Here is a 130,098-nt window from a genome sequence, read left to right as displayed (position 1 = left end):
TTGGTCGCCTTTTTTTTTTTTTGCTTTGTTTGTTCTTGCTGTTTGATTACAACAGTATAATAACTTCCTCGAGACTTCGCTTTACAGTTTAATACCATGATGAACACTTTTGTTCGTGGTGCGCAGCTTTCGACAGGGCTGCGGAGGTACACACGAATGCAGGTGCGGTTCCCGCTACAGATGTCGCGGCGATTGCAATTAATGTGAGGTTGTAGCGTGCGTCATCAACGAAAACGGGCATGTATTTTGTACCTCCGTACCTCAAGCGTGGAGAGAGCCGGCGGGCAATGCTGGCGCGCGCCTCAACGACAAAGCTTCCATAAGTCACGTCGTTAAGAGTTGTGATTTTTGACTGTTGCTGCTAATGATGGAACCGTCTATCGTCTGGGTCGAGAAACTCTTGAGCAGCTTGAGCAGTCGGTGCAAGAAATGTTTGGCACGGAACTACAGAGAGGAGTTCCAGCTCCGCGTACACGGTATCACGGGCCTTCGACTTTTTCAACCAATTAAGAACTAAGAACAGATAATTATGCTTACCCAAATCTGTAATTGGAAATTTTGAACGTATTTTGGCTTTAAGTTGAGCCTTTTCAAGATAGTATCGGCCTTTTTCTGTATCATGCAGATCTCACGCATATCCCCTGAGCCGAGCAAAACAGTCGCACCGTGTCAGTCGCGCTAGCGCGCGCTTCGTCTGGAACGAAGATCATTGCAATGGTGGGCTAAAGTTACTATATTCAAAGCATATATAGGAACTCTATGGCGGCCCAGCAGCGCCATTTGCGGATAACTTAAGTCAAGTGAAACATCCTGTCCATCCACTTCAACCCTGGACCCACCCCCTCCCCTTTCACCTTCAACCTCGAGAAGAGGCATCACCACCCGCCATCCCTCCTCTCGAATGTGATATCTGTTGAAACTTCATAAGCGAGGAAGAGGACGAGAACTCGGAAGAACTGCGAGCGTCCAGCACGCCTATCTGCCCCCTGTTTCGACTCCGAGCGGAGGAAGTCTGTAGAGCACGTGCTCTACAGACTTTCCGGGATGGACCTCAGGATTTTAGAGAGGATGCATATCAGGCGCCAGAGCAGAACGAGATGCAGTTCAGCGTGCTGGCGGCGCCAAAAAATTTCAGGGGCGCACTTAAGTCCCCTTAAAGGGCCACTGTCCAGGGAAGGACCTTTCAGCCGAAGGAGCCCAGTGTTTAGATCAGGTACCGCGGAGATAGTCTGTGCAAAATGCTACAGTGACACGCGCGCCGCAAAGCAACGAAAATACAATTCAAAGCTCTCTCATGCTCTCTCTCGGGAAGCCAGCTTCCCCGTTTCCTGCCCTGGCCCGTCGAGCCACAGTAATGACGTACTTCCTGCGAACGACGTCCAATGGTCCGTCTCGCTGTCTGAGGGTGAAGGATGGGTGTCTACCGCTCGCTGCGCGCTTTTCCCTCGACTGAATCCGACTGAATCCAGAGGCGCGCGCTCCCTCGCCCGTTTTCCTTTCTTTTTTTTTTTTTTTTCGCGCAGGCGGAGTGCCACGCCCCACCTCCCGCCAAACGAGGAGGAGGAAGGGGAATTTGTCTTGCGGAGGCTAGACGACCGGGTAGGAGAGTGAAAAACCTTTGCGAGGGAACGGAAGGAGAGAAACACAACAGAATCGGATGATTGGGGTGGCTGTAGCAGCTACTCGTTTCAAAAACATTTTGCGGCCTTGCGTTCTGGGAGCAAAGTCTCACAGTCACCGTGGAAGAAAATATTTTCGACCGGAGGGTGGACAGTGGGCCTTTAAGTGCGGAAATGCGAAAGCATTGCGAGTTCCGTGACAGAGAAAAGTTGACAACCTCACACACCAAATTCCAAACACTAATGCACCCGCCTCCACTAAGGTATACCTTTTGATGCCCGCTCCGTTTTCCCCATCCTGTGCCCTCATCCCGCCGTGTACTTACCCCCTCCTTAATAACTTAAGTAGATTGGAGGAGGTATCCCTTAGAAGTATAAAGGCTGGAGCGGCCCTTACCCCGTCGGTCAAGTGTCGATGGGACTCCTGAGACATAGGACCGACCACTAGCCCGAAATGTTCAACACATGGCTGCTGAGGTGGATGTTCTCTATCTGCTGTGCACTTGTGCAGGGACGAGGGCGTCAAGAACACGGATTCTCTAGGAAGTGGGACTGTCGGTGACGAGGGAGGAGGAGTTCTTTAAGTGGAAAACAGACAACACTAAAAGCAAAAGCTTTCTCCACTTTCTGGCAGAAAATGACTTACATGACTTTCTATAGTATGCCTTATGACAAGTTATCGAAAAAAAAAAGTGCGGTTACGAAAAAGAAAACCTTGATCGCTTAGTGGGGACTCTCCTTGTCTCTTACCTTTTCAGTGACGAAATGTCGACGTCACATTCACTCGAGCCCCTATACCTGCCTTATATATATATAGCGGTCCCTCAAAGAGCTTAATTTTATGTTAGCCCCGTTCTAAAATTCAAAGCCTAGTAACTATTTATGCGCGAGCCATTTCAGCAAGGCTAACATGGAACATTATAATTATTTTGGTTCATGTTAAACTGAACTGAAGCTTAATTTACTATGACCTGTAGTTCACGCTGCAAATAGTGTCTTTTCGGCGGTTCCCTATAGTCCCTCCGGCTGCAAAATGTTCTGAGAGTGCGCTTGGTTCGTTATAAACGCAAATATGTCTAAGTGTTTAAGCGTCAGAAGACCACTCCAGAAGATGCAGCTAGGTGAGCAGCAGACGTTACTGCAAAGCAACTGCGAACCAAACAAAAAATTCAGGGGGCACTTTGGCTCACTAAAGGGCTTCAAGGTGGAAGCCTTACGCCAATACGCCAATGATGCGCATACTGCACTGCGTCTTTTTCTATATGCTCTGTGGTGCGGCGTTCAAGGAAGCTCAAATGAAAGGCGCCGCACGGACGTCTGGATCGAACGCCTGGCGGGGTCAGCTTCGTATATCCTGGTTACGTTATTACCAGTCATGACGTCATGACCGGACATAACGTCAGTGTCACTTCTGGTTATTACCCCGCCGGGGTGGCGCAGTGGTTACGGCGCTCGGCTACTGTTCCCAAGGACGCGGGATCGAATCCCGGCCTCGGCGGCAGCTTTTCGATGAGGCGAAAAGCAAGGCGCCCGTGTGCTGTGCGATGTCAGTGCACGTTAAAGAACCCCAGGTGGTCGAAATTTCCGGAGTCCTCCACTACGGCGTCTCTCATAGCCTGAGTTGCTTTGGGACGTTAAACCCCACAAACCAACCAACCAACTTCTGATTATTATACACGACTGGGTGTGACGTCATGATGACATTCGGTAATGACGTCACGACCGATGATGTCACCATGTGATAACGTCAGTCATTCATCTATCACTAGTCATGCCTATTAAGTCATGACTAATGGTTAATTAGAAGTAGTTAATGACTAGTTAATCATTGGTTAGTACTGGTTAGTGACTAGATAGCCATTAGTAGTGGTTAGTGAATCAGCCTTATTGGGAAGACAACCCAGACTTGCTTTGTGTACTACCGCACCAAGCCTCTAATTAGTTAAGCGATTACTCGCCTAAGTACAATTGATCTCGTTTGAAATTCGCGGCCTGTGACGTCACACCTTAATCGACCATACTTTGATGCGGCGAGTGGGAAGTAGGGTGAGGCGGTAGCCTCAATAGCTTCGGTAGACGGCGGCCGAGGCGCCCCAGAATCGGCAGCCACTGTCAGAAGCCGCTTTTTCGTAATCAGTGAATGCTATGGATAAGGGCTGGTTATATTCCGAGCATGTTTCTATCACCTGGTTGACGGTATGAATATGATCGACAGTAGAGTACCATTTCCAAAACCCTGCTTGATCCTTTCCTTGATTGCAGTCGAAGGTTGTCCTGATTCTATTAGCGATTACCTTAGTATATACCTTATACGTAACAGACAGTAAGCTGATTGGTCTGTAATATTTAAGGTGTAAATTTTAAGGTAGAAACCTCGGCGGTGATGCAGGCATTGCGAAATCAGGGTGTAGACGAGCAGTACATGAAAGTGCTGGAAGATATATATACTGGCTGCACAGCAACCATAGTTCTGCATAAAGAAAGTAACAAAATTCCCATAAAGAAAGGTGTTAGGCAAGGAGACACGATCTCCCCAGTACTATTCGGCTTGCTTAGAGGAAATATTCAGAGACTTGGAATGGGAGCAGTTAGGGATAAGGGTAGATGGAGAATATACCTCAGTAATCTGCGATTTGCTGATGACATTGCCTTGCTAAGCAACTCAAGGAGATGCCCTCGACCTGCGTGGCAAGCTCAGCCGGAATTCAACTACCTTGTAGTGACAGAAGAGGGTGGCCGTTTGGTGCCCAGCTGTCGCCGGTTCAAACCAGAGTAAGGATCGGAGTCAGAAGTAACACACAAAACACAATTTATGCACAGCAAGAGACGATACAAAGGAATACACAAGATCACTTGAAATGCACAGACGAGAGGTTCACAGAATACAAACGCTAAGCATGCAACTACAGAATAATTCAATAACACAGAGGCTTTACAACAGATCAAACATGAGAGAGTTACATAAACAAACACCAAATTGTTCACCGGGCACTGTTGCAGTCCGACGCCTCAAGAGTCACGATGTGGCCGCCATACGAGACGAGCGCCGCTCCCTTGCAGGTTGTGGGCTTGCCAGCAGCGGGTGATCCCCGGGAGTCCAGCCGAAGCACTGGCGAACACGCCGCAACCACTGACTGACTGACTGACTGACTGCACAAGCGGCGCGGTCTCTTTAAATAGGGCGCGCCGCGTCTGTCTGTTAACCCGCGCCAAAGCTAGCGCGCACACACACTTAGTTTCGCTGGTTAGAGCGCTCCCTTCTCCTCCTGTCGAGCCGCGCGTCGTTTAGGCCGTGACACCTTTTCCCAAGCCTTTCACCCCAGAAGAGCCGAGCACCAGGCCGGGGGAAAGCTTTTACCCATTGAAAAACCGGTGGGTAACCGGCGGCACCAGGGATCGAACCCGGTACCTCCCGAATGCGAGGCGGATGCTCTACCACAACGCCACCGCTTCGGTGCATTGGCTAGATCCCATAGAAGGTTCTGGATTTTTCTGGAATATTTCAGCTTGATGAGCCCGCGTGATCGCCGGGTGATGGGAAAGAGGGCGGCGGCGACGTGTACAAAGCTACGCGCTCTCTCGCGCGGGGAAGGAGGCTTTTCTCGAGCTTTCCAAGCCACGCCGCGCGGGCCTCGCGCCGTGCTGGCTTAATAAAAATGCGCGCCGATTTCGCGACACTGCCCCTCCCTTAAAGAATATTGTCCTGCAATATTCACAACAACCACGAACATCGCGCGCACATGCATGCGCTCACAAATATATGGGGCAAATGTCCATATCACACACATTGCGCAAATTTCACAAACTGCAATAACACATTACAAAATTCATACATCAATGCCATGATGTTCACAAACATAGCAACACACTGTCGTCGGATACACATAGGAATCAACAACACACAGAAACACACAGTTAGTCAAATGCGGAGCGCACAACCCTAAGGCATGCTTTCACCTATATTTCCAAACTCGTGTTGCACTTCCTCCTTGGAACGTATCAGTTCCTCTCCATCTTTCAGACATGCCAGTTTTCTTTCTCACAAAGCACTGGCTTTTCTTTCGTTCGCGCGTTCTGCTCCCTTTTCTACTCTCTGAGTTTCTCTTACGGGCGCGGTTCCCAATTCTCCTGCTGCTCACACGTGTGATTTCCGACTGGAGGTTTGACATTGATCTCTCATAACGCCTTGGGGTTGTCGATCTCGGTCAGCGCAGGTCGTTTTGCGCTTACGTTTCCAATCCCTCAGGAACTTTTTCCTTGTTTTTCTTTTGGACCCTTCCAGCTCGACTTTGCCTACGTCCGCAGTGTTGAGTTTTCTTTTCTTTCTTACTTTCGCCCGCACAGCTGACAGAGGCGCGTTTCTTCCTGTTTTACTGGAATAATCAGAACATCGTTGTCTGGAAGGAGCGTCTTTTTGAGAGCTTTGTTCTCCCTCAATCCTTTTAATTTTCTTTCTTTTCTTTACGACCTTCAGTCGTACCTTCTTGAAGCAGAGCTCATTTGTAACTGGAGTATCCTCACTTTTGATACATCCTGTTCTTGAATTCCTGGAAGAATGCTGTCTTCAGTTCCAGCTCTATTTGAGCTTTCGGGCTCGCTGCTATTTGACAGCTCTTCCTCTAGGTCACTCAGGCACTCAGGCATGGTGCAATCTGACGTGGAGCTAGAATTCTGACCTTCCTCTTGAGACGAAGAGCACATGCATGAGCCTTCTGGCTCGACAACTGCCTTTGCAGCTTCTGTGCAACCTTTCGTCTCCGAGGGCACAATCTCATTTTCCTGATAAATTTTAGTTCCAGTAAAGTCTTCTGAAATTTCTGTTGCAGGAACACACTGTTCCACAACCTCATTATGGTGCTGGAGCTAGTTTCTGCAGCACATGTGGCTGTCAATGAATCGGTTGTTTCACTGTACCTCCTAATATAAGGAAAGGTAACCTCCGGAGGCTCGGTAATATCTTTCAAACGCCGAACCTGAGCCAGCTTCTTCAGAAGAATATCTCTCTTTTAAGAATTCTTTTTCTTTTTCTGCCTGCTTCCTGAGCCATTCTTTCTTTCTTTCTGCTCGTTTCCTGAGCCATTCTTTCTCTCTTTCGGTTCGCTTCCTGAGTCCTTCTTTTTCCCTTTCTTCTTCTTGTCTATTTCTTTCTCAGCCTCTTCTCTTTCCTTCTTAGCCTGTTCTAGAACCTCCCTTTCTTTTCGGTCCACCCATTCTCGCATTTCAGCTCCTTTAAGGCCTTTCTCTAGGCCCAATGCAATAACCTCCTTGAGATTCATCTTCAATCTGAACTGTCTAATGCTAACACATAGCACTGCTCAATGGCCCTTCACAACCGCTTCAGCGCGGTACCTCTCGCTATCGCTCTGCTGTTACACCGTTTACAACCTCTTCGTAAACTCTTCCAACTCGTTCTCCGTCCTCTGCGCTTGAGTGCACCAAACGTCCTGTCGCGGACGCCAGAATAATTGTCACCCGTTAATAATTATGAGAGATTATTAACGGTGCGCCCTTAACGGTGCGCACACTCCCAGACACCCTTAGAGTGAGTGGGGGTTGCTGTACCGGTCGCAAAGGAGATGCCCTCGACCTGCGTGGCAAGCTCAGCCGGAATTCAACTACCTAGTAGTAACAGAAGGGGGTGGCCGTTTGGTGCCCTGCTGTCGCCGGTTCAAGCCAGAGTAAGGGTCGGAGTAAGAAGTAACAAACAAAACAAACTTTATGCACAGCAAGAGGCGATACAGAGGAATACACAAACACTAAAACTGCACGGACGAGAGGTTCACAGAATAACAAAAGCTAAGCATGCAACTACAGAGGTATTCAATAACACAGAGGCTTTACAACAAAGATGAAACACGGGAGAGTTACATAAACAAACACCAAATTGATCACCGGGCACTGTTGCAGTCCGACGCCTCAAGAGTCACGATGTGGCCGGCCATACGAGACGAGCGCCGCTCCCTTGCAGGTCCGCTTGCCAGCAGCGGGTGATCCCTGGGAGTCCAGCCGAAGCACTGGCGAACACGCCGCAGCTATACCGCAACCACTGACTGACTAACTGACTAACTGATTGACTGACTGACTAAGCGGCGCGGTCTCTTTAAATAGGGCGCGTCGCGTCTGTCTGTTAACCCGCGCCAAAACTAGCGCGCACACACTCTTAGTTTCGCTGGTTAGAGCGCTCCCTTCTCCTCCCGTCGAGCCGCGCGTCGTCATTGGCTAGGTCCCATAGAAGGTTCTGGATTTTTCTGGCATATTCCAGCTTGATGAGCCAGCGTGATCGCCGGGTTATGGGAAAGAGGGCGGCGGCGGCGCGTACAAAGCTACGCGCTCTCTCGCGCGGGGAAGGAGGCTTTTCTCGAGCTTTCCAAGCGACGCCGCGCGGGCCTCGCGCCGTGCCGGCTTAATAAAAATGTGCGCCGATTTCGTGACACCTAGACAGGAAAAGTAGAAAGGTATTCTTGAAAAATAAATATGCAGAAGACTAAGGTAATGTTCAACAGCCTCGGAAAGGAACAGCAGTTTACGATTGGTAGCGAAGCTCTGGAAGTAGTAGGCGAATATGTCTACTTAGGACAGGTAGTAACCGCCGATCCGGACCATGAAAAGGAAATAACAAGAAGAATAACATTGTGATGGAGCGCATTTCGTAAGCCCTCGCAGATTATGACTAGCAGCTTAACGGCATGGCTCAAGAGAAAAGTATATAACAGTTGCATCTTACCTGTACTCACCTATGGGGCTGAAACGTGGAGGCTAACCAAGAGGGTTCTACTTAAGTTGAGGACTGTTACGTTTGGGGATCGCGAGCGCCGGGGTAGCGTACCGCTGCGGCGCGCGGCCCCTCGGTAGCGTTGGCCTGGCGGCTCCGTGGACGGCGGACGGCATCAAAGGTGCCAGCAAAGACGAGGCGTCTTCCAACGAAACAACCTTTACTGCAACATCATGAAGTAGCGGGCAGAGAAGCTGACCCGGAGAGATTACAGACACTCTCACACAGCTGGTGTCTAGCGTCGTGCCAACGGCGCGTCAAAGTAGTCTCTATCTCAGCGGAGTCGGCCGCTGCTTTTTATAGTTTTTCCAGTTCACAGGGAAAGGGTAAACCCTCACAGGAAAGGGAGAGCCAAACATGTTGGTTCACGACGAATGACTCAATCGCAGATGGTCCGAACTCATCTCCTCCACCTCCTGCAGACGGGCGAGGGCGGCGCCCTCTCTCACGAGCTCCAGGCTTGGCCGGCGTTTGCCCACACACACGCACGCACACACATTTGGCGCGTGGCAGGAACACGCTGAGACTTGTCGGCGGGAGGAAGCGTTGCGCGGCCGATGAACGGCGTCGAAATGGCCGATCCGCTCGCGGTTCTGCCTGTTGCTATGCGGTGGCCGCGTCCGCTGTCCCACTTGTAGGTGGAGAAACGTAACAGACTGCCCCGCCGGGGAAGGGAGATCCCGAAGGGCAGGGGACTGCATCCGCTGTCCGGAGGGATCGAGATGTTGCTGCTAGCCGGGTTCATCCGACTCTGTTTCTCTTGAGCCAGTCAGCCTGAAGAATTCCTTGGCAAGTCCGGGTTTCCAAGGCACTCTGCAACTTGTCTTCAGGAGAGATTTCTGACAACCTACAGCATCACAACCACGCTAAAAACTCAACCGGTCAGCCAGCAAGCACGGCACAAACTTCACTAAGTTCTGCCAGACTATTTCCCTCCTATGCCCCCATCTACATTAAAGGGCAGCTCAGCAGCACTTGGAACGCGTCCACAAATTTGAAAATCGCATTTTCAAAACAGCACTTCAAACAAAGATAATACAATACAAATGTTCAAAATCCTATGCCAGGAAGAAAAACACCAAGAAGTGAAAACTGAGGCTTCTCACGTTAGGGCTCCGACTTAAGCCATCGGCATTACCATTGAGATCACCCCTTTCACTAAAGCTTCGGCTGTCCGTTTCACGGAACAACCTTACCTTCCTGTTTCTGCGCAAAGAAACATACGAGCATGAGTCACTCACTTTTCTGAACAATCTATCCCTCTCCTTACGGGTTGCGCACCAGTCACGCATTTTCTGGGCAAGGGCGCATTTGGGATAGTCGCTTTCTTTTTCGCGATAACTTCAACTTGCTCCATTCTTTCTCTCGCCTGCCTTTCCGCTTTTTTCTGCGGCAGCACTGAAACACAGGCTTTCTGCTTTCTTTTTGCAACCGTTTCAGTTTTCTCTCCTTACGATGGCAGCATTCTTTCTCGCGCCTGGCCTTTCGCGTTTTTCGTCGGCAGCGCTGGAATACTAGCCTTCTGCTTTCTTTTTGCAATCGTTTGAGTTTGCTCTCCTTACGATGGCAGCATTCTTTCTCGCGTCTGCCTTTCCGCGTTTTTCGGTGGCAGCACTTGAACACTCCAGTCCCACTTTCTTTCGGCGCGAGCTCTGGCAAGCTAGCGGTAACCGGAGCTAGTAGGACACCGGTGTCGTCTGAGTGGTCAAAGTGCGGCGCCGCGTCTGCATCGCGGCCAGCACAATCTCTTTCTCTATGGCCAGCAGCGCATGACTCACTTTCCGTCAAGTCCGAACGACAACTGCTCACGCCAGCCCTCAAGCTAGGCATTTCCTCTGGCGGCGCCGCGGCTGCATCGCATGACTCACTTTCAGTCAAATCCGAACAACCGCTTATGCCAGCCCTCAAGCTAGGCATTTCCTCTGGCTCGCCACTCACGTTACACGGGTCCTCCGATGAGCCGCATCGCTCAGCGTTAACCGGCGCACGATCAAGCTCCTTCGACAGCTGGGGCGCTTCGGATTGCGTGAGGGTCATGTGTGCCACGTCCGCGTTCGCACTGGGGTTGCTTTCGCGAATACAACCTAGCGTGGTTTCGGAGCACGAACTATTCTGACTCTGCTCTGGCCGTTCGCTGTCGCAAGTCTCGCTCTCTACAGCGGACGCGCACTCCTCGTCGGTCTGCCCTGGCTGATCACAACTCGCGGGTTGCGCAGCTTCCCTGATTGCCAATTCGCTTTTCTGCGCGCCCTGCTCTATGACACAGCTGATTTTCTCATTTCCTAGCTGATTTCCATCTCCGCCACGCTCTAAACCAGCTTGTGCATTTAACTCGAGAGGCGGTTCAGCTATTATCAGTTCCCCACACTCATTTGATGGAACTGTATCTCCTACAGCTATTTGGGTCGGCGTGCAGTTCGCCTCGCTTAACGGCGTCACTTCGGACTTCTCGCCGATTAAGCCTGTGCTAACCGTCTCAGCTAGTGGCTCGACCAAGGTAACACAATACTCTTCTGTTCGAGAATCGGTCGGCTCACTACTGCGGTCACGTTTCTCGGCCGCTTCCCCAAGCTGTGTCTCACACTCCGGTGCAAGTTCGATTTGCTTCGGAATTTCCGCACTGTCTAGCCATTCACTTACAGCGGCTTTCAACTGATAGGCCAAATCAAAGTATGACTTGTCACAATGTTTCTCGCTCTCATATCTCTTCCGAAGATCATGAGGCGTTATCTGATATCGTATCAGCAATGACTCTTTTAGTTCATCGTAATTTTGCAACCGGTCGCCAACTAATCGCTTCATTTCTTCCGACGCTTCAGCGGAGAGAAGAGCTACCAACTTCAGCGCCCAACTACCTCGCTCGAAGCGTTTACTTCTACAGACATTCTCGAAGTCTGCCAAATAATCTACCATATCCTCGGCGATGAGGAATGGTGGCGTACCGTCTCGCGGTATCGAACCGTTACGCTGAATGGCACTGAAAGCGTCAAACTTTTCCACGCTCATTCGATGTGCTGAAATCTCCAGCTGGATCAGTTTCCTTACGAGGGCGTCCTCTTTCTCGTGACGTTCCCTACGCTCACGATCCTCTTGACGTTCGTCAATGATCTCAAGGCATTCCAAAAGCTCGTCATCTTCAGCTTCCAACTCAAGAATAGCCTTTAACACTTCTAGTTTTCTGAGTTTGTCTGACAAATTCAGACCCAACTCCTCCGCAAGCTCCAGCAATTTCGGTTTGCGCAACGACTTCAGATCCAAACCCATGGCTGTTCCGAATGCTGCCTTCTCTACTGCCCACTATTGCCTTGCTGCACTTAACCCAGCAACAACGACAACACAATTACCAGCTCTGTTCTCTACTTAACAAAAGCCTGGCAAAACTCAGTAGAAGAAAGTCCCGCACTCACCAAACCTCGCAGCCAAGAATCCAACGCAGTCGTTCCGCTGCAGGCAACCAGTCATCACACAGGGCTCGTTGCACTGCTCCCGCCTTTCCGCTGAGCTGCTTTGATTCACGAGTCACGCCTCGGACATCTCCGCTCTTCCCACCAGATGTTGCACCTCGGTCAGGCCTGGCTCGTTTCACCGACCACGGTCACTGCTTGGTCGTCCTCGTCTCTCCGCTTTCCGCTGTTCACCAGTTGTTGGACGACGGTATCGCCTGGCTCGTCCCTCCAACCACGGTTACGGCTTGGTCGTCGTCATCCCACCGCTGTTCACCAATTGTTACGTTCTGAGGGTCGCGCGCCCCTCGGTAGCGTTGGCCTGGCGGCTCCGTGGACGGCGGACGGCATCAAAGGTGCCAGCAAAGACGAGGCGTCTTCCAACGAAACAACCTTTACTGCAACATCATGAAGTAGCGGGCAGAGAAGCTGACCCGGAGAGATTACAGACACTCTCACACAGCTGGTGTCTAGCGTCGTGCCAACGGCGCGTCAAAGTAGTCTCTATCTCAGCGGAGTCGGCCGCTGCTTTTTATAGTTTTTCCAGTTCACAGGAAAAGGGTAAACCCTCACAGGAAAGGGAGAGCCAAACATGTTGGTTCACGACGAATGGGGAGAGCCAAACATGTTGGTTCACGACGAATGACTCAATCGCAGATGGTCCGAACTCATCTCCTCCACCTCCTGCAGACGGGCGAGGGCGGCGCCCTCTCTCACGAGCTCCAGGCTTGGCCGGCGTTTGCCCACACACACGCACGCACACACATTTGGCGCGTGGCAGGAACACGCTGAGACTTGTCGGCGGGAGGAAGCGTTGCGCGGCCGATGAACGGCGTCGAAATGGCCGATCCGCTCGCGGTTCTGCCTGTTGCTATGCGGTGGCCGCGTCCGCTGTCCCACTTGTAGGTGGAGAAACGTAACAGGACATTACAGAGAGCTTGGAACGAAAAATGGTAGGGGTAACATTAAGAGATAGGAAGCGTGCAGAGTGGGTCAGAAAAATAACTCAAGTTACTGACATTCTAGTGGAAATCAAGAAGAATAAATGGGCATGGGCAGGATATATAGTGGGAAGAGAGGATAACCGATGGTCGCTTAGGGTAACAAACTGTATTCCAAGGGAAGGAAAGCGTAGCAGGGGGCGGCAGAAAGTTAGGTGGGCGGATGAGGTTAAGAAGTTCGCAGGGGTCAAGTGGATGCAGCTGGCACAGAACCGGGTTAATTGTAGAAATATGGGAGAGGCCTTCGCCCGCAGTGGGTATAGTTAGGCTGATGATGATGATCATCATCATCATCATCCGTCTGACTATGCCCACTGGGGCTGATGATGATGAGGCTGATGATGATGATGATGATGAACTACAGGAGAACGAGAGGGAGGTGGTGAAGGGTGGCTGTTCCTGACCCTACGGGGCTGGGACGGTAGGTCAACGCCGCTTGCGGCGGGGGTTAGCCCGCCACCCAATGTTTATCTGTTGTAGGCCGTCATTGCAACCGCCACTGCTTCAGGGGTAGACGACGGTTGTTGCGGCGCGAGTCTTTCTCTCCCTCTTCTTTTTGTTCTCTACTTTCTCTCATGTTCGCACGAGGCAGAGGAGGTGGCTCAGCTACAGAGCCAGTAGCAGGCCCGTGCATTTTCGTTTCCTTCTTCTACAGCCACAACAACAACACGGGGAGAAAAAGAGGGTGGGGGGGGGGGGGGGATGAGAAATGCATGAGAAATGCAGTGCCCCACGAAACATGTGCTGCCAAGAAAAAACAAATGCCGGTTTTATTTCATTTTCCAACACGACGGGTGTCGCAGGTAAACACGACCTCCGGCAAAGCTTTACAATATTTCATTTGGTGCGTTAGCTTGTATCAAAAGGAACCTCAAGTTCTGGCGAACCATATTCCTTTATTGATAAGAGTTAGTTATATATATATATATATATATATATATATATATATATATATATATATAATATATATATATATGTATGTATAGGGAGGGGGTTGAAGCTCGAATGGGTCCGGTAGGGCATAGACTTAAAGTAGGTGACACACGGTAGAAAAAACAACACTTTATTCCGACGTTTCGGCCGGGGTCCGGCCTTTGTCAAGGAATTCCTTGACAAAGGCCGGACCCCGGCCGAAACTTCGGAATAAAGTGTTTTTTCTACCGTGTGTCACCTACTTTAAGTCTATATATATATGTATATATATATATTTCTTCGATTTCTCTAAATGCCAGGAATAATGTTGCTGGAGTGAGCATCTAAGCCGCGCTTTAATACTAACTTACTATATTCGTACCCATTTGTTTTGGCGCAGTACACGCGTTGTTTGCGCTGTTCCTGGAGCTGAGATGAAAACGCGTTCTAACTATAGATTGCTCCGAAAGGTCGCGAGACCTCTCAACAAATGTGGAGCACAAGATACGCGGATTATCATTTTTTTTTTATCTGGGGCACAAGTATCACCATTGTCAAGTAATAGACTTGGAATTTCATTCGCTTTCAATTAGAGCTACGCAAACGGTAGCAAATTGCAAAATTTTGAGCTGGCAGATTTTCTCGCAAACCTAAGACGATCCAAACGAAGAATAGGTCCTTGGCAAATTGAAACCATGTAGAGCATGTGGCTCACAAGTTGAGGTAAGAGCCATAAAGTGACAGCCTAAATAAAAAGTACGGCGCGCCAAAGTTCGGGACAGTAAAAATTGAGATGGACGGAAAAACTTGTTGGCCAGCCGGGTGGAGAACTTCGAAACGACTGCCGTACGGATGAAGAAAGGAAAGAACGAGGGGTAAAAAAAGATGGGGGAGGTAAGGAAATGATCAGACGAGAAAAGCAACGAAATAAATAGAAAAACAAGCAAACAGAGGCAGAAAGGAGCGGCAAGAAGGCAAGCATCAGGGGAGAAGGTCTAAGGAAGGAAGCAGAGAAAAAGGAATGGCAAAAAAAAAAAAATCAAGAAAAGGGCGCAATCATCCCGGAAAACAGAGAACCTTTGGCCTATCCTTCTTATGTAAGCTGTGACGACTCCGCGTTTCAGAGGTAGCCAGAGCAAGTTAAAATTGCATATTGTTTCCACCAGCCACGGTGAAATATTCTTTAACTTCATATTAGCTACCTTAATTCATGAATGACGGTATTAACAGCGATCTTATTGCAAGTTCTGGTGAACAATTCTTTTACTAAACGACGTTTGCTTTATTGATAATAGAATTGAATATGTTCTTAGGGCTTCAATTTCTCTGCCTCGAATAACGCTACTATACGCATTTATGCTGCGCTTTTACACTGGCTTTCTATACTCACACCCATTCGTTTTGGCGCAGTATGCGCGGTGTTTGTACTCTTACTGAAGCTGAGGTGAAAACACATTCCATCTCCAAACTTCTGCACGTGCGACAGCGTCGTTTTTTTTTTTTCTTTCTTTCAACCAACGCGCGCAGCAGACGACTTCCACCGCTGCCAGGAACGCAGCCCTATGGGGCAGGGTAGGGGCCTTCGCCCTTTGCGGTGGAGGCTCCTTTGCCATTGGTGTTTTGGTATCTGTTGTACATGTCGTAACTGCACACGCCGCCGCTTTGGTGGCGTACGACCATCTTTTGTTCATCCACATTTGGGCTGCATATGTAGGACTCCCAGGTAATTTGATCAAGGGGATCAGTTTCTTTAGCTCCCGGAGAATCGGGCATTGCCAGATTAGGAGATTCTGACTCAGAGGTACGTTGCAGAGATTGCAAGCCTCTGGGTCCCCTGTCAACTCATTTTGTAGAGTAACATGAGGAAAGAAACGATTGGCCTGAATTTTTCGCCAGGCCCTGCATTCTGAGGGTATTATAGGGACCTATCTGGTGGTGGATAGATCCTTCTGTTTAGTCTGGGAGTCTCAGAGAACTCCTTGCAGGTGATGAGGGGGTCTTTGTCTCCGGGTAGCGGGGTCTCTATGGCCGCTCGGGTGTATACATCTCGAGCGAGGCGATGGGCAGCCTCATTGCCTGATAGACCCTCGTGAGCTGGAACCCAGATGACTGAAACCTCCTGGTTTAGCGGGTGTTTTCTCAGTAGACTGGCCGCCTGCTTGGAAATTAGGCCTTTGCCGAAGTTCCTAACAGCCGCCTTATTATCTGAAAGGATAGTTCTGGCTTTAGTGCCTGTACATGCTATCGCTATCGCAGCCTCTTCAGCTATTAAAGCGTTACGCGTATTAATGGATCCAATTACACGGTGTCCGGTGCCTCTTTCTGTTTGAACATCGCGCCGCTCCGTCCGTCATGCGGCTTGCCCCACCGCCGCTGCTGCGCCAGGGAGAACGGCTATGAGGATGAGGCCGCGTCATCAAGTAACGGGACCAAAATGACTTGCCAAGTGGCGTAATTATGTCAACTGGAATATGGTGCCGCCGTCAAAGTCACGGGATCAGGCGTTTATGTCGACCGTAACTAGAAATTGATGTCACCAAGTTATGTGACTAAGTATGACTCTAAAATTTGTGTAGTATATGTCCGAATTAAAAATTGTTGACGTCATCGAGTCACGTAAATCAAGATTACTTGTAAAGTGGCGTAGTATAACTTGAATTTGATGATGTCATCAAAGTCACATGAACAAGAAGATTTTTAAAAGTGAATGTTGTAGCTAGACAAAGCAGCAGAGAGGTAAATCTGTGATTTCGCGTTGTATACGAATGTTGTGCACATTCTCTGTCATTTTGTTGCGCACATGAAGCTCTCTTCAAAAAGCCGAAACTTGTAAACAATGGCATATATGATGTCACCTCTTTATGAGAGGACGGAACTGTTGTCAAATATGGTTCGGGATTATCTTAGGTAGCGCCTTTTGATCAAGTTTTTGCTTCAACGTACACGACCTGTATCGTTTCGTTTTCTTGGCGAGTTCTAACCGGCAATCTGGATCATCGCTCTGAGTTCATCAAGATGGAAACTGGTGGTGGTGATTTATTAAAAACAAACAAAAGAGAAGGCAAATGATGTCGCCGGGCGCGGCAATTGCTATAGAATGTCCGAAGCACCCGAGCTTCTGCTGGCGGAAGAAAAGGTACAGGGAGAGGATGGCAAAAAGTACAGAGGGGAGCGGTATAGCAAGGAAGGACAAGGACACATTGTACGTGAAAGGGCTTTGCACGTTACTTACAAAACACATTGAAGCAAGGACGCCTTTGGTTTTTCTTGCGGCTCGAGGAAAAAAAATTACCTTTTCCCGCCAGTCAAGGCGAAGTCCAATGTCATTTGCGCAAAATTCGACCTGGAATTAACCAAGGTGGGAAACACCAGACGCTATAGAATTGGCTTCATTTCGCTCAGTTTTAACTTCAAGACGACTACAGCTGTGCTTCGTGCTATAGCTGTGCTGTGCTGCATGCGCGATTAGCGAAGGGGCGATTTACAAACGCAAGGTGCAACATATATAAAGCACCCCAGCCGCGCGGATGGCCTGCTCACAAGTGCTGGCAAGAGGCTGCACGTGCATGCAGCTGCGCGAGATGCGAACTTCGTCAGGTCGAGATACGTTGCGGTTTAAGATGCGACTAATTGTTCCTATCAAAAAGGACAAAATGACCGCGAGTCAAGCCACTTGAAGAAAACAATGGTGAAACATAAGAGAGGAATTCCAACTCTCAAGCAGGTTAAGAGCCCACTTATAAGAAACCAGAAATTCGCGCGTATGCGAAGTTCGTAGTATATGGACTACTCATATTAGATAAGATCACAAAGCCCGATAGAAGTGACTTTATTTCTTTAAAATTTCGTTATGTGCGTTCGCTTGTTGCAGTTATTATCGCGGTCCTCTCTGAGCTCTCCAGCGCGGCAATGTTCTCGTCGCCAAGGCCGCTGTTGGCGACAGTTATAACTTGCTTCAAAGACACTATATAGCTTATCGCGATTGTAGTGTTCACAACAGTTAGTGGTATAGCTGGCCTTGTTAATCAGATTCTTTCCGGTCTGAAACTGCTCGTAGCTAGCGTGCAATGGCTTCGTTAGAGCCTGCCTCTGCAATTTGTCATCGCCCGTAGCAACACATTTATCCCACGCGACGTCCGACCTGCTATGAATCAACAACGTCTTGTGGTAGACCAAACCGCGTTGTATAACAAGGCTTCTCGACAGCGTCATCTCTGCGCTCATGTACCCACAAAGGCACCGCAGCACGCACAGAATAGCCCACCGACTACTGTCTGCGCATGCTCACAAAAATGATCCGACTGGGTAAAGCGACGGATGCCACATGGCCAACGGTTTCAGCAAGGTGCTGGGTATTAGAACTTCGCTTCCGACGCTGCCTCGGCGTATATCGCCCTCCTGCTATATAGACTACTCACCCAGCCAGCACACGTATATGTATTGACCTTGTAGAGCATCGGCTGTCGCTTGACCGTCTGTTTAACTCCCACTCTGTTTTTGGCGCTTCTTTTTTTTTTTTTTTTTCTCTCCCAATCAGCATGCTGTTTGCGGGTGGTGTCACATAGGGGCTGAAAGATGCCGTTTGGTCTTTAAGGTTTCGGGAAGCGTGATGTTTTTCAGCGTCATGGGCGAATTTGCGTGCCTCTCATCGTTCACTGTAACTGAGTGGTACTGCCAGGTTTGTTCGGTGTATACCTGGAATGCATTGCCATTGCCTGGCAGATACTTTGGCAAAAGCGCCATCTACGTTCGTAATAAATGGGCGTTCGTTATATCTGCGTCCATTGTGTCGTCGTTTCAAGGAGCGCAGGAGGCAAGCATGATCTTCGTTTACCAGGTTCTGCACCCGCGCAAGGGCAAGTATAGCCTGCTCTCGTGAGTCACTTACTTGGCACTCCCTTAATTGTATCCAACTACAGCTCCTCCAGCTGCATGAAAAAAAAAAAAAAAAGAAGAAGCCACGAGATTTCCCGGCCGGTTTTTAATACTGCGGGAAAGGTGTACAGGAAAGGAAAGGCGCTGTGTCTCTCACACGTTTCGGTGGACACCTGAACCTACTGTTAGGGAAGGGAGGAAGGTGGAAGTGAAAGAATTAGAAGTGCCATAGCGGAGGGCTGTGAAATGCACCACCTCGGATGCACTGACGCCTTTCCTGTGCAGGTGAAACGCAAAAGGGCTGAGTGTGCTGTGTACCTTTTCCTCTCTTCTTTCACTCCCACCTTTCCTTTCGGTATGGTTCAGGTGTCCACCGAGGAGTGTGACATATACGCACCGAATTTACTTTCATAAAAACCAAATCGAAAAAAACAACAAAAAAAAAAAACGGCCGAATTAGGACGCAGTTGGAGACAGAGGTGCTGCATACTCTTTTTTTCAAGTATACGTTTAATAGCGGAAATTTCACCTGCATATGTTCAGCGCCGAATGGGAAAAGGGCACAATGCAGAAGCAAAGGAGGAAATTATTCAGTCGCATTTTTCTATAAGAGAAAAGCGGCTATAGACACTATAGTTGCCACTCAAAGGACCCTTCGTGCAGCCAATGGTGTATAGACCGATTCTCATTAATCTACTCAATGGGCTTGCTAGCGGGACAACTGGAGGTAACTTGCGCGTTAAACGGCTTAAACGTATTAACCACGACATCGTGACAGCCGGTCAACGCTATCAGCTGGAGATCCTCCTTTGACGGGCATCTGCCGCTGTTTTTCTTGAGAACTGTTCCCGGCTGAAGTAAGAAATTTTAAAGAATGGCGCACTTCACGAAAGCAATATATATATGTATATATATATATATATATATATATATATATATATATATATATATATATATATATATATATATATTAGCGTAGCTTAATTGTGCAGCCAAGGGAACACAATTAAGTTATACTTGTTTCGCAAGCCTCCTAATTTACTGAATTCATTTTATCATTTTTTTTTATTCTCTGCAGCTAGCCCGCATATGTTTACGTAACAAAAAAACAAAAAGCACGCTGTTGAACTGGGCACATACATTGCTGCGGCGCATGATTATAAAAAGAGCCTCATGTGATTGATAAATGTTTTGCTGATATGTATATTAAAACTTGGAGGCAGTGGTGCTCCACTGTTAGATTTGAAAACTCTATCAACACGTATACGCTCGTTTTTACTCGTGTACACCTGCTACGGTGGCTCAGGGGTCAGCGCGTCCGGTCAGGGCCAATGTGACTCACGCCGTTTTTTATCTGGCGCGCTTCGATAGAGGCGAACCCAAAAAGCGTCAGTATGCTGTGCGATGCCAGTGTGTTTAGATGGCAGAATAAATTAGCAAGCATTCGGGAGAGACCCTCTGGATGAATTGGTGTTTTCGACATCATATGCAGTAAAGTTCTGGCATTCGGTGCAATTCTTGCAGATATAGCCTTATTGGTATTATCCCGGCGCCTGCTTCTCCGACACGCCGCCCCTTTCCTGCGCTTTTCCACTCGACTCACACTGTCCGCTCTTCCATATCTGCCGTCGATGTCCGCAGTGATTTTTCTATGTAATGCTCTCACCCCCTACCCGCCGTAGTGGATCGGTGCTCAGGGCTTGACTACTGATCTGGAGTACTTGAATCCGGCCCCGGCGGCCGCGTCTCGATGCAGGCGTAACGCAACAGGCGTCCGCGTGTGCGATGTTCGAGTCCTTAATTCCTCAAGGTGTCCACCGAGAAGTGAGACATGCATTGCTATCCCCCCCCCCCCCCCTTTTTTTTTGTGCCGAATAATTTTTTAAGCGAAAGTTTCACTACGCCAGCTTTTCGAGCCGTCAGCGTAGCGTCGGCTTTCACCAATGCCAGTGACCTTGATAGATACCGTGCCTTTTCTTCGTTATACACCAATTTACAATGGGAGCGAAAACTTCACTGTGATAGTGATACTAAATTTGCCCTCCAAGTGACCTTGACCTAGTTAAGTGCGGGTGTCCGAGCACGATTTCGTGGTGTTCACCCATATGTATATTGCGCCCTCCTTTCCCCAAAACCTCACTTAAATGGAGAGGAAGCCCTGGGTTGTACGATATTCGCGCACGTTAAAGGTCCCTAGGTGGCCAAATTACTCCGAAGCCTTCCGAGTAAAGGGCCGAATTGGGAATTTTCCAACTGAAATGAATTGGTCAAAAATTAATTGTGTTTTCGCCATCCATTGGGCCTGACCATTTGATATGAATTGGTGCTTCCAATTGGAAATAATTGGTCATCCATAAAGACCAAATGGTTCACCAATTGAACTCAAATGGCATACCCATTGAACACAAATGGTTTGAACTCACATAGCTGAAAAAAATGAATGGAGATACAATTTTAAATGTTTTCTGTCGAGAAGTTACAGGGGAGCCGAGTTCTATGCAAATGGACTGAAATTACAAGTTTTTACGGAAATCATGAGAGACAAGCATTCTTCACACACACGGAACACATATTCAATGTACGTATATATCCACAGGGTACTATGCAGAGACTTATATACTCCTTTCGTTGAACAGTGCTGCTGGGACATGCAGTGACACATCTCCGTTATTCAGAGTTAACTTATTTATTAATTATGCCTGCACTTACAGTGGACACGATAAAATCAATTACTGATAAGATAAAGCGGCATATACTTTTTATAAGGACTTAAAGGGACACTAAAGAGAAAAATAAAGTGGGCTTGCATCGATAGAATGCCAGTTCCTGGTTACAAGAAAAGCCACTCTTACTGAAATCAGAGCTGTTATAAGGTAGTAAAGAGGAAGAACAGGAATATAGAGGTATCGCCGCCACAGCCGAAACGGCCGAGACTCGCAACTACAAATCACGTGACGCGCAAAGGGATCCCGGAGGCTGACAAATGCGAATTACGCTGTCCGTTTGAATGCGGTAGAGGTTTTGTCTCGAATATGATAACATGCTTTTATCACACGTAAATGACGGCGAAAAGACAACGTAAATGTTGCAAGGCAAATATAAAAACATACCTGGTGCTGTCACAGGTATATCCACTTCAGTTTCGGTTATGTTCCGGCTCAGGCACTTCGTGCGTGCTCGGATAGTTTCGTTTTGGACCTGCGGCTCGGAGCTCGGAGCAGCAGAGGGGCCTACCCTAAGTGCGTATCGAATGAAGATCATGACTCGGCACGCACCTGCGAAGTATTCTTCGCTCACCGCGCGCCCGCAATCATGGAGTTTCCTCATGCGTCATAGTGTGCATCATCCTACCCTACTACGTAGTAGGAGAAAGCAGTTTGAATTCGACCGGTGTGAACAAAAAAAAAAAAAAAAAAAATCACAACTCTTATCGCAATATCTCAGCAATAATTCGATTCTTTTGCTGCCGGATATGCGGCGACAGTGTTACCAAATGCCGTTTATTAGATTTTGATAACATATTTGGGTGTCTTTAGTGTCCCTTTAAAGTTTTCACTGTTGTCTCAGAGGTATGTAGATATGTGCATATCTCAGTCAATGATATCACTGACGACTTTCCCAGTTGGAAATGTTCTCTTTGGACCAATTAGAACCAATGGGAAGCCCAGTTGGAAGCCCAATGTGTTTCTTCACTCCCAATTGGGAGTCACATACGAAACTAACTGGGCGTCCCAATTGAGTGAAGAAACCAACTGGACATCCTAATTGGGATTGGAGAAATCTATTGAGCTTCCCAATTGGAAGTAAAGAAACCAGTTGGGTTGGACAGGACACTTTGCACAAACCATTTGGGATTGGCAGAATCAGATCAATCTGACTGATCGTCCCAGTTGGACTCATTGATTTTTTTTTTTCTTTGACTAGGTTTCACTACGGGACCTCTTTCTCTCTGCTTTCACTCCCATCTTCCTTCTCTCAAGTCATAATATAGAAGAAAAAAGTATGAAAACATGATCTTGACCTGGGCACGCATTCCGAGTTTGCGTCGCCATCGAAGTGTCGCTATCTCACGCGACCTCGAGCCATCTGATTGGTGGAAACGCCAGAACATGACGTTGCCGCCTCTTCCGGTACCGTAGAGACTACACCCGGTTCCGGCGTTTCGACCAATCAGATGGCTCGAGGTCACGCGTAAGATAGCGAGACGGCGAGACTTCGATAACGACGCAAACTCTGCACAGGTGTCTACAATTGCGTGGCGTCCACTCAAAAGTAAAACATTCCTTTCCCCAAATCCTAATTTAAATAAAACATCAAAAACCGCGGATTGAAAGGCGGGTATTACAGAGGCTATCGCTGCAACACTCACGTACAGCTTTCGCTCTATCACTAGGTTCAAGCCATGCTTAAACCGCCACAATTTTTTCTCCCACGGTTGACTGCGACTACTTGGCCTGGCCTAATTGAGCTTCGTGCCCCGCTCCCGCCCTCTACTCTAGACCAAGGTGGATCCCATTGCGCTAGACACCCTGTAACACATGAAACATCATAAATGAGTTATGAAATTTCAAACTTCAAACCAGCCGCCATCCACCTCAGTTGCGTAGTGCAATAAATAAACAAATGGTAAAACAATCAACTTCTGCTCAAATAAACGATTTATAAGTGTGGCATTCTAGTCCTAGTTTGAAGCGTGACTTATGACTTTAAGCAGTCATAAAGTTTCAATAGCAGGGGCACTTGCCGGAATCTTCGGATCATTGCATAGAGTTGAGCCGTTGAGCATTGCCCTTGGCAGTAGGGTGCCTCGATGCGCGCCCGCTCCTTGGCAGTGCTTCGGAGCGTCACCAAGCGTCACGTGCGTTGCGTGCCCGCGTAAATCCGAAACTGCAGCGCCTACTGCTCAGTGCTCGTAGGCGTGTTGACCATTCATTCTTTCCACTTTCCGCCTACCAGTGCAGTCGTCTGGCCTCACTTATGTATACGCTACTGTGGGAGGCATGAAAGTTTGCCGTTTTACCTCATCGGTGTCTTGGAGCTGCGCGCGCGCACCGCGGTGTCATCCCGCGGGAAGTGTATGTAGGTAGTGCGTATTGACAGAGCGCCCAACGAAAAGTTTCCGACAGCGTGGAAATTGGATGCAGGGAGGGTGAGCGAACTGTGCTTCTAATTTTCTTTTAACGAAGGAGCACGCATGTACTTTAGTAGTACTGTCACGCCTGAAAGAAAAATAAAAAAAACATATCCGGCGGCTTCAGTCGTTTGAGCCACGTGCAGCCTCGAAAGTTCACAAGCATACTTCTGGCAAGCTTTCAACTCTAGAGCTTAAGAACTCCGGCCATGTTGGAAATCGCGATAATGCCTCTGACATATGACGGTTGGCAAATGGCATGGATAGGTCGAAGGCTGCACCGGCACGCCAGCGTTCATTTTTCTTTCACGCGTGCAAGTCGTCGGACGTTTCACTACTCGGCGGTTTTTGTGGCGTTGCGAGCGAGTTTGAAGGAACAGCCAACTTGGGCGGCACCTTTCGTATTGAAGGGCATGAAATCGGAATCGGAAGTATGTACACAATGGGACCCTTTCATTCTGGTCGTCTAGCAGCCTAGAAAAATCACGAGGTTGCCTCTACTCTTTTGTAGTTGGCAGGTGACATCCGATAGGGCTTAAGTAACCTAAAAGAAAATTCCCATATCACATACAGAAGTGAGCACCAGTGTATCTGCGATTTCTTTGTGTAGGCGATAACATATATGGATGTAATTCCACATAAATTTCATTGATCGTGCACATTTTTTTTTTGTTTACTGTAAATGTGCAGGGGGCGGATTAGTGAGCATGACGGCGTCAGCTTGTTTTAGCTTAGTGTTTATTTTTGGTCGGCTGTGCGGGTTGACTTATATTCGGTCGGCTTATATGCAGCTTTCTGTGCATCAGCAGAATGAGAAAGGACCTGCTCATTAACTAACACAAGCACATATATCTGTGACAGGATATCAGCCACACTTAATGAACTATAAACGTAATGTGGAAAGGTTATGTTACAGAGAAGGGCCGTATGTTTGACTGAGTTACAAAACAATAATTTCGCGTCTCTCATAGCCTGAGTTGCTTTGGGACATTAAACCTTTTCAAATTTCAGTGGAGGAAACAGGATGTATGTACGCAACAACCTTTGATATTAATTGTTGCCAGTAGTATTACTGGGAACATTGCACTGCACTGGCAAGTAGTATTTGCTACACTGGCTGAAGCAGTTAAAAAAGCTTCTGTTTGGCCGGCTGTTATGGTTATGGCCGGGTCCCACACACTTCTAGCAGTGGAGTTTCCTTGAAGCAGTTTTATAGGTGCATAGGTATATGGGAAAATTATGCAACATAGTTACAGTTAATACTGTGCAGTGTGCAGCACTCCTGTACGTTAACTGGCACAGCAAGGGTGACCCATGCCAGCGGTTGCCCCCTGATCTGCCTTACATACGTTGCCTGTTGTCACCTCTCTTGCAGGATGGCAGCCACCTCACCGAAATTTATACGGCACATTCGTCTCCTCAATCTGTCTCTGACCGATATCAGGTGAGCTGCCACATGCTACATCACCATTTTCATCATCCAGTCTACGCTGACTGCAGGAAAGAAGCCTCTCTTCTTGACCTTCAAGGACTACCTGTTCACCTTATCCCTGTAGACTCCCTGTTTCCATTCACCCACCTCATTCAATCTTTGCTGCCCCCAATTATGCTTGGTTTTTCATGGGATCCATCTTCCTTTAGCATTATGTGCTGTTGCCATGCTCATTTCTTCTCCTCAATCTCTATTACAGCATGATTCACTCACATTTGTTCTCTGCCCCACTTTGTTCTTTGTTCTCTTCTATATAGTCCCGTAATGTTGTGCCTATTGATTTGCCTTCCATAGCTAGCTAGTGCTGCCTTCAAATCAGATTGTAGTTTCTTCAGTAGCTTCCATGTTTCGGCTGTACGGATACAGCTGTTGTATGCTTTCCTCTTGAGGGTTATTGGTGAAAAGCAGCCGCTCATCACTACTGGAGAGTGCTGATTAAGTGTACTCCACCTCATCCCTATTCTAGTAACTTCACTCGTATGGTCTACATTTGTAGTTTCTACCTGTCTTTAATAGATTTATTCCTTCATAATCTCCAATCCTTTCATGCCTGTCCTAGTGTTATGCCCTTCTGAGAATACTGAATGTTCCTTTTAATTTCTTCACTTTAAATTGGGGACTCTGGCTGGGAACTGGTGACTCTTGACCAACCCTGTGTACATGTAACCCAGCACATGGATACACATATAGTGCGCCATCCCAGAGGTAATGCCTCTACCTACAGGTTATAATCTCATTGGCCTGGACTGTGGGTATACACCATTGCATTTGAAAAACAATTTTTACGTGTACAATATTTCATGCAGAGAAAGGATTTCCAGCAGTCAGTAAGCAATCAGCGTCGATTTGCACCCTCCTAAGCAGAGCTGTGCAGCCACAAAGAAAAAGTAATCTATTCTTCCTGTGCATCTACGAAGGCAGGGATATCTGCATGAAATGAGAGGCAGTAAGGCAGATAGGAAAAAAAAATGTAGCTGGTCTTTGTTACTCATCATTATGTTAGAATGCCATGGTAACATGCGGTACTGTTTCTAAGCGACTGACGAAAGCCGTTTCTAAAACAGCCTAAAATTATTTACTTGAATCTAGGCCGACCTCTATTCTAAGCTGACGCTGGAAAAGTCCATTGAAGCCCAGGGGGAAAAAATTTCCTCAAATGTAAAAGAGAAAATTGAGAGTGACAACTGCTTCAAAGTGTGAATGACATTTATTTGCCAAAAGCCTGGCATCTACTTCTGGCGGACTTCCAAGCACCATTCATGTATAGAATGTGTGGTTTGCCGGGTAATTTGGCAGGACAAAGCTTATGACTCGTGAAATTATTGCTGCGTGATTACAGCTGCCCTCTCAAGTACTTCTGTCGGATATTGCTAGGAGTAGCAATGGGTACGTTGTCTTTTGATGGAGTTTTGTGAGGGCAGCTCCTGCTTGCCATTTTGAGTTGCTGTGTATTATATATTATATTTACAAATTCTCGCATATAAGCACAGGCCAGGTTAGGAGTTTCATATCTTGTACTTAAAGAAGTTATTCGCTTATACCAGAATAAGTGCGGTGGGCTTGTGCTAGAGCATCCGCCTCACATTCCGGAGGTACCAAGTTTGATCCCTGTAGCTGCCGTGTGCCCACCGCTTTCCCATGGTTCCAAGATTTCCCCCGTTGTGGTGCTTGGCTCTTCTGGGGTTAAGTGCATGGGAAAGGAGTCATGGACTAAAAAAGGGCCACATATGGTCTAATGCCGCACGAAGCATATTTATAGTGCCCGATGGTGGAACGAATCACTGACCCATTGGTGCAACATTTTGGTCCATGACCCCTTTCCAAGCATTTCACCCCACAAGAGCCAAGCATCACGTCGGGGAAAATTTTGCACCCATTGAAAACTGGATAGTACCCTGTGGAACCAGGGATCGAACCTGGTATCTCCCGAATGCGAGGCGGATGCTCTACCGCAAGGCCACCGTTTTGGTCGGCATAGTGCTCGATCTACTACACATTCCTTTCCTTTGAAGGTATTTATTTCATGCACTTTTGGCAAGTAGTGAAAGAAGAGAAGATATATTATTGCTCAAATGTTTCGACTAAAGATAAATTTTGTTTAATTTATTTTTACATGAAACAGGTTGTCAACTCGCAAAAGAAGGAAAAACCATTTTGCCATGCATCTAATTCTTACCTTTTGTATGATCACTATGAATGGTTGCTTTCGCTTATGCATTTTTTTTTTTATTTGGTACTGCCATGGGATTCCTAACTAGATGCACCGGTATATTATGAGCTCAATATGTGAAGTTTTTAATTGCAAATTTGAGGTAATCACCTTCAGTGTTGGTTCACAAAGCACAAGGCTTGTACTCTTCCTGAGTAATTTTAACTTTTTTTTTTATGCATAACAGAGTAGGTATACATAATGATGCTTGTCAATGGTCTGCCTGAGGTTGTTTCCCAGCTGGGATCTGTTGGCTGTTCTGCAGGGATGAGCTGAAGTGTGATCTGACTCATGAGTTGGCAGGGCGTAAGTCACAGCGCTTCTCCCATTGGCTATCATGTAGGCTCATTTCGAGTCTCTGGATCCTATATCATAGGAAGTTGGCAGCCATTAGAGGTAAGTTGTCTAATTATTGACTGCGATTTTATTTAATTTTTATTTTTGCTGCCCCAGCCTTTGCTGAGCCGGTGCCATGGAATTGGCAGCTGCTTTATGGTTTCAAGAGTCACTGTCAGTGGCCGCAATAGCATAGTCAGCGTCATTGGCTCAGTAGCTGATCAATGCCAAAGGCAATGTAGCTGTGGCTGCTCGTACTTCATGTTGCGCAGCCCTCCAATATCTGCTGGCGAAGAGCCTTTAGTTTGGACCATGCTTTGAGCAAAACTTCTCAAGATTTTTAATGCTAGCAAACTCTGCCACTGAAAGGTCCTTGAAAAAGGACCCATTAGACACTGCCTCAAAGTTGGGATGAACCCCCCACTCTTGCTTAGAACATTTAATGCATCTCTCATTTACCCCCCAATTTTTTCCTACCCCTTTGGCCCCTTGAAAAATCTTCCGATTCATGATCTCGCCAGGTTGGCAGATATGTGGAGGTGAAATAGGTGAAGTTCCCTTATGCTGTGTGATTTGATAACACATTAAAGACCTCCAGGTGGATGAAATTAACTTCCTCTCTTCTTTCTTTTACTTTCCCAAGAATGCAAAGTACTAATCAAAAAAAAATTTTTTTTTACATGCGTGTGATGTTGAGAACTGTGTAAGTGTTGTTATTTTTACGTATATTTTCAGACTACTTTAGTGCATGGTTTAATGTCTTAAGTGCATTTATTTTGCCTTAGTGCAATGCCAGCACGTCTGTCAAGTTTTAGTTTCTGGGTCTGGTCATTGCCATAAACTGTATAACTGTATTGCCATAAACTGTGGTCTGTAATGTTATCTGCCCTTAGAACCTTTTGTTGCTGCTTTCCTCTTTCGTTTGTGAAAGAAACAAAAACTCAATCTCAGTTTAGCAATTTTTCTCCAGTTTCTGCTAATCAAGCGAAGGCTGGGAAACCTGTATTGCATGTAGCAAAACATGTGAAAGCATGGCACCATTCCACTTGCCACTGGTCCCAGTAGGCTATTGGTGTGATGCATTGCCTACTGCCACTGTACGGACACTCTTAATTGTTCTCACCGCTGCCTTGTCTCAATTCTCTCCCGGTCGCAGCCGAAGCCGAGGACTGCCTGTGGATGCTGACTGAGGGGGAACTGCTGTCACAGGACGATAATGTCGAGTGAGCAATGGGGCTTTTTTTTTTCACTGTCACCGGGTGGTAGGGCTCTGGCTACGGTGCACTGCAAGCAGATTTCATGGTAGAGCAGTGTGAGGAAATGAGGTAGAAAAAAAAAGAGAAGTTCACACTCTCCCTGTGAATTCTCAGCGGAGATTTAATTCTTACAGACATGCATGTTCGTACCCATTTCCAGCCTGAACCAAATACGTACAGCCATCACTGCTGCCCCGCTTACCAGAATGCCACACTTCTTGAAACATCGTCTGCAGGTACACAAATTCATAGCTGATGGGCAGTAATGATGGTTCGCTCATCCATTCTTTTTTTAGCTTTTTATGACCCCTTCAGGCCCCTATTATTACTCAATTGGCAAAAAAATTTTCAGCTTTCTCAACGGGGTATGCCAGAATTGCTAAAAAAAAAACCAGCCACCCTCTGAGGTGGGTAATTATGCTTGTTCTGTTTGGTCTTCATGCATATATTCACACTCAAAGTCGGCACGGTTTTTAGGATGTCAGGTTCTTTTTGGGCACTTAATTCTGCCGCATAAGGAATCTGCACACTGTAGGCCTGTCAAAGTGCTCATACTTGCAGAGCAAGCGGATAAAAACGCACACTTGCTGCACCCCTACTAGAGCTACTGAAATCATCAGAGGTTACAACTTTAAAAACATTTTTTTGCAGTTATTTTGGCTTGAGGTGGTGTTTCGGGGGGTTTTCCGGATGTCTGCACATTTTAATTGCTTCCCTGTTTGCAAGAGCTCTGCCTTGTGTGTTACAAGATTTAGCAGCGTTCAGGTCATGTTCGCAAGCTTGGAAGCAGTGCCTGAAATAATGCAGTCAGACCTGTTTGTGCAGCTTTGTTTTTCTAAGCAGATTGCATTGTCTGCTTGCCTAGTGCCAGGTCAGCAGGAGCCAAGTTTTCTCTCTCAGTAAAAATGGGTTGCAGGCCCATTTCAGGCTGACCATTGCTCCCCACACTTCTCGAGAATGCTTGAAGCGCATGATCTTATGTGCGTTGTTGACATTTTCACCTACCAATCACTTTAAGTACTGCTCTTTAAGGTTTGGCAAGTCAACAATAGTCCTATCGCAAAAGCAAGGTCTTTAATACACTGCACAGCACAAGAGTAATTTCGTTGATCGAATATTTAGGGGAAACCCCCAAGGTGGAGTAGATTTGTAATAAGGTGATAATTATTGGCATCCACCCAAGCGCAGCCAAATGGCTGCAAAGGAAAGCTATACTGCTTTCTCAGAAGCTTCATTGTTAAAGAAACATTAGTCCTGGTCCGGGGATTGAACCCGGGATCAGTGCCTTTCTGGGGCGGTTGCTCTACCAACTGAGCTAACTAGGACGGTCAGCACAGCAGATGGTAGGGTGAGAGCGAATTTCTATACAACTCGAAGGGGGAATGATGTTGATCGAATATTTAGGGGAAACCATCAAGGTGGAGTAGGTTTGTATTAAGGGAGTAATTACTCACTGGCATCCACCTAAGCGCAGCTTTCCTTCGTAGCCGTTTGGCTGCGCTTGGGTGGATGCCAATGAGTAATTACTTCCTTATTAAGAATTATTTCGTGCAAACTATTTATTTTAATACTTTTATATAAAGGAACTGCTAGTATAACACTTAAAGCAGGAGTGGCTGCAATACAAAGATAGGCAAACAAACTTCACGCATTACATATATAATTAGGTAGTACTTTTAAAAGCTTTTTGAATAGACTGAAACAAGTTCATATCTCAACAGTGTACACACATTGAGCATCCCGAGTATATTCAGAGCAGGGGAAAAGCATCTTTTAGTCAACGCCAGTTAGCCTTGTCTCCTTCCTGTTTAAAAGAAGAGGGCACACGTTTCCAGTGGACAGTGCCACTAGTTGGAAGTGTGTACATTCCTCTTCTAAAACCTGATGGTTTGGAAAGATGCATCTTCTTTGTGTCGTGCTATGAGGAAAACTTCAGTCATTTTTTCTGCTTGTGCTGCACTAATGCACGCTTCGGTTCTAGCACTGGGGAAAACTATCACTATTCATGATCTTAAAGAGCAGCAGTGTTTTTCTTTTATGCATGTTCCTTGCAGTTTTTGAAATGAAAAAAATGCATGAAAGGAAGGGGCTACACAGAACGACTCAGGAAATGATCCAAGATGTAAAAATGACATTAACATAATTCTGTGCAATTTGGTGGTGGTGTTGTTGCTGTTGGCACTGCGTGTCAGAAATAATCGGCCTGCGTAAAAAATTGTATTATGCTAATTTGTGGTTCTAGTGATTGAGGATTGATGGGTGTGTGATAGACGATGACAAGTTATTGACATGATTGTAACTAATTAATTAAACAAATGAATATAAAATGGAAAAGTGGGGTTCAATGGTGTCAAAACTTTCTGCATAAAAAGCCAGTGCTTGATGATGCTAATTAAGGAAATGTAATGCGTGCTATTGATCAGTTAATTGAAAAAAAATTAAAAATGCATGCAAGGCTGTCAGACTGCTCAGAATGGAAAGCCAGTGTTTGCTAATGCCAAGTGCCTGTGTATAAGAAATAAAAAATAATAAAAGTAATTCAAAGAAGGAAAAAAACATCCCTTTGTGTGTGGAGCCCTATCGCATAATACTCTCTATACCTTTAATGGCAGAGCTTAAGTGTACCCCTAATTTTATTGTGGTTATGCTGCATTGGCTTATCAATTACTTCAGTAGACTATTCGCTGTTTTCTTTTTCATTTACTGTCCCTTTGCATTGCAAGCTCATTTTATTTCATTTCATATGTGCACATACTGATGCGCCTTGACCCAGTATATGAGACACATTGCGCCATCTGCCAGCACCGCTCTGTTATAGGTATATGGCCTCATCAGCCGAATTCACAAGACTTCAACGCAGTGTCACTAAGGCTCCTGTGCAGCGGAAAATCCGTCGTTGTCGTCGTTGGCCATGAACTAAAATTCCCGATGGAATATTACAATTCAAGAGCTAGTTGAAATGTTCAGATTGGCACTAAATTTTTTAAAGGGTTTCTTGTAACCAAAGGAGAGCAATTAAGCAGGAATGAAAAATTAATGGTGAAATAATCAACTTTGAGTTGGGGTGCAAGTAGGACCCGGGACGTTTGGGTTGCGATGCAGACGCGCTCCTCATAAGTCATGAAGGCTCGTTGGCTCAAGCTGAATAACGGAAGATATACTGAATGCGCAATGCGGAAGGGGCCCGATGACGCAGCCGTGTTATGCTCCTAAAGGTGATGCTTAGTTAATAGCCCCCATGTTTAAAGCGTTCCCCAGGATTAGCCGTGACCATGAATTGAATCGTGGGATGACACGTTTCATAGTGTGTACAGCTGTAAATATGTGAGACACGATAAAGCGACCGCTTAGAACCTTGAATAAATTATGACCTTCATAAAGCCTAAGCATAATGCCAAAAATATTTATAGATGCTGTTCTCATCAAGCACTGCTTGTTGAGAGCAGCACTGCTATAAATAAGTGAACTATTACAAATTTACACAGTAAAAATTACCCCGCCGTTGCGGTGCAGTGGTTAGGGGGCTTGAGCAGTGATTAGGGTGCTTAACTGCTGTGCCCAGGGATGCGGGGTGGAATCTAGGCTGTGGCGGCTGCTTTTCAATGGAGGTGAAAAGCAAGGCACCCGTGTGCTGTGCGATGTCAGTGCATACTACAGAACCCCAGGTGGTCAAAATCTTCAGATTCCTCCACTAGGGCGTCTCTCATGGCCTAAGTCGCTATGGAATGTAGAACCCCATAAACCAAACCTTTTACACAGTAACCAACCTAATTTGTTTCCTGTATCTAAATGCGAATGGTAGCGGTCATCAGAAAAGTCACAATGCGTCGATATTGTCTCAAGTGCTTTGACATCAAAATATAAGGCAGGAATTACAAGTGGTTTGTTAACACAAAGTGAGCTCAAACTTAAGCTCTTGGTCATATTGCTTGTCGAGCTGGGACAAGTACAATATCTAGTGTGCTTTTTTTTTTTAGCTTTTGAGCATTTACCCAAGGCAAAACTATTTTAGGATATGCCCCGTAGTTTGTGTCACATTGTATTGGCAGCGGATGCTGTTTATACGACGATACAAATTACGTGGGATAACGAATTCACGACGCGATGACTGCATAGCAACATACGGCTAGAAGACACGGCTGGCTCCACTCCTGGATGTGCTTAGAACTTACTACTTAGACGGCGGCGTGGCTGTCACTTTACACAACGCCTATATGGTCTGGTGAGCAGCATTGTAGATGCAGGATGCAGACACTGCATGAGAGTGTCTGGTAAAGCCAAGACTCTACTTGCAGCCTGCGTGTCTCAAAGCTGCAAAAGAAGGGGGTGCTGGCTCCACTGGATGTCCCTGATGATGATGATGACTTCTGCGAGGTGCCACCTGCGTGGGCTACCGCACCTGACATCAGCACCATCTTGGAGCAACTGGCTGGTATGTGCGGTAAGGCTTGAGCTGCCAGCATGGTGCCTTTGGCAGGTTGCATAGTGATTAGTTTTACAAAGGATGTGGTATGCCTGTGGCGCAATGCCATCAAGTTACGCATATGACCCGTGTCATCATCGTGAGCCTAACTGTGCCTCAGTTCAGTTCAGGCGTTCAGTCGTGTCCGACTCTTCGTGACCCTATGGACCATGTCACGCCACGCTTTCCGGTCTCTCACTATCTTCTTAACATCACATAGCTTCATCTGCAATGCCTCGAGAATGCCATCTGTGCCTACTGCACGAGAAAGGCCTCTCCCATAACTCTTCAAATAACCCAGTCTTTTGCCAGCTGTAGCCACTTGTCACCACAAGCCTCCTTATCTTGTCTGCCCACCCATACCTTCTGTTGCCCTCTGCTATGCTTGCTTTTCCTTGGAATGCCGTCAGTTACCTTAAAATGAACACTGGTTATCTTGTCTTCACATTACATGTCCTGCCCATGCCAATTTGTTCTTGGTTTTTGACTAGAATGTTAGTAACTCGTGCTTGTCCCATGACTGCCTGTCTATTAATGCTACACCCATCATTTTCCTTTTCGTAGCTCTATGTTACGTTTATGTTGAAGCATTTCTGTGAGCTTCCATGTTTTTGCCTCATGCGTGATTAATGGTAAGATGCGGCATTTGTATAATTTCCTTTTGAAGACTGCTGATAGATTTCTATTCATCACTTGAATGTGCCAGCCATGTGTAGTCTACCCTGTTGTTATTCTTGGTCACAACCTGCTCTAAGTAGTTATATTCCCTGACAAGTTCAAACCTAGTTAGGTGTGTGTGCCCATTCCTGTTGTGCACTTGTTTCCTTCGTTATCCTGGCTGTAGTGCTTGTATGCTGTGCGGTATCAGCAGACGTCACAGAACCTCGAGAGGTCGAAACGATCCGGAGCCCGCCGTCAGGGCATCTTTCACATCCAATGCCTAGCAGAGTGGTCATCATTTTTCACTGTCTGCATATCAGCTTTTGTCATCGTGATATCCGTGTCAAAACATTTTGAGTTATATTGGAGATCCCTGCCCCAATTAGAGAATCAGAGCAGTACTATAAGGTGTATGTCTAAGAGACATGTTATGGAGCCATCAAATGCACCTGAAATGCATTAACTTGATGAATATATGATTTACATATTTAAACCATTATGGTTCTGGGCATAGGACATCTTGTGCACTTGAACTGAAAGCACATATTAGTTTTCCCTAGGATGTGTTTGATTTGAATTTGCCGGGATGTTTGGGAATCGTGCGGTTTGCTAAATGGTTGTTCAGAGTGCTGTGACGTATGCACCTGGCTGTCTGCAGCACCTTTGTTTCACTCTTGTATGTTCATTCTTACATAAGAGAAGGAAGAAAAAGAAAAAACCCAACAGAGGCATTTGAAGAATCGGCAAACAAGTATGTGACCAAAATAATCAAGATGCCAATTAGTGTTAGGCGTGCTCATCACAGGTCCAGTGGTTGGGAATATCTTCCAAGCCTTTTGTAACTAGTCAACCGATTTCTCGGACTCCAATAATTCGGACTTGCACAATATTTCGGACTTCATTCATGAACCGTCATGCAGCCCATAGGAGCATGTACATTTTCACGACCAATATTTCGGACCCTATGATATCCAAAGGTTTGATTTCTCGGACCAAATTTGATGCCAGCAGTACTGTGGAAATCGTTTTTTTTTTTCCCGAAGGCTCGTTTTTCGGTATCACTTAGACTCGAGTGGGCGTCATTTTTGCAAACAACCGGTTTTGCACCTTCTCACGTTTTCTAAGTGGAGCTGCGAGAAGAAACTGAGCAGTTTGAAGTCAATGTCGTTTCTTCTTGGCCTGTTACAGACAAGCAGCTATGAAGCATCTGGGACGAAACCGAAAAGGATGCATTTATGTTGCTGTTGCTTTGTTACTTCTGCACAGAGTGGCCCGGGACAAAGCTAGAAGTATTGAATGCCCTGCAACCCTTTTGGACACACGAAATGCATCAACATCTGAAGTGATAACGGGCCCTGGTTCCGCAGCACAAAGTCCAGGTCATTCTCATCTTATTTCCCCATTAACCCTGTCACGTCCAGCCCCTACTGTCCACATGGTAACGGCATGGCAGAGCGTGCCGTTCAAGAGGCAAAAAAAAAAAGGCACTTAAAAAATGCTCATTTGGCACCTTTGAATTATGCCATGCCTTGCTAGAATGGAGAAATTCGCCGAGAGACGATTTTCTGCAGTCCCCAGCCTTGATGGGCTGCCGCACAAGGACGAGGCTACCAGTACTGGATTGCCATTTCGAGCCATAGACTGTTTCCACCGAAACCGTCCGAAGCCGTCTACAAGCCATTAGAAGCAGGCAACAGAAGTGCTACAGGTCTATCGGACATCTCCCAGACCTATGCACAGGGTCTCCAGTGTCCGTCTACGGCACTTTGCAGGGAACCTGGGTACCAGCAGTGGTTGTAGGCACAGCAAACATGCCACGATCATACATAGTGGATGCAGACAGCGTACAATTGCATCACACAAGAAAACATCTAAGAACAACAAAAGCAGAAATGCATGAGTTTCTTCCCCAAACAGGACCATCAGGCGATACTTCGACTCAGCAGGGAACTCCTGAAGCCGGTCTTCAGAAAAGCACTGGGCAGCATAGGAAGCCACAACGATTTCCTTGTTTCCTTTACCTGAGCACCGAACTTAACTTCCTTTTTTTTCCTGTAAAGGGAAGATGTGGCATGAAGTTCCATAGTGCACATCAAAGATGGAACAGAAAGGTGTGGCAGGAGTGCACCGTCAGCAACACGTGCGCACATGACGGCCAGTGTGCATGTCTCAGACCAAGAGCTGTCGGTATTAATACCGCCGCACTGCACAATAAACACACTTCTCTTTCCCACATGCTTGCACGTTACAGGATGTTGAAACAGCATGAAATGACAAGGTGAATGAGGATTTAGAACAAGACAGGTACTGTTCGGTTTTCATTGTTTCGGTCTCCAGCATGCATTTCATTTTAATTCCTTGTGCGTTCCATCTCTTTCACGCCAGTATGTTGAAAAGATCCGGGAGCATGACCCGTGCTTCCAGACCAGGATTCCACTTAGACATACTACTGGGTTCTTCGAATCTTCCCTCACAGTGTCCCTTCTTAGCTGTGTCGCTTGCCGACGTTTGCAGCTGGGAATTCTCTCGCAGAGGACGGAGCAGTACAACCAGCTGCCCTTACAGCGGACTACGTGGACATCACACTCCCTGAGGAATCTACTCTGCAATGGCCCCCTCTGGAGGACATGGATGAGGCATGTGCCATAAGGTCATTTTCAAATGGGATGCTGATTAGTTGAGTACTCATCGTAATTAAGCTAAATGAACTTAATTAAATAAAAAGCTGATCTTTAAGTAGATTTTTAGCAATTTTAAGCTGATTAACAGGGAAATTGGTAACGGGTACAAGATGAAGGTAGTCCTAGGCCTTGGCACCGATGTGTATTTTGGATGCACACAAAGGTCTTGCAAAGGCATCTAAGCGGCTCTGAATAGAGTAAAATCACCATCCACTCAGCTCAGAGGGGACTTTTGGCACAAAGCTATGCACAAAGCCGTTCGCGCCAGTAATAGTAGCGGAGAACTCTTGTTAGAATTGGCAGCAGGGAAGTTTGTTCTGGTAATGGCGATTGCGTTTTTACAAAAATGCAAGGACAGGATGGAAGAGAAATAGATGTCGCAATGCGTTCCTCTGCCGGCATCATGCACCGTGTAGAGCTGCTAAACACAGCGAGTCAGTGCAATGACCATGGGATTGGGAGTGCTTGAATTGGCTTCAATTTTAAGATGGAATGGAGCAAACTAGTGATGAAGGAGCGTGTTATTTAGTTGGCGAGAAAAGCAATAGAAGAGGAATTGAGAATCTAGCCTGAGAAGAGGCAATCGCTTCAACCAAGGACGATGTTCGTGTACTAGCACAGAATGATAATGGGCCGAATATTATTGCAAAGGTAGAAAAGGGGACATGAAAACAGGCAAATTGCCCTTGGAGACAGAGGAACTTTTTTATGAGGTACTATACCATCAGCATTGCGAACTCCAAATATAAGGTGAAGCTACCATAGCTGTGAAACGTAATCTAGAGAAACATATGATAAACAGCCTAACAAAATACATTGTATAGGGAGGAAAAAACTATGTTGTGAAGGATGCCTCAAAGACAGCAGGCTGCACGGAGGGCTCGTTAGCAAACATTGGCACATTTAAATGTGGTAATTACACTGATCAATATACATCTGCTCACATTTATTTGTTAGAGCAAATAATTGTAATGTAAATGTAACAGCGGCAGATGATGTAAGGAGATTTATAATTTTCTGAGAATGATAGGAAAAGGAAGTGGAGAAAGCGTTAAAGCAGTAAAGAAAGGAAAAAAAGCAGATTAAGATTGTTTAATTGCAGATTTATTAAACAATGTTTACATACGTTGCTTGTGGAGTTACGTTGTGACCTCGAGCATCCCTGTGGCATGGATGAATATCCTAGCATTGGATTATTATTCCGTAAGAAACGGAATATCAAATAAGGGAAAAATTTTAAATCTAGTGGGCAAATGTATTCCTCAGCTGATGTTTACTAAGGAAAAATTTGAAGGACACTAGTTGAGGGTATGACTCGGCAGTTTTAATGGCTTGTGACCTTGTGCAACCCTCCGACCAATCAGTGCCCGGCCATGACACCTGTCAGCGGCATGCTTATGACTTTTACTCACAGCTCCGGAGCTTCATTTTCTGGAGAACAGGACACTTTACACTTCTGTGTTCTTCTTGCGAATCGTCGTTTCTGTTACTAATCCCTTAATTCCTGCCTCTGTTATCTCAAGCATACTCTTTTGCATGTAGTCATTAGCTGCCATATTATGTGAAAGGCCACCCTTTACAGATATAAGGCCCTGCTTAACCAAGCTATACAAAGGTGCCTGCGTGGCATAACAGTACGACTTAGAAGGCAAGGTTCATGCATGGTTCAATTCTCATCATCCCATTTGAAATAAGTCCGAGTTGGCAGCTTGTGTGAAATAGGCCATGTCACATGGTTGCGTGACGTCACACAGCGCTAAAATCAATCAGTGCCTGGCCATGTCAGCCAACAGCTGCCAGCTACCACCTGCCAGAGCCATGCCCATGATTTTTCCCTCACGCTGATGCTGGATTTCCTAGAGAATGGGGCCTCTTACACTCTCACATTAATGAAAAAAAAAAAAATGACAAACTGGAACTGGCGAAAACATAATCGGAAGTGAAAGCTCCCCACTTTCTTGCCCTCGGGGTGGAAAGTAGTGACAGTGATTGCAGGATCATGTTCACGCAATATGGGGGAATGTTTCAGCGTTTTCACAACCCACTCATAACACACATAGATATTGTCTTCGTAATGCAAGAGCGTGTAGCACGGGTTGTGGTGCGGGCTATGTTTGACGTGACAGAAGAAGACGTGCTCTCAGGATACAGATTCACGACATACTGTTAAATTTATTCTCAAAAAAGACTTCGAAAGGAGAGCGTGAAGGCAGAGAGAGAGAGAGATCGCAAAGAGCAAAACAGCGAGGGGTTTGTTGATGGTGCAGCGCTAAGGCGGAATAGTCACCTGTGACTTACGAGGGGTGCATATGTGCGGGGCTTCTTGAGTTACCGAGCACAATGCGGTCACCGCGGCGCCGGCATGGTGCAATGGGCATCGCTTCCTTGCGTCATCTAAAAGCATGCAACTATAGGATTTATACAAAGCTTGGGAGAGAGGTACTTCTCCACACCCCTTGAAAAGGGCATTGTCCGAAACGCGCAGCATTTTTATGACAATGGATGATTCAGCGCTGTAGCTGGTTTCTGCCCCCATAACGAAAGTGAGCCTGTAAGGTGCAAGAAAAAACACTGAGCATCTGGCAATAATGTCACGTGCATCATGCTTCGAGCGGCGGTTGAAAGTCGCACGCTCCATAGGTATTACCAATAAATTTTGGTCTATTCTCCCAATCTGGTTAAAGAAAACTTTATTTTGCGCTTGTACAATCTCATCTTCATTACTGCCTTCTGGTTTGGGGTAGCACATCTGACACAAATTTGAAATCAGCTTTTTGTAACAGCTTTCTGTTACAAAAAGAGCAATTAGAGTCATCTCTGGTATTCCATACCTAGAGACCACAGTTCCACATTGGGGTAGCTTAAAGATATTAAATATTTATAAACTAATCACACTGCGGCTGGCCAGTCATGCTCACCACTTGTTTTACATGGGGACACTTGCACACATCATGCACACTGTCGAACACCAGAACTACGAACTAAGAAATTTTTCTGTCAGGCCACCCAGAATAAAAACAAATTATGGCTCTCAAGCTACATTGTACCAGATAACAGCGCTTCTTAATTCTAGCAAAGAAATAAAAGATCTCATTCATAAATGCAGAAATGAGCGCTTATTCAGGAAAAAAGTAGCAGACATGCTTTCAGCAGAACCCTCATAAACTTATACTGATGAAAGTGTGTCTAATGAATGTTGATAGTGTCTTTTAAACTTCTGTCAACATATCTTTGATGTGCCTATGGTAATTTGCCTTTGTAATTCGTGTGTGTTCATTTCACATGTTCTATTACTGTTGCTGTTCTATTACTGTTCTGCTACTGTTCTATTACTGGTGCCCCCATATTTCCTGTGAAGGTCCTAAAACGGTAGGAGCTAACCTGAAGTGTGCATGTAGCTGTATGACGCAGTTAGACATGGGTGGGAGATTGCAGTGACATGAGTGGAAGCTGTGCAATGTCCTGCATGGTGAAAAGTACCATCTGCATATAGTCCTTGTACAGTTTGGCAGGCGCAACATCTGTGTTGCATCAAATATCCAAGCTCAAAAAGACCATTTGGAGCTCTCACATGCAGAAGTGGAATCCTGTTTCTAGTTGGTACTTGATTCCTGTGGTTTCAGTTCAGTTTGAGCCAGTTTTCATGGGTCTTTTTCGATTGAGATCGAGTGACATCCTCATGACTTAATCCTAAAATGAGCACTGGTCTTTTGCGCTGTGGGCCCGTTCACATATTACGGAGGAGGTTTGGGGATGGGCTGCCCAATTGTCTAGGAGTGTGAAGCGCTGCTGCGGTTCATTCAGTACTAGCTGGCTGAGCAGTCGGCGGTGTCTTGCCTCGTCACACAGATGGAAGGAGAAGAAGGTGCGGGCATCCTGGAGGAACTGGACAGGCTGTTGGCATTGAAAGTCACGGAGGAAGTGGCCCAGTGGAAAGAGGTAGCTCCTTGTGCTGCTGTGGGAAAGCCCATCTCGCCCGTTGCCATGGTGGATGACCTGCCCTCAGCCAGGTATGTGGGCAGCAGGTTGCTTCTCCCTCGCCGTGCCAATATTTCGCACGTGACACTAGGTGCGGAGCGGTGTGGGGGAGGATGCTTTGATTGCCCTTGACTATCACTGTTGAGTCTCTCTGAACCTTCCGTCATTGTTGCACGCTTGCCCTGCTGTCACTCCCTCTGTGCCTTCCAGCAACCTGGATGCTCTGGTGCTTTTTTTTTGTCCCATTTCTTAGCTTACTGTACCCTGTGTAATGAAGTCAGCTGAAGAGGTAGAAAAACAGGGGATGACAATGGGTCACATACGTAAAGTCTTCAGTGAGTCTGCATATAATACAGTCGAACCCCTCAATAACGAAAGCTCTCAAGAACGAAATTCCCGTGGCAAAAAAAAATTCTTGCGGACCCGCTGAACTTCCATAGAGTAAAATGCGTTTTCCCCCTCTCAACAGTGAAGGGTTTTTAAAAGCAGTCCCACACAACGAAAGTTTGAGGTAGTGATCTCCAAAATTTTTTTCTGCACATCAGCCAGTTGGGAACAGAGAAGTGGCAAAACTGCATCAGCACACTCATCCGACAAGTCAGGTCTGTTCATTTCTGTCAACAAGCACCGGCGCGGCCATAGGTGATTACTTTCTGTTAGTTCGGTAATGATGATGATGATAGCAATAAGGTATATATTTTTCTTTTGTGCAGTGAAAGCGGGTTTTTGCTAGCCTGTCTGTTGGCAACTATGCACGCACGTGACATTTTTTGACACTGCCGTCAGAGCAACGAACCCTTCTGTTTCTTTTCGCTGCTATGCCGACCACATTATCTCGCCGTCCGTCTCGTGCGCGCCCATTTCACCTGTGACTTGTGTGTGTCTAGTGTTTTTTTTCTTTTGGCCTGTCAAACATGTCGCCTCCTGTCAAAAAGCGGAAGTTTTTGACGCTGCAAGAAAGGCTTGCAGTCATTGCCAAAGCTGCAAAAGGCAGAAAGAAGTTGGGCATTGCAAAGGAATTCAGTATACCGTGCAGCTCACTTCCTACGATTTTGAAAGTCAAGAACAGCATCATGGCGACACTTCAGAATGGTGCACGCGTGGAGAACAAGACGGTGGCAACGCCAGTCTACAAAGCTGTATATCAGTGGTTCCTCGACAGTAGAGCGAACAAGATGATTTTGTCTGGAATCCTTCTGCAGTCGAAGGCGATTGACTTCGCGTGCATTCCGGGGCGTGACAACTTCAAGGCGAGCACTGCTCCAAGGCGTTGTCGAGGGAGTCTGCGAGCGTCGACGCTGAAGCAGCATCATCCTGGATGCAGGAAAGCATAATGGACGAATACGAGCCTTCCGAAACATGGAGGTTTGGGATCCTGCGTGATTTGGGAGAGCTTGGCACTTGTGGCATTATGCTAAAATGTATAGGTGACTTTCTTTCTCAGCGCTTACTTAAGGTATGTCTCGGTTATACCCTTTCTAAAACCTTCATACAAGAAAATGCTGTGCCTCAAGGATGTATTTTAAGTACTACTCTATTTATAGTAAAAGTTAACACTATATCAAAAATATATAATCCCAAATCCGTTATTTCCTCCGTCTACTAGACGACCTTCAGATTGCATGTACTTCCTCTAGTGTATTAACAAGTGAGAGGCAAATACAGCTCACAGTAAATGAACTGGCAACATGAGCAGATAGGAATGGCTTCAGGTTTTCTACTCAAAAGTTTGTAGTTGTTCTGTTGCCTCTCAGAAGAGGACTGCACACTGATCACACCATGAACCTAAATGATGCTACCTGTAAAACTTGAACATAAATTTCTAGCGATAACATTTGACAGAAAGCTTTCATTTCTTCCCCACATATACAACCTTACAAAAAGAAAGCTTCAAGATCTCTCAATATTTATAAAGTCCTTTCACATAAACTCTGAGGTCCTGACAGAACATGTGTTTACAAGTTTACTGTTCTGTGGTGCGCCCGTGTTTAGATTATGGCTGCATGGTATATGGATCTGCAAGGCCGTCATATTTAAAGTGACTGGACCCCGTACACAATTCAGGCTTGTATATTTCAGCTGGTGCATACAGGACATCCCCCATAAACAGCTTATATGTAGAAACCAATGAACCATCACTTACAAGCCAAAGAAACATGCTCACATGCTCATACATTCTAAAGATCCGTTCTCTGCCAAACTATATTTGTTACCCAATAGTTGCAAAGTGCCCATCTCGAACACTGTCCGCAAGCAAACCTCAAAAAATAAAACTTCTGCTTCGCTTTGAAGAGAAATGTCAAAATTTAGGCTTAATGGACTCATTACCCAATATTACCCGAAAACCTGATCCACTTCGACCATGGTACTGCCTGCAATCTGTATGTGACTTCACATTAAATATTGCAGAAATATTTAGCACTGGGTGGAAAGTACAGAGAATGTGTGGCATTCTATACAGATGGTTCAAAACCTGCACAGTACATTGGAAGCGTGGTGGTCTAAAACAATTGGAATAGAACAGTACGACTGCCACTGTGCACATCCATTTTCACTGCTGAGCGCTATGCAGTCCTTATGGCTCTAGAAAAAATTAAAAATGAGAACATAAAGAATTGTGTCATTTACACTGATTCTTTGAGCATACTAACAGCACATAATCATAGAAATATAGGCAAATCGCTTATTGGTGACATCATACACAGCATAAGAACAGCCACAACCCAGGGACATACTGTAAAGCTTTGCTGGATTCCGAGTCACATAGGAATCCACCTTTTTCACAAGGCCTCTCTGCACATGCGCACCTCTCCCCTGGTTGAAAACAAACCGCCAGCCCAAGCTGCACATGCGCAGTTCCTGGCCTCCGTGATCGACGCAGCCATAACTGATCTTGGAGGCCATGTGTAGGTATTATTCGTGACAGGCGTATGCGATAAATGGCGGTAGCTGTCCAGAACACACACCATCATTTCGCTGGTGCCAAGGACTCTTTCAACCAGTAGCAGACAAATTTTCAATCACTTCCAGAGGGCACCACGTTTTGTGAAAAAGGTGGATTGGTGAAAATGAAAGCGCTGAAATATGCGCTACAGAAGCTCGACATATCGAAATTAAGAAAGTGCACGTTTCCTACAAAGAAGCAGTCAAATTAGTGCAGTCTAGGCTGAGAGATAGATGGCAGTCTAAATGGAATAATGAGGAAAATAATAAGCTACACCTAGTAAAACCTGTCATATCTAAATGGAAGTCATGCTCACACCAAGAACGATTCACTGAAGTCATTTTATGTCGCCTCCGTATTGGAGATACACACCTTACACATGGTTATATTTTTAAAAAAGAGGAAACACCAACATGCGAGCTTTGTGGAGAAACAATCTCATATAATCATATTTTATGTTCCTGCACCAAGCTAGAAGAACTAAGAAGCATTTTCTAGTATTTTATTCTGAATATATTGTTCACCCTAGCTTACTCTTCGGAGAAAATGTTCTTGTGAATACAGTCGAACCCGGATATATCAAACTCGAAGGGGATTGCGAAATAGTTCAATATATTAATAATTAGATATACAGAGATCGGCTAGAGACACCACTTGCGATCGTGAACAATGATACGGTCTTTGTTGCGTAGTCAACCCACTCCCCATTTTTGCCCCCGAGAATTTGAAAAAAAAAAGTTTTCGGTGGTGCATTTCTCAGTTTTGACCGTCGCATACACAGCTCATTTATTGGCAGCGCGCCAAGATGTGCTTATCTTTTAACTATACTTTTCATAGATCCTGCGGTGGCAGGGAGCGAACTTGGCAGAGTGCCCGCTTGATGGCTTGATTGCACACGCCTGGTTTGATTTACCGGGTCGTGCTTGGGGTCAGGCGGGCGTAGTTCATTTCTACAAAATCATTGGCAAGTGTGATAGCTGCAAATGCCGTTTGGAGCGAACAATGCTAAAAGCCGGTGGCATGGTAGCAGCCGACTGCTTGCTTTTGTTGATTCATAAATGCAAGAATGAATGACTCTCGCAAAAAAAAAAAAAACTGCTGCTTCTTAACGTCCACAGTCGCCATAGCTTACGCTGCGCCGCACGTTCAGACCGATAAGAACAACTCTCGCAAAAAAAAAAAAAAAAATTGCAGCTTCTTAACCTCCGCAGGCGCCATAGCATACGTTCAGCATGACGGCAATAAACGACTTTCGCAAAAAAAAAAAAAAAAAAAAAATTTGCCACTTTTTAGCGCCCGCAGCCGCCGTAGCTTATGCGTGTTCAGCACGCCGACATGAGGCGCTCATCGCACGCCAGCCGCCGCGCGCACAGCATTCACAACACACACTGGAGAAGCGACTGCCACGGGCTGAGCTGGCTTGTCCGCGCATGCATAGTGCATGCTGCTGTGAAGGAAGACTGAGAAAGAGAGGAAGGGGAGAGATAAAGCTCAGCAGAAGAGTGGGCACATTCTTGCGCTTCACTCTATCGCGTTTTTCCCCTCTTCCGAACACCACGGCTCCATTGGTGCCAGACGTCACGATCTAGTGCGGCATCTCCGGGCTGACCCACCCGGGGGAAATCTGCAGTCGCCTATTCCTGTCCTCCCCACCATCTTTCACTTTCCCATCTTCTTTCCTACAACTCTCCTGTCCTGTACTCTCTTCTGGTTTTTTTCTTTACTTCCCGGCGGCAAGGGTTAACCTTGTGTGGAGTAACTCCCCTATGTTGCCCCATATTAGGTTAGTTATGGTGTACAGCTGGCAGATGCAAGACTTGTTCGCAATTTCCTGTCCTGTGCCCTTGTTGGGCTCCGTGGTGGGTGGCTGGCACCATGGCTGAATAGCATACTTTTTTTATGGCATCGTCTGCATAACCAAATGATTGCCTTAAAAAAAGGGCAGACCGATGTAGCAGCTGAATTCTATTCCCTGAAACAAGAAATCTTCCCCAAGCACCATGTCATCCACAGAGAAAACGCAGGAAAACTTGCCCGGATAATTTCACCTTTTGTAGTTTCTAAGTCCCTAACAAACATCCTAGGCCCTAGATACAAAGTAAGCAAACTGGCCAGTAGGGATCTCCTGCTCGAACTCCAAAGGAGAAACCAGTACACAAATCTTCATAATATTGTCACATTTGGGGACATCCCAGTAACAGTCACTGCCCACAGATTGCTGAACACTGTTCAAGGTATGACCTCAGAGAAGGACCGCCTGTCTCTCACTGAAGAACTACTAGAAGGCCATTCCAAACAAAATGTAATCAGAGTGCACAGGATCAAAATCAGAAAAGACAACCAAGATGTGCCGACAAAGCACATAGTCCTAACCTTCAACTCCAGCAAGCTCCCCGACTCCATAGAAGTAGGCTATATCAAAGTAGACATCTGAACCTGCATCCCGAACTCTGGACTTTGCTTCAACTGCCAAAAATTTGGTCATGGCTGAGCTGCCATGGCCAACAAACATGTGCCAAATTTGCTTCAAATGATCACAAATCCAATGAGTGTGATGCCACACTACACTGCGCAAACTGTGCTGGTGGACACGCCACATACTCGCGGTCATGTTCGTCTTGGAAGAAGGTAAAGGACATAATCACAATAAAAGTAAAGGAAAATATAACATTTAAAGAGTCATATCAGTGCTACCTTGTTGCACAGGGCACTTTTGTGTTCACTGCTAAACCAAACTACTCCAATGTTGTGGAGCGTGCGGGCGGCGCACCAGAACAGGACCTGGTCTCTGCCCAGGCACAGTTTTGGGCAGGACCATCCCTGCTCCAGGCAGGAACAGCAGGAGCTGTCCTGCCATTGCAGAAACAGGGCCCGCCAGCCTCTCAGGCGGCATCCCACATGGTTTCCCCCCAACAGGAGAAGCCAGAAACCCACACATCCACACCTCATTTGCGGACCTCCATTGCCTCTGAGCAGGCAGTGGATACAACCCCTTCTCTGCCACTGCTGCAGAAGCAGAATAGCTCTCTCGAACACAAAAAAAAAAGAGAGAAAAACGTAATAACTTGACCAGACAAACCACGAACTTGTTTTTAATCAAATCACCATAACTCGTTAAACATGGCGTTCCTCATTCATTGGAACTGTCGTGGATTCTTTAAAAACTACAGCGACATAAAAGACTTTTAGGCTCATTTTCCCCAGTATCATTATGTATAGAGGAGACAAACTTAGGATCCCAACAGAAAGGTGTTATGAAAAAACTATAGTCTTTCGGTGCAACTGAGAGCAGCAGTCAGGTAAGCTCTCTATAGGTGTTGCTATTGTAGTCAGGAATGATGTTGCAACTAGCGAAATCAGCCTAAAAACAAAATTTAACCACATTTAACCATAGCCCTTGCTGACTGGAAGAGCTTCTGCAACAGCTTCCATAACCATATCTCATAGTCGGTGATTTTAATTACTGTCGTCCATTTTAAAACATTAACAATATGCTCTTTGTATCTGCCACCACATTTAACCATAGCCCTTGCTGACTTGGAAGAGCTTCTGCGACAGCTTCCATAACCATATCTCATAGTTGGCGATTTTAATGCCCACTCATCATTTCGGGGAAGTGAACTAACCGATACTAGAGGTCATATTTTAGATTTTATTTTATGTAACAACATCTGCCTTCTAAACACTGGAAAGAAAACATACTGCTCTCCAAGCTCCAGAAAAATGAGCTGCTTAGATTTATTCTGTTCACCCTCCATTTTTAGCGCCTCAGAGTTCGGGAGTAGTAAGAAAAAATAAAAAAATATTGGTACATGCAAGGATGCAGAGCAGCAAAGAAAAAACAAAATAAGGCATGGGGTGTCTTTCGTAAATACCCAGCATATAAGAATTTAATACTTTTTAAAAAGGTCAGAGCTAAAGCTCGGGATATCTGTCGTAGCGCTGAATAAACATCGTAAAAAAATTACATATCCTCAATAAGTAGTTCAGTCACATCAAAAAAAATCTGGGAGCAGGTACATAAGCTAAATGGTACCTACTCTCCCCTCACTCTTCTCCTTCTGACAGCCCCAGGTGTACAAACCAGTATGGAGGAGCAAGCTTATATATTAGGGGAACGTTTCTCTACAATTTCAAGTTCCTCACACTACACTCAATCTTTCTTAAAGCACAAAGCAGCTGAGAAACAAAGACTTCCAACAAGTGGAAGCCATGGTCCTGACTAAATACGATATAAAATGCTCGCCAATCTATCTGAATGTTCAAAAGAAGCACTTTTGAAATTTTGTAACAAAATATGGATTGGCGGAATACTGCCAGAGGCTTGGAAGAAGGCGGTAATTGTACCATTCCTAAAACCAGGAAAACCACTGATCCCCAAGCAGTTATGGGCCCATGCCCTCACCAGCTGTCTATCCATATCTTTTGAAAGCGTTCGTAATATCTGATTAATGTTTACTTTCGAATCTCATGAACTTTTGGACATCAACCAATGCGGTTTTAGAAAAACATGTTCAACAACAGACCATCTGGTTTGCCTCGAAAACACAGTCAGAGAGGTTTTTATACACAAGCAGCACTGCCTCACCGTTTTCTTTGACTGGGACAAAGCGTACGACACAACCTGGAGGTTCGGGATGCTACGCGACCTAGTAGACTTAGGGATCCATGGCTGAATCCTGAAAGTTCTGAACGATTTTCTATCCAAACATACATTTCAGATGTGTCTTGGTACTACACTGTCAAAAACCTTTACCCAATAAAATGGTGTTCTGCAGGGATGTATTTTAAGCGCAACGCTCTTTGTAGTAAAAATGATTTCCACTAATACTAAAATCTATTATGGACTCTGTCTACGTCGACAATCTTCAAATAGCTTGAACTTCCTCGAACGTAGCAACGTGTGAGAGGCAAGTACAGCTAACAGTTAATAAACTAGTGATGTGGGCAGACAAAAATAGATTTTCGTTTTCTTCACAAAAAACAGTGGCAGTTATGTTTTCACTCAGACGTGGAATACAAATGACGTCACTCTGCATCTGAACGAGACCGAATTACCGGTTAAAAATGAGCACAAATTCCTGGGGATAACTTTTGACAGGAAACTCACATTCTTGTCTCATATCAATACTCTTAAAAAGAAAGTTACCAAATCCCTAACTATACTCAAGGTTCTTTCAAGAAAACACTGGGGGTCTGATAGAACACGCCTTTTGCGCATTTATCACTCTGTTGTACTGTCTAGTTTGGATTACGGTTGTGTAGTATACGGGCCTGCAAGAGCATCATACCTAAAATGACTGGACCCTGTGCACAATCTGGGCTTGCATCTCGCATCTGGTGCATAGAGAACCTCTTCCCCCCATAAACAGTCTCCACGTTGAAACAAATTAACCCTCCCTCAAATACAGAAGAAACATGCTTATATTTTCATATCTCCTCAAAATACGTTCATTACCAAAGCATATATGCTACCCTCTTGTTACGAAGTGCGGCTCCAGAGTGTTGTTCAACAAAAGACCCCAGTTAATCAAACCCTTGCTACTCCGGTTCGAAGATAAATGCCAAGAACTGGGAATACTAAATTCCCTTACTGATATTGAATCAAGGCACGATCCACTACCACCATGGTACAGCTCCTCATTGTTTGTGATTTCACATTGACTCTGTTTTGTAAACAGAAAACACCACATTATTGTGATCGGACGAGCTGCGGAGACCGCCGAGTCGTATCTTAAGAACGGCGACAACGATCGAGACTGGAAGCAGGCGCCTCGGACCCTCCCAAGCCAGAGCTGGGGGATCGTCCGGCTGTGAGTGCCCAGCATCGGCGACGGTTAGACGCCCTTGCGCCTGACATCGGCCGGCCGAAGGGAGCAGTTCGTCACCCGGCGGCAATTACCGTGTGAGGTCCCACCAATAAGTCGACGACTGGACAAAGGAGAGGAAACAACTGATTTCCAGTCCTTTCAAGTTTTGAGTACCGCTACAGAGAGTAGGCGTGCATTTTTCTCTTTTGTCCCGTGATGGGCCAAGGGGACAGCTTTCAGTTGGGTTTTCTCTTTGAGTGCCGCCCGGCAACGTTGGGACCGATGAGCCAGCCCAGGTGCAAGCACACACGGCGACAACCGGCTGATGCCATCTACGCCGTCTAGACGACCTCCTCACCCTCAAGCCAGGACCAGTTGGAGGGGCGTGTTAACAAGTGCGTGCAGTGTTGGGCGAGTGTGTGAGAGTGCGGTAGAGTGAGGTGACAGACACTCTTTCGTAATAATCTGGCCTGCCTCTCATCTAGGGAACATAGGGAATCAACCCTATAAAAACTTGACAAGTGTGTTTCATGGGTTGTAGAAAGGAGACTGTTCCTCAAGTCCGTCTCCGACTAACCAAACGCTACCATGTAAATACTGTATATGAAGTTTTCTATCTCATTTCAAAGTCCGTTTCTACAACACGCAACCTGGGTCACAACAACTGGATGGCAGCTGTGGAATGGTTTGGGTGGTGTCCTTGCTTCGGTTTGGTGAGTGTGTCGCCTTTTCTCCTTGAGTTTTGCCAGGCTTAACATAAGGTGTTCTTCTTGGTAATACGGGCAGTCATGGACTGGAGAAAGCTTCAAATAACGGAGCTAACTTTGATATCTGAGGAATTGGAGATTGATTTTGGGAAATCAAAAAAGAAAGCAGCAGATTGTCAGCGCGATCGAAAGCAACAATTATGAAGACTAGGATATTGTGGAATGCTGGAAGGAGATGAACCGCAAAGCGCAGGAGGAGGAACGAAAAAGAAAAGAGGAAATTGAGGAAGGTAAAAGAAAAGAGGAAATGAAGCTAGAGACTAAGCGAGTGAAAGTGAGGCGAGCAGAAGCACAGGCAGAAGTGGCGAAAGCGGGCATGGCCGCTGTTGGGGGCCATTGGGCTTTAAGCCGCATAAAGTGAAAGACTTGTCAGCTTTCACAATGGGTGAGGATATCGGGTTCTTCCTTGTCAACTTTGAGCGCGCATGCGAGAAAAACGGGATTACTCGTTTCACCTAGCCCCAGCACCTCTAGACAGTTTTGCAGTGCGAGGCGGCCGACGTGCTTGCTCAGAAAGTCTCAGAAAGATTTCATGAGGCATCCATCGTGGAACAAGAGCCGAGTACCCCCTATGCAGGGAGAGGAGGAAACAAGACTGGGACCGCGAAAACAGCGCAGCCGGGAGAAACGAAGTTGACAAAGAAAGGAGGGAGAAGGATCGTGCTAAAATCCTTGAGACGAGGAAGCCTGCAGTTTGCTTTGGCTGTAACAAGCCTGGACACATTGCGAGCGGCTGTTGAAGGGCAAATGTAGTTTTTCGCTCACCACACTAGACAAGGAAACATGTGCTTGCTGGAGCCGTACATGCTTGAAATGACCATAAATGGGAAACATTGTCATGTTCTGCGCTACTCCACTGCCACGATGGATGTGGTGCACCCCGCGCTCGTTTCACTACAAGATTTCACCAGCGAGTGCGCGTGGGTCAGACAGGTGGCACTGGAAGATAGTTTGCTTGCCTGTTGCATGTTTCAGACTTGAGGGCCCGTTAGCGTTCGGAGTACTGCATACAGAGGCGGCAGTGTCAGTGACTCTGTCAGATAAGTGCCCTTACCTCTTTTCTAACTGCTCAGAGGACCAACTAAAGAAAAGGGGCTTGAGCTATGGGGACTGTTCCATGCATGCGCTTAGGAGTTCTAAAGCCCGCGAAATCGCAGCCCAGTTAGATCATTTGGATGAAGATGAAGAGCATGCACTCTGTGAGGGAAATCCTGATGTAGATGCTGCGGTGGTTCCTTTTGAGAATGTGATGCCTTCTGCGCTGCCTAGTGAGTCCAGTGAGGAATTTGAAACCTCTCTGTTGCTTCCCCAACTGGACGGCTTCCCTGAGCTTATGAGAGTGCACCGAGATGACATAGCGACTGAACAGGGGAGCGATGACACTCTCGAAAATTTGAAGTGTCAGGTTAGTGAAGGATTGGTGAGAAAGAACATTGTTTTGAAAGAGCGCGCAGGAATAATCTACAGGCAGTACAAAGACTCCAAAGGCATGCACTACGACCAGCTAGTGGTGCCACAAAAGTATAGGATAAGCATCTTAAAGCTGTGTCATGGAAGCGGCTGGTCCGGTCATCTCGGCATCAGGTAAACAAAGGCTCTGCTGTTGAGAGAACTGTATTGGCCAGGGTGTTTTAAGGCTGTTGAGAAATTCGTACAGACGTGTGACACTTGTCAAAGTGTGGGAAAATCGCAGGATAAACAGAAGGCACCTCTGAAACTTGTGCCACTGATCAGTGAGCCGTTCCGGCGCCTTGTGGTGGATGTTGCCGCCCTTGCACCTGACAACGGCCGGCCGAAGGGAGCAATTCGTCGCCCGGCGGCAGTTATCGTGTGGGGTCCCGTCAACAAGTTGACGACCGGACAAAGGAGAGGAAACGACCGATTTCTGGTCCCTTCAAGTGTCGAGCACCGCTACGGAGAGTGGGCGTGTATTCTTCCCTTTCGTCCAATGGTGGGCCAAGGGGTCAGCTTTCGGTTGGGTTGCCCCTTTGAGTGCCACCTGGCGACGTCTGGACCGATGAGCTAGCTCAGGTGCGAGCATGCACGGTGACAACCGGCTGTCGCCATCTACGCCGTCTAGACGACTACCTCCTCACCCTCAAGCCAGTACCAGTTGGAGGGGCGTGTCAACGAGTGCGAGCAGTGTTGGACGAGTGTGTGCAGAAATGCATCCCCAGGCTGCATTTCTGCATTATAGCACTTGCAATGAGAGACAGGTGGGTTCCTGAGCATGCTCACTGTTTTTTTTTTGGCATTTTTCAACTGCTCAGGAAGCAATTGATGGCAAGTTATTTTTTTTAAGTGATAAAAAAAAGACCAAATACAGTTGAATTCTTCAACAACGAAAGCCCCCAAGAACGAAGTTCTCGTGGCAATAAATAAATTCAGTGGCCCCACCGAATGCCCATAGAGCTCAATGCATTTGCCCCCTCTCAAAAGCGAAGAGTTTTTAAAAAGAAGTCCCACATTAACGGAAATTTGAGGAAGTAAGCTGCAAAATTTTTTCTGCCCATGAGCTAATTGGGACCTCGGAAATAGGAATTGCAGCAGTACACTTATATAACAAGCATTGGCGCGGTCATTGCTGTTTACATTTGGTCGGTCGGTAAAATGATGATGATAGTTACTTTTTCTTTTTTCACTAAAAATGTCATCTTGCCAGCCTATCTATTGGCAACAACGCAAGCACGTTACCCTTCCATCACATGATACCACCACCAGACGCAAACACTATCCACACAGCTGCTCGGCTGTCATGGAACGCGACCTCACAGTCTTCCACGTGTACTCTGTGATCGATCACGCATCTTGCTGACGTTTGTGTGTTTTTGTCAATGCCTGCCTCACGTGCAAACTCCCAGAGGAATAGCAGCACGGGTCAGTCCTGAGCGTCGTCGTCACCCGGTGTTGTCCAGTCACTGAATGTGGTGACATGGTCTGGAAGATAACTGCACAGTACGTCTAATTGTTTAAGTCTGGATGGCTGTTGATTGCGATTAAGAAATAAAGCTCCAGCGCTCAATATATCTCTGTGGAAAAGGATACAAAAAGATTTAATATACGAGACCAGTGCTAAAGCCCCACAAGAAAAAAATAAAAAAGGCAAGTGCCTTGTTAAGGACCTTTGGTTGTTCGTGTGGCCAACCAGTTCAGGAAATAAGGAAAAGTAATGGGCCGTATGAGGTGTGTGCAGGGTATGCTGTGAATGTGTCCCAAAATGCTCTAGACAGTTGGGACAGTGAGCGCTGTATTATTCCACCCCACTCATTATTGCAGCCATAGATAGGTGAGGTGGGGAAAGCATTGGTTTGACCTGTGCTTAGGGAGTGTGCTTCCACATCAAGGAACGTGGATGCAGGGTGGATGCAAGACAGTGCGTGGCCTTCCCTTGTGTTTCTCCAGGACTTTGTGAAGCTGCTGAGGGGCATGGGAGTACTGGAAGACCTGTTATGGCTGCCTGGATGCCGTAAGTATATGCAGCCTGACATTTGCGGCATGATGGTTATTTAGTTGCCGAGGACACCTCCCAAACCAACCTGTGGTGGCCCCCTTTGCCTTGGCTATGCTGTGCTCCACTTGTTTGTTGCAATGTTCTAGCTGCACGTGACATCAGCCAGGATGGAGGAGGACACCATATATATATACATATATATATATATATATATATATATATATATATATATATATATATATATATATATATATATATATATATATATATATATATATATATATATAAAAAGAAAAGGCATGCAGCATTGCAGGATGAAGCTAATAGCTCTGTATGCATGATGTGCTATTCTTTTTGAGGGAGACTCAGTTTCCTCGGTCTCATGTGCTACAACTTTCTTTCCTAATTGTCCCTTGTTGTCTTGAATGGTTTCATCTCCAGGTATGTACCTAGCAACTGCCTGGTCTCGACCCTAGCCTTGTCTGCACAAGCATCTTTCTCACAGGAGGAGATTTATGCCGCTGATAAGGGCAGATATCAATCCAGTAAAAGAGACCATTTCAAACTGGCCAGAAATTGAAAACCATTTTGAAATCAGTCTGATTTCAATTGAACTCCTCTGGCGTGAACTAATTCAAAGTAGCCATCCTGCAGCTATGCTTTCCATGCTGATGAGCTTATTCTCTGTGTGTTGCGCTAACACAAGACAAGTTGGCCATTAGGCTTCACCATGTGTCTTTTCTCGTACAACACTTCTGCATTTTTGCCAGGGGTTTGGCTTCAAAGAGCAATTGTAGGGATCGTTGAGCTTGCCATATGCATAGTTAAAAAACTAAAAAAAGAAACCTTTACTGCGGGCTTCCTTGTCCATTCACATCATTTCAATCACGTTTGGCAGTCTGGTAGCTTTCTTTTTGTGCAAGTCAATTTTAAAGCGTTCCAGTTTTGTAACTGAAGGGCAGCTAATTTCTACAAGCAGCACTGGACTTGTGGCTTCAGAAGTGTTAACTGTACATTAATACTATCTCTCTCTCTCTCTCTCCTGCATGCCAACTCCAAATTCTGTGCCGTGTTTTGCACACCATCGAAGACTCTTCATGAAGGGAGGCATCACTTGGAGGCACTGTTCCAACCATTCTTTGTATATCCAGGAGGTTTTTCCAGCGATACTAGTGACATGCATTAGTAGTACATCAGAAACACTGTTGATATACCAGCACCGCCAGCCATGCAGATTGGGCTCTATTTGCTGCTTTTTCTGTTTTAAAACTGCATTTTGAAGTGTTTCTGATAGCAGTATCACATTTAAGAGGGCACTGTGAAAGGAATAATCTCAGCTTTATCTCAGTCTCAATGAAACAGGCAGGGAATTTTTCACATAGGAATGTGATGTCAAAAGAAGCGAGGTGCTTAAACAAGGAGTACCGATAATCAAACCAGCAAACTGTGCATCACCTGAATACGCTATCCCATCAGCCACTGTGATATAACGCCTCACTTTGAATGCATGCAACAGCAAAGGAGACAAAAAATTACGGGGGACACTTAAACTCCGCCTTGAAGAGTACGGTGCAACAACGTAGGCTACCTACTAACACAGAAAGACCCGCTTTAACTAAGCCTGTGTAGCCTAGGGTTAACGTGAATCCTTTTTTATTACTGAGTGTAGTGGGGTGGGGGTGCTGGGGGAGGAAGGAGCCGGCTCGGCTCTATCCTCACGTTGACACAAGGGTTTGAATAGCGGTGTGAAGACGATAGATGGGGGAAAGGAGGGGAAGAGCAGTCGTGTGTTGAGAATGGTGCGAAAGGCACTTAAAATCCTAAGAGCGATAAGGTGAAAGCCTTTGAGGCTGGTTCTACTGTAATGTTATTTGACAGAATCCCGCCGATCACACAGGGCACGACATGGGCTTCTTCCGTGCTGGATTCGAGGTGAGGAGGTCCACTCTGCGGCGATGGCGCTCGCTTGCTGTGGGGCTTGGTCTTCATTGTTGGTGGCAGATGGGATGCGCCACGCTTCCTCCTGGAGCCCAGGGTGAAGGCGTCGTGTTCCTATGTTGCCTTGGAGGTGGCAGGAACACTAGACAAGGAGAACTAAGATACATTTCTCACGTGCTTGGCGTGGCTTAGTCAGCTAACACGCTTGATTGGTGATCGGAGTGGTAGGAGCTTGATTCCCGGTGGAGGATGATTTTTTTTTTCTTAAATGTTAGGCAGAACTGTGTTAATATCACGCAGAATCTCGCGGACACACCCTGCCGACAGATCTCGCTCATGCAAGATTTTCATCATGAGCCAAGTAATGCTTTCATGTTAATGATGGATTCAAATGTCGGTGTCGATTAGGGGAGCGAACGTCATTATTCAGGGAACCATTTTTACCATTAGACAGGATGCAAACATGAAGAAAGGGGCACCACATGCGCCTCTTTGAAGTGCTACGAATGAACTTTGGATGCAGAGTGAATGAAGCTTTCCATATTAATTCCAGGGCCAAGAAGTGATGGCTACATTATCAGAAAAACACTCATCACACATTTAGTGTATCCAGATAAAAAAGTTTATTATCCCTTTTTTTTTTTTTTTTGGTGTCAGTGACTGTTGGCTCCCTTCATATGTATCTCATAATGAGATTCTTATTTCCCCTCAGCATTTCTTTGCTCATTAGCTCAACAAATGCCTCAAAGCTGCTGGGCTTCATATTGTAGGTAGCGTAAGGGGGTATTACACAGCTTCCACCCTTCTGTTTAGATCACGTTGCACTTGTCACTGGTTGGTTTGGTTTGTTTGTGGGGTTCAACGTCCCTAAGCGACCCAGGTTATGAGAGACGTCATAGTGAAGGACTCTAGAAATTTCGACCACCTGGGGTTATATTATGTGCACTGACATCACCTAGCACACGGGTGCCTTGCTTTTCGTCTCCATGAAAAGGCAGCCGCCGCGGCCGAGATTCGATCCCGCATCCTTGGGAACAGTAGTTGAGCGCCGTAACCACTGCGCCACCCCGGCGAGTTAACTTGTCACTAGTGATAACAGAACTGTCCACGTCCGCCGCTATGATGGAGGGTGGTACTGATGAACAGTCCCAATGGTAGGCCACTTGCAACATAAAATACCTAAAAAAGTAGATTGAACGGCCATCGCCATATCTCAGTCGATAGAGCACCAGAAGAAAAATTCGGAGGTTCGGATTACACTGGTGGCTTGTGGTCGTTTTTTCTTCTACTTTATAATCAATTATCTCTATAATTAAATTATTATGTTACATTGATCAACATCAAAAAAATATCCCCTATGCTTTCTTTGGTGTCACTGACTGTTGGCTCTCTTTATATGATTTCATAACGAGCCCCTCTATTTCCATACATTTTTTAATTATTCCAGTTTATGGGTTTTACTATTGTAATAACACTTAAAGCGCTAGATGCAGAAGTTGCCTTTAGCACCATGGTACCAGCCCTAACATTCAAAACTATGACCCCCAACCTGCAGTGTGGTAAGTCGCCACCACGGCGGGTTTGAGCCAGAGAGAACAAACATGAGTTGCATGCTCTTAGCAGGCTTTATTCTGCCGAGTAATTACACTGCTATTGGCAACACTCAAATACAACTGCTGTAGTACAATCACCGTAGCAAGATAACGTCTCGCTCGTGTACTGGAGTGAAAGAACACCACCAAAAGGGGGAAGCACACACAAAAAGGGAAGCGGCGGGCAGTGCTGCGTAGTCTCATTGAGAGGCCTTCCCTCAGTGGGCCTACTGCTTGCTTTTGCCTTGCCTCTTTTCCCTTCATCGCGGACTCAGCCAAGGGCATGCGCACACGCCGCAGCGTGGTAGCAAGCTGCTCCCACTGGTGAAGCTGAGGCCATGGGTCCCGAGTTGCGCCAAAGCAGCCTCTTTGCAGCAGCGCTGGGGTAGACTCGGGCGCTCATTCCTCCAACTCCTGCTTGACCACCCCATGGCCGACCGGAAACCGTTTTTCTTGCCTGCTTGGTTGTGACAGCAAGCTCTAGCTTCAGGAATGCGGCCACTTCCTGAATGGCTTGGCTCTCGATGCCGCTAGGGTCAACGTGGCATCTGTCGGCTCCCTTCTCGGCTGGCTACAAGGCTGTCTTTTTCCCAGCTACTTTTGTAGCGTAAGGTACACCAGGCTTGTAGATGCAAGTTTTGCTGTACCTGTCCGAGGCCACAACTGTGCATGCGCCGTAAGCATGGCCCCAAGCTGCGCCATTCAACAGGTGGTCTGCCACTGCGCTGACTCGTGACATCATGTGCCTCGGTATGCAGCCTCACTGTGCATGCGCAAACCATTCGTGGGTCACCCTAAAGCCTCTTGCTCATTTGAAAGTTCTGCCAACCTTTGCACTTCGTCGCTGCTGTGCGATCTCGTCGGCCCTTGTGCGCCCCTTCCTTGAGGTGCGGTTCTCCGCCTGCTGTCCTGCATGACCACTCGTCTCTCGGCCGATGCCCTTAAAAATGCGCAGATCCGGTGTTTTGCTTGTTTTTCTTTTGTGTCATTTTTCTGCTGGGATCGGCAAGCGAATAATCCGCGCTGTGCTGTCTTTGCAGTGTGCAAGTGCTATGCCCTGCTGTTGCATGTATAAATGCAGGAAGCGGCGTGAAAATGGCTACGCGTCAATAAAACTTGTTGCTGGGCGAGTTGGTGATACATTCTTAGAATAAAAAGGTAGCGCAAAAGAACGAGGATGAAGGAAGGGGCACAAACACGAATGCTCGTGTTTGTGTCCCTTCCTCCATCCTCGTTCTTTTGCGCTACCTTTTTATTCTAACAATGGCTATGCGGTTTTCATGATACTTCAAGGAAAACATGATGGCTCGCACAAAAAACAGTGGCTTCACAACATTAGTCAAAAAACTTTGATCTGACAAAGAACGGCGTTGTTTGCGAGGTACGGTGCATCTCTCACTGCTTGTAAAGCATCACCTGACGCTGCATTCCCGCGTTGCGTTTCGCTGTGTCGCACTGCGTTGCGTTGTTTCCTAATGTGTTTGCTGTATCAATTTGTATGATGCATAAAAATGAGGTCCTGATCATGCTGAATATTCTGCGGGGCTCTATCGTTTTGCACATTGTCAAATACAGCACTATAGAGTCTGCTTTCTGCTGTCAATGATATATGGGAAGGTACAGCCTCTTGATTGTGTTTGTGATTATGTTAGAATGCCTTGCTTGTTTTACTAAATCAAAATAGTGGTTTGTAGAGGAGCTAATCTTTCCAGCTTGTGGTTGGAGGTGTGCATCTGCTGCTTGGGTACTATGAAGGCTGGCCCTGAAAAGCTTATTGGCAAGTAAACCCATGGTACTGCGAGTAATGAACGCTAGCAAGTTCATATTGTTTTTTTTTTTTTTTTCATTACTTGAATGTGTCTTACAATATGCTTCCACGCATGTGTGGATAACGAGTATGGTTTGGTTTTGTCTGGGACACGGGCAAAGTGCAGAGGGGGTTCATGTTATCACACACGCTTCACATTCATCATATGACTACTAGGCGATGGCAGGGAACCTCTGCTTTGAGAGCTGTTGCTCTGAAACTGCAATTCTGCATTATATTTTTCTGTGGGAAACTTTTCCCATCAATGAAAAACCAGCCGGAATCTTTGTACCAATTTGCTCTAGTTATGAAGCTTGAACAATCAATAATGGTTATGGTTAAAATGTAGTAGTAGGGGAATATTTTGTGAGCAACAATTCTTAGCATTGTAGCACATCAGCCATTTTAATTGTATGCGAGATGAATGTTTTTTTTTATTGTGCCTGAATGGTTCACTCATTGCTGTATGTACTAGCTACATTTCACTGAAGACCAGCTTGAGCCGCAACCCTACATTCTGTTCAATTTACCGACTGCAGCGCAAAATCCACTTTCTTGCTGACGGCCGCTGCACTCACGACTAATTTAATTTTACAGGCACACTCTGCAGACCTGCTTCAAAAAACATTTTGAAGCAGTTAAACTTTGTTAAGCCTAGTAAGACATTAGCTCTGTTTATCTGAGTTCAGCTAGCTAACTAGCATAATGCATTTACACGTCAAGTGTAAATGCATTATGAAAGCTATGGTCAACATAACTTTCCATCTATAGTCCAAAGTTTCATTTTAGCTGCAATTAACTACTTAACACTAATTCGGGTCAATAACTAGCACAGCTTATTTGCACTTAACCTAAGCTTTCCAAAGGTATATTACTCAATGCAATAACGCAGTGCTGAATCTAAGCTTTCCAAGGTATATATGGCTCGATGCAATAATGCAAAGGGTGGTTTGCGTTTGCTGCTGTAGACCTAGCCCAGGCAAAAAAAACAAACTAATTTCCTACTGGATTATGGATTCTTGTATCCAAATTATCCAGTTGGAAACCACGCTTTTTCAGCTGGAAAAAGGCAGTTCCAGTTGGAATGGCACCTATTTCCTGTTGGATTTTGGAACCGGGAGTCATGTCCAGCTGGAATGTTCAGATTTCCAGCTGGAAAATTGACACCTTTGCAGCCAAGCTCCAGCTGGAAAATGGCAATCCAGCTGGAAATTTATCTGAAAACATGCTTTTTTCAGTTGAAATGGGTACACGTGAGGAAAGTCTACCAATTGTCTAAAAGTCGGTGACAGCAACTATGGAGACATGCAGTGCGGTTGACTGCGACAAGTTCAACATATGCACGGCTGCATGGTCGTTATATTCTGTGAAGGTGCCATTCATGCGCCTGGACACGAGAATGTAAGCAGTTGCCACGACTAGTTTAAATCAGACTGCCTTAGGGAGACATTTGTTATGGTTCAGCAATAATAAATTCAAGAGTTCTGGTAGTCAGTCCAAGCGCTGCTTTTGAAAAGACACGCGTGCCTCATTGCGCGGTGTATATATTGACTCACAAACGTCTATGTTTGGTACCCCGTGGGAGAAAAGTTTCATTTCGCAGAGTCGCTGTGCACGCTCTTGGCCCGCGCATCTCGAATCACTCAGCGGCTAGGTCATGCTGGCACGTACAGTAGCTAGTGCGGAAATGATTCGATCTCAACTGCTTTCTGTTCGCAGCTGCACGTTCCTTAGGTTAAGACCAGTGCCACTACAAAAAATAAAAATACATAAGACAACACGCACGAATTAAGGTGCCATATTGTGGCCACAACTACACATAATACCGCTCCTGACCACCAACAAAATCTTAATCAACAGCATGCGTAATAGCTACTCTTTATATGCACCATTCGTGTCTGTTAGTGACGAGTCAGTGTTCTGAAGGTGACTGACTTCACAAAGCTCTGCAGAACGATGCGCAGCATCGTCTGCTCTTGGCCGAGCGGCGGCATTACGCGAAAACTCGTACTGAACTAGTCCTGCACCTAAACAACACGAGGGCGGCGGTGCTGCACTCGAACTGGTGCAGCTGGTGCAGGCAAATCGAAGAGACCTTAACCATATGATTGCTGTTGCAGTTCACGCACTCTGTGGGATTCGCCTGGGCATGGTTCTGGGCTTAATGCCAAAGGCCAAGTACAGGAGTCCACGAAGAGCTCGGCCGTAACAACACATTGTCCCTGTCAACTGCTCAGTATAACCAAACCGCGTAATAGCATCAATCAGCTTCCCCATGATTACGCGTGCCGTCAGCTTTTTCAGTGGGAAAAATTCCACCCATTTGTGAAATGGTCAGTGACAAAATTGAATTGGCGGAGGGGGGAGAGGATCTAACGTGCACTGACATTGCACAGCCCATGGACGCCTCGTTTCGCCTCCGTCGAAGCGCAGCCGCTGGCGGTGGGGTTCGAACCCGGGAACTCCGGCACAGTAGTCGGGCGGCTTAACCACTGCGCCACCGTGGTGGGGCTTTGTGACTGAGCAGAAATTGGTTTTCACTATGGTCCCATGACACCACAAGCCACAATTTGCCAGGAAGCCTGGCTATTGATCGGCTGCATAATCCCAGGTTTGGGTCCACCACATGGCTTCACCCTTTGGCACACGTACATTGAGTGGGCGTAGCGAGTCACCTCCCGCTTCATGCCAGGAGTAGCGAGGCGATACAATTAACTTAAGGTAAGTCTTGAGGCCGCTCACATGCTAAGCAATGCACACGTCGTGAAAGTAGCGTGATAGTGCTCCTCTCAGCATGCGTGTAATCGCCAGCTTTAAGGACTCGTGTGTTTCCTCTGAGGGCTCCGCCAAGGTGGTGCAGTGGAGGGTGCTCGACTGCTGTGCCCAAGGGTGCAGGATCAAATCCCTGTCGCAGTGCCCGCCTTTAGATGGAGGTGAAAAGCAAGGCGCCCTTGTGCTGTATGATGTCAGCTAGTGTATGTTAAATAATAATAATATCCTTTATTCAACTCTGTGCACAAAATACTTGTTCCAGCCGCATAAGTGCTATCGTTTGTGTGCAGGGCTGGGCAGCCGGAGTATGAAGTACACGAGTTAACAGAAAAAAAAAAGAAAATGGAAAGAACAAATTCAAACGATATTCAGACCTGAAACTTGCTTGTTTTACAGGAACAAGCAACAAAACAAAAACGTGAATACAAGAAAAATCTTCTGCCTTGCGCACTTTCAAGAGAGATAAAAACATCAAAGGCATGCAAAGAATATTGAATCAGTTGATATTATCATTCAGCCACCATCGAAGAAACATATTCAATTGTTTTATTTCGTTGATGGTCGGGACTGTTCACATTTTATTTAAGTAGTAAGGAACATAATAAATACGAGTTTTTTCCCATAATTAGTGAAGATGCTGGGTATGGGCCTACTTTTCCGACTGACGGAGAGGCCAGGTTTTGATGTTCTCGATTTTAAAAGAGCTGTGAAAGAAATTCTTGTGTAATATATCAGATAAATTGCCTATGGACAGGTAAGATGTCAAAATGTCCTATACAATTTATTGCTGGTTTGCTGTAATAGTTAGTTTCGTAGGTGAGATTACTTGCAATCCTGTGCAGAATGCGGCTAAGTGTCTTTAGTTTATATAATGATGCGGTGCCATAAATTGATATTTCATATCGTAATGTGGATTCTCCTAACCCCTTATACACCATCTTTCTAACCGACACATTGTAAATGGATCGTAGAGCGTACATATAGATGCATACCAGGTGCAGACGTTCGGCTATTTCTTGAATATGGGTATTCCACGACTGTGTTTCGTCAAATGTAATCCCAAGGTACTTGTAATTCAATTTCAGCTCCAAAGGCGAACATGAACAGCTCGTACAATTCTTGTCGTGTAGGTATACATTAGAGCATATTTTAAAGATTTTATATGGGCTATGAAAGCAGACAAGGCAGGTTTTTGAATTATTAGTAAAGATCTGATTACCCTTAAACCATTCCATTAAGGAATTCGCATCCCGTTGGATCTTACTGGCCGCCTCTTCATATGTTTCACTTGGGATCACCAGAGCAGTATCATCTGCATATAAAGAAAGCTGAGAGTTTAAAGGAAGGTTGGCTGTATTATTCACGTAAATATTGAATAATAAGGGTCCTAAAATGGTGCCTTGAGGAACACCTGTTAAAACATTTAGCATTGAACTGTATGATCTGCCTATATGGACACACTGCGCTCTATCAGTAAAATAGCTCTTAAAAAAAGGCATATAGGGACCTCTGAAACCAAAATGATAGTGTTTATCTAATAATAGATTGTGATTAATAGTATCAAACGCTTTTTTGCAAATCAATAAAAAGTGTAAGCACAACGTTATTGTTATCAATTCCTTTACAGACTGAGTCATGGAAATCCTCTAGTCGGCTTATAGTGCTTTTGCCTCTGTGGAAACCATACTGGGCGATGTTTAGAAGATTGTATTTTTCACAAAAGGAGATCATATCATGCTAGCATGTAGAATTTTCTCCATAATGCAAGTGATGGAGGGCAAAATTGCAATTGGCCGGTAATTACTAAAGGTTCTTATAGAGCCTTTTCTATGTAATGGTCTTATTAGTTATTTTTATGTATGTATGTATTTGGCCACTTGTAAAAGTTTCGTTGATAAAAAGTAATACCCTCTTAAATCTATCAAAATGAACTATAAGATCCCTCATCCTGACACCATCATATTCTGGCGATTTTGTAATTGACATTGTTTGCAATGCAGTCCTCAAATCTAGCTTGGTAACAGTAGACATGTAAGCTGAATGAACGCTTGATTTAGCAGGAGTCACCTTCCTAATGGCTGTGCTTTGTGAACACAAGAATAAAACTCTATAAAGTGGTTAGTAAAGTCGTTTGCCAAGTTTGCCATTATCTTTATCTTGAAATGCCTTTTCTAAAGTAGCATCAATGCTTTCTTGAGTGGTTTTCCTATAGCGTTCTGGACTAGTTCTGTTTTATTTATATCCTTACTGCATGCCGAAAACTGATTAAATTGGTACTGCTTTTTAGCCAGTCATATCTTTGCACTGATTTTATTTCGTAGCTGCCTGTATTCTACCCTTAGTGCAAGGTTATGTGGATGGTCAACGCATCTTCTTAGTAGTTTACTCTTAATATATGATAATTCAATTATTTTCTTGTTTATCCAAGGACTGGCCTGATTTTGCCGCTTCAGCCTGACCTTAGTTTTTGATGAGTTGTAAATAGATTTTAACTTCTCTATAAGCATTCTGTAAGCGTCTAAATGATTGCACTGTAGCAGCAAATTCCAGTCAAATGACTTGATTAGCTTATCTACTTTGATGTTGTTAACTACCAGCCAATCTACAGATTGCTCAAGTGCCGCTGTTTCACTTTCTTTAAGTAGTGTGATAGAAACAAAACAATGATCGGCAACCTTTTCTTTAATGATACAGCCGAGTATTTCCCACTCCTTTGAGGTTTTACTGATATGATCAATACATGTCTGCATCATTTTTGCTCCAAGAAGTTCTCTTAAAGTCTTGTATTTTATTCTCTGCGCCGAAACAACTGGCCAGCAATGTTAGATAATCACTTACTCCTGCTTTATCAGTTTTTAAAATGTCAATATTAAAATCTCTGGCAAGAATCACACATTTATTTACTCCATATCGTTTCAGAAAGGAATCTAGCTCCTCTAAAAATATTGAAACATATTTGCTTGGTGGCCTATACACAGCACAAAGTAGTATTTCCTCATCACCATTTATAAGATTAAGCGCTATAACTTCGCCTTCATCAAATTCAACCTTCAAGCGCTCACAAAACCAGCCATATTTCACAAAAACAAGCACTCCTCCACCGTGTTTTCCTTCTCTGCATAAGACATGTGATTGAAAATCCTGTATATTATAAACAGAAGCCTCAGAGTCACAGATATTAATCTCTAAATATTATGGCCTCTAGGGAAGTTGACACATTCATCAAATACATTTGTAACCTGTTCAAGTGTTTGTGAAGGCTTCTCACATTTACATGGATAAGATTGAAACATGCACAAGATTGAGCTAACACAAATTCACATAGTCTCTCCATGAACTCAGAAAATGAGCGTACACTCTGTCATCACGTTATCCTATGTAGGTCTGCCTCACTCTCAACAAGAATCACAGGGGCACCTTCAAGTTTCCTTACATATACACGATCGTTTCGCACCCAGACATGCTTGTACTGCTTTTCAGTTGCCACGCATTTTGCCATCCATCGAAGTTTCTTAGTTAGATGTGCTAAATTTTCATTTCTGTAAATGACCTCATTCTTTAGTGTAGTTCGTTTCGCAAGCCACTTTTCCCATGTTTCCCTCTTGGTGAAACGCACCAATATGGGAGCCTCGTCATCTGCTTTGCCTTTAATCCTGTGACTGTTTCGATTTCCTCATTGCTGGGGATTGGTAGTACAAACTTAGTGGCTATGAAGTTTATGACTGCTTTCAAGTCTTCACTCTCATTACGCTTGATACCATGTACTTCTATATTATTACGCCTTGAATAGGATTCTAACCTATTCACTTCCATTTCTAGCTGAGAAAGCCGAGCGTCCTTCGTAAGCAATTGAGCTTCCATGTCAGCGGTTCTCTGAGTTAGCTCTTTCACCTCTTCTTTCTGAGTTTCAAGACTTGTGATCATTTCATCATATTTAGAAGAAAGCATATCATGTGATACTTTGCTCTGTATTGTTGCTCCTTGCTTTAGAAGCTCTTAGTTGGTAGTATCATGTTTAGCCATTTGTTCTTGTTTTCTTTCAAGCTGGTCTAAACGGTGCTGTACAATGTCTAGCTATGACATGATGTCAGGCAGAGAAGGTTCATTTCAGTCTGCTGCCGTGTTCCTACCATGTTCGCTTGCATTGTATACCGATTGCAATTTCCGGTTTGCACATGTTGGACATAGCCAAGTACGAATCGCTTCTGCTGACATGCTTTTTAGGTTAGCTTTCGTGACGCCAGAACATTTGCCAGTGTGATAAAGGTTATCACAATCGCTGCAGCGAAGGCTCAGGCTATCAGGTGCAACAATTTTCAGGCACGCAAGACAATTTCTGTCAGACATTTTGAACACAATTTTGTCAGTCCGGCATAGTAGGTTTGACTTTGGACACAGTAAAAACTTAGGAAAAATTCCTCTCTCCTATACAAAACGAAGTGTTACATCGTGCTCATGTACTCTGCCGGACTACAGCCCTTGATCAGCCAGTGTGGCTTAAGCTTGTTTGCCCGGTGATGCCCGCCTAGATTGGACGCCCCCCCCCCCCATTGATGCACCCTCAGCGTGGTCGTTGTAATCATGGGCACTCGCGCGGTATCTTCGTTGTTTGATAAATGCTTTGAAGATGGAAGCATTCGAAGCAGGCAAACGGCAATCGGGTCCCTTGGGTCTACACAAAACAAAGAGCTTTACACCGTGCTCATGTACTCCGCTGGAGAACTCTGGGTGGTCGAATTTTCTGGAGCCCTCCACTACGGCGTCTCATAGCCAGAGTCATTTTGAGACGTTGAACTCCATAAAGCAAACCTCAGAAGGGGGATGTATAGGGATACCATCAGAGTCAAGCGGTTAGGCATTATCGTGCTTGCAGAAGCAGCTGTGTTCGAGCGCCCCGCACGGGCTGCAATAGAGACTTTTAGTTTAGCGCTGCCGCTTACCGCGGCCGTCTACTGCTGCTGTCTACCGCTACCGTGCACCATAAGCACAGCCCGCTCTGATTGATCCCCGCATGCGGAGTTCGCCGAAATTTGACAGGAACGTGGCGCCATCTGTCGCCCTCGGGGTGAACTGCGCATGCGTACCGACACTCGCGCGGTAGCTGTAAGCGGTATCGCTAAACAAAGTAGAGAGACTTAGCTTACCGTGATCCGCAACAGTGACCCTCTACCGCGTGTTCGCTGATTGGCCCTGACGCGGCAGGTCTGTGCCATGTGGCGCCATCTATCGGCGACAAGGGGATCTGAGCATGAACAGTGGAGCGCGCGGTGGCGAATCGCGGTAAGCTAAATCTCTCTAGTCTCAAATACCTGCTCCTTCCATGTACGCTGCGGCCACGCCGCTCGGCTCCCGGAGCCCGTCAAACATTTTTCGACAAAATGGATCCTCCCGCTGTGCCTCTAACAGCTCCTATCTGTTGAACACATTCCTCACTGAACTGACTGCTTCCGCCTAGCGAATACTGGTCGACCGTCCTTAATTATTCCAGAGCTGTGAACGAGCTTAGCGGCAACCGCGCTGCTGACTGATGGGCGTAGCGGAGGGGATAGCAGGGTTACTTCGACCCCCCGCCGCCAACAGATGCGCGTAGAAGTACTACATCCTCCACCACGTTCGTGCCCCTCCTGTAGCGCACGAAGTAACGCTGGAGGAATGGTGCGCTTCGCGCCAGGCGTCCGCTTGGCTCGCCTGGGTGTCTCTGCCACGTGAAGGCGAACGTCGACATAGTAGTAAAACTTTCGCAGAGCGAAGATAATCGCAAGACATTCTTCCTCTGTCACAGAAGTTTCTCACTCCGGGAGAAAATGAGCAGCTGGCAAACTCCACCGCGGAGCTGTACCTTTGTGCGCTTGGAGCAGAACTGCTCCTAATTAAGCCCAGCTCACAAGCGTCTATGTGGATCAAATTCCCTGTTCAGGTCAGGCAGCCAAAGCTCTGTGGGTTCCGCGGAAGTCTGCTTTAGCACCAGCGTGTCAGCATAACAGTCAGAGCTGTGACCTCCAATCCACGGTGCGGTACGTTTATCTCCACCACGGCTGGTTCGGGGCAGAGCAGACACCAAGTTATGTATTCTAAGCAGGCTTGGTGCTGCCCTAGTAATTACGCTTTTGTTGCGTAGTAAGTTTGCATGGTTTGGTAACGCATGGTGAGAAACCAGATCCGTCTGCGACTGGATCGAAAAAGTGAGTAAACTCAGACTTCGGCAGAAGGCATTGGTGCCATCTGACATCGCCGGAGGAAAGCGCTGCAACAAAATCGCCGAGGTGAGCGCGGCAATGCGTGCGAGGTGGTTAAGGCGGGGTGGCTATTCCCGGCCCTACGGGGCTGGGACGGTAGGTCGACGCCACTTGCGGCGGGGGCCAGCCAGCCACATGGATGGATGGATGGAAAAACTTTATTTTCGTCAGAGAGCATGTATGGATGGTTCCGTGTTAGATGGCCATCAACCCATGGCTGACGGCGACCTGGGTGGCCCACTCTACGGCCCTGGTCTGGACGACCGGGTCTGAGCTGGCCAACACGGCCTCCCACTGCTCGAGGGAAGGATCACGCATAATATCCGCCGGTGGCGGTGATATGCTACAGCTCCATAATATGTGGTCATAGGTTGCCAATTCCTGACACCATTTGCACTCCGGCTGAATGTCCGGGTAGATTTTGCTCAACACGTATGGGTTGAAGAAACATCTAGTCTGCAATCGTCGCCAGACGCATTCCTGCGCCTTCACCAATTGCTTGTCCGGGGGTGGGTAAATCCTCCGCTCAAGTTTGAAATGATTAGTAATGTCATGAAAGGATACCAGCCCATCTCTCGTGGACCTTCCCGGAACGTCCGGCTCACCTACTCGGCTGACGAAACCTCGAGCATTCATGTGAGCCGTCTCGTTCCCAGGATTCCCAGAGTGTGCTGGTACCCAGACAATTTCCGCCTCCGTAGTCCCTCGCCCCGTGGCCCGATTAAGCAATCGCGCCGCTGTGACAGATATTCTGCCCCTCGCCAAATTTCGGATGGCTGTTTTGGAATCGCTGAAGATCAAGTCAGCATTACTACTAGTAATAGCTAGTGCTATCGCCGCTTCCTCTGCAGTTTCTGGGGAGCGGGATTTGCAATTGCGGAGCCAGCCACAGATTTTTATCTGTTGTAGGCCGTCATTGCACCCGCCACTGCTTCAGGGGTGGCCGACGGCTGTTGCGGCGCGAGTCGCTTTTTCTTTCTCTTTTGTTCGCACGAAGCAGCGGAGGAAGCGACAAAGCCAGTAGCAGGCCTGTGCTTTTTTTTTTTCCTTCTTCCTACAGCTACAACAACGCGCGCGACTAGCCAGGTGGCAGCACCACTGCCCTTAGAGTATGTTAGTCTTTCGTCTGCTATGCCTAGTCTCGGACGGATCTGATTGCTCATCGTACGCGGCGAAGCCAGGTAAGCCCTATTGTGAAACTTACGAAGCAAAGAAGGGGCAAAGATCGCGCAAGCTTTGTGATTTCACCGTAAACCGGGAGGTTCTTCAAAACTGTTCAGATGAAGCGCAGAACACTGTTGCGGTGGTGTTTTGTTCGAACGTTCATTTTCGCTCGCGCTTCTACCAGTCTGTGCTCCTGGTATATTCCTCGTATGCATTGCTTGCATTATTTTAATGTACATGCTGTGAGGTCACTCTCAGGCGTTGTGGAAGCTTTTAATGATAGGTCTAGCTGTTTCAGTTTTCCTGGGGTTTTTTTTCCCCCCGGCATCCCCCATTCTCCCAATGGCTCCAAGATGTGCTGACACAAGATGGACAGCAGAAGACGAGACTGGGGAGATGCTCGCGAGCGCAGGGTATCCTATCACGAAATCTCTCTCCATTACCGTGATCAACGAACCATCTACCCTCCTCTTAAATCTATGACTAAGCTACAACAGGTGACGTGGCGCCAGCTTCAGTTCCGTACATTCCCATCCCCTGCTTTCTGAGCTTTGATCCATCCAGGACTGTTCTCGCCGCAGTGCACCCTGTGTGGGGCACTTAAAGCTGATTTTGAACACATCATGATCAAATGCTTTGAATTCCACCCTCCGGCCACTTGGAAACTCTCCGACCTCGAGCGATGGGAGGCTGCGGTGTCCAGCTCTGACCCGGCCGTTCAAAAGCGGCTGACGGACTGGGCTTTGGGTGTCGCTGGGCAGCACCAGCTTCCGGCCACAACGCGCAGCCAAGGGCCGACCCGTCATTAGAATGTAATCACTTAAGACTCCCAAATATAAAGTTTTTTCACAACCACCACCACCACCTTTCCAACCATATATCCTTTCATAAACCAAAGGAAGGCGTTCGTCGTAATACAATCGTAGCGGGTGAAAGTTGCGCTCGCGTATGCGAAAAGGCGAGTGGAACGTTCTTGTGCTCACCACCCGCAGACGTGCGTACAATAGTTAGGCGATTCAGGTGGCGCCGGCGGTCTCTTAGCAGAAAGCTTGAATCGCGCGCGCGCGCGTTCACGGGAAGAAAAACGAGAAAAATCGCGGGAGGCGCGATCCTCGGCTGGCTCCTCCGTACTGTGGAGAGGAGGTAAGGGAAGGCTGCGGTGCCGCTGCGGGAGACTTGGAGGCAGGGGGGGGGGGGGGGGGGGGGGGTTGGTAGGAGTGGCCGGTGTGCCCTCTCGCCGTAATTACGCGTAACATATCGCGTAAATTACGCGCGGCTGTTCAATGGGACAAGGGATTCATGTGTATCCCCACAATTTTTATATTGGAATCCAGTGAAACCAGATGGGTAAGTTTATGGACCTTTCCAGCTGTTTCTAATTGGTTCCAGTGATTGCTACATGGTATTTCAGTTAGATTTAATGGGGATTTTCAGCTTAGTCCAATTTGAGTTTTGGAGCCAGTTAGTGGATTGTTTGAAATGTTTAAATTTGGTTGTTACTATTTTGTTTTCCAGTGGGGTGCTGCATTGACCCAAAGTAAATGTGGAGGAATGGTCCATCTTTTTCTTTTTAGTGCAACACCATGGAAAGTTGCTTGCATAGTGATTTTAGCTATCACATCATTTTATATAAATAACAAGAAAAGAACACTGCATTGGTGGGTGTTCTGCATCTAAATCTGCGGCAAGGGTTGGGCAAGCATCTCCAAGGTCGATACTTGGGTACCATGTGAGTGCGCGTGGGAAAGTAGGAGTGGTGACAGCAGCTTTGCTAGAGGACTGCATCAGAATGTGTGGATGTTGTGGGCTTGGATCCCATCAGTAACATGGAGTTCTCTTTCCTGCCTAGCTGATAAGAAACAGTCTTGATTATGAAATCACTGCATGAGTAATTGTGCACACTACTCAGTGCTGCTCTTTAAAAATAAAATAGTTTTGGTGACTGTTGCCTTAATTCTTTTGCACTTTTACCATAATGAGCCCCTAATTTCTTTACTCTTGTCTGATAAACTAAGCTAAGGAGAGCCCCGCCGTGGTGGTGCAGTGGTTAGGGTGCTCGACTATGGTTCCTGAGGATGCGAGATTGAATCCTGGCCGCTGCGGCCGTTTTTCGATGGCGGCGAAAGGCAAGGCACCTGTGTGCTGTGCGATGTCAGTGCATGTAAAAGAACCCCAGTTGGTCGAAATTTCTAGAGTCCTTCACTATGACGTCTCTCATAGCCTGGGTCACTTAGGGACATTGAACTCCACAAACCATAAGCCAAGGAGAGCTTTTCAGGTGCAGGAATGAGGGATAAGGAGGAGTGGGTTGTTGTGGACGGCTTTTTGGGGTGCGCGTAAATAAGCTCGGAGCCTGATTTTACACAGGCAAAACCAAACGGATGTGCTTTTGCTCAGTGATGCACAAAGGGACATTTATTGGCTTCTGTTCTGTCATTTTATAGTGTGAGATGTTTGGGGTAATGAGAGCAGTGAGGCTGGACTGCTTGGAGACGAGGCTGAGTTGGAAGAGTAGGAGAATGTGAGAAGATGGGATCCGAGCACAGGTGGAAGAAGCCTCGTAATCAGTGGTGTGCGCAGAAATGGAGCCCAATATGCAACGGAATGAACTTTGGAGCTGGGCCTATATGTTTTAGTGTGGAAATTCCACATGTGGCTGTACTAACTTCATTCCTACACATTGACAGGAGGTATAGCTTTCGTAGTGGTGAAGTCTTGGCATGCAAGTGGCACACCGCATACGATTAAGTGCCCGCTGTAATGGTGCAGGGGTTAGAGTGCTCAACTGCTATGCCCAAGGATGCAAGATCGAATCCTAGCCGCGGCGGTCACTTTTCCATGGAGGCGAAAAGCAAACTCCATGAACCAAACCAAGCCAACATATCATTAACAAGCCATGGCACTGCAGAAAGTGTGCACGGAAAGAGAATGAAAACAAGACTTGCATCATGAAGAGCTAACTATGACGCTACACTTCCACATTGTTAGTCCTCTTTTATTCTCTCTGGGCCTACTTGCACTATGGCACTTCCTCATGCTTCCTTGGTATCCAGAGGAAGCAGTGCGCTACCACTGAGGGAAGGGGTGCTGTTGACCAGCAGTGAAATTGATGCAATTGTGCAGGCCAGCTGGGGATTAGTGATACTTGCTGTGTCAAGGGTTGCCGTATGCTCATTGCTGGGTTATTTCCAGGACTGCTTTCAGAACAGCTGCTGCGACCGTGGCGACTTATCCAGACACAGAGCCAACAGACCATCAGTGCGCTTTGTCTACTGAGGAACCAGGTGGGTGGGAATCTTTCTTGCAAGAAACAGGTTCTTCTCCCACTCTTGCTTGGACTGCTCAGCTTGGGTCATTGGACTCAGCAGTGGGAAGGAACAGGTTGCAGCTGAGAGCGAGGAAAGTGTCTAATAAATCATATCTTGGGGCACTCATTTCTGGGGCTGGATCGGTGAGGCTGACGAAAAATTTTATAGGTTCAACTTACCTTGAACCAAGTTTCATGAGCGTTAGCCATCAGCCACAGTCACTGCTGCTGCTTTGATCTTGGCTCTGCACTTTGTGAGCTTCTTGGCAACAGGCTAAGTCTGGCGTCTAGTTTGATGGTCTCAGCAGCCTGTTTGGCATGGCTGCGGTCTCCCAGTTGGCTCTCATTGAGTTTCTACTGAGTTTGGAACTCAATGGGAACCAACTAGTACCAGCTGGGAATTGTTCCATAAACCAGGAAGACCAGTTACGATTTTCACCGGGGGTGTATGGCCTATTTACTAGGTTACATGAAAAAGTGCCACAGATGGAACTTCATGAAGACTCTGTGCAGTGCACAGTGCGAGAGTGTTGCAGTTGGAACTTGATGAAGACGATGATGTTTACTGCACAGCACGAAAGTGTGTTGCAGATTTACACAAGGCGTGATCGGCTGCGGCGATAGCATAGGGCTGTCGTGCCTGGGCACGATGATGAAGGCAACAGATGTTTTTGTGCAACGTGAGATGAACCAATATGTGGCGCACGAGTGCATGGCACCACCTGTGGAACGCACGAGGTACTGTGGCCAGGAATAATGCGAAACTCTGGAACGAACTTAGAGCTAACACTCTAATCTAAACGACCACTGCAGTGAACTCGGAAAAAAATAATGATGATTGTAATGTTGAGAGCATGGAGTAAGATAAGAGAGGAGCACAGACTCTGGCGCGCTGCAGTGCATTTGGTATAGGCTGATTTTGCTACATGAACGTTGAGCTCGCGTCGGGCGCTTAGCTTTGCACTGTACTCTCACTGCTCTCCTTTCCTCGCTGACACAGCTTTGGGCACACTTTCCTCCTCTCTCTATCTGCCTTGCTGAGTCAAATTGGCACGCCACCTCTCAACACTGCCGCATAACGAAATGCCCCTAAGCTCGATCCAGGCGATCGTGCGAGTGTCGCGGCAACAGGTGAAGAGCAGACGGAATGGTAACTTTGTGCGTCGTCTGCTAGCCGGAAAACACACAAGTGGAATCATGATCATCGTTGTGCGTATGCCAACTGCTATCTTTTTTAAGATGAAGCTCCAGCAGTGTCATTTTCTTTTTTGTCGCCTTGCGTGTGTCTGTGAGAATTAATCGAAAGGGGCATGCAGACGACAAGCCACACAACGAGGTAACCGGTATACAGATGGCACAGCAAACGGGTGAGAGGCGCATACTGTACATTTGTTATTTCAATGCTGATGGTACGAAAGCACAAAGTAGATGAGGAAGTATTTTGTCGTTGGCTATGATCCAGGGTATCGCGATGAGGAAATGTTTTGTCGTTGGCTGTGAGTCACGGTATCGCGAAGGAAAAGAACTGTGCCATATTTCTAATAACACTGTGCATGATACTCACAAGACAGCTCTCCATAGAATGCAAGAGAAAACACAGACATGAAACACGTCCGCATGGGAACCTGCGCATATAGGAAGGAGCCAGCGGGGAGTGGCAGGTAAGCTGTATGAAAGAAACGACAAACGCGATTGCGGGGGATATACGTAAGCTGTGACGCAGGCAACATACCACGAGCCAATGAAGCTCGACGATGCAGACGACAAATGCGATTGCCAGAAGTATATGCCAATACTGACACAGGCGACACGAAAGGTCTCTTCAAATTGGCTGCACCAGCTGCATTAGTTGAAGTAGTGCAGCACCTCCGTCCTCATTTTGCCAGTGCCGCGTGCGCCGTCTGCACTTCTCATTTTGTCAAAATGCAGGACTAGTTCTGCATGAATTCTCGCCCATCTCTCCACTCGCTCCAGAGGGGGTGCAGAAAAAAGTGCAGCATGGCATACGTGCCGCTCGGCCTAGAGCAGACCACACCGCGCATCATTCTGCACAGCTTTGCAAAGTCTGTCTCCTTCAGAACTCGGACGGTTTGTTGCTAACAGATCCGCGAATGGTTGCGTAGACATGGTAGTTGGGCTGCATGCTGGTGATTAGCATTTTCGTGACGGAGGAGCGGTATCATATTTATTTGTGGCCACATATGTAGCGGTACGAAGCCACATTATGGCGCCTTCGCGTGCGTTGTCCTATCTAGTATTTTTTTTTTTTTTGTATCTTGTTGTGTGGCACTGGTCTTGATCTAAGAAGACTGGTGGCTGCGAACAGAATTCAGTTGCGATAAATCGAGTTTCTGCCGTGCCAATGGTGTGAGAGGCCCGATCCACACAGTATCGTGCGCAGCAACTCTGCAACATTAAACTTGTCGCCCACGGAGTACATAGACCGCTCAATGAGGTATGTGCGTCTTTTCAGCAACAGCGCTTTTGGACAGAAGACCGGAATTTCTTCGATTTATACTGCTGAACCAGTCAAGCATCTCATTGGGTAGTCTTCTTTAAGCTAATATTCGTGGCAATTGCTTACAACATTAATTCTCTCGTACCCAGGCGCATGAACCGACCGCAGATCGATATAACGATCGTGCAGTCGCGTGTACGTTGGCAGTTGGTCGCAATCAATGTCACTGTCGCCATAGTCATCGTCACTTTCCGATTGAGTGCAGTAGGCCTACAGCAGCTGGCTTCGAAATTGGACGTGATCATGCTATAGCACGCGATACATCAATTTGAAATGTACACTGCACGCATGCATTTTCTAGGTTTCAGAGTCCTACACTTGTGTACTCGTTTTGGCAGCTGCCGTTGTACGCCAGTGTTGGAACTAGCACTGCATGCTCATGTGACCTCCTGACACCGCTGCAGCACTTTTCAGAACTAGTGCAGCCAGTGCAAGCCAAATAGAAGAGACCTGAAGCAGACGACAGATGCAGCGGCACCACAGAATTGCTAGAGCGGCGGCGGCAACAGCGTCTATGTTGAAAAAGAGCGCCATCTATCGTATGCACCACCAAGCTTTCTCCGATGTGGCAAAATTTTGCCGTTCCCAAAAGCTGAGCTGGCGCTGCTGTCTACTTTACTCCGTGGTTGAGAGACAGAAACAGAATCAATTAGGTCAGGGGACAAACAAGTTAATGATATTGACACATGCCATTCATAGACGGTGAAGATTTGAACGGGCGATTCGGAGAAGACGAAGCAAAAAACGGTGCTCTGCTTTCATGCTGACCTGACTGGTTGTTGGTGTTCTTCGGTACCAGAGTGCCAGAGCGCCTTCTGTGTAACGTTAAGTTACAAATCTGGTGGAGGTGCGGGGTACCGATCCAGTCCTGCATGGAGCTTACCCCCGTACATCAACGCCTCGGCCGCCGCCTACATGGAGAGCCCCCTGAATTCGGACCCCTTCCGGCCGCTACCAGGACGACGCACCCTCAGACGGCCGTAGAACCTGCTGCAATGACATCTGAGAGCAGGCTTCCCACCCACATCCTGTGTCATCAGCCACGAACACCCCTCTCTTTTCATGGAGACGTTTTCGAGGACGCCGAGGACTGGCTTGAGACCTACGAGCGAGTCGCTCGTTACAGCGGGTGGACTGATGAGCGTAAGCTCCACAACGTGTACTTCGCTCTTGAAGAGTCTGCACGGACATGGTTTGAAAACCATGAGGCTTCCTTCCCATCCTGGGCAGCCTTCTGTCGTGATTTGAAAGCCACTTAGCCTAGCGCCGACCGCCGGGAGCAAGCAGAAGCTGCGCTACACTCGTGCAGTCAGCGCCAAAACGAGAGCGTGCGTATGTTCTTTGAGGACATGACATGCCTTTTCAAGCATGCAGACCCACAAATGCCAGAAGATAAGAAGCTGCATTACCTGATGCGGGGCGATAAACAAGAACTTTTCGCGGGACTGCTGCGCAGTCCACCGTGCACTGTGGGGGAGTTTCTCAGCGAGGCAGCGACCATGGAAACAACGCTGCAACACCGAGCCCGTCAGTACAACCGTGATGTGAACATCATTGGGTCCGACGCACCCCCTGTGCATGTCTGCAGCGACATGGACGCACTACGCAATCTCATCCGTTCTGTCGTGCGGGAGGAACTGCAAGCGCTCCGGATGCCGTGCAACACATCTTTTCCTTCACTGGCCGAAGTCGTCCGGGATGAGGTGCGTATGGCAGCTCAGCAAGTTGCTGACGTTCCCCAGCAGCGCGTTCCCCACCAGACATTCGACGCGAGGCCCACCTATGCGTCCGTCCTACGTAAGGCTCCCCCGCCAGACCATAGTATCAAAGCCGCAGCTCCAGCAATGGAGCCGCAGGGTCCTCACATAGAGCCGCATGGAGCCTCGCTACTCCCCTCCGCCAGTCTACCAGCGACCCCGTAAAAGTCAAGTATGGCGGCCCCGGGACCGTCAGCCCCTGTGCTATCATTGCGGGGAAGCCAGTCACCTTTCCCGGGCGTGCCCGTACTGCCGCGTCAACATGCGGGGTTTCGCCTCGGAGGACCTCTACCCTCGGAATGCCGAACAGCCTACTGAGATTTCAAGTGACCTTGCAGTGCGACAGTATTCCGTCACGTCCGGTTACCAAGAGCATACCGGTCTACTTCCCCGACGAGCTACCGTTCGACTAGTCCCCACTCTTCCCGACACCGCTCTTACAGCCCTAGCCGGGAAAACTAATACCAGCGGCCTTCGGAGGCAGGGTCGCTGATGTCGGGAAATGTGAAGATCCTTCGTCATCGTCAGGCCGACCCGACGAGATTTCGCTTGTGTCAGGTAGCGACAGCATCCGGCATGCGTAATTCTGTCTCCTCCACGGCAGGGTCCCGCAACTTCTTTCTCGTCACTGGTTGCCTCTCAGCAGGTTAAACAGCGATTGTTACCGGGAGGTGTGTCTGAACGCAACTTAAGGGTAATATACACTCACTTATAAAGGCAGGAAATGATTACGGTGAAAATAATTAAATAGTGTTAGCGTTGTCATGCTGTTGTCTCGTGGCTGTGTTCACGGCTGGTTTTGTGGATATTAAGAAATAAAAAACATCACATGATGCAACCTAAAGGGGAGCACCCCCCTGGAAAGATATTGGTAGCTTATTTTAATGTTGCAATTTAAAAAAGAAATTCAGAAAAAAAAGTTACAAACACGGATTCGAACATATATTTTATTCGCTAAGTGCTCAGGTCAGGTAAGTAATGTTAATCCATTGCGCCACTGAAGCAATGAGCCACTGAGGCAACGAGTACAGCAGGCTTTAAATGCGCTCCTTATTCATTTTTACAATATTTCCGCTATCTGTCGCCAGGTGACGCTGCTCAGAGGACCCTACCGTTGAGAGAACGGAATGACGCATCCGGCATACTGCCTTTGATTTATGTGTAACGATTGATGGAGTGGATGTCACCACGTTACTCGACACTGGTGCCGATTATTCAGTAATGAGCCGTGGTCTCGCCCGAGAATTGAAGAAAGTTTTGACACATTGGTCTGGCCCGAAAATTCACACGGTGGGAAGTCACTTTATTGAACCTGCAGGCAAGTGCACAGCGCGGGTCGGCATCCGTGGTTTTGTGTATGTCGGAGAATTTATCATGCTTCCCGAGTGTTCAAAAGTCTTGATCCTTGGTCTAGACTTCCTGCAGACCAACGGCACTGTCATTGACCTGAGAGAAGCACGTGTTTCCTTTTCGACGAAACGAGCCGTGGCGCGCATTGAAAACGAAGATCCGGATCTGAACGTTTTGCGTATAGTCGACGATGGGGGGACGTGAGGGTTCCGGCACGTTCTAGTGTGTTGGTTCTTGTAAAGCATGACTTATTCCACGATTATGAGGGCATCGCGGATGAGCACCTTCCGCTACTACTCGAGAAGGAATTAGTCGTTGCCTGAGGACTCTTACAGCTCCAGAACAGTTGTGCTACTGTTCTCCTGACAAATTTTGCTAAGGAGGTGCGGCATCTCGCCAAGGACACGGCTGTTGCCGTCCTTCACGATATTACTGCCTTGCCTCATTTATGCACCGCTGGAACGAACACTAAAGAAGAGGCCGCACCTTGTCATGCTCTGCAAACCATTAAATAAGCCCCGACTTGAGGCCCGATCAGAGGAATCTTCTCTAGGCTCTTCTGAGCGATTTCGCAGACTGCTTCGCCACACCAAGATACTTTGTTGGGCGAGTTGGTACTTACTCATTATTAATATAAACAGCGCGAACACGAAGACAAAGGACAAGATAAAAGAAAGCCACAGTACAAGCGCTGACTCACAACTATGCCTAAGCCCTTTACTTCAAGGCCCAGAAAAAACAAACATGAAGAAAATGAAACAGTCACGTGAAACAACCCCTGGGTTCACCTGCTGCACAAAAAATCACTTAAATAAGACACCTCTTTGCTTGAAAGAGCAAGAGAAGTCTTGCTGACACACTTATTGTCCGTTGAAATAAAATATGATTCCACTATCTCTCTCGTCATCTTCTCTTTGTGGCAATACAAAATCCTAACCTTGTCAAACTTAGGAGTGCACTTCTTCTTCTCCTTCTTCATTATTTCACATGAATCATGGTATCACATTGTCATTCATGTGAAATAATGAAGAAGGAGAAGAAGTGCACTCCTAAGTTTGACAAGGTTAGGATTTTGTATCGCCACAAAGAGAAGATGACGAGAGAGATAGTGGAATCATATTTTATTTCAACAGACAATAAGTGTGTCAGCAAGACTTCTCTTGCTCTTTCAAGCAAAGAGGTGTCTTATTTAAGTGATTTTTTGTGCAGCAGGTGAACCCAGGGGTTGTTTCACGTGACTGTTTCATTTTCTTCATGTTTGTTTTTTCTGGGCCTTGGAGTAAAGGGCTTAGGCATAGTTGTGAGTCAGCACTTCGCCACAGGCTCTAAGGTCGGTCGTACTCCTGTTGCCAAGCACCGCATCACCGATGAGACCACATTACCGGTATGCCAGCGCCCGTACCGGGTTTCTCCTAAGGAATGTGACGCCATTAAAACGCAAGTGGATTAAATGCTTGCGGACGACGTGATCCAGCCTTCGACGAGCCCATGGGCATCGCCAGTGGTCCTTGTCAAAAAGAAAGATGGCACCTTGAGATTCTGTGTCGATTACCGAAAGTTAAATAACGTGACTAAAAAGGACGTCTATCCGCTGCCCAGGATTGATGATGCCCTCGACCGACTACGCGACGCCAGGTACTTCTCCTCATTAGACCTCAAAAGCGGATACTGGCAAATTGAGGTGGATCAGAGAGACCGAGAGAAGACTGCATTTGTGACGCCCGACGGCCTATACGAGTTTAAGGTGCTTCCGTTTGGTCTTTGCTCTGCACCGGCCACGTTCCAACGTATGATGGACACGGTTTTATCAGGTCTGAAGTGGCAGTCGTGCTTGGTGTACTTAGATGATGTCGTTATTTTCTCGCCTACTTTCGAGCAACACTTGGACCGGTTGCGCATCGTGCTTCAAGCACTCAAAGGCGCGCAACTAACGATCAAGCCTGAGAAATGCCACTTTGCTTTCAAGGAACTACGCTTTCTCGGCCATGTTGTCAGTGCACAGGGCGTTCTCCCTGATCCCGAAAAGACTACCGCAGTGTCAAATTTTCCACGCCCCGCCGACAAAAAGGCACTTCGACGATTTCTAGGTCTTTGTTCATACTACCGACGCTTCGTCCAAGATTTTTCTAAGATAGCTGAACCACTGACAGCACTAACCAGAGAAGACATACCCTTCCTGTGGGGAGACGATCAAGAACAAGCCTTCCAGGAGCTTAGAAGCCGCCTACACAGACCCCCAATACTCGCCCATTTCGATGAAGACGCCGCAACCGACGTACATACTGATGCCAGCAACGTTGGCCTCGGCGCGGTATTCATTCAGTGGCAAGGCGGAGTAGAACGGGTTATCGCCTACGCGACCCAAACACTCTCACGATCGGAGGCGAACTATTCGACAACAGAGAAGGAGTGCCTTGCGGTAATCTGGGCCATCAGCAAGTTTCGACCATATTTGTATGGACGACCCTTCTGTATTGTCAGCGACCATCATTCCTTGTGCTGGCTGGCAAGCCTTAAAGACCCGTCTGGACGCTTAGCTCGTTGGAGCCTCCGTCTTCAAGAGTATGACGTCACTGTTGTCTATAAGTCGGGACATAAACACCAAGATGCGGATTGCTTGTCACGCGCGCCATTGGACTCCACTGCAGTGGAAAACGCCGATGATTTTCCCTTTATTGGGGCCATTACCCAATCCCATATGGCTGACCTTCAACGCACGGACCCGGAGCTGGCGCCGCTCATCGATTATCTGGAAGGACGCGGTGGTAGAGTACCGCTTGTTTTTCGTCGTGGCTTGCAGTCATACGCTTTACGAAGTGGTGTTCTCTACAAGCGTAATTTTGAAAGATCAAAAGCGACATTTCTACTCATAGTACCTACGGCCTGACATCTTAAGCGCTTGTCACGACAAACCGTCCGCTGGCCACTTGGGAGTTAGTCATACACTTGCAAGAATTCGGGAGAAATACTATTGGCCGAAATATTACCTTCAGTACGATCTTACTTAAAACCTGCCGTGATTGTCAACGCCGAAAGACTCCACCCATGAAACCAGCTGGATTTCTTCAGCCGATTGCTCCACCGAAAACTCCTTTCCAACAAGTGGGGATGGATCTTCTTGGTCCTTTCCCGAAGTCAACTAATGGAAAGCGTTGGATTGTTGTCGCGACAGACTACTTGACCCAATCTGCTGAGACCGCATCGCTCACAAATGGAACTGCGACCGAAGTAGCAGAGTTTTTTGTCCACGACATCGTATTGCGCCATGGCGCTCTGGCTGTTATCATTACCGATCTCGGGGCAGCTTTTACGGCCCGCCTGACTAAGGCTGTACTGACCCTTACACACACTAGCAATAGACGGGCCACGGCATACCACCCGCAAACTAATGGCTTGGTGGAACGGCTAAACAGAACTCTGGCCGACATGCTGTCTATGTACGTGGATATAGAGCATAAGACCTGGGATCAAATCCTCCCATATGCCACATTCGCATATAATACGGCACTTCAGGAGACGATGCGGCTCACACCCTTCGAGCTTGTCTTCGGCCGTCGAGTGACCACTCCACTGGATACAATGCTGCCCGTATACACTGACGACGAACATGAGCTTGACTTGGACATCGCTAGTTTTACCCAGTGTGCGGAAGAAACGCGGCAGCTGGCTTGGCAGCGCATATACCTACAACAGCAACTAGACGCTGACCGTTACAACAAGGGACGGCGCTACGCTGCCTACGAGCCTGGAGACTATGTCTGGATTTGGACGCCCGTTCGTCATCGTGGGCTCTCTGAAAAATTGCTGCGCCGGTACTTCGGCTCGTACCGTGTCCTGCGCCGCCTCAGCGACGTTACTTACGAAGTTGAATCCGTGACCCACGATCCCTCAAGCCGCAGACGACGCAAGTTCACTGATGTTGTTCACGTCGTACGGATAAAACCCTACCACAATTGCCGCGCTGACTATTCTTGAGACTGATGGTGGCCCGTTTTGTGTTGTGGTATCCCATACCAACCTAGCATACTATCTGTCAGCTCATCGCATCAAGCAGCATTTGCAGCATCGAGGCGATGCTGCCAAGAAGGGGGGCAATGACACATGCCATTCATAGACGACGAAGATTTGAACGGGCGATTCGGAGAAAACGACGAAGCAAAAAATGGTTCTCCGCTTTCGTGCTGACCTGACTGGTTGTTGTTCTTCAGTGCCAGAGTGCCTTCTGTGTAAAGTTACGTTGCAATATCCCTAACCAAAGTCAAGAATGAGATATGGCCATATGCTGGTTATGTTAGGTGATAGCAACTGCGGTTTTCGATATAACTCTAGTATTTTGTTCGCAGTTGTGGAGGTTGCATTGAACAATACATATTAAGCCTGATGGTGACTGAAAATGAACCTCTTTAGTCATAGTAAAAGACAGTCCAGTGCAAGCCGTGTTGACCAAGGCATATTTTTTTTTTTTTGTGGGGGGCTGCACTGTTGCTCACGCACCCCTGATATGTGTACAGTGGCAGACACGATAAAATTAAGATGGCCCTGTTGCTGGGTCAAAAAAATAAAAAATACCCTCACCGCATGTTGTTGGTTTCTGAGCATTGCTGCCAGCTATTTTTCGCATGTGTCTCAGCCACCAACACACACCTGTGCGCTGCCTTGAGACACTGAACCGCATGCCTCGAGTCATTTTTTTTTTTTTCTAGAGCAGCCTTGCTACATCAACGCTAGAGGTTCTCCATTTCTCAAGTTCTCTCCGAATGTCCTCGTCACTGGCTTTTCACTTTTCATGCAGTGGAGGCTCCTACTAACATTTTCACTTTATGTGCAGTTTCTGTAAGTCTCTCTTTTTTTTTTTCTATCTGAGAGTGGAGGGGTGCATTTTATAACATGATCCGACCCTTCCATCTTAATAGTGAAGTCAGAGTTGATGGCACCTGCCAGCTTGGCAACGCAGAGAAGGGTGGGCTGGTTAGACCTTGTGAAGTAGTGCCTCCGCACCAAAATTCCCCACCGCTCAAATCAAACCTGTGATGGCACCACTGAAAAAAAATTCCATGATCACAGTTTTGAAGGGGATGGTACTGGGGACTAGCCTCCGGGCTCATCTTCCAGCAAACTGTGTTGACGAATTGTTGGCGACCTTTACATTCTACACCAACATTTCTCACCTCACCTCTTCGGCTTAAGAAAGCTACATTTTGTGGTGAAAACAATGTATTTTTTGTTAGAATGTAGTATCCTGTCAATACACATCAGCTTCAACTTGTGCTCAGTGTTCTCTTAGGAGGGACATGGCTTTTAAAGCTGTTTTTTTTTTTTCTTTAATTTTTGATGAAATTTGAATTTTGATTTAGTTTTTGCATTGATCTGGAACTACATCCTAACATGAAAACATGCACAAGGGAGACAGCAGTACACGAGGTGAGGTCGTGTTGTCTCCCTTGTGCGTGTTTTCATGTTAGGCTGTAGTTCCGCATTAATGTGCATCAACTAGCTCAGATTCAGATCATCCTTTTTCACTGAGTAGAAATATGTAACCTGTTCTCTAGTGAGAGTTAGTTCTCAAGGTAATTAAAATAATTGTTTGTCATGTGGAAACAATGAGACATTAACTGCACTACAGAAATTGATGCAGACTAATGGTAAGGTAGTACAGTCGAACCCGGATATATCGAATTTTGGTTATATCGAACTCACAGAATATCCCCTTGAAAATCCCATGTAAAAGTATAGGAAAGCCGCGTCATATATCGAACTCAATTTCGCCGATCGTTCGATATATTGAACTCCGCACTACGCACTAGAAAGTGTGCCTTCCCCAAAGACGATCGCATCACTCTTGGCCGTTTGCCGCGTGACGTTTTCAAGCCACGCGCGGAAGGAATGAGAAGGGACAGTTCTGGACAGCGCCGCGCCCATTCGCCAAAGGCGCGCGCATCTGCAGTTATCGTTTCCTGCGCGCCAACACATGACGTTTCGAAGCCATGTGCGTGGGTGTGCCCATTCTTTTGCCCAGCTCTCTCCTTCAGCACGCGCTACGCATGCGCCAAGCCAGCTCAGCCCGTTTTCAGACAGACGTCGGACGCTTTCTCCAGCGTGTGTTGCGAACCCTCTGCGCGCGGCGGCTGACGTGGCTATGGCGCCTGCGGACGTTAAAAAGCGGCAGCTCTTTTTTTTTTTTGCGAGAGTCATTTCTTCTTATCGTTGTGCTGTACACGCGACGTAGCGTAAGATATGGCGGCTGCGGACGTTAAGAAGCGGCAGGCTTCTTTCTTTTTTTTTTTTTTTTTTTTTTTTTTTTTTTTTTTTTTTTTGCGGGAGCCGTTTTTCTTTGCATGTATGAATAAAGGGAAGCACGCCGTCAGCTGCTGCGATCATGACGCCCGCCCCAAGCGCGGCGTGATAAATCGAACTGGACTTGTGCAATCAAGCCATCACGGGCACTCTGCGAAGTTCACTCCCCGCCACCGGCGGAGCTATAAAAACGCGCCCTGACATTATCGCTGCGCGGCATCTTGGCACGCTGCCAAGAAATGAGCTGTGGATGCGACGACCGAAACGGAGTGACACGCGCCATCGGCATGCAAGCGAAAACGCTCGCGATTTTCTGCCGCAGCGACACAGAAACCTTGTTTTGAGCTGCCGCGGTGGTTCGAGCGGCGAGCGGGACGCAGTTCCAACAAGTTGGAAATTTTTCGCTCTGTCGCTGCCGCTCGTCGCTGAGATCGCTCAATCGCTTACATGTGAGCGAGCTGGCCTTAAAGCATTTTTTTTTTTCAAATTCTCGGGCGCAAAAGTTGAGAGAGGGTTCATTATGCGAGTGGGTTGATTACGCGGCAAATACGGTATCGTTTTTTCGCATCGTAAGTGCCGTCACAAGCCAATTCTTGTATATCGCATTATCGATATATCGAACTTTTTCGCGATCCCCTTCGAGTTCGATATATCCGGGTTCGACTGTATATAGAAAGCATAAGGAACACAATGTTAGGAGTAGTTTTTTTATGCAACAATTATTAGCAATGCTACAGCAATTCAGAGTACATCGTTCCAAATGTAGGTGTCCTATTATGTGATCTAGAACAATACTGAAAAATTTTGAAGTAAACTTCCTAGATCTATTTCTAACATTGTGTGCTTTACACTCTTGGCCACATGCCAAAGCAGAAATTGTTTCTGCCTGTCTTGGAACGCCCAGAACTTAGAACTTATCCTGAAGTAGTTCGACAGCTACTTTATACTGCGGCACAATGTCATCGATGAACGGGCACACTTAAACATGAGGGTCCAACATGACTGCAAGTCAGTGGAAGACTTCGTGACTGCACTTCACACTCTTTCCAACATTGCGAATACGGCCCTCTTATCCTACAGGTCAGTTCAGTTCAGTTCAGTCGTTCAGTCGTGTCCGACTCTCGTGACCTTATGGACCATATCACGCCACGCTTTCCGGTCTCTCACTATCTTCCTAACATCACATAACTTCATCTGCAGTGCCTCGAGGATGCCATCTAACCATCGCTTTCGCTGCCTACCCCTTCTCCGGTGACCCTCAACCTTTCGCAACATCAAATCTTTCTCCAGCGACTCCTCTCTTCTCATCAGATGACCAAAGTAGATCCTACAGGTCAACACCGCTGAAAAATGGCCACAGCCCTTTCAAACTATTGATGGGGAGGCGATTGACATGAGGGTCCAACATAACTGCAAGTCAGTGGAAGTCTTCATGACTGCACTTCACACTCTTTCCAACATTGGGAATACGGCCCTCTTATCCTACAGGTCAACCCCACTGAAAAATGCCCACAGCCCCTTCAAACTATTGATGGGGAGGCGATTGAGGACAAAACTTCCTCTAACTCCCGGAAGTCTTGTTCCCTGTTTGCCAGATGTCTCTCTAATTTGCAATTTTGAAACCAAATACCGCGAACAGCAGCTGGGAAATAATGATAGATGACATGGTGTATGGCAACTTTTAACTCTTGTGTAAGGTGATCAAGTCTGGGTTGCAGACTTTCAGCAAAAAGGGAACGTGGTGGCGCCTGCAAAAGGGCCCAGATCATATGTGGTTGACACCGGAAACGCATCGTACAACGAAATCAAACCCATCTTATTCCTTTTCTCAAGCCTGCGGAAGAGGAGAATGATAGCCAAGACGTCATGCACAAGACATTTCTGTATGTCGACACACACAGAGACACGTCTCTAGGAGATTCTCAAACAACCTGCGCTGACTCCTCCCACTAGCACACCAGGGGTGGACATTGCGTCATTTCTCCCAAGAGACTGCTTTTCTGTCAGGGGAGATGTAGGCAGTAGCCACATGCAATGGCTAGGCCGGTTAGCTTGGCTGCGCTGCTGCGTGTTCGTGCGATGCTCGCTGCGGCTGGCACATTTCTCGTGCTCGTGCCAGTGTTCGCCTGGAGTAAACCTGTCCTGTTGGCATCTCAACACCTTGGAGAAGATGGGGAGCACGGATAGTAGTGGATATAAGCCACTTGTAATGTTGGCGGTGTGTGACCCGCTAGAACTTAGGTATAACTTAGGGCGGAGCCATGGTGACAACTTCTGATGTGGTGCTATTGATTTACGGTCTCCCTTTAGGCTTAAGTCATCGAAATACACAGGCCACGTTAATGAACTGCCAAAACAATTTTGTTCCAATATCAGGCGTCCCCCAGAAAAAAAAATGAAGAGAGAAAAGGTAAATAATATAAAGAAAAGATGAGTTTAATAAGTGTGTGTGTAAGGGGGGGGGGGAGAGGGGGGCTTAGCAGCAGTTTGCAGAGGGTGCCAAATGAGGTAAGGCTGGCCCTGCGAGCAGGTGATGCAATGCTGCGGAGGGCATAGTGGACGTAGTCTCATGATTGGCTAAAGAATGCTCCTAGCTTCCCCACTGCTGCGAGGAAGTGATGAGATAGAGGTAGAAAAAGAGCTACACGCCGTGAAAAAAAAAAAGAATAGAGTCAAGTACAACTTTATTATGGAAAGAAAAAGGTGAGGCTAGGGAAGGTGGTCAGCATGTGCCTCTAAGACCATGAAGATTTCAGGCGACATTGGCCCATGCCATGGCTCGGGATTAGATGAAAAAAGCATTGTTCTTGCGTGGAATTGAGCACACGCTGATGTTATAAACGAATTCTTTGGCCAAAATACTTATTTGTGAGATCGGAAACCTGGCGAACTAAAGGAACATTAACTATATATTTCGAAAATATAGTCTGAAGAAAAAAATCACTTTTTCATAACTTTTTTTGTCTCGTCTGCAATATCATATTTTTCTTTATGCACTGCCCTCCACCTTAGCACTTCATGTTATTAAATCATTAATAAATGTTGGCCTGGAGCTAACATTGCTGCATGTACTGCTGTTCAGAGTCTGCTCTGTTCCCTGGACGAGTTGCCGAAGAAGCAGCAGGGTTTGAAGCGGCACCAGTTCCGCAAACAACACCTGCAGAAGAGGCTCCCTTAGAGGCTGAAATGGAGGCACAGGTAGGTGATTTTTAACCCGAACTGGGTCACATCCTGATCAGGTTACAAATGTATACTAAGAGAATTTTTGGTCTGCATATCAGCGAGATCTGGAAAATGGTTCCCAATGTTTTTGTTAATTATTTTTATTCTATATACCGTGTTCACAAACAACTTTTCAGTGTATGTTACAAAGGGCTAAGACTGTACATGAATGGGTCAGATTAAACACTAACCGATCTGAAGAACAGAAACTATATGATTGAAATTACACACAAGCGAGCAGTACGTAAGCTGTTTCTCATTGACGATGACTGTGCACTTTGGGAAATGAAAAGTGAAGTAAAGATATGCGCGCAGTTCGTTGAGAAAGCTACCATGCATGGTATGTGTGGCGAGAGCGCAGGGCCTGTATGAAAGCGCGCGCCGCTGCCGCTTGAGTCCAGCCGCAAGGGTAAGGGTTTGCCTCATCTGTTTCATCTACACCTCATTTTACTACTGACCAGCAGGCATATTTCATGACTCACATATGCTCAAAAAGGACTCTCCCTTCTCATGCTTGGCACATGATTCCTAGAGGGCGTGCTTTTGCCGAAAACGGTAGAAACTTGGCAAGAGATACCAATGGGCTGAACTTTCGTTATGTCCATCCCGTTAGTCATCAATAGTACAAATGCTTGCATATTGTGCATTTGGATAGCTGCTTAGGTTTCACTGTGAATACTGTCTGGGTAATCTATCTACTGCCGAGCACGATGGGTCATTCCACGCGATAGATCCCAGGTTCCAAAAGTGACCATCGTTTCTTTGGAAAAAAATTGGAGTTATTGTCGATTGTGTGAATACTATTTTGAAAAAATTACTTTTTGCAAAAAATTTTTTTTTCTCACGCAAACGCCTTTTGAAGTTTTTGCGAAACTGCAAAAGATGCTTGCTTTTAAATCTTTAAATGCAAGCATCTTTAAAATTAAATATCTTTAAATCAAGTGCGAAAGCAGACAAAATACCAGATCTATTTTATATTATGGCAGATGGGTAGTTCTTTCATTTAACTTTATTAGTGCCTCTATATAAGCATTTTCTGTGTTTTCTTGGTTCAGTAATGAAGCAGAAAATTGTGTGTTTTCAGTATTTTTTATCATAAACATCGTTCATGGTATAATCACAATAAACTTTTTTGCCGTTCATTTGTCGGTAGAGTTTAGGCCAAAAATAATTTAAGCTTTCTTTAAAAAGTACTCTTCAGGAAAATCTGTCCCAAAGTTTGCGAAAAGTGATTGTTTTCTTAGATTGATACCTATATTAAACGAAGAAGGTATGTGAGGTAGCTCATCAAACACATACATTTCTTAGCCTGCAATCCGCAATTTTTTCTTCGAGTAAATTTTGTCTTACGTGAGAAATATATTTTGAACTGGCACTTCCTAACTGTGCTTTCACTGCATAACACTTGTACCGTGCCGACCTTTTCTTGGGGCGCATTTTACTTTAGCTCTTTTCCAAGCCAACACTCTCAATAATTTGATGCCGACAAAAATTCATCTTGAAAGATGCACTTTCCAAAGTTCGACACTCATTTTTGGCCTTGGCATGGTCAGGAACGCAAAGAAAGCATAGATGTGACGCCTATTGTATGACAGAAAAGTGAAATGATGGCTTGAACTGGCCCACGGACACGTATAGAAGGAGGGTAAACCTGCAGACAGGAAAGTTCTGTACATTCTTTTTCTCTGCCTTTCGTTTTCTCATCCTTTCATCTGTTCAACATTTGAATTTTTCGTTTCGTGATGACTTGCGACAACTGCTTCAAGCTGGCAAGTACTGTTAGACTGAGGATGTTTGTGACAAAGTAATGCTGATGCTGCGCATTGATGGAGTATGACGTCAGAATAATTCACTTTGAAAAGTATGTGCTACGGTTGGCGCTTATTTGCGAGAATCAGGCTCTTGCATGACCCGTAACAAGCTTAGCTGCTTTATGCACGAAACAATGAATCAGCGTCATGCAGAATGTCTGTCATGTCTGATAATTCTTCCGCCTAGACGAAAACCTGAAATTGTTCACGGTTTGATTTCTTCACACAAATGTATATTTTTTAAAATGCTATTACAGTGTAAAAAAAAACATGGCATTAGTGTAGATGGTGATCTGCCATTTTTTGCTCAGAAAATATCATTCATCCACATATATTGAATAGAGAGCTTATAGGCACTCCGAAATTGAACTGTGGCGTATAGAGCTTATGCAGTGAAAGCACAATTCGGCAGTGTCAAGCAGTGACCTTGATTGGGAACTTCAAAAATTTTTCTTGCCTCAGACAAAATTTACTCGAGCAAAAAGTTCTGGATTGTAAGTTGAGAAGCTTGTGTGTTTAATGAGCTATGCCACATATTTTTATCTCGAGGGCCTATATGCCTAATTTAACTTTCAATTTAACAAAAGTATACCTTTTTGCAAACTTTAGGACTGATTTTTCCTAAAAGTACTTCTTAAAAAAGTTCAAATTATTTTTGGCATCAACTGTACCAACCGGTGAACGATGTAAAAATTTATTGTGACTGAAACATGAACCAATTTTACGATAAAAATACTGAAAACGCATAATTTTTTGCTTCTTATTGAACTTAAGGAAGCTCAGAAAAGCCTTATATAGCGGCAGTTATAAAGTTACATTAAAGAACAACACATATGCGATAATATAAAATATAATTTGTTATTGTATCTGCTTTTGCACTGGTTTAAACATATTTAACTGCAAGTAGCTTTTACATGTCAGTGAAAACTGCGAAAGTCGCTTACAAAATTCGCAAATTACTTTACTAAAACAGTATTCATACAATCGACAATTGCCCCAATTTTTTTCAAGAGCATCAGTAATGGCCACTTTTGGGACCTGGGATGTTTCGCATGGAATGACCCCAATCTAAAACTGCTCAACAGGGAAAACCTGAGCAAGCTGGGTGGGACCAGTGAAGGAATATGGACAGACTGGAGGGACTGATGCTGACCTGTCTGTTTTTTTTCTCCTGATAAATAAAGAAAGGAGAAAAAAGATTAGAAATTCAAATATGAACAACTAGAATTTTTGGCACCAGTAGGTTTAAAGATAAATTGCAGTAGGTTTCACATCCAAGTGTATTTATTTGAAATCTGCTGGTTTCCTTCCTGGGCTGCAGAGGGCACTCTGCCTTGAGCCAACAGTTTCACGAGGGAATTTAAATGACTAGATTTGCTCGCTTTAAGGGAGTGAATGTAAACAAAGCTTGCATCACCCACATGGACCACTAAAGCACAAGCTCAATATATATATATATATATATATATATATATATATATATATATATATATACACATATATTGTCAAAACTCTCATTCAGTACTGTCATTCAAGGGGCCCTCCTGCCAGAACCAGTGGCATTTCTCTGAGCAGTCATAATGGACAATCTAGTTTGAAGGGATGGTGGAAATGACGTCAAAATACTTCACTTGATTAAGCTGTGGACATCTTTTTATAAGAAAGTAAATTGCTCCCTACTTTGTTTGTAGAGAGCAGTATGCAGGACCTAGTTAAGGCAATCACTGCATTTTAATTAGCACTTCGAATTGGCTCCCTTGCACTACCTAAAATTCTAATAGGGCATGTTTCAGTTTGGCTTCCGCAAACACGACTGAGAGTTTTTCAGTTTGGAAGTCAAATTGGCACCCATTTTGTTTTTATTGGGACGTCATATCTAAATCTCGGGAACCAATTTCAATCGCAAGAAGCAATAGACGATATGCGAAACTGCCTGATGGTCTGGCAATGCTACGGCCGCAGCTTCTGGTTGCCATCTTGCAGTCACGTTGTCGGCATGTCATCAGCTTACGTGCTTTCTTGATACTGAGGAAACTGTCATGAATATTTCGATAAGAATTTTAAGAGCCACATTTGAGCCGCAGAACTGTTTGTACTGTTCATGTTTCACCGATTGTAGGTCTTTTCTCATCCTTTAATGAGCGCCAGCATTCTTTCTACTGCATCTTCTGCATTGTTTGAAGTTTCACACTGACAATGGCAGGAATGGACACAGTGTATGCGTAAAAAAAATTTCTGTGTCCCGTTGTTTTAATGCGCGCATTTAGACGCTGACTCAATTTTCGCGCATTATCATCACTGTTTATTCTCAAGTGGACCAACATTCTGGTCAGGTATAGTGACCAGTTATTTTACCTGCATGCACATGTGTCGGCCAGAGCAACTTCTGGGCTACTGCATACTTTCGTGTGCGGGACCACATGCACTGTAGTACCAGCGAAGTGAGCCTCGGTCAGCTGTGTGGTGCTGATATCCCTTTAAGTGTAGCGTGTGATATACACTGACTTTTCAGCATCACAGTTATAGAAACCAGGGCGTTCTTTGTGTTGGTTTGTGCTGTTTAGCTTAATTCTAGGGCCAGGCGGTTATTATTTACAATTATTGCAAGCAACGTTGCAGTTGTTTCTTTGATTTAATTCCTAGTTCTGATATTGTAGCGACCTTCCCTACTACAATGAAAAGCATGCGGAACAAATTAGCATGTGGTAGTTGCTGTTTGGGCTGAACCATGTGTGCAGCTAGGTGACAAGTCTGCATGGTTTGATGGCTTCCTACATTTTCGCAACAATAATAAACTCGGACTGCATGAAGAGATTTCAGTATACTGGCTTACTTTAAAACGTGTTTCTCGAGTCGATCAGGATAAAACAACTGATTAACCATTTTTCAACAAACTTGAACCTAGTGAGTAGCGAATGCAGAAACCCTAAAAAAAAAAAAAAAAAAAGAAACGCCGCACGTCAGTTTCGCACTGAACACGTAGCGAACTGAGCAAGTAGCGCGTTATGAGTAATAGCTCACGACATGACCATTCTATGTTTGTGGTTGGAGTGCACTGAGAGTGTATGGGCCCAATTTGCCAGTAAATTAATTAAACATTTTTTTCGGCCTGACGGCAAGCTTGAGCAGCACTGGCATTGGTGTACGCCGGCTGAAAAATATGTATTAATGTGGTTACCTCGGGCAAATATGCTCTGCCAGAGAATCGGTTAACATGCAAGTTGCCTCCTGTTTTGTTTACAGATAACAAATAACATATTCAGTATCATATCTTTAACAAGAACAGCCTGCAAAGGCTTGTGGAAGATCAGTGCAAGAAGTAAACGCTGTGTATTGGACGGCGTGTTTACGCGGGATAGCTTTCAATGCGTTTGGTGAACGTTCGTGCTCAGCAAAAAAAACATTAGCTGTGGTTTACCATGTGGTCAAACCGGGAGTTACGCAAGAGCTATCTGCATGGTTACGCTTAGAGTGGCTACGCTTAGGAAAGTAAAAACATGGCTTTTGCACATTTTATAGCTTACTCTATGGTTTCAGCTCTATTTATGCCATAGGGGGCACTTTTGATCGCTAAAGTGCAATGAGGCGAAAGAAAGCCTTGTTGCGTAGTGGTCCGAAGCCCTCCACTACGTCACCTCTTTCTTTCTGTTTTCACTCCCATCTTCGCGATGCCCAATGTATTAAGCCCCCCCCCTTAACTGAGCCGTATGAACGTGCCTGCGTGGCCTAGGGATTACATGAATGCAAGGGTTTCGGCAGACTGATTGTGATATCGCCCTTCCATATGAAAGGAGAGGCCCGAGTTGGTAGCTCCTGCCAAGCATAATGTCAGGAAGCCCTATGTCCAGTTAGTGCTCAGCTATGTCAGCTGCCAGCTACTGCTTCCCACGACTTTTTCTTCTTCCTCTCCTCCTCCTCCTCCTTCTTCTTCTTTCTTCGCTGTGCGGACAGGCCTGGACAGGCACCGGACAAGCACGCACAGGCACGGCAAAATGGTGAGACTGTGGCCAATGTAGCTCTCGCTACAAAAAAAAAAAAGAGCGAATGTATGGTTGATACGTGGCTAGTCCCCATGTGCATCGTAGCATTCTCACAGAGTGCTTAGCGCAGTGCAACATTGCATCGCATCCGGACTTCATTTTTCACACGAAACATAGCTGTGTTTACCCAGCGCAGGCAGCAGTTTCATTTTGTTGATTGAGCCAACATGTCTGGCATAGTTCTCGGAGCACTAACAGAGGACACTCTGCATTTCGAATATCATTTATTGCATTTATATAAGTGGTTTTGCAAATTTTTGTTGGACACTCTAGTTGGTTCCTACAATTCCTGGTGAAGTAACTCCTCCCAGTGGGATTATCCATTGGAGAGATGACATCAGTTGCAGTCTAGGAATGATGTGGAGCATCCAGTTGCTGCCTGCAAAATCAGTTGGAATAGTCCAGTCGGACTAATTAATTGCATTCAGTGGTGGAACTGCTGCGTCAATTGTGCCAAACTGTGCCAGATCAGAAATCCTTCTACATGCTGCTACAAATTCTTTTTTTTTTGCCTACTTGTGCACCACGCCTGTGCCAAAAGTCGCTGAATAACTCTATCTGATTGGTTCAATAACTCTGCCTACAGTGAAACTGAACTGCCGTGAAACCAAAGAGGGGGCTGCAAGATATCCAATGCGCGGGAAGGGTGAAAGGAGGGGTTGGCAGGCTGGCTGTCGATGGGTTGAAGCGTGTTCAAACGCATGGCAGCTTCGAGCTGCCCTAAGCGCACGCGTGTGCATGTGCGTGCACGTTGTGCGAAGGATGTGCGGGCAGGCTGGCCAACGCAGACGAATGACGGTTTGGAACTGCCCTCGGCAAAGCACAGCCAGAGCAGTATGCACGCTTGCTCCCCTTTTTTTTTTCGTACCAGTTTGGTATGAGCTGCGATGGCAGCTGAGTATAGCAGCGGAAGGAGCGCTAAGGATTTCACTGCTTCTGTGCGCGCGCACTGGATTCTGTTGGCCGCTTTTGTACCTTAAGTTCAACCCCTTATGTGGAACACCTTGTATAGTTTCACAGCTTAATTCCAAAAGTCAACGTTTACGCGCCCTTTAGAAGATTATATCAGTCCTGACAGTTATTCCTTTTCCACCACTACAAAACTGCATGTATGTGGGCGCGCATGTGCAAATAACCCATGTCCAGGTACTCAATATATTTGCAGCTCCGCATATGGTCAGTAAGTACCCTGGGACGTTTTCATTGCAATGAAGAAAGCATACGCACAATCCCTACAATGCGCAGCAAAGAAGCAGACTCACGACTCCGAGACCCTGCGTCGCTTTGATTAACCAGCCACTCCGCCAAACCACCGAAAGAAAAAGAACGAAAACAAAGATTGCAAACGCACGGAATCGGTGCTCCCTCTACATCACCACGCACTGGGCCTTTTGGCTGAGCAGCACCTCTCTCGAGGGAAAAAAAAGCTGGAGTCCAAGCTGGAGTCATCAAGACAAGAGAAGAAACAGTGCATCAAAGTTGCAGATTTAAGAAGCGGCAGCTCTGAATTTCTACCGATTTCAGTTTTTATATTAAAACATCTAGCTGCCTTCTTTCCAAGGCTAGTGTTTATAGTGTAGTTATGCCTTGTTATGCCTTCCCTCTGAATAAAAATTGCTTTGGTTTTAGCAAAACCCCCTGTTTGTTTAATTGGGGCATTTTAGGGAAATAACAGCACTTCAGACTGCATTTGAGCTTGAAGCTTGTTTTTGCATGGCTGTGGTCGTTATAAGCATCTGAGCAATTGGGTCTCGGAAATAAAACAAGCTTTTTTATTTAAGTGTGTCGAGGTTTGAAATTTCGGTACAAAAAAAAATTTTTTTTTTGCTACAAAATCTCAAATATTTGCTACAAAATGTCATTTTTCTTGCTACAAAACTTGAAACTTCTGCTACAAACTGCGATTTCTTCTGCTACAAAAGCTGCTACAAGAAGCCAGTTGCCAGTTCCACCACTGTTGCATTTTTTTATCTCCTCTTTACTACATTTTATTTCAGTTAGATGCCCATTTGGTTCCAAAGGCCAACTGGTTGCAAAACCTAAACTGCACCACCAAGGTTGCAGGGCAGCAGTACAATGCAACTGTGCCTCTAGAGATGCTTTGTGTTGCATGCAAATTATTGGTTGTGTAAAAGGTGCCTGAATCCTGGTAATTGCATCTACTAGGTGTTGACCACATTCAACATTTGAGGAGGAAACCGTTAAAGTTTTTATTTATATTTATCGGTTATATACCACAGTTGCAGGTTTTGCATTGCAGTGTTGGCAAAAAAATGCAGAGGTGTCGCCGCTAAACTTAGTGTAATGTGCAAATGTACTAGTTTGACATAGTTTATCTTGGTTGATGATGTAAATGATGTTGCTATCTTTTCGCTACCATCTGCCAGACACACGCTCGTGATGACAACACTGGAGTATGTTGCTCCTTTTGCCAGGAGCAACATAGACAAATATCACTGCTTTATTTTCCCTGCTGCCGTGGTGCAGTGTTAAGATGCCTGACTACTATGCCAGAGTACCAGGGTTTGATCCCGACTACCAGCGGCTGCATTTCGGTGGAGGCGAAACGAAGTGGCGTCCGTGTGCTGTGCGATGCCAGTGCACGTTAAAGATCCTCAGGTTGTTGAAATTATTCCGGAATGTGGCACACTGCGCCTTTCTTTCCTCTGAACCAATTTTAATTATTAACCACGCCTTACGAGCATGCCTGCATTGCCTGGGGGCAGCATGTCAATTCGGGATCCAAGGGTCCAGAAAGGCTGGATTCTGATCGCACCTTCCCATCTCACTGATGAAGCCAGAATTGGCAGTGCCTGTCTGTTCGACCATGCAGGGAATGGTGAGCCGGTTAGCCCTTGTGAAGTAGAGCTGCACCAAGTGCAATAAAAAAGGCAGCACAGTAGCAGGCAGTGATCAAACTGGGTGAGCGTGCAGTAGACTGCCATTAAGGTGAATTCTCAGCTGAGATACGAATGGTGTGTTGCCGAGCTGTGTGTCTTGGGAAAGAACTGCACGTGTCAACCTTTGCCACGTTACGCACACACACTGTTTATTCAAATGGGAAGTCAGGTATATGCAGAATCGTTGAATATGATCCTATCTCATGATGGTTGTTTGATTCAGTTTTGTAGTCTGCGGGAAATGTGATGCTTTGAGTACATCTGTTCCATGCAGTTTGCCAGTAAGAGGCATATCATTTGACCTTTTGGTCATTTGCGATGCACCCGCTGTTATCTACTGGGGCAGACAGGAAGGAACGCTTGAGTCGTGCAAGACCTGATGCATTACGTAGGCAGAGACATTGGTGGGTTTGGACTACAGACGTGCAACAATTTGCCCACTCGTCCCTGATGGTGTATCCCTGCAGGAACCAACTGACGATGCCAGCCTGGAGGTGGCCCGGGCAGCCTTATTGTCGGACGAGGACGCCAAAGGTGAGAGGGTGCACTTGCACTGCACAGGCAAGCAGTGATTGAGGCAGAAGGCCTAGCGCCGCTCAAATCCAAAGTGATATTCAGCAAATAAGCAAGGGCATATTCAGTAGAAAGGAACAGAGCAAAGGAGGGAGGAATAAATAGGACGTGACATAGAGCTTGTATCTGTTTCCTTCAGCTGGCTATCTTTGTGTTGTATCTTTGTTATGTCAAACAAACTGGCCCACAGTGACATTCAAAAGGTGAATTTAAAATGGAGATGGAGGTAGTCACCATACCCTCAATGCCTCAGTGACATGAACTCATTTTATGGATTTTATATATAGTACCATATATGAAATGGTGGATATATGGGCTATTTTTAGAGCTGAAAGAACCGAGGGGTGGGGGGGGGGGGCGATTTGAGTCACCCCCCCCCCTCCCCCCCCAAAAAAAAATCTTCATCTTTCAATCTTTGCACAATCCTTTTTCACTAAATATCCTTCTGCTTATTTGTTGAATCGTTTTAAATTTTAGTTGCAAAGAGCGCTAGGCTTTTGGCAAAATTGTTGCTTGCAAAAGGTGGCTGCCTATAATTACATATTAACAAACACCTTGAATTTTGTTTGGAAGTGCACAAAGTTTGAATGGACAAACCCATCTTGACATACTGCACTGCATTTTTGTCTCCTTGCCCTTGCAGTTCTCCAGGCGAGCCTTGGTTTTTATCTTTTGTTCTCCTGAAGGCAGAATATATTACAGTCTCCGACCGATTTTTTGGACCCTCAAGGGACCGAGATAGCATCTGGAAAATCAGGCAGTCTGAAAAAACGAATTAACGCAAAAAGTCACTTTATTTAGCGAGCGGCTTGCAAAAGGGGTCAATATGCCTCTGCAGGGTGCTGCGTTGCCATACAAGTAATACCTCCGTCACACTAGCAGATTTAATGTCATTCAAATCGAATGTCATTCGGTTTCTTTCGGTGCTACACAGTAAAGTATAATGTCATTCGCAAATGGTGACAATTACGATTAGCTATAAAAGAATACTGTACTTAAAAAACATGAGTGCGCATAAAAGGCGTTTGAAATCAGTGTGTAGCATTTTAAAGCTGATTAAAACATTTTTGTACGGTAATTCAAGGGAAAAACATTACTTCTGGCTGTGCTGTAGCCTCTTGCTGTGCACAGCCGAAAGCACCATCAGAGCTCGGGTTAGTTCAATGCTAGTTGGCAGCATAGCCTCTGGCTCCTCACTGTCGGAGCCCGAGTCGTTTCGTCGTCGGTGAGTTCAGCGCAGAGCTTGCTAGTGTTAGCAAACTGCTCCAGCATCACTTCCATGGGAACGGTTCCTGCAGCACGCAAGTGCTCGATGAGGTCAGCAGATGAAGGCGGCTGATGGGATTCACTGGTGCTATCATTGGATGACGACGGCACTTCATCCCTGATTGCGAAACCAGCGTGGTGGAAGCAGTGCTGCAGTGTCTCTTCTGTCACCGCCTTCCATGCATTGGAAAACATGCCGAGTGCAGACAACAAGTCAGCACTGTAGGTTTTGCCGCTGTTCACGCATAACATCATGCGACTAAGCTCGCGTGACTGATAGAGGTGCTTGAGTGTCCGGTAGTTGATGCGGCGATGTAAACACGTAAATAGAGCACGTAAATGGCAACCGCGGCGACTGACTACTGTCATGACTGCAGCACGGCAGAGCATGGCTGGCACTGGCGGGACGGTGCAGCAAGCGGTGCCTGCTATCAAGGCTATGAGGATATGACACGTGGGTTCGAGGTTGTAGAAAACCAAAATGGCAGCGGCCAGAAAAGCAAAATGGCACTGGCGTTGTTAGCGTTTTCAGTAGTTCTTGAGCCGCAAGAACTACTGAAAAAGTCCGGAAAATCGAACGAGAAGGATTTCAAACGTCCGAAATTTTGGTCAGTGTTATACATTGACTCTATGGAGTGCGTGGCGGTGCCATGGCAAGGTTTTGATTTTCAGGCAGGTCCGGAAAATTGGGCGTCTGAAATATCGGCCGGTGGCTGTATTTAAACCTTTACTATACACGATTTTACAAAGGGGTGAAGGGTGCTGCCGTACTGGGGAGCTGGTCTGCTCCCCTGGGCGGGCAACTCGCACGCTCGATCATCTGCTAGCATTCATGCAGAGTCGATGCTATCGCGTCAACTCCGCGAGGGGTCACCGGCCGCCGTTGGTCAAACCGCAGAAGACGGTACCAAAGCTATTGACACCTGAGACTGACTCCGGCAGTGAGAGAAAAGAAAGCGGTCTTGTAGAAAGCTGTGCTCGGCTGGAGTGCATGCTAAGTTGCGCTAAGTTGCGTTGAAAGTGCTCCTCTGCGGTGGCCGCTGCAGTGTGGGTTGACAGCAGCCTGCTCACCTGCAGGTATGCGCTCGCGAACGACCAGAGTCTCCAGTGTAATGAAGCTAGCTGAAAAATTCTTGCGGTGAATTGACTTCTGAGGGAGTACCTATCTCTCGACAGATTTGTTTTGCCTCATTTTAGGCAATGCATGGTCCCTTTAGGTGGTGTTGGATGATGAGGCTGAGTTTTGTCACACTTGCTGTTGCACACACGTGAGAGGTGTGCGGTCTACTGTGCAACATATAGTTCAGGTTTGAGGAGTGCTATTTGGACGATCACGCAATTGTAACCGGACGCGGCCTAACCAGTGCGAGACCCATAGCGTCCATCCGATGCCACAGCCTTACGTGGGCGTTCGCTGGGACTGTACCGACAAATACTTTTCTGTATTTCTGAATTAAAGGGGGTGAAATTTACCAGCATTGAGTTGCAAGTCTCGGATGTCACGCTGTACAGCAGTCAGCCACAGCCACCACCCCACTACCCTCCTGCTGCTGTGTCGGTTATGCAACAATTAGGCTTTACTCACTCTTCCATTGTTTTACCTGGTTTCTTCCTTTGTCCCTGTTTTGGACGCAGCCGATAACTATGCTACCCTAAGCGGGGGCGTTTCTTTGGCCATGTGCTAGGTGCCAGACACTGTGCCGCTCAATTAGAATGATCCGTAGCGGAACCGACTCGCGTTCGCATTAACAGGCTTTTTTTTATACACAGACCTCTATGAAGCTTGGCTGGACCAAGTAGGGCAGTTCGAATTATCCGTAAAGTCGAATTGTTGAGGTTCGAATTAATGAGCTTTCACTGTATCACAGGACACCCATCGATGGTGGATATAAAGGCTTGACTCTGTGCTATTTGTTCAAAGGTGAGTATAGGAGCTGTGCTGTACTGTGGCCTTTGCAAAGCATTTAAGTTGTACCATCACAAGGGGGGGCCTACATGCTCGTGCAAGGCTGCTTTATCATTTTCAGTAATGTTACATTTACATTATACTACCCCTTTCGCTGTCGGGTGTTTCTGGCCATGAAGCACCCCCAGTGTCTGCTTGGTTTCAGGGAACGAGCATAGCAATTTATTTTTAGTGCGTAGCTGCAATCACGGATTTCACTGATGTCTGTCCGAAGCCGCTCACTCTCTCTCTTCTCGTGAATTTGAAGTGGAGAAAGAGAAGGTGGTGGCGAGCACGTCGCGCGGCTCAAAATTGAGGAGGAGGAGCGGCCGCACAGCAGCAGCAGAAGCTGCTCTCTCTCTCTCTCTCTCTGTCCATCCGTCTCTTCGTGAACTTGAAGAGGAGGAAGGGAAAGTGTTGATGCCTGCATCACGTGACTTAACCCTGAGGGAGCGGAGCAGCCGCATAGATGTGCCCATTGAGAGATTAAGACAGGGAGAGATGGGCATGTCTGTTGCGGGCGTGGCGACAGTCACTGGGCAGCACTGCACAAGCGCGTGTTACTCCGAATTGAGCAGTCGTGTGTCTCTCGCACGTCCTCGGCAGCTCTCCTATGATCTTTTCTCTTGTATCGATCACTCCTCAGCCTTCACAGATAGCAGACATTCATGCGTGGTGCTCCCTCGATCTCGGCTCTGAGCTGCTCGCCGCGTCGTGAAGCAGCTTGTGCTCACATCCACGCCTTAACTGGCACTCGCCTTCAAGCGCGTTTTCCTCTCTTGTAGAAGAGGAAAACTTGTAGGAAGATTTGACAGATGGCGCAACTAGTCCAAGCGTGCCAGCTCAATGCTCAGGCGCAAAGTTTTGAATACACTATAGAGAACATACTGGTACGGCGATGACACTAAGGGGGGGAAGCGTAAAAATGTACCGGTACATTCGTGACAGTGAAAGTGACTTATATGCAACATTGCTAAAGCCTTAGAAAAAAAAGGACTTTAAAAGCATCAAAATAGCATTTGTGTGAAACAAAAATGTAACATTGCTTTAATTTTTCGGTACTACCTGGGGAGTCGCGAACATTGTTTTCAAAGAGCGTTTAATGGCAGGCTCCAAGACAAAAAAAAATTAAGTCATGGATGCACATTCGCTACTTGAAAGTGCGAGACCTGAGAGGGCATCACTTGTGTTTTTGAGGTGTAGGAGAGTAAAAAAAAAAAGTGTGGAAGCCCCGGTGTCTTTGTCCCTGCTGTGCAGAGAATGAAGGGTGGAGCCTTCTGGTGGAGAATATCATTGATAGGCGTGCATACAGTGATGAGTGCTCCGGGTGCTGGTTGAGGAGCTTCCGTTCCCTTTATGACCACTCACTTGAAAGGGGTCCATTCAACTCTTCGAGGACAGATGTTTTAGGCAACTCGCCAGCAAGGCCAACGAAAATAAACGTTGCCACCCATGATGACTCATTCGCTTAAGCATGGTGACAGCTACACATGATGCTACCTGTGCCATGGTGCCTGTTTTCGGCGCGCTTTGAATGTCTTCCTACAATCATAGGCATGCATAGGGGGAGTCGAGGGGAGCCAAGTTTCACTGCAGCGACCCTCCCACCCCATTCCATTCCCAGTAAGGCCCCTACGGCCAAAACGTCGTGCAAAGGCGAAGTGAGGAATGGCTATGAGACATTTATCTTGATGCAAGAATTGCAACATATACAGTCTTGTGCAACTTTATCGGAGCTTTTTTGAAAAATTCTCCCACCTCAACCGGTGGCTCATTTACACTGAAATCGTGCACAAACCTTGCATGCTGTTGTCCCTTTTGTTGTGTAGTAAGTCTTGCAGCGGTTCTTACCTTGTTTGGTTCTACTTGATGAGAAACCAGAACCGTCTGTGACGAGAAGGTGTGAAAGACGCAAAACTCCAATTTTCCGCCAAAGGGCAGTGGTGGCGCCATCTAGCATCATTACAAAAATGTGCCATGCTTGCCTGGGTGCTTTCAAAACGTGGCGCTTTCCTCCAGCGATACCAAAGGGCGCTACAATTGCCTTTTGCTGAAAACACTGCATTGGCATCTTTTGCTCCTCAGTCTCGTCGCAGCTGGTTCTCGGTTTATCATGCGTGGCCAAACAAAGTAAACACCATGGTCAAATTGACCTCGTAAAGAAAGGGTAAAAAAAGCGCAAGTTTTGTGCACGGTTTCAGCGTAAATGAGCTTCCGATTGAGGCTGGAGAATTTTTCGAAACATGTCCAATAAAGTTGCTGAACACTGTAAAAAATATTGTATTTAGGCTAGATGGTGCATAGCTTTGGAAAGCGAAAAACAAACGCACTGATAAATGCACACGGAAGAAAGAAAACATTAAAACACCTCTCATAAGAGTTGGCGCTGTCGTTTTCTTAGTTCGGTGCGGTATTTTCAGTGTGCTTGTTTTTCCCCTTCGAAAAATGAAATTTTCTGCGCCTAAAGAAACAAAACAAGCTTTGTTATGGGTGCAAAACTGAAAATGACGCTACGACACGCTTCTCCCAACGGTTCCAACTGAGCCCCTCCACCCCCGGTGTTCCAGGGGTAATCCATGCAATGCAACATCACGGGTCCTTGGCCACCAGTATCTTCAAAAAACCTGCATGGCCATAACCCTGCACTTTTAAAAATGACGGCACAGGTGTGACAGTGTAAAGGTAAAAGCAGGTTTGGCGCCCCCCTGAGGCAATTAGGATTGGGGAGGGGGCACCCCCTCCCCTGCCTCCCATGTACGCATGCTTATGCCTACAATGGCACAAAACATACCACCTTACCCTTTGGTTCATGCCGACAGTGGACAAAGGAAGTTTGTTGCTGCGGCGCTGCTGTACGAAATAGGTGACCTATGTACCTTTAATGATGATTGGTTTCTAACGACATGGGTCATTGACCAGAAGCTGAGGCATGTCATTTTCGCAACAGTGTTCTTTCTTCATGAAACGAACAGCAACAAAATGTCTGATGGCTTTCGATGCAGCTGGGGACAGTTCTCCAGGGAAATCTTCGTCGTCTTAGTTCTACAGCTGTTCTGTGCGATCCCTAGTTCAGTTACCTCCTCGAGCGAGTGCGCAGTTTTGAACTCCGAAAGCAGGATCGCTTATGAGGATAGAATGATTGACACATCTGTGGTTTGAGGCTGACTTGGTTCCATGATGGCCGCTGCGGCACCGCCAGGGACAAGCAATGGTGCGAGATACGAGCGGTATGAGATACTTTAACGAAAAGGGCTGCCAACAACCTCGTTACCATTTATCACACAAGTTGTATGAAAAAAATGTATCCTAATTTAATCGTTGTAGTTTTTTTTTCCTTTTCTTTGAACGCAACGGCAGCCAGAACGCACGCGGCAGGGGGAGGAAAGCGACAACCCCGTGTGCGCGCATCTAAGTGCACGCTCGAATGCAGCATGAAGCAGACAACGCGGCCACGTTGCGCAAAGATTTTGCCAAGGTCTCCACGGTGGGCGCTGGTGCACAGAGTGGTGCACATTCCCCAGGCTGATGTTGTTGTCCTTATGGGTCACGACACACCAGGCCCTAGTCTTTGGCGGGAAAGACCAAGAAAGTTCGCTACGACAGAAGAGGCTAGAGCAGCTTGAAATGCCATGCATCATAACCAGCGTCGGGAAATGGATGTCGCAGATGTGTACTGTGGTGATTGAAGTGTGCAGTGAGAGAGTTGGATGTCTTAGAGTTTGAATGAAAGGTGCAAAAAGTTTAACGGAACATCCAACTTGGCTTTCACCTTTACGTTTTGGAAAGTTCTAAGCATCCCCCATTATATTTTACAAAATTTGCTAATTACTAGCACTGATGCCAGCGCATGAAAGGTCATCTTTACAGGGACGTTAGGGAAAGCACTCCTGTAGTAGCACAGTGCATTGCTGAAATAACCACTGTTCCGCTGAACAGCAGTTCGGTAAACAGAATTAAATCTGCTATATTTTTGCATGGTATTTCCGAGGAGGTGATGCCACTGTTCAATATAAATAGTAATTGATCATATGCGGGTTCAGTATACCTACAGGGTCGACCGTGTAAGCCCCCTTGCCCAGCCGTATCACTGGTTTGTGCCTTCTTCATTGTCACCTTCAGTGCTGTGTGTAACGAACCAGACAATGCATGTGCTCTTCCAAATGGGATGTTGAGGCCTACCGCCCTGCCGGGGTGGCGCAGTTGTTACGGCGCTTGAAAACTGCGCCCAAGGACGCGGGATCGAATCCTGGCCTCGGCAGCCGCTTTTCGGTGGAGGTGAAAAGCAAGGTGCCCGTGTGCTGTGCGATGTCAGTGCACGTTAAAGAACCCCAGGTGGTCGAAATTTCCAGAGTCCTCCACTACGGCATCTCTCATAGCCTGAGGCGCTTTGGGAATTTAAACCCCACAAACCAATCAACCTTTGTCCTGCCAGCCATTGTGCACACATCACATTGGTGCATCAGTGTTGAGGTGACTCTTTGGGTAGGAGTTGCTCTCCTGACTTCTGGAGCAATGCTGCATATGTGTGTGTGATGAAAGGTTGGCAGAACTTCAGGGGTGTGAGAGGGCTTCGGTACACTCTTCCTCCTTCTCGCGTGATGGCCTTTTGTGTTACAAAAATACATTGTTTTGAAAGCGCGCATTGTGCTAATCAGAATTTTATCAACTGAAGGTTTTGAAAATATTCACTTTGAACAGGAAACCAGCTGTTCACACTGGCCTACTTACTGTTTCTGTGGTGCTAGGAATGTTTTAGTGTGGTCTGCAGTCTCTCCTGTTTTTTTTCGTGTTCAGGTGGACAGAGGCAGCTCTCGGTCAGGCCTGCGTGAGTGCTCTCTGTTCTCTCCATTTGTGGGTTTTTCTCTTAGTCTTCTTGATTCATGTTTTATCTGCATGCAATACCTATAGTGGTAGTGCCGACACTGGGTCATTATGGTAGAACTGTCCCCCGTCCCAAGAAAGAGCGCAAAGACAGAATGCCTTAAATCAAGCAGATAATGCCATGTACAAAAGAAGCCCACGCCTTTTGCTGCTGAATGGTATAGAAGAAACGAAGGCAAGTACCCATTTGGGGAGAGGAAGCAAACCAGCGCACCCTGAAAAAGTAAAAGAAATGCATTTCTTAAATCATGTATCATTATTTTGGAAATTAAGTGCTTTGGAATGCGGTAAGAGACTGTAACAGGAGCCTTTGCGAAGTGGTGGGAAAGGAAGCTGAAGGGAAGGGGCTATAGATATTTGTGTAGGTGGGTTCCCTCAGTGCATCACTACTGCGCAGTATTACTGGTTTTGTTGCTGCATACCCTTTCTTGGTCACAGGAGAGCATCCCCGTCACCATTGGAGATCCTGGATGAAGATGGGCGGCCACAGGCCACTTGCAGAAGTAGGTGGCAGGCAGTGCTGCCTGTATAACAAACAAAGGTGTCCTAACAAGTTCTTATAAGGCAGACAGCACATGCACTAACTTCTGCCTGACTTTGTAGTGTTTGCAGGATTTTGGTACAACTGCATTGATTTTAGTTACTTTAAATTCAAGCACTAGGAGTCTTACTATTTATTCGCACAGAGATGCCAGTCACCACTTGCAATCCCAAAAAAGCGGAGACAAATAACATGTCTAGGCACTAAGTCAACACAGTGAATTGCTTTTCTGTAGATACACAGAATTAATAATTATCCCCTTAATTATTATGAAAGATGCCCCATTTTTGCTAGAAACACAAGGGAAAGGCCTTGTGGCACTCTTTCTTTGCCCAATTTTAAAATTTGAATGGAGTAGAAATGGTGTTCAGATTTACTGAGAATAGCCAACCCTTTGCAGTTGCTCAGATTGCGTTGACGTGCCACAGTATTGTATTTCTAAACTGCCATTGCATCATATTGTCCTGAAAATAGTGATATGAAAATTGATCAACCCATTGCAGTTGAACAATGAGCAGGTTGTTGTAGCTGCTCACCAACCTAACATTTGCCAGGGTGGTCTTGTACGATACTTTTTGAGACTGGAATGTTGATCAGCTAGAACCTTCCCGATTCAGCCATAACAGGAGGTAGGGCCCTGTAAATGAAAGCAACGTTTCTATGAAGGAAGGACCTGATGGTTGCTTATTTGTGTCCTTATTCTGTGCAGCTGCTTCTGGGCACATCCTCTCCCTTTGAAATTTCTCTTTGTTGTTGGTAATGAATGAGAATAAAGTGAAAAATGGCCAAGCATGGTGTTGGGTTTCTTTGGTGCAATACTTTGTAAAGAGTGGGAGCATGATGCAGAAATGATTGTTTAGAGGAGTGTGTTTGTGAGGTCACTCGCCTTTGCACGTGCACAGAGAGAATCTAAATCCAGTTGAAAAGAACACGAATCGTTACTAGAATGTGGTAGTGGGCTAAGAAGAAGCATCATACTGGCATGTGGAAGCACTAGTATGCTCACAAGTAGGTCAGGAATTCTGACAAAGTGATGTACAGTCTAGCATCAACATTTCAGAGATGCACAGTGATTTGAAACCTGTACATTAAAATGATCGGGAACTTTTGACTCTAGAAGATGCAGTGGGCAGGTACCTGACCACACTGTCTTTGCATTTGCAGCTGCAGTTCTGGGGGTAGTGTGGCCGACGCATACAAGCCTGAAGGCCGTAACTCACCACATAATGTGTTTTGGCTTGGTTGGTGGGTTTAACTAGTCCCAGAGGGACTGAGGCTGAGAGGGATGCTGTACTGGAGGGCTCCACATGATGTCGCATGGTATCGGGTACCTTGCCTCCATCAGAAAGCAGCCACCATGACTGGGATTGAACCAGAGTCTCTGGGATTGGTAGTTGAGCGATGTAACTTAGTGAGCCACTGCGGTGCCTTGTGGTTATGGCGCATGGGCATCTCCTTTCAAAAAGTTGCTCTAAACATAGGCTTTCTGGTCAGTTCGGGTCCATGACATCTGCTGTCAGTTTGATTTCCTAAAAGGTGTTGTAAAAGAAAGATGCATAAATTGTGATGAAAAGAACAGCTGTTGTTTTAGGGTGTGACATTGCGGTAGGTGCATTATATGCCACTGAGACCTGGCTATCCCTTCTCTGGTCAGCTCAACAGCAAAGAAAATGCTTGACTACAGGGGGCAGAGGGAGAACAAAATATATCGGGAAAAATGTGTGTGTACTTGTGTGAATGCATATTTACGGACCTACGTGCACATCTGCTGCGGGTGTTTGCCTGTTTATTTCTCTGCGTGCTTACATTTGCGTACCATGTATGCATCCTGTGCAGACGTTTTCACACAAGTATACTTACTTGTGCCGTTTTCCTGGAGTGCCGGGCCATTTTCTCAACCTCCTATGGCCGTTTTTGTTCGTTTTGCCTTACTGTAAAAGTATTTTTTTTAACTAGCTCAACATCAAGTGTTACCGAGTGACTCCACTTGTTGGGAAGCCAGTAGGATCAGTGTGCATGTCCCCCCTCCAGGACGCACAAGAGGTATGGTTGTGGACGGCGGGTGTGCTTTGTGCTGATTCAGCCTTGGGCAGAGCACCGACACTTGTCCCTGGACACCACTGAGTTTTTTCGTTTCTGTGCAGCCATCACATGGGAGCAGTTGCTGCCAACAATAAGAGAAGAGCATTCATCGACCCCTGAGGAAGAGCCAGACTTCCCATTTCAGCAGGCCGATGAGACCGCGGAGGCGTAAGTGATTGGGCTGACTGCTGACAGAACATGGGAGAGAGCACATGTTCTGTAGTATGAGGGGGGGAGTGAATTCCTGACATTCCCTCTTACTGCACACGTAAGTGGCAGCATCGAAACACCAGCGGGGTGCTGGTGTTGCCTATATGCTCTTGCATATAATGCAGTGACACCTGCTTTTGGGTTTGGAACGTGTACTGTCATTGAAAGATAGATTGATAGATGTGTTTATTAAATGGAAAGGCACAGAGGTTGGCCAGAAAATTGAGCGACTGGCCTGCTACCCTGCACCAGGTAAGGGGGAAGGGAGAAGAAATATGGTTATGGGATGAATGGCGATGTAATGAGGGTAAATATGAAACAAATTCACAGGTATAGTAATTTGTCTCACAAGTGTGAGTTCAGTCCCATGTTGCTCAAGAAACGGCAAAAAGCCCGCATTGCCTGCAAAGCTTTCCACTTGTCCGACCAATAAGTGCCCGTTAGTAAATACTCCGACAGAGGCCTGCTGTCCAAAAGCTCCAAGGAAGCAGCCAGTATTATCCTTTTGTGCGCATACACTGGGTACACCGCTAATATAATCTCCACAGTCTCCGTAATTCCACAAGTTGAACATTCCGGAGAGTCTGCCTGTCCAATTAAATGCAAGTATTTGCTTGTGAAAGTCACGTTTAAACACAGTCTGTGCATCAAACATGCATCATGGCTTGGAATTCTACGCAGAACAGAATATAACAGTGCCCTGTCTAGTCTCCTGAGATGAATGCTTCGGGTGTCTGGCTGAGCCCAGTAAGCTGTCATCGTACTCTTCATACAGTTTGAAAGACGCCGCATGGTATCCACACTTGAAAAAGGCACAGCTGTTTGGAGGCCACTGCAATGGGCATGCTTTGCTTAAGCCTGCTGATTTTGGCCTGCTGATTTCCATCAAGCCGCAGTGTGCAGTGATCGATTGAAATATTATCCTGTGGCCTTGTGCGAGAGACTGGTAGGTAGTGTGGTGTAGATCATTGAGAGATGCTATGCCTGTATTGCACCTAATGCTGTAATGGTTGCACCTAATGCTGTAATGGATATCTGGTTTCTAGTTGGGTACGTGGCTTCCTCCTCTCATGGTCGTTAGTTGCCACGATTGCGTGTTTTTGAAGACAGTACACAGAATTAGGGAGTAGGGAGAACAATGTTTTTGCATGCATTCGTGACGGAAACACCTTTCCTGGACGTTTGGTCTGCATGTTGTTTGAGCAGCGAGAAGTTTGTGACCAGGCTAGGTTTCAGTAGAGCGGACATTGCTCACTGCATAGAGCTATTGTGTGTCGCTGACGAAGCTGAACTGACCAGTGGCAGATAGAAGGCCAGCAGTCTGCCAGATAATTGGTAGTTTGTCCTTGCTCAGGCCAGGGCCCGCTTGCACGAAACGGTCTTAAGACTGTCTTAGCTAAGGTCAGACTTACCTGGAGTCTAAAGGATAGGCCGCTAAGACTGGAGTCAAGACTGGTCCGCAGTTCTGACTTGAATATGTTGCTTGTATGATTACGACTCTAGTGCCATCTTAGTTAAGACACAAGAACGCCAGGTCCTGTTCCTGCTGTAAGATGTAAACATTCCATCAATCTTGCACTTTATAAATTCCATGCTATTGTTTTTGCTGCTTAAGAATGTGTTACGAGGAAAAATGCCCCAAGTGGTTGCTGAAGGCGTTCAGGGAAGCCACTCTGGTTAACACGAGCCGAACCAAAGCATTTGGCGTTCGGAACACGAGCAATCTTAAAGAAGTCTGGTCTTACTAAAGACACCGTTTAAGTCTGCACTTAGCTCAGACTTTATCGTGCAAGCCGGCCCAGTTCTTGCACGCCACATTTGTTTAATGTATCCAAGTGATTACCTTTGTGCCACAAGAGGCTGTCTGGAATCCTGTGAGCGGGATGTAGAAGGGCACCGCTTAGCCTCCTGAGACCTGGGTTGCATTTGGGGTCACAGTTTTTCTCGGGGCTTTTAGATTAAACCAGTTTTGATTACGAATGTGAAAAGTGTTAAATGTTTTCTCAATAGCACTAATTGTTTTAGCCAACTGTAGTGTCAGATATATAAAAAAAAAAAACAGCGCAAAGAATAAAGTGCAGGTGCAGTTTAAATTTTCTGTGCATTCGTTTTATTTTGGACTTTGATATAAAATCTTATGCTCTAAATGTGTGCAGAAATACCAGGAACAGGACTTTGCTTTTTCATCATGTGCATCCAAGTACTCGTAGGCTACTTAATGCTGCCACGCTGCAGCTCATTCTTTCAGAACCCTTTTTAGGCAATTTGAGCAATGTAATGCTATCAGCGTTGCTTAGATGTGTGAATAGGTGTCCAGCATATAGACAACTGTTTTATTAGGATGAATACCTTGGCATTGGAGTGCTGGTTCAAAACATAATGTCGAGTAGAGTTGAGCCCACCTATAACGGACGCAGTTATAATGAATGCTCCCTTATTACGAATAAGGGTGTAGCCACTGTCACAATATGTATTAGGGCTATAACGAACAACAACGAATGACACCCATTGACTTACCACAGCACAGCAGTCAAAAGATGCGCGCTTCCCGCCAGTGCAGAGACCAACAAGCATATCTCAGATCATGCACAGTCTCCCAAAGAAAGTGCCCACCTTCCAATAGAACAGGTTACTTAGTGAATGGGTGTACCCCAGTTGGGTAAAGCGTCTAACGTGAAAACAAATGAGTGGCAAGCACGCAAAAGGGGCAGCGTTGGAAGGCCTGTGATCAACCACCATCCCAGATTGGAGGTCTGAATATTACTAGTCTTCCGGTTATTGCATTTCTTGGTAGGGTCTTCCAAAAATTATTTGAGAAAACAGCACTGGGACGGGGGGGGGACAAGGGCATGAGTGAGATGGGCCAACACTGCACCAGTCTAGACTGAATGATAAATGTGTGTGAAAATTCAGAATTTTCAATGAATTGAGTGCCCTTCTATTTGATTTGCTAAATGAATCAAATAGTGCATGTTCAAAATTATTCTAAGTGAATGGATTACGATTTCAGCTGTTTACTTTTGAGCAGTGGACACAAAGTTGTAATTTAGCACACTAGTTTTCCCGTTTCGAAGACAAAGCCTAATGCGATGTCATGCCATGATTAGTGCTGCTGCACATTCATCGCCGCGACGCAGTTCATTCATGTGGTGGCGTTCTTGGTGCTCCAACATAAGGCCTCTGGTACTGGGCAATGCAGCAGGGTTAAGCCAGTTATTGGAGGCAGTGGCTTAGAGTTTAGATTGAATTATCAGCAGGAAAAAAAAAGTGAGCTTTTTATTGCAAACTTAACAAGGAGTGACTCACTGTCACGCCAAGTCAAATTTTAGGCCAAGTCGAATCTTGGGCATTGAAATTTGTTTAAGCTGCAATTGTCATAGGTTGCTTTTTCAAATTTTAAGTGGTCCAGCACTATTAATCTTGAAACATACAAAACATGAGCTGCATTATGAATTTAGGAAAACCAGTTTTGTCAAATAATAATGCAGGACGATTCATGGAACGCAGTTATTCAGTTGGCAAATTCCTAATCTGCTGAACATCTATCCTGACCTGATTGATGTCATGAAAACCTGTTGTCTGCTTTCCAAAAACAAAGATTTTCTTAATGAATTATGTTTAAACCAGCTTGTGTGTGTATAGCAAAGCAATGTCAATTTATTTGTTGTTGTTTAGCAGATCATGCACTGCTTATTCTCTGGATATTTTTCTTTTCATTCGTACAAGTGAGCTTATTTCAGGTTATCTCTTATATTCACTTGATTGTTTTGTAACAGAGATGCTTTTTACATACTTATCTTCATTGCTATATGACAAAACCTTGCAGTCTTCCTGTTATATTGCATATTTTGTTTCTAATATTGCATTTGCATGATGTCCAAACTGTAGCTGTATGAATGCAGGGTGTCTAGGGCATAAGTCAGGTGACCATGCGAGTCACCTAGTGCTCTCCACCCAGACAGCTGTATTTTCTCTAAATACTACTCTCATTCCTCTCAGCAGCTGAGATGTGGTGCTATTCTGTTTGCATTCATTGTCAGCAGCAGAAGGGTTAAGCTCTGGGCATGTGCAATGATCATGTCGGAGCTACATACTTACTTCTTGCCGTGTGTTTCACAGTAAAGGTCACTGTTGTCTTTCAACAGCTACAGCTTTTTTAACTCTGCTAGCTGTAATTACTAGCTAAATTGAACCAGTATTTGTATATTTGAACTAATATTTGAATATTTGTACAAATATTTCCTCAAGTGGCAAATAATCACAAATATTTATCTATATTAGATTCAATTTCATTACTATTACATTCATATTTTGTTCTGTTTATAGCTATCCTGTTTTCAATCTTGTACGGTGGAAACATTATTAATAATCTAATTCTCGAAGAAGCACTGTTCGCATGCCCCTGGTTATTACACTGAGACAGCATGCACAAGAGAAGCCAGATACATGGCAGCAGTTGTCATTTATCTTCACTGCATTCAGTTGGTCTTCCTTTAGTTTCCAGTATACAAAACTCTTAGCTGCTCATAGCAACTGTCTGCATGCCATTATCACGAAAGGATAACTAAGGGGTGGTGCTCATGCCACATGCCAACTGCTATCACAGTGACGGCCATCAATTGAGACCATAGCAATAGCCAGTTTCACACTGAAAGAAATTAGGGGCAGTTTTTCTTTTTTTCTGCATCACAGGGAACTGCGTTGCTTGGCTTAATTCTCACGGGTGTACTCGCTTGGGGCTCAAAGGGTACCTCAAGGTCACTGCCAATGAGAACACGGTTGATGTTGCATTCAGATATTTGTGTTGCATATTAAAAGGATAGGAGTGCTTACTCAACCTAATGTGTTTTTATGCTCAGAGCACTAGGGCATCGAGCTCTTCCATGTGCTGTGCTAAATTCTGTACTGTTGTGTTAGAACACTGTGCTTTAAAGGAGTAGAGAAACTCAAATGTTTATTTCAATTAATTCCTGCCAACTCTTGTGCAAGCCTACCCAAAAGTTGGAATTGCAAAAATGTCACTTTTATTTATTTTTTTCCATTGCCCACGTCTGTCAAGTAACAGTCATCGTTCAACGGTTCAAACTCAGACAGCGTGTGGTAAATAAAATTCCCTTTTAAGTCATTTATCTGGTGTAGGTAAATTTTACATTGTGACTCGTGTATGCTGTTGTCTCACACACTATTAAAGAAAGAAAAGGTGTCCAAATATTTGGCGTCTCTACCCCTTTCAGTTGCAATTGTTAAGAAAGGCCAGGTTGTGTGCACTGCTGCACTAGATGTGGTGCCTTTTCCCTCCATGTGTGCTGAAGCAGTGCCACATGTTCTTTCTCGCAGAGTGCCATGCGCGACGCCCCCGTTGCCGGTAGAGGCCCCAGCTGCTGAAGGTAAGCCTGTTTGTCTAAGTGGCTCATCTAAGTGGCAAGCCAAACAGCCAAGCAGCCCTGTAGTACTGGATCTCACTCCGATGCATGCTGTGGAGATTTGTTGAAGAACCAGAAGCTTGCTCTCATGTTGCCAACTGCTTTTTCGGGAAAGCAACCACCAGCGAGCCAGGTGAAAGCTGTGCAGTTCAAATTTTCGTTAGCGGAACTGATGTGTAAGCAGTTTGATGAATTTTCTAATGCAAAGATGCACCGTTGATTTCTACCTCGCACTTTCCATTATTGCATCCAGATTCTACGTGGCTGACTGGCTCGGCTTGACAACACAATTGCTTGACAGTCAACAATTTTGATAGGTGCTTGTTGTTTTAAGGGAGGAAGGTATGTCAGAGCTCTTACTTTGAGAAGAAATCTTATGCTAATAATGCGCATATGTGTTTTATACAGTTGTAGTGCATTTTCCAAGATTGTCCTTCACGGTAGTTGTTGTCAGTGGGTGGATGCAGGGCTGTAAGGTACTACCAAGCACTTCCGAATGCCTCTTCAAAGCTCTTTACATGCAGAGCTGTAAGATGCTAGCAAGCACTCGTGAATGCCTCTTCAAAGCTCTTTGAGAATCTGCGCAGGAGTTGTTACGAAAGGGCAGTGGTGATATGTCCTACATTTGGTGCATATCTGGACTATGACATGAAAGAATGGATCAGAGGAGCAGATATTTAACAAAGAACATTTACGCTTGCTCCCACTGAGTTCTGCGACACTGTGTTCGTCAACATTCCTTAACCTTTATTCGAAATACAGTGAAACCTCGTTATAACGAACAGTTAAAAAATCGGAAAATAGTTCGCTCTATCCATAATTCGTAATATAAAATTTCATGGAAAATACATGCAAGAGCAGCAAAATTCAATCTGAGAAGGCACAGCAACTCGGAGGGTGCCTACTTGGGTCACGTCCATTTATTTATGCGCAAAGAACTGCGTTATCGCGGCCTGTTGTGTTGATCGTGTTTCGTATCAAGCCCTGTTCCACAGTTTGCAAACACTCAACAAGGCCAAACCCACTGCTCTCAATAGCACTGCAGTGGCTGCGCTGTAAATCTAATGCAGCAAGCGCTTCTTGTGAAGTCGGAATGTTCTCATCGTCTGCAGGGTCAGCCTGAGCTTCGTCTAGGGGATGTTCAGAAACTTCCACAGCGATTTCGACGTTCGTCAGTACAGCCATGGTCGCCGCGATATCGTCGTCGCCTACAAAGTCTTCTACAGTCATTGTTGCGGGCATGTCACCAACAAAACGCGAAAAATCGTTCCAGGCCTCATCGAGCTCGCGGAGCCCTCTGCTTCTGCTTCGTCAAGATCGTCCCCATCGTCACTTGATGCACGGGCCTCTGCTGGAACAAAACCTATGGGCCGAAAGCAGTTGGCAATCGTTTCGCCTTGATGCTGTCCCATGCCACTTTAATGCCCAGAAAGTCTATCTTCAAGTCCTGCTTCATACGAAGCTTCACGAGAAGAGAGTGTCAATCAGTCTCCTCTTGTAAACTGCCTTGAAGGCCTTGATTTTATCTCGAGCTGGGTCTTTAACGTCAGTGCTGCTCTTTTTATCACGTTCACTGCCATCACAGCACTACGCACACCCGCGCACCACACTCGACACGACGACCGACACAGCCTCCACCGAATGCTACGACGGCCAAGCCGCGACACCGCTGCTAACACTAAAACGCGAACGACGCAAAAACCAAAAAGGCAAAAGCAACATTTGATCGCGCCACTGTTGCCGCTGCTGAAGCGGCGCTGTCAGCGATTGCGAGATGCGAACAATTTTTCATGGCCTTCGAGGTCACTTCTGCACACAGGGGTGATCTTGGAGGCCATAAATTTTTTTGGCTGTCAACTCTCAATGCCGTCATGGCATCTGTGGCGCTGTCAGCGCCTGCGAGGTAGTCCTGAATGTTTGCTACGCCGCACAACACACTTGTAGTGCAACGAAGCCTGCCTCCTGCTATTAAAGTGAGGTAGTACTTGGCGTCGCGAAGTTCGTAATATCCAATTTATGCCGAACCGCGTTCGCTATGGGATGGTAAAAATACACGTGTTTGACAAAAATATTTCGGAAGAGTTTGATATAGTCAATAATTCGTTATATCCGTGTTCGCTATATCGAGGTTTGACTTGTCAACAGCGTTGTGCAAGATATTTTTACACTGCAGTTTGGCTTCTGTAGGCTTTAGTGGAGCCAAAGATTCGAACACCTGTGATAGTTGAATTAACCTAGACAAATGGCTGTTGACTTTCACATTCTTTTCTCGCAACATACATCTGGTTTCTGGCCTTGTCTAGCTTTTTTTTTTATGGCTTTGCAACCTACTGCATTATTTAGTGCTTGCTCAATGGTATTTCTTTCAGACAGCAGTCACTGTATCTCTTCAGAACGTAACTCATCCAACTTAAACAGCCTATGCAAGCCTCAAGAAAACCATTTAGATTTGCAGGGAAAAACACCAGCAGTCATTCTTTTTTACAGGAATATATAGAAATTTTCAAAGAAGTTGGTGCAGTGTTAGAAAATTTGTGATGTCAAAATGCTGTAATTTGTCATCGTTCGCTATCATCGTCGTTACGGTATAATCAAGATGAACAAATACATTTTCATTTTTAGTCAGTGCTGCCCATTACACTAGGTAACTTGACAAAGAAACATCATTGCAGGTGACAAAATCTGTGTGCGCAATAAAGGCTTTACAAAAGTTAGCGCCATCTAGTGAAAGAGACAGAAACTGTGCATGGCGGCCATGTTTTGTTCAGTCTGCCCACGCCTCCCATCGAGTACGCTGTCAACGTGCGCCTTAGTGGAACCCGTGCTTGCACTGCAAGGTGCATTGGAATGATCACAAGCGAATGTTTCATTTTTTAACATCACAGCAGTCGCTGCTAGCATCAAGCTCTATTCGGAATGATGCCAGCATGTTGCTGCGTACTCTTCTGCAGCAAGCGTACCGTCGTAGATGCACACGGAAACAAGGTACTATATGCGTGTATGCGACCACTCGTTTGCCATTCTGATCGGCTTTACAAGTATCACTTGCATCATGTAAAGCATTACTGCACGTCCCTCTGACTGGGAGCTAGCTCACAGAACGTGCTATCATCTAAAACAGCAAGGTTGTTTTGCGTGCTATGGAGCCTTGTCAACTTGAAGGATAAGCTTATGGTTCGATGGAGGACACGGGAGAAGGAGCAATGCATGTATACCGAACGCTATAGTTCAGATACGTTCTTTGAAACCTTTTGTACGTAGGTTGCATTTACCATTGTGTATTTGATATAAGATAAGGGCATGATTACCGAAAGTACTTTTCACAGTCGTACGAAATTGTAGTGCTTGGTGCAGAGAGCAATACGGCTGTCTGGTGCACCCGAAGTGCGTGTTTCACGCTGCAAAAGCTGCTGCCAAACCCGCGGCGTTTAGTAAAGCAGAAGATGACATCCCACTAGTGTGTTGTAATATGCTCACGTCCAGTCCGTTTCGAAAGATGTTATCACGTGATAATGCATGCGAAGTCTGGTCCACGTCCAGAGCGCGCAGCTCAGGTTTGCATTCTGTGCCTTCATACCTGCCAGTGCGGCCGATGAAATAACGAAGTTTGCTTTTCACTTTTGTGCATTTTATCGAGTTGCCCGATAGTTGACTAATTGACAGCCACCTGAAATTCACTTGATTTAGTAAATATGCCAATTTCTTGTTTATTCCTTCTGTCAGATAGCAAACATTTGGAGCCTTAACCTCATATGAAAGTGCTGTCATGGGAAGCTTCGAGGAACTCAGAGGAAGAGGAACTCGGCTGAAACAAAAAGGAATTTGAAAAGTCAACTAACATTACTGTGAAGTGTCAGTGCTTGGTGCAACTGGCTGTTTTCATAAAGTCAGATTTATATTATATACTACTGTTATAAAACATTAGGGGGACATTAAGCTCCGCCGTTAAGGGTTAAGCTCCGCTGTTAAGGGTATGACGCGATAGCGTCTCTCTCTCACACACACACATTTTCTTTCTTCCCTTTTTTGAATTTTTAGCTTTTATTTTATATTTCGATTATTAGTTTCTTTATTTTATTTAATGTTTTATATTTTTATACACCAATACTCAGGGTCAGCAACAATCTCCTTTCTATTCTGAGCAATTTGACACCTTTGAGCACATTCAATTATTTCAATTAATCAATTACACATTCTAAATTTTCTTCATTAGCATCACCAAGTACTGGTTTTTCCTTCTGAGCATTTTGTCACCTTTAAACCCTCAATTTTTATTTATTTTTATTCTTTTCTTGATTTATTTTATTAATTTGTCAATTAATTAAATATTTATATTGCACACCAATCAGTCTTCACTCACTGGAAGCAGAAATTACCATTACACATTTTTCTTTTTTTTTTTTTTACGCAGCCCCCGATTATTTCCGAGACCTGTGCCAATAACTGCGTCGACGACATAGGCAGGAAAGTGTTAAGCGCCATTCTGACTTACGTCAAATTATGCACGATTCTTTCATCTCAAAACAGATTGCATTCTCGCTCATTTCACCAACAAGTATCCCACTGGTAGCAGTGGGATGAGCGACGGTGATGCACAAACCAAGCAGACTCGCGATCGTCTCTCATAGTCGTTAAAGTAAATAGCAAAGGCACACAGACAAAAAAAAATCTGCACATTACAAAACTCTAGATATTGTACCTGGATACGGATGACTCTGCACGGATCGACGAGGGGCCCATGCAAGACTCGTAGAGCAGTTTGTAACCGCTACGCCTCGGCTGTCAAAATACGCTTCTTGGCTTCGCTAATAGACACCGCCAGGGACAGAAGAGAGGTCCAAGCACAGCACACTAGGTTACAACATGAAAAGCGCGGACAGAACGGCGAGCGCTGATGGACGGACACGAATTGAACCAAAGCGAACGGACGGAGCGAACAAAATATGGCTGCCAGCATGGGATCAGCGTGCCACTCATGGCTGCCAGACTTACTTTTGTAAACCCTCTATTATTTGCTGCATTCATCAGCTGAGTAACACAAAAAGCATCTCATTTTTGGTAAGAATGAAAAATCCTGAATTTTTCTGAAAGCAAAAAAATATTCTGCTTTTGGTGTTTCGCAATCAGAAAAGCAAGTATATTGGTTTGCACACAGTTGCGTACAAACCATATATACATAAACTTAATTCTAATGAGCCTTTGTTTGCAAAGCGCACTTGTTTTTCAGTCAGAAAAAAAAAGCACAATAACTTTGAATGCAACACTCATCAGATTTTCATATAGCAGTGAAGAAATTACTCTTCTTCTCTCGTGGAACAGCCAATCATTACTGCAGCTGCTCTAATGTCACAATAAAGCAAACTTTCCAAGTGTCTGCTGGCTTTGAAATTTGTCCATGTTAGGCTTCAAGACTTCTGTAGTGAGAGGTGTTTGGTCGGCTTGCTGCTGTTGCACAAGCTGTTATTCTGTTTCTCGAAACTGGCACTTTCTTAGCCCTTTGAAGCCCTTTCGTGTTAATAACACCCCCTGGTGAAATTTTGGCTGATACAAGTGGTGTATGGCTCTAGTTACTACTGGTTGGTTCCACTTGAATCTAACTGGGGCTTGAATTGGCCACAGTTGAAGTTGGTCAAATTTGAATCGTTCCTTAAACAATTGGACTAGTTAGGATTTTCACCAGGGCTTGCTGGAAAACTCTGCCCTCTTTTCCTTCACCAGTCTCGCATGCAAGTTCCAGAAACACCTAATGTGCACGAGGCTGCCGCCCCTTGCTTCTGCACGCAGGATCGCCCCTTCTTTTTTTTTTTTCAACCCAGTGTTGTGGTGAATTTATATAGACTGAGAGCAACAATGGCCATTCTGTTTAGGCCTCTTGTGTGCGCCTTACTGGCTTTGGTAGGTGTCTGGAGGGCACTGTGAGAAATGTATTGAGCCCCATTGTCCATGTTTTGCTGTTCATTGAAAACCTGTGTGTGACTATTGCAGCCTCACCACAGCAACCACTGGCATCCCTGCCAGTGTGGCAGCGGCTGCAGGAGGCGAGCAATGAGCGTGGCACATGCACATTCGAGGAATTGGTCCCCACGGAGGTGTTCAACAGGCGAACTGTGGCTGCCACCTTCGGCTCCTTGCTGCGTACGTCTCTTGGTTGATTTTTTTTTGGCTCATCTTGCGTAGTACCGAGCTGAGAAGCAAGTGTGAAACGAACGTTCATTGGGAGAGGGAACAGCGGGGGATAATTGCTGGACCAGGGCTTATATAGTGCTATAATGGTGAACCAAACAGTGGGAGAGACAGGTACAGTGACAGTCTAGACTCTCTAGTCTAGAGAGCTCTAGAGTCTCAAATGAAGTTTATTTCAAATGACATAGCTTTTCCAAGTAAAAAAAAAAACGCACACAGCAACAGGCAGAATGACATCAACATTCTACGTAAATTCCTGATGCCATTCTGCTTTTCGTTTACATATATGATGCGTGTGAAAATTGAGTGAAACATTGACTTAGATACCCATCCTTTGTGGTGCTTTGAAGTTGTGGATGATTGGATGGGCCCTGCTGGGGTGGTGTAGTGGTTATGGCATTCGACTACTGTTCTCAAGGATGTGGTATCGAATTCTGGCCTGAGCATCCACTTTTCGTTGGAGGTGAAAAGCAAGGCGCCCGTGTGCTGTGCGATGTCAGTGCATGTTAAGGAACCCCAGGTGGTCGGAATTTCTGGAGTCCTCCACTACGGCGTCTCTCATCTCCTGAGCCGCTTTGGGATGTTAAACCCCACAAACCAAACCAACCAATGATTGGATAGGGCGGACACATAATGCCAGTAGCCTCGATAAATTCTCCCAGTATCCTAACTTGTCAGTGTCACGTCAAAATGGCAGTGTCTGCTAATCCACTTGAGAGCAAGTACTGTCGCTTCTTGTCCTTTTCTCCCTTTCTTTGGCTTCCTTAGTATATGACAACAAAGAAACCAATGCCCACTGGTGCTAAACAAACTGCAGCCTTTCATGCGTACATTGCACTGAAGTCTTAAAGTGGCACTGAAAATTTGGTGCAATGAAAATAAACATGTCTTGGCAAAGGGTGGCTCTAACTTCCTGTGTCATGGGCTCGGTTCTTCCAAGCTTGAGGAAAGCTTCAAGTCAGTCCAGCTAGCACGTGTTGAATAAAGGATATAAACCCAAGAAACCAGTTGATGGAGTGTGTGACTAGTGGGTGGTGGAATTAGATGACGTTCATGGATAACGACTCGCTCTATGCCGCTAAACTGACCATTGCACTATATTGATCATCTGTGCCAGGCTATGTTTTTCTGAGTGTACAGTGTGCGAATTTTCTCGCCTCTATGCATACGCATGGTGCCATTTTGATGCCTTAGTCTCTGCACTGAACTCAGAAAGCAGTGTCGCATTGTTTTTTTCTTCTGTTCTCTGAGTAAAAGTCAATTTTATTTATTTAATTATTTATTTATTTGAGTACGTACAAATCGCCCCACTTGGCATTAGAGTACGGGGGGTACGCAAAGGGAAAGGCAAAAGCACTGTGAACAGATGTACATTACATTCATACAAAAAACCCAGCAACAATTCAGCTAAGAACAGTAACAAACACTTGGGAAATGCTGTGCAAGTCATGAAAGGGTTAAAATACATATATATAGCGAAAAAGTAGCGTGTAAAAGCTCTCTGTTGATAAGGAGAGCAGTCAATAGCTTATGGTGCATGGCACGGTGATGCATCAGTTAGTCCCCGTAAATGTGTTTCAAGAGCGGCTGGAAAGCTATTGTCATCTAATGAAACTAATGCGTTTGGGAGGCTGTTTCATTCACTTATTGTGCGTGGGAAAAAAGCTGATTTAAATACAGATGTCCGACAGGTAATTTCACATGTTTTACGGATATGGTCTCTTCTATGGAAAATGTATGTGGGAGGTGCAAGGTAAGCATTACGGTCAATGCCAAAATGTCGTTTAAAAGACTAATCTGAAGAAGGTGGGACAGAGCTGTAGGAAATCCAATCCTAAATGCTTTTTAACGCATTGGCACTGCTGTGACAATCATAAGTGTTTAAATGAAATGTGCTGCATGATTCTGTATCACTTCAAGTTTCTTGATAAGGATTTTAGTAGCTGGATCCCACACTACCCTTGCTTGTTCTAAAATTGAGCGCACGTTTGAGATATACAGTTCTTTCACGTCACCTGGTATGTTACGAAAATTTCTTTTAATGAAGTTGAGTACGCGATCAGCCTTCATTGCCATGTAATCAACAGGCTTGTTCCAGGTGAAATTATGAGAAAAATAAATGCCTAGGTACTTAACATCCTGATATGTGGCTATTTGATGACTATTTAAAAAGTAACTACTCAAGATGTTTACCTTTTTTCGGCTAAAACGAATATGGGAGCATTTTTTAGGATTTAGTCATATTCCATTTACAGCACCATGCTATGATCCGGTTAAGGTTTGTTTGTAGATCGCTTTTATCTTCCTTATTTTCTATATTTCTATACAATACGCAGTCATCTGCATATAGTCTAATTTTAGAAGTTATACCCAGACCAATATCATTTATAAAAATTTTAAAAAAGAACCGGTTCTAGCACAGATCCCTGCGGTATGCCAGATGTAACCGGAACATATTGTGACTCAATGCCGTTGATGACGACTTTTTGGCTGCGGTCATGTAGGTAGTCTTTTACCCAGTGTCCATCATCATCATCATCAGCCTGATTATACTCACTGCAGGGCAAAGGCCTCTCCCATATTTTTCCACTTAACCCGGTTCTGTGCAAGCTGCATCCACTTGACCCCTGCGAACTTCTTAATCTCATCCGCCCACCTAACTTTCTGCCGCCCCCTGCTACGCTTTCCTTCCCTTGGAATCCAGTTTGTTACCCCCAGCGACCATCGGTTATCCTCTGTTCGCACTACATGTCCTGCCCATGTCCATTTCTTCTTCTTAATTTCTACTAGAATGTCGGTAACTTGAGTTATTTCTCTGACCCTCTCTGCACGCTTTCTATCTCTTAATGTTACCCCTACCATTTTTCGTTCCATAGCCCTCTGGGTTGTTCTCAACTTAAGTAGAACTCTCTTGGTTAGCCTCCACGTTTCAGCCCCATAGGTGAGTACAGGCAAGATGCAACTGTTGTATACTTTCCTCTTGAGCGATACCGGTAAGCTGCTAGTCATAATCTGCGAGTGCTTGCCAAATGCGCTCCATCCCAATCTTATTCTTCTTGTTATTTCCTTTTCATGGTCCGGATCTGCGGTTACTACCTGTCCTAAGTAGACATATTCGTCCACTACTTCCAGTATTTCGCTACCTAATGCAAACTGCTGTTCCTTCCCGAGGCTGTTGAACATTACCTTAGTCTTCTGCATATTGATTTTCAAGCCTACCTTTCTACTTTTCCTGTCTAGGTCATCAATCATTATTTGCAGTTCATCCTCCGAGTTGCTTAGCAAGGCAATGTCATCAGCAAATCGCAGATTACTGAGGTATTCTCCATCTACCCTTATCCCTAACTGCTCCCATTCCAAGTCTCTGAATACTTCCTCTAAACAAGCCGTGAATAGTACTGGAGAGATTGTGTCTCCTTGCCTAACACCTTTCTTTATAGGAATTTTGTTGCTTTCTTTATGCAGAACTATGGTTGCTGTGCAGCCACTATATATATCTTCCAGCACTTTCACGTACGGCTCGTCTACCCCCTGATTTCGCAATGCCTGCATCACCGCCGAGGTTTCAACTGAGTCAAATGCTTTTTCGTAATCAATGAATGCTATGTATAAGGGCTTGTTATATTCCGAGCATTTTTCTATCACCTGATTGATGGTGATAGAAAAATGATCCTTTGCTTGATTGCAGTCTAAGGTTGTCCTGATTCTATTAGCGATTACCTTAGTAAATAGCTTATACGTAACAGACAGTAGGCTGATTGGTCTGTAATTTTTAAGGTCCTTAGAGTCCCCTTTCTTGTGAATGAGGGTAATGTTTGCATTCTTCCATGGTTCCGGTACCGTCGATGACACCAGGCACTGCGTATACAGGGTGGCCAGTTTTTCTAGCACGATATCCCCCCCGTCCTTCAGCAAATCTGTAGTTATCTGATCCTCTCCAGCTGATTTCCCCCTTTTCATAGTTTCTAGTGCTTTCTTGACCTCGTCCTTCGTCACTGGTGGAACGTCTGACTGTTTTTCCCTACCGCCAATCTCATTACGGTCCTGACTACTTTGGCTACTGTAGAGATCTGTATAGAACTCCTCGGCTACTTTGACTATCTTTTCCATATTAGTGATGACGTTGCCCTCTTTGTCCCTTATCGCATACATCTGGATTTTGCCTATGCCCAATTTCTTCTTTACCGCTTTAAGGCTTCCCCCGTTCTTTACAGCATGCTCAATTTTCTCTATGTTATACTTCCTTATATCGGCCACCTTGTGCTTATTGATTAGCTTTTATATCTCGGCCAATTCGATCTGGTCTGTTGGATTGGAAGCTTTCATACTCTGGCGTTTCTTAATCAAATCTTTCGTCTCCTTAGACAGCTTACCGGTATCCTCTCTAACTATCCTACCGCCTACTTCTACCGCGCACTCAGTAATGATATCTCTGAAATTATTGTTCCTTGCCTCTAGGGTAATGTCGCCATCCTCAGTTAGAGCTGAATACCTATTCTGTAGCGAGATCCTGAACTCTTCTGCCCTCCCCCTCACCGCTAATTCGTTTATGGGTTTCTTTCTTACTAATCTGTTGCGTTCCTTCTTCAGATTTAGGCTAATTCGGGACCTCACCATCCTGTGGTCACTGCATCGCACTTTCCCGATTGCCTCTACATCTTGCATAATGGCGGGGGTTGAACACATTATGAAGTCGATTTCATTTTTAGTCTCTCCGTTAGGACTTTTCCATGTCCATTTCCGGTTCTTCCGTTTGCTGAAGAAGGTATTCATGATTCGTAAGTTATTGCGCTCTGCAAATTCAACTAGTAACTCCCCCCTGCTATTCCTAGAACCAATGCCATAGTCACCTATTGCCTTGTCTCCTGCCTGTTTTTTCCCTACCTTGGCATTGTAGTCGCCCATTAGTACAGTATACTGTGTCTTTACTTTTCGCATTGCCGATTCTACATCTTCATAGAAGCTTTCAACTGTCTGGTCATCATAACTACATGTAGGTGCATAGGCCTGTACAACCTTCAGTTTATACCGCTTATTAAGCCTAATTATGATGCCTGCAACCCTTTCATTAATACTATAGAATTCATCAATATTACCCGCTATATACTTATTGACAAGGAAACCTACTCCTAGTTGTCGCCTCTCTGGTAAACCTCGATAACACAGTACATGCCCATCCTTCAGTACAGTATATGCCTCATTCGGCCTCCTAACCTCACTAAGCCCTATGACATCCCATTTCATGCCCTCTAGTTCCTCTAACAGCACTGCTAAACTAGCTTCACTAGCTAGGGCTCTAGCATTAAACGTTGCCAGGGTCAGTTTCCAATGGCGGCCTGTCCAGCGGAGCCAGGCTTTCTTAGCACCCCCTGCTGCGTCACAGGTCTGACCGCCGCCGTGGTCAGTTGTTCCGCAGCCGCTGGTGACTGAGGGCCGGGGTTTTATGGAGCTTATCATAGGAGGTGTACCCAGGTATTACCCAGTGTAATACCTTGTAAGGCAAACCTAGGCAAGAAAGCTTAAACAGCAGCAAGGAGTGGGACACCACGTCAAAAGCCTTCTGAAATTGCAGCAGTACGCAGTAAACCTGTTTACCACAATCAAAAGAGAAAAAAATGTCGTGAAAATTCCACAAGTTGGGTCGCACATGACTATCCAGCTCTGAAGCCACGTTGAAATTTGACAAAAAGTTGGTGATCCTGCAAATGACAAAATATAGAAAAGTAAAGAATGTGCTCTGAAGACTTGCAGCACACACTGGTTAGTGATATTGGCCTGTAGTTTTCAACTTGGCATCGAGGACCATTTTTGTGTACTGGCACAATGTTCACTATTTTCTATTCATCAGGTAGAGCACTCGAAGATAATGACACACTAAACAGGACAGCAAGAAATTTATAACGCGGGCACACATTTTGAGCACATGACATGGAATGTTGTCGGAACCAGTGGCTGAATTAGATTTTAATTCCTGCAGGAGTTTCAGGACACCTTCGTAAGAAATAATTACGTCTGGCATACTATCCAGGCAGTAGGGAATCAACCCGGCTGTGATATAATCAATAGGTGCAAAAAACATGGATCTAAAGTATTTATTCAAGTGATTAGCTTTTTCTGCATCGCCAGAAATTAGACCTTCAAGAGACACTATCTGAGGAATGGAGCTTTCTTCTTTGGCAGTCGATTTTACATGTTTCCATATTTCTTTTGGATTACATTTCAGCTTTATACTTCGAGAGGCATTGAAGGCATCTTTGGCATGTTCTATCTTTGATTTGATTGTTTTTTCTTAACTCATCTAATTGGCTATGAGTTTTGTTATCCTTTGTGATAATATACCTTTGGAAAAGGCGGCCTCTTTGATTTAGCAGACGCTTTATTTCAGGAGTGAACCACGGTTTGTTATGTCTTTGTCTACACGTTAAGAATTTGGATGGAATGTGTTTGTCGATTAGGGAAAGTAGTTTGATTCTAAACAGCACCCATAGGTCATTAATATCAGAAGTATTAGCATAGTCTAAAAACTCTTCATAGAAAACCTCAAGGTAGTGCGTTATTAAACCATAATTACCTTTCTCGAAAAAGAACACTTTACGTGGTAAGGCTTTAGTCGGTGACCAGCGCCTGCAGGAAATTTATGCCAATACAGCATCATGGTCACTAATACCGGGCATGGGTAAGACGGGCCCCACCAGCCTATTGGAGTTTGAGAATATCAGGTCAAGTGTGAAAACGCTATCACCGCATTGTCTTGTGGGAAAGTTCAGAAATTGATAAAGGCCGTTGGCAGTGATCATATCACTAAATTTGTTTGAGAGGCCACAGTGAGAAGACAAAACGGGGGATCTGTGCTTCCAACGCACGGAAGGCATATTAATATCACCACCAAGTATATAATCCGTCGTCTGACTTTGGAGGTCACGAGAGAGGGCAATAAAACTATCTGGATTGCTACAACCAGGGCTACGATAGAATGCGCCAAATGCAACATGTATGGCATCATGCAGACTCACTCGGCACCACCCAGTTTTACAGTCAATATTCGAGCTATTTATTAAAACACTTGGGAAGCATTTATCAACTAAAAGAAAAACGCCACCCCCATGCCTGTCTCGATCTCGCCTGTAAACCGTAAAAGCCGAAGGGAGAACTTCACTATATTTTACAGTTGCAATGTGAGGCTTGGAAGAAAGGATGAGGCTAGCAAGTGCATCACTTTTGTTTGCAATGCTCGACAGTTAATCATTAGAATGTTCAGGATAGTGTGCCGAGGGGCGGAGCGATAAGCAGCACGACATGCGGTTTTATCTTTTCTGACTATCTTGCCACCATATATAGTTATCTTTTAGCTTCAGTAACGATGTCTTTGTAGGCGGCATAGACATAACATCAGCCATTTATTATGAGCTTGTCGAAGCTTATTTTGAATGACAAATTCCCCAAGTTTTTTGTATGCATAATGTACTGCGTTCGAAAAGCTTTCCTGGACCGCATACTCATCCGCATTCAGCATATATGGCTTTCATTTTTCATGGTGATGTTTGTTTAGCAGAAAAAAACTCTTTTAGAAAGTTGGATTTAAAACTGGAACATTCTCGTGCCTGCCACTTGCTTCAAACTCGTGGCTTCTAGACCAAAAAGACTGTGACGGCCATTTTGAAATGTTATGCTAGTTTAGCCCTACCTGGGGGATCCGCGTGCAAAAAAGTGCAAGGACAGCTTGTGGCAACAATTTTTTTTTTTTTACTATTTCTAGCTTAAGCTAGCCTTTTTTTTTTGTTAAAAATTATGTTACCCATCAGCACAGCCCAACTTTGTCTTCAGCCTCAAAGTTGCCCAATATGTGTGCCCTGATTTTATGATAAGCTTTGTGCACCTGTGACGAAAGGACCGCTGTTTCTGGCTGTTTTTGGGAAATTCTGGCTAACAGAATGCACTTGGTAGTGTCAGGTAGAGCTGTGTGACTGGAAGGTGTTGCTTTGACGCCCTGTGGTTTTCCTTGTAGGCTTGCATCAGCAAGGAGTGGTGGAACTCAGCCAAGATCAGCCGTATGGCCCTATTGTTATCCAGGTGGCTCAAGAGGAGCAAGAGATTCCTCCGGAGCCATTATAAGCATTTGCATCTGTATATTCCCATTTGTACTACCCCTCTTTACATGTGCCCTTTGCCTCCACAAAACCTTTAGAGAGGCCATTGTTTCATACAACGGGTATTGCAAAGTTCCGTCCAACTAAACACAGTAAGCACCAACCCTGCATCCAGCAGTGGAAGACCGTTAGACTGGTTAAAACCTGTTGCTGTACCCTATTGCATATGCTTTGTCTGCACCTGAGTACACTACAGCTGTTTGTTATTGTACTTATTTACTTATAAAGTACTTTTTTGCATGTTGTTCGTCATGTTGGCCATTCAGGTTTTTGTGGACAGGGTTCATTTTGTGTCCCAGCTGTGATATGGGAAGCGCTCTCAGCGATTTGTCTGGAAGTGAATTGTTTTTTCATCAAGTACAACTTCCTTATTTGTTTTGTTTGTTTATGTATTACAGTATTTGTTCTTACGTTGCTCATTTGTGTTTCTTTATTTACTTTGACAACATGTGCTGCAACTGGTTTTCTGGACGGGGCCCATCTTGTGGCCTACCTGTGATATATGCAGTTCTTTTGCTATTTTGTTTTCACCTGTGGTTCATTTATTCGAGTGCAATAAACCTACCTGTTTATTTTATTGCCTTGATTATGAAACTTGCTGATGTTTTTCGGCTAAATGTGAGCAGAAATCATTTCAGGGTCAAAATGTGTTTCTCTTTTATGTACGCAGCTGGTTTTCTGGATGGGGCCCATCTTGTGGCCTACCTGTGATATATGAAGTTCTTTTGCTGTTTTGTTTTCACCTGTAGTTCATTTATTCGAGTGCAATAAACCCACCTGTTTATTTTATTGCCTTGATTATGAAACTTGCTGATGTTTTTCGGCTAAATGTGAGCAGAAATCATTTCAGGGTCAAAATGTGTTTCTCTTTTATGTACGCAGCTGGTTTTCTGGATGGGGCCCATCTTGTGGCCTACCTGTGATATATGAAGTTCTTTTGCTGTTTTGTTTTCACCTGTAGTTCATTTATTCGAGTGCAATAAACCCACCTGTTTATTTTATTGCCTTGATTATGAAACTTGCTGATGTTTTTCGGCTAAATGTGAGCAGAAATCATTTCAGGGTCAAAATGTTTTTCTCTTTTATGTACGCAAGACTGCTTAGGTCAGATTCTATGCTTATGTTTTGCTTTTCACTGTTGCATGCAAAGATGCTGAATACTAGTGTAATCTCTTTTAAATACAGCTTAGAGATTCATATGAGAAACTTTAGGGTCAAAGTTCTCAAACTGTACATATTATAAGTATTGCACACTGCAATGTTTGTAATTGTTGCTTTGTGGGATCAAGGAGTGGTGTGCTGTAGCAGGATTGAAAGCTAGTCTCGGTGGTACGTTGTTGAAGGGAACAAACGAAGCACAAGGGAGAAGAATAAGGCTTGCAGTGAACTTTCTTGTCATTTGTTTGTGAGATCCATGGTAGGTAGGAGAAGGCAAGAAGGTTAGGAAGCACGAAATAAAATAAACAAGGGGCTGGAGACATTTCGACAAAAAGAGTTGTCTGCCAAAACAAAGGCAGCTTCTCTTATTCAAAGGTAATGACTATTGGCCTTAATACATGGTGCAGAACTTTCAAGGTAAGGTGCAAGTGCGAAACCTTAGAAATACAGTATGTCCTTGGGGCATCTGGGGGCGTGAATGTCTTAATTGCAGCGTCAACCTAAAGGTGCGTGCACATTCACTAGAAGTGTTAACTTGGTCCTAATGTCTTGCCTTGCGTGCGTCCTCGCAACATCTGACATTTGCCACAGGGGAGGTGAAGACAAGTCCACTTGTTGAAGCAATGACTGTTGACCTTTTTTACATAATGCAGAGTTTGCAAGGTGATGCGCAAATGTTAAACCCTGCTAATGCAGTTATGTCCACGGAACATCCACTTGATATGGGCTCGCAGATGCATTCATTGTAACCGAAATTCGTAGTAACTGGACTTGCCCTATTGGAATAAACCACTAATAAGTGAGGTGAAATTGATGCTTATTTCTTTAACAAGTTCGTTACATGTGTCTACTTAAAGTGAACCTTATTAAGCAACTTTGTAAGCTCTTCTAAGTGGTTGTGCTGCCCTCGCAACATCAAACATTTGCCACAAGGGAGGTGAAGACAAGTCCACTTGTTGAAGCAATGACTGTTGACCTTTTTTACATAATGCAGAGTTTGCAAGGTGATGCGCAAATGTTAAACCCTGCTAATGCAGTTATGTCCACGGAACATCCACTTGATATGGGCTCGCAACCGAAATTCGTAGTAACTGGACTTGCCCTATTGGAATAAACCACTAATAAGTGAGGTGAAATTGATGCTTATTTCTTTAACAAGTTTGTTACATGTGTCTACTTTAA

At 45.7% G+C, this 130,098-nt stretch overlaps 1 protein-coding gene across 6 annotated transcripts; it reads left to right on the top strand.

Moving 5' to 3' along the window:
* The first annotated feature begins 23,382 nt into the window (after positions 1-23,382).
* Positions 23,383-128,818, top strand: LOC146203200 (uncharacterized). Of its 6 annotated transcripts, none has more exons than XM_084588556.1 (17): positions 23,383-23,771; positions 25,129-25,197; positions 27,798-27,850; positions 28,947-29,013; positions 33,342-33,487; positions 36,701-36,804; positions 40,699-40,859; positions 53,707-53,814; positions 72,501-72,592; positions 87,617-87,732; positions 96,975-97,041; positions 105,086-105,116; positions 105,611-105,675; positions 107,858-107,963; positions 113,343-113,392; positions 119,414-119,563; positions 127,617-128,818. In XM_084588556.1, exons 1-17 carry the CDS (start codon positions 23,761-23,763, stop codon positions 127,721-127,723), a joined length of 1,503 nt encoding a protein of 500 aa, XP_084444682.1. In that variant the 5' UTR covers positions 23,383-23,760; the 3' UTR covers positions 127,724-128,818. The 6 variants fall into 6 exon arrangements, with proteins under 6 accessions (XP_084444682.1, XP_084444680.1, XP_084444685.1 ...); XM_084588554.1 differs by having other exon boundaries at positions 27,720-27,850; XM_084588555.1 differs by having other exon boundaries at positions 23,386-23,771; positions 27,720-27,850; positions 33,342-33,478.
* The last annotated feature ends 1,280 nt before the right edge of the window (positions 128,819-130,098 follow it).

This window comes from Amblyomma maculatum, chromosome 1, assembly GCF_055883805.1.
Source record: "Amblyomma maculatum isolate TAMU_Amacu chromosome 1, ASM5588380v1, whole genome shotgun sequence".
NCBI classification, from domain to species: domain Eukaryota; kingdom Metazoa; phylum Arthropoda; class Arachnida; order Ixodida; family Ixodidae; genus Amblyomma; species Amblyomma maculatum.
Note: the sequence above shows the minus strand (reverse complement) of the source record. Positions and strands in the feature narration are given on the sequence as shown.

Coding starts and splice junctions, on each gene's coding strand:
- LOC146203200 (XM_084588554.1), top strand. Junction 25,198..27,719: donor CTGTCTCTGACCGATATCAG/GTGAGCTGCCAC, acceptor GCTGTTCTGCAG/GGATGAGCTGAAGTGTGATC. Junction 36,805..40,698: donor CTCTGGAGGACATGGATGAG/GCATGTGCCATA, acceptor CTCGTCACACAG/ATGGAAGGAGAAGAAGGTGC.